The sequence below is a fragment of the Stegodyphus dumicola genome, chromosome 5 (assembly GCF_044657685.1).
Source record: "Stegodyphus dumicola isolate Sdum_Otavi_A_Nest chromosome 5, ASM4465768v1".
NCBI lineage: Eukaryota > Metazoa > Arthropoda > Arachnida > Araneae > Eresidae > Stegodyphus > Stegodyphus dumicola.
The window spans coordinates 186125027-186242229 of NC_140772.1; the positions used below are offsets into that span (position 1 = coordinate 186125027).

At 33.4% G+C, this 117203-nt stretch overlaps 2 protein-coding genes across 6 annotated transcripts; one reads left to right on the top strand and one right to left on the bottom strand.

Moving 5' to 3' along the window:
- The first annotated feature begins 6997 nt into the window (after positions 1-6997).
- Positions 6998-92921, top strand: LOC118189062 (ras-related protein ced-10-like). 5 transcript variants are annotated; one of them, XM_035359599.2, is made up of 6 exons: positions 6998-7156; positions 76316-76447; positions 81554-81668; positions 81822-81939; positions 87032-87177; positions 92745-92921. In XM_035359599.2, exons 2-6 carry the CDS (start codon positions 76326-76328, stop codon positions 92820-92822), a joined length of 579 nt encoding a protein of 192 aa, XP_035215490.1. In that variant the 5' UTR covers positions 6998-7156; positions 76316-76325; the 3' UTR covers positions 92823-92921. The 5 variants fall into 5 exon arrangements, with proteins under 5 accessions (XP_035215490.1, XP_035215492.1, XP_035215494.1 ...); XM_035359601.2 differs by lacking the exon at positions 6998-7156 and adding an exon at positions 7299-7444; XM_035359603.2 differs by lacking the exon at positions 6998-7156 and adding an exon at positions 9378-9525.
- A 21056-nt stretch (positions 92922-113977) lies between these two features.
- On the bottom strand, positions 113978-115522 carry LOC146997364 (uncharacterized). The gene has a single exon (XM_085816373.1). The coding sequence runs from the start codon at positions 115315-115317 to the stop codon at positions 114046-114048; it is 1272 nt and encodes a 423-aa protein (XP_085672499.1). The 5' UTR covers positions 115318-115522; the 3' UTR covers positions 113978-114045.
- Between the last annotated feature and the right edge of the window lie 1681 nt (positions 115523-117203).

A 117203-nucleotide genomic window follows, 5' to 3' on the forward strand; every position in this document is an offset into this window, starting at 1 on the left:
TGTGTCTTGTCTCATTTAATATGGAATTTCCAAAGCTACAACATCCTTTCACAATGGTGATTTCGGGACCCACTGGATGTGGGAAAACCTATTTTGTACGAGAACTGTTAAAGTATAAAGAGGAAATGTTTTCAACGATTCCCGATAAAGTAGTATGGTGTTATGGAATTTACCAACCTCTGTATAATGATATACCGAATGTTACTTTTGTCGAAGGTTTACCAATTAAATATCAAGAATATTCAGGTTCCAACACATTATTCATCATAGACGATTTGATGAGCGAATGTGGGAATGATAAACGTCTGACTAACTTATTTACAAAAGGAAGTCATCATTTAATCATCGTAATCATCGTTTAAAAATGATTGAGCAGCCTCTAGAACTTTTAACCGATGTAGATATGCATCTCTTCATTGAACAGGGGATACGAGGGGGAATTTCAGTGATTACAAAGCGGTGGGCGCAGGCAAATAATCATTATATGCCAAATTACGATTCAACAAACCCAGAGAGCTATATCATGTATCTAGATGCAAATAACCTGTATGGATGGGCGATGTCGCAAGCATTACCCTATGGCGAATTTGAATGGATTTCTGAGGAAGCTGTAACCCCTGAATGGATTCTTTCCATTAGTGAAAATTCAACAGAAGGTTATATTTTAGAAGTTGATTTGGAGTATCCTCCTGAACTACATGACGCTCATAATGATTATCTTCTCGCACCTGAAAAGTTAAAAATTAATTTAGAAGATCTTTCTCCTTTCTCTCAGAACATCCTCCCCTATCAAAAGTTCAATAGCCAGATTAAATTAATACCCAATTTGAAGCATAAACAAAATTATATTGTGTATTATAAGAACTTACAATTTTATTTAAAGGAAGGTTTGAAATTGACTGCCGTACATAGGATTTTGAAATTTAAGCAGAAGGCCTGGCTAAAACCATATATTGATTTTAATACAGAACAACGCAAGAACTCAAAATCTGCTTTTGAGAAAGATTTCTTTAAACTACTGAATAATTCCATCTATGGTAAAACTATGGAAAATATAAGAATTTATGTTAACGTGCAACTTGTGAATGAACGGAAAAAGGCAGAAAAATTGGTAGCATGTCCCACTTTTAAACGATTCGAAATTTTCAGTGAGAATCTTGTTGCAATGGAGAGATTGAAAAACACCCTCACTTTGAATCGACCAATCTATGTAGGTTTTGTGATTTTGGAATTAAGTAAAATTCTGATGTACAACTTCCATTACAATATTATAAAGGAGTACGGAGAAAATGCGTCATTGTTATTCACTGACACAGATTCTCTCACGTATGAAATTCGTACGAAGGATGTATATGAGGATATGAAACATCGCAGCGACATTTACGATACATCAGACTATCCCCCTAATCATCCTCTTTACAGTCAGAAAAACATGAAAAAAATTGGATGTATGAAAGATGAATTTTCATCTAAATTGGTTTATGAATTTGTAGGTCTGAGAGCAAAAATATATTCCTTTTCATCGGAGACGGGGGAGAAGAAGACGGCAAAGGGCGTTTCGCGTCACGTCATGCGAAATAAAATCCTGCATGAGAATTACAAGCACTGCCTTCAAAACCTGCAGTCTAGACGTGAGATTCAATATAGAATTGCAAGTGAAGAACATCATCTTTTCACTCTTCGCCAGAATAAATTCTCTCCCCATTCGACGATAAAAGGATTTTGGTATTTTGGAGGATGGCATCCATACACTAGCGTACGGTCATTATAAAATAGAGGCTGATAAAGAAAAAGTAAATTAATGTTTTTTTCAATGTCATCATTGGTCAATGACTTCACAGTGGAGTTGTGGGAAGGGGCTGGCACCTGGGAATTCAAAAAAAACCCCATGACTGTGAAACTGTGAAGAGAGACCCTCAGGTGTCAGAAAGCTGAGGCTTTCGATAAAAGCCCATGTGTATGTGTGTGTGTGTGAAATTTTAATGAGTATTATGTTATTCTTTGCAATATTTTTAACAGTTATTTCTTTGCAGAAAAGCAGATATTTTGTTTCAGGGTTCGATCCTATATTTTGAATCATAGAACATTTTTTTAATAAAAGAAACTTCTAAATAAATTATTTTCTTTTTTCGTCCGTAGAGGACGCCATGAGCAATTCCTAAACAGATTATTTTCATTTTTCATCCCTAGAGGACGCCATGACCCCGTTGCCAATTTAAAAAAAAACTAACTTTAAATGAAAAGCAGGAGGTCTACAACTCAATCAGCAATCTAAAAACAACTCAACTCCACTCGAAACCACGCCTCCTAGTGTGATGATGTTGCCTTTGGCCCCGCCCTCTGTGTGACGTCATTGGCCACGCCCACACCGCACACCGCGTGTGGGTGAACCCGCATTTTCTATCTACTCCTGATAAACAGACTTATCCAGCACACGTTTTAAACTAGTCTTAGTGTATACAGAATTTGGCTATTACTAATGTAATTGATTGCTATAACCAGAAACGTGTTTATCTGTTACTTGAAGTACCAGAGTGGAGATCAAAGTGATTAACTTGATAGCAATCACCTTTCTATTATCTTCCATAACTAACAATAAAGTTTGAAACGATAAGAGTGTGAGCGATACAAAACAGCACGAAGACGCAAACGTCACTTGAAAGGAAACGGCACTTTCGCCAATTCGAGAGATAATTGATTCTTGTTTGGCTTTCAGCCTGTTTACCAAGTGAAGATGGTAACCCGATTTCGTGGAAAAGCGATTCTCCGAACTGTTCCTTCAAACGTTGTGTTCCGGCAACAAATATCGTATGTGATAAAAGCATAATCAGAATGCGCAGAAGTCAGTTTTGCATTCTGTAGCAGATAATTAAATAAGTAATTACCTCACTGGACATTGTTTGAAAGCATATCTTTCACATTGTTCTTTAATTTTGGCAAAAGTTAAAGTAAAATAAAGTTAGATCGAAGAACAGGTATGCCTGCGAAGGCTATTAGTCATTAGTGACTGTCTGGGCTGTCTAGGCCACTGTAGACCTACTTGTTAAGAGTCACTTAGGTCCAACTAATAGGTCACCAGTGCACCACGGGCAGTAAATTTAGACAAAGTTTAAAATTAAACTTTTCTAGAAACACAGTAATACTCGGAAATGATATTGGTCAGGTGTGATCTCTATGCGGATGGTTATTTTTTGGTGATCACTATCCAATTCAATGTCCTGCTCACGGCAATAATCAGTGGATCAGCTGTGGTGTAATAAATGTAGATAGATTTAATTAGCTTGTGAATTAAACTGAAATATAAATAGATTTAATTAACCTGTGAATTAAACTGTAAATAAAGTTCAGAAGTGCCCATCAAGTCTATTCGTCACCAGTCACCTACAGGTTGACAGTCACTGAAGCCAATTCATAGATTCCCAATGTGAGGAGTGGAATGAATTTGAATAAATTAAACCGAATGCCGAAAATGTTCATCAAAGGTCTTAGTCAGTGCTGACCTTCAGGCTGATTATTCGTGACTTATGAGTTGATTAGAACGACTTGTGATACTGGCAGTTAGTTCATAAGGTTATTGGGATGGGACATTTAGATATTATTAGACTTTTAGATAAATTGTTAAAAATTAAATGAAATCAAAATAAATTATTGACTGTAAAGAAAGAACACTGGTAATTCGTGAAGCTCATCGCGACTTTAGGGCAGTGCAGTATTGCAATAGTAGCTCCAATAATTGCTAGTGTAGTAAATGATAAGCAGTTAATAGCGTAGTGCTAAAAAAAACTGAAAACGATTCTACTAAAGGCATTTCTAGCATCAAGAAACCCTACTTAAAAAAAAGCCCGAAAGGGCTGTTAGTCTCGACGCACGATTTTACTTTTTTCGCTATTCATTCGAGCCTGCTGCCATTCAGAAAACGTAATATATTATTCTTTTATATTTAATCTGTCTAATAAACTAAGCTATTTAAAAGCAATAGATGCAGTTCTTAAGAATATTATTATTTTTTTTTTACTTTTTAATCTGATTGATTTAAATAAAAATGCATTTAATTCGTGATACATCTAATTAAAGATATTAAATATTTTTATAGAATTACATTACCTATTTTTCCCTTTCTAATTATACAGAAGATACATAACGTTTCCATGGTAGTCTAAACCAGGGCTTAATTTCTAAGATTAGAAGTGCCGGAGCCCTATGGAAGACCGTCAGCAAAGAGGAACAAGAGTAAATAAATAAATAAAATGACTATTAAACTCATTAATAATTTTAAAATGAAATTGTTAATTATTATCCAATTAATAGCTATTTAATTAATGTTTGTAAATTGTTATTTAATCAATAATTATTGTATAATTAATAAATTATAATTTAATTGATAATTATTACATAATAAATTATTAGTTATTGAAATAATTAAAGATTGAAGTAATTAAATAAAGTGTACAGAGATAAATTGAAATTTTATAAGCGATTTTTAATATAATTTTATTGTTAAAATAAAATTTTCGAGATAAAATTTCTACTGAAATTGTTATTTAGTTACATAAAAGAAGAGCCGCAGCCTTCTTATTCAGTGCTCCGGTGCGTTCCGACTAGAATTATGATTTATTACAAAAACTAAGACGCACCGGAGCCAATATCCGGTGTGCTCCGGCCCAATTTTTAAGCTCTGATCGTAGCGGGGGTCTTTTATCATCACAAAAATAAAATACACCTAAATCATAGTTGATGAAAATTCCAGGGCGAAACAGAATGAGGGTATGAGTGGGTGGAAACAAAAAATGAGAGAACTTGGTGAGAGAGAACGTTCTCTTTGACCGCGGCTCTCTGCTGATATAATTATAGCCATCAAGCAGATGTGTGTCAGGGGGTAAAATGAGTTCTGAATCTGACTCCTAAGGATGAATGCAAGGTTGCTGGTTACGCTTTCCCCTCCATTAGTGGATACTGTGGGAAGATGACGTATAGGACGTGCTTGAGCAGTTCATTTCAGTATTTAACTCTTATTGTACTCGCTGTCACTTAACGAGCATTTAAGAACACAAATTTTCCTTCCTGCGAGGATAACTAACTGTAAACATCGATAACAATACACTAGATACGATGGTATGGCGAGAAATTTACGCGTTCCTAAACAAACTCCCCCAAATTTATTGCTCTTCTTAAAGGGAAAGGTTTCCGCATGTGAGTGAGGGGGCTTTACATGAACGTCTCATGTTCTCGTGAGTTCGTATAAATAGAGTATTGCAAAGTCTGCTTATTGTTAAACTTAAATGTTAGGAATTCTAATTTTTTTCCCTTTAAATTGTGGTTCAGTTTTATAAAAAGAAGTACCGGAGCTCATCTTATTTAAGGCTCCGGTGCGCTTCGGCTAAAATTGTAATTTATCTTAAAAATTGAGAAGTACCAAAGCTGGGCTCCGGCACAATTTAAGCACTGGTCTAAACACATATTCATACAATATTCTATAAAATGTTTCGCTATTCCATCTGGGCCATCTCTGTTGATGATTTCTACTGATTACTCATATTAAAATTTAAAACAGCTGTTTCGGGAGATCGTTAAAATCTGAATCCTTTCAGACTTTTCTTTTGATTTCTTTATTTCTTTTTGTTTTTTTACTGAAACTTTTAGTCAATAGGAGCTAGAAAAGGCATTTTTATCTTTCAATATTTTCTATTTGCATCAATTTAAATGCATTTTAGTATGTTCTAGCAATGTTAAATGGGGTATAAATCATAAAAATCTAAACGATTATTTTGAATCGAAGGTATAAAATACTTTGTATTAGAAATATCTTTTAATAGTTTCTTTAATTCTGTATATGTTCATAGCTGAATATAATGATCAATAATCATACAAATTAAATGTGTTATAAACTATAAGTTTGATATATAATTTATATTACGTCAGTTAAATGCATTACAACTATGTATATATACAGCATCATATAATTAAAAAATAAAATTAAAATATAAATTGTTAAGAACTTAATTAACTGCTTTTAAGTCACTTATTTATTAAGCAACTGCAGTTCCATAAATTAAAGATATTATTCCACGGCTAATGGCAGCACTCTCTGAGAGCACGTTAAATCTCAACCATCATATAGATTGATGAATTATAGTATATATATTGCATCTAGTACAATGGCAACGCTTGCCGAGTTAAGGATAAATGCTGCGATAGCATATCTTTATTAAAAGATTGAACGAAGAGCATTAAAGCTTTGGCTTGAAATGGTAGACAGTAATTTTGAAATTTTAAAGCAAACATTATTTTTTACTAATTACGAAAATTGGTGTTTTACTTAGAATCTCAGGCAAACTGACAACCTTTTGTGCAAAGACCTATCTGCCATCCTTGCTGAAGATGGAATTAAAAGCCCTCAAAAGGCCCCACTACTGCTTTTTTTTTTTTTTTTTTCCTCTAAGTAGTTAATGCTTCCTATAAACTCCTCCTAACATTTTGTATCCCTTCCCTCGCCTTTCACTGCTGTGGAGATTCATAGCTATATTTTCGATCAAGAAATTAAAAAAAAATTATGTTTTAAAAGTATTTTAGATAAAGTTTTTTTTTTCCCCTCTTTTTTTTTTTTTTTTTTTTTTTTTTTTCCATTTAGACTAATTTTTAAAGCACGTTAAATCTCAGCTATCGTAAAGTGAATGTTAACTGTATCATCTCGTTTAATTGCTTATAACTCGTGCTTTAAAAATGAGTAAGAATGAAATGTTTTAGTTTGTGATTACGGTCAAAGGATAAATATTTCATTTTGAAGTATGCGAAAGATAATAAATAATATGCGAATAACCCCTCACAACCGCTCTTTAAGTTTCAACGTTATCACTTTTCCCCAAGGCTTTTTTTCACGACGGAAGAGAAATCCCTTTTTCGGGAAATCTAAATGCAGATGCAGAGTTCAGAGTTCCGAGTCGTATACCGGAAGTAGACGTCACGTGCCAACACCCAAACGGAAGTCAACTTTCTGTAGTTGCAGAGCGGCCAATACACACCGACTTCTTTTCGCCGAGAGCTTTTCTTTATTATTTTTACCCATTTGTGCATACTCCAGTTGTGTTGAACACGGATCCGCTTTTTCGGCCTGTTTTTTTTTTTAAAGCTTGCCCATCTGGATATCATCTGTACACAGGTGTGTATATATGTACTTTTTCTTCCTTTAATGTTTAGACATAACGCGTTTCGTAATATATTTACGAGAACTCTCAGACGAAAGCTGTTTGACAACTTATAAACGGAGTTGACAAAGCTAGTGTTCTTGTCTCTTGTGTTGTCATTAGCTTTGCATAATACGACGAAATTAAAAGCCTTCACAGATTCTGAAAGCGGATTGCTGCGTTTGCGTCATTGAGATTATTTTAACTAATGTTTTTGACGAAGTTTGCCGGTTTTTTTATGCGTTTAAATTTTTAGCAAGAAGGTATTTATATTAATTATGCTATATCATAGTATACGACACGGTTTTAAGAATTTGTTTTCTTTTATATTTAGAAAGAAATATTCATTAATTACTAGATAAAAATGTCTCCAGATTTGCCGATTAATTCTGTTATGCTGTATCATTTCATTATGTATTCACGATAATATCTTGTGTATCGCTTTTGTATTTATCTAAAACTATTTGAGATTATCTAAGGGATATCTCATCATATTATGTATGTAATTGTATTATCGCTCTTCTGTAGATAAGTAACATTCTTCTGATTGTTATGTTTTATTATTATTGAGAGATAACATTTAATTAACGATACATAATTTAATAATATTTAATAACCTGACGTATTCGAATTTAACGATTTATCTTTAATCAAGACGATAAATGTTCGTTATTCATCGTGAATAGAATTTCATTGCTGAAGTAAATTGTTAAATTTTACGTATTTTAAAAAAGCATTTAGTTGTTAAGAATGTCAAAAGTAAAATAATTGATTAACAGAGTTCGTGTGACGCAGAATTTTACTTAAAACAAGAACAGATTTATTGTTAAAATAATTAATTCTTTACAAATTGGCATATTATTAGCTGGTTTGTAAAGGCCTTATAACTTAGTGGACTTATATATTTAAAAAGCTATATCAGTATATCAAGGATATAAATAGCTTTCTCGACTTATGAAAGTTACACAAAAGTAGTTTAAATTTGCCTTTGTAGCGTATGTCATGTAACTTACCTGATAAAAATTGAGGAAAATTCCATATGGTGACGTTGAACTGGAATGAGGGGGTTTTATGGTAACCTGTCACGGTTCTCATTTAAAGTAGAATTATTTAATTCTGCGGATTTTATAGTTTAAATGTTATTAGAAGGAAATGTAATCTGCAGTACAGTTTATTTTCTTTGTGTAAATATTTTGAAATGAATTAAATTTATCATTCTGTGAGTATTTTATTGCGTTGGTCGTTTATATATCGCTTATGTTTGATATTGTAATTCTAAAACATATCTCGTACTGTAATCTTTTGTTAAATCTCTGAACCACTTCAGAGGCATCTCAATAAATAAGCATATAGAAATAAATTCTTCATGTATTCTATATTACAAAATTTGTAAAAGTGCAATTATCATTTCGATATTCCCCATTTCCCCCAAAATATTGTAATCTGTCAGAATTCATCTGGAGTACCGCCAGATGTTAAATATCGTTGTGTTTCAAAGAGTGCTTATTAAAATTTTGTTTTCCACAGAAAGTTTAATTTTTCTTGTGCCTTTATGGTAAATGTTAATCTATATTTCGGGAGAATCATTTAAATAATTTATGGTGCGAACTTTCTATCAAAATTTGAAGAGTTTTAACTATAACTGTAATTCAAGTCTTTTTTTTTTTTTTTTTGTCCTAAGTTATTTAATTAATTCTTTATTTATATAGTGTCATTCAGATCTTATCTTGTCATTCAAAATTTAAAAAAAAAAAAAAAATTAAAAAAAAAAAAAAAAGAGAGAGACAGAAATTTAAGACAAGAACAAAATTTTGAGGTAAGAAAATTATTTCAGAGACCAAATTTAAGTATTTTTTTTAATCTAAAAAATCTTATTTATAAAAAAAGAAAACCACAAAATTTAAATTTGGCCATTTTACTTTGAGGCCATTTGCGAAATTCGTTTAAGCGATGCAATCAAGAAAACTGCTTAGCGTCATCAGTTAATGTTTACGTATTGTGTTTAGTGCAGTTGTATCATAACTAGGATCGTGCTGGTCCATTGGGCGTGGTGATTGATGCGTTTATTTGCTATTCAGTGAGCTTTCACGATCTCCAGCATCGCCCTTGTCTGTAAACTGTTTAATTTCGTGTTTTTTTTTTTTTTTTTTTTGTTGTTTTGTTTAACTGTTATTGCTGTCAATTATTTACAACCAACATATTTAACGCCATTACTAGATGAAGAGTATTTGTGTAATCAGTGAGGTATTTTTGCGAAGCGAAACAAAATATCATAAGAAACGGCACACACCTTTTTGAAAAACTGTCCTGGTAGTTCTCTGGTGAAGAATCTGTTGGAGTTATGGTAAGTTTAGCTAATTTTGAAAATGAAATATAATAAAAGTCTGGTTGGAGATCTTTAAGATTTCACTTTTTCTTTCGTACATAGAAAATAATAGGACTCCATATCCTTACTAAGAATTATTATTTTTTTTTTTAATTTAAGGTAGATACTATGTCCCTACTTAAAATTTTCGGTTTCGTCAGTTAGGGATCTATTCTTGATTTGGTTGTTTTTCATCTTTTCTACATATCTCTCCTCCAAAAAGCGGAGAGAGAATAAATAAATTAAATGGCCATGTAAGCGCTGTTCATATTTAAAATTCCTCAAACGGTGTCAAATATTGTATTGTACATATGATATTTAGCTACTTTAATTATTATTTTTCTAAAATACTTTCAATAAACATATTGATAAATGGCCATTTTATGTTTTGTATTTTTTTCTAGTAAAATGCCTTCAAAAATGGTATCATTTTATACTTGTACATATAGGACCTCTTAAATTCAGACCAATATATATATTTCTAAACACAATTTTTTAAATCATTAACAAGCTTCGTACTTAATACCATGTGACTTGGTAATATTGCTAACAATCTGTTACAAATATTCCGCCAATTAATGTTTCACACTTTTAAATCGAATATCGTCAGATTTGCTGTATAACGAAATAAAACAATGACAAGCGTTATCGGTCATAAGTAGGGTTGCTATATTTTAGGAAATATAATTCAGGATTACGTGCGTTTGCAAAATAAGAGGTTAGGTTACATCCCCCCCCATGGTATCGAGCAGAAAATATATCTTTGAATTAATGCATTTGAAATATCTGTATAAAACATATGTTTTTGTATTGATGTGATATTGTATTCTGTAATCTGCTTGTGATCATCCACAAAATAATAATAATAAAAAAATAGCATTTATAGAAGTAATTATTTGTTTCCCCTCACCCTCTGAAAAAATTCTGCTGATTCTCACGTCCAGAACTTTTAAATGGCGAGTGCACATTATCTTAATAACACTAGTATATGCATTCACCTAAAAATTATGTCGTGTGCATTATGTTTATTATACAGTGGTTGGTGGTTAATTGATACAATCATAAAATCATATGAAACTGCTTGTGCAGAAATCTTGTTCTCTGAAATCATTTTAACGAACGGGCGCTGACAAATCTTTGAAACAGGGTTTTGGATCTTACCTGCGCTTGTAAATTGAAAGCATGAAACAGTGCGACGTGTGTAGTAGATGCAAAAACAGTGGCATCTGATAAGCAAAATCTTAATCTGAAAACGTTGTGAGTTTTTGCAGTATTTGAATAATTGTGAATAAGAGTATGTATTTGCAAGCCCTCTTTGCATATGTTATTAATTATTTTAATAGCGTTATTAAAGAAGTTGAATATATTTATTAAAGAAGTTGAATATATTTATTAAAGAAGTTTGACATAAGAAATTGTAGCTTTCGTTGGATTATGAATGTAGTCATTGAGATGCCAAAGATTTTAGAACATGATTATATTCTTGTTTTTGATTAATATGAAACACCCACAACTTATCGTAGAGGATTAGTTTTCCACGATTTAGAATTGTTTGGCGGCCTTGCGATGAAAGTTAGTCATACAGGTGAAGATAATAGTTGGTTTCCTGAACAATGCTAAGATGAGTTCATTTTGATTCAGGTAACATTTAAAATGTCACTCATTATGTGTACGCATTTTATTGATAATGCTCGAAGTTTTGCCTGATGCTAGCTAGTAATGTGTTTTTTCCTCCCAAGTAGCTGATTAATGATGCTTCCAATTAAATTGTTTTTTTGTTAGGATATTTGGATTTTCCTATAGAAATTAATGACTTAATCCATGATTTTGTCCTGATCGGGATCTTAAGATTTATCTGTGAGTTCTGTAATACGTTGTATCTTGAAATACTTTGCACGTAAGAGAGAAAGAGAACTATTAATGGCCAAATAGATAAGATCAACTGAAAAATGGTAGTTTATCCTGGGTTCAGTTATTGGTTTCTGCACGCGTAATGTTAATATAAACTAGGTTTTCTTAGATAGCGAAAGCATTCTTTACCCTAGGGCCTACCATCGGCCGAGCGGTAAAGTCACTGAACACTGGTAGTTCCAACATAGGTTCGATTCCAGACGAACGGGTTGGCTTCTTGTCCGTTTTCGAAGTTTTCCCTGTGTGTAAAGTGTATACGAGCCAGTTTCCCTTAAGAAGTCTTCCACAAAGGCATACCATTTCCGCGCAAATGCTGCTCAAAATTAATTAATAATAGGAAAAAAAAAATTAGAATAAAATCCGCAAAGACATGAAAGAAATGAAATTAAAAACCAATAATTTTATTTCTTTCATGTCTTTGTTTATTTGATTCAAAATTTCTTCCTTATTCTCTATTATTATTAATTATATATACAACTTAATTTTTTTTTATTTCAATACAAGCAAATGACTTTCTCTGAAAAAGTAAACATCGTAAAGGGGAAAAAACATGCATAATAACGCATTTACTACGCAATATCCTTAATTTTGAATTCGGTATCTAATCCATCTGCACTTAATGTCTTGAAGATCGTGACCTCAACTGTTAATGGTTAACGAGAGCTGCATTATTATCAAATTGCTCCTGGGAAATAAACAATGTGAAAAAAGTATCTGCAGAATTTTCTTATCAGATCAACACTACTGCCGTATTTTTTTCACTTCATGTTTTCAAATAAACGAAATGAATTTGTAATATCCATCATAAAATGTTTTGATATGATTCTCGTATCGTTTTATTATTGAAATCAGCGCTGGAGATTTTAAATCGTCTCAAATGTAGATATAGCACTGAATTGCAGTACTAGAAAGTTATATTGTGCCATGAAATCAGTTAAGTTACTTATAAATGTCTATGGAATCCAGGAAGTCAGTCCATGGGATCAGTTTAGCCATAGTCAGAAAGTTATATTGTGCCATGGGATCAATTTAACCCAAAGGGTCTCAGTCTTTTTTGCCCCACCTTGCATCCCTTTCACTACTACTAGAAGCGCCCCCCAACTGAAAAATATGGGTACATTTATTTATATATACACTATTTTTAACATGTTTGTAATCAAATATATATATAAAGAAAATGCTGATAAATTCCAAAACTTGAATAAAAGTTTTTTTTTTTTTTTTTTTTTTAATATTCATAAACCTAAATACTGAACAGCTAAATAAAAGGTTGAACGCATCCCCCTAAAACTACGGGGAATAGCCCCTTGGTTGAGAACCCCTGGTGTAACTTCTATCCTTTTTCGATTTCACTTAGTTTGTTATGTGAGCAACTATGTTCAAATGAAATATTTATTGTTATTTTTCTCGTGTTTCATTAACTTAGCGCGAAGTAGTTTGCAAAATGTATCTCATCAAAAAACGACCATTTAAACAAGGATAAACACGTGCGTTGGAGAAGGGGAAGCCGTGATTAGACCTATATTTCAACAACACCTGCCTCACGAAGAATAATGGGGTTACGTTTTAGCTCACGTTTTTAGGAGTATTGCGATATTATTTGAAACCGTAATTGCGTTAGTCTTTTTTTTGGGGGGGGGGGGTTACTACCTTTTCCAATCTTTGACGAGGAACATCAGTATATTTGACTTGTTCCTGAATTCTCCTTGCAACAAGTTTACAGCTAACGGCTTCACTCCCTTTCAAAATTTTTATTTCTTTTTCTGTCATATAACAAGTGTACAGCTAACAGCTTCACTCCATTTCAAAATTTAAGAAAACAGTATGTACCTTCATGTTTATTATTTAATTCAAAACTCAATGTGATACTTTTCGCGTTTATTGTTTAATTGAAAATAAGCAAAAGAAAAATATTTCTGTTCAGCAATTATAAGGTAAGCAGATATTTGGTCTTCGAAATATCTACGATTATTTGTGTAAGTTTTTTTTATTGTAACTAATACAAGGATGCGTAATAATTATAATTCATTTGGTACGCAACAGGCTCACATCAAATTTCAGATTTCATTTGACATAAAATATGTTTTTCTAATTCAGATATCTTTATTGCATATTTCACTGCTTCTAATAGAAGCCCAAATGTAGATGTTACAAATGTATACGTTTCCAAACACTGTCAATGTAAAACTTCTGAAGTACTTCTTTGAGTAATACATACGTAATGATTTAAATCTTGATACATGAAGATAGCAGCTGTCATGAAAGTCGGTTAAACATTTCTTTTATTCTTGATATGTGTAGCCACACATATTTAGAGCAATAAATGCGCATGTTTTAGAACTTTGTATTTTTTAAATGTTGCAGTAACTTAAGCAGCGGCAACAGTCTTTACTAGCCGAAGAACCAGATAGCGAATGCAACGTGTTCAAGACGAAATCTTGATTCAGAATGATTTAGTTTAAGTTTACATTTTTCGGATTGCCTGTTAAAAGTTTCGATTTAGAAATTTCAAACCTACTAATTGGGCCAATAGTTATGCCAGTCTCTGCTTCATAAGTATGCAAAAACAATATGTCAGCGATTAATTTTGAAATGAGGCAGTTTACAGAGGTTTATTATAAGCAGTTACGCTTTTTAGGACAGAAAGAGGAAACAGCCAAATGAAAATGGAGAGTTAAGGGACTATTGCAAATTAAAGTAAAAATTTTGATTTAAAACATTTTATTTTACATATTGTAATGTGTTTGCGTTTCTACGCTACCAACATAATTCGACTAAAAAATGTAAATTACAGCAGACGATGCGCGCGCTTAAAAATGTTTTTCCTGTTATTCTTTTAAGTTTTGACTAATAAAGTTTGTTGTTCGTTCAAAAATGGTGAGATTTCTGTAAAACTTCAATATATATGTGTTTATCTATCTGCGTTTAGTTTTAGAATCTTGTTTAGAGCGGTAAACAATTTGAAAGAAAGTGGTAGTGAAGAGTACCGATTTTTTACATATATTGGAACTAATATTTTTAATTTTGTTTTTCGTAACGTACTTCAGTTTGGCACCTGCGTTTTCCTAAATAGTATCACAAAATTATTAAAGAATTATTCTACATTGGTGTTCAAAATTAAAATTCAGTATCCGCAGATATTTTGTAAGTGCACATCTATATCGCTGCCGAGAGAGTGGTTTCTGGAATGTACCAGCGGTCTTCCAGTGATATTTCTTTCATTTCACATGACCTTTACCGTGCGTTAAGGAAGATGGTTGAAAATGTTTTGCCACTTACTGTACGAAATAATTAAAGCATCATTGACTTCTTGTGAAAGTTTTCATTGCGAAGTTACATCAAATATAAACGTAATTATATAAATATAAATAGTAGAAGTCTTAGCATTTTTTATTTCAGTCTATATTAAAAAGATATTATATAATAATTGCCAATGCTGAGTTTTATTCAACGTGAACTTTCCTAATTTGCATTGCTACACATTTAGTGTGTTAAATTTCATATTAACAACTGTCCACTCTTAAATGTATTGCCTACACAAGAAATACTCTTCAAACAGATTGAATTTATCTCATTCGCAACGAATATATTTAATTTATTCATATATAACTTTTAATGTTAACAGTAGGGTATAATCAGATTATTCGCAATATATACTTTGAATGATAAATTTTCAAAATCAAGGAAATGCAAACGTTGAGATAAGAAAATATTAGATCCATTGGAAGAGTTGCAGTTATTCTCAGCTCGGTTAAAAAAAATAAAAAATAAAATAAAATATGTATATATATATATATATATATATAATTTATTTCCTAAACAGTATTGATTAATTGATTATATTATCTCCTAAGTTTAATTAAAGTAGAATTATTTTAAAAGTGTGCATCCATACTGGTAAGTTATATTTTGAAAGATGTTTTGAAGTAATTTGAAAGCAAAATGTTAATAATGTTTTAACGGGGACTGGAGTTAAATCATCACGAGGAATAATATTACAATTGTAAAAGTAAAAATTAAAACATGTAATTATTGTCATTGATCGGAAATTAGTTGACTTTTCAAGGGGAACAAACCAACTCCCGTTCAATGATCAATAATTGATAAAAATACGTAAATATGAAAGTGTTTCGTCTTTACTCGAGTTATAAGTTAAAGCCAAACCGGCAATTCTAGTCAGGCCAAATATTTCCGCGAATAGTTGTTACTCAAAGAACTGATTCTCATGAAGCATTTTAGTCAATTCAATTTGGAGTAAAAATCAATTACTGTAGAGAAATCTTGTAAAACTCGAGTAATCGTCCCCGACACTATCATCTTTATGTATTTGAGTACTATATTATTTGTAGAAATTAAACATTGGAAATTGTCATTATGCAATCGAAATCAAAGTAAAGTTGAAATAAACATAGAAGATTATACAAAAGATAAATAATGCAAACTTTGCAAAAACAAATCAAAGGGAACATAAAAATAATATAAAAATAATATAAAAATAAAATAGAAAATAATATAAATAAGATCAGTGAATGTACATGAAGATATAAAGGCCAGAAAGGTATTAAGTAACTTACATTCTTTCTAGTGGGGGAGTTGGCAGTGTGTTCTCTTCGTGTCTGACTCAGAAGTGTAGGGTGTCCGAAAATTCTTAGCGGTAGTAGGGGCTTTGAATTATATCAGTCGGTAAGACTTGGTTGAAGAAATTTATGGTAGTGGGTGGGACTTTGAATTCTTGAGGGATGTATTTTGTGGAGTTCTTATCTGAGAGAGACCGTCTGTTAAGATTTTTTTAAAAATACTAGTGAATGGAAATTAATTAATTTCTGGCTAATTGTCGTGTCGCAATGATTAAGAATTTAAGAAAGGAAAAAGGCATTTTCGCTATCCAAGAGCTAGTAGACTGTCTAAAGGCAGGAAATAGGCCCATTTTTTTAGTAACAGTATATGTCTGAAGACAATTAAGAGTGAATCCATACTGGTAAGTTGTATTTTGAAAGATGTTTTGAAGTAACTTGAAAGTAAAATGCTAATAATGTTTTAACGGGGACTGGAATTAAATCATCATGAAGAACAAAATTTCAATTGTAAAAGGAAAAATTAAATTAAAAAACATGTAATCATTGTCATTGATCGGAAATTAGTTGACTTTTCGAGGGGAACAAACCAACTCCCGTTCAATGAACAATAATTAATAAAAATACGTAAATACGAAGGTGTTTCGTCTTTACTCGAGTTATAAGGTAAAGCCAAACCGGTAATTCTAGTCGGACCAAATATTTCCGCGAATAGAAGGGATTACGAACCAATGCTGATACTCAAAGAACTTATTCTTATGAAGCATTTTAGCCAATTCAATTTGGAGTAAAAAGCAATTTCTGTAGAGAAATCCGAAAAAACTCGAATAACTGTTCCCGATACCCTCGTGTTTATGCATTTGAGTTCTATATTATTTGTAAAAATTAAACATTGGAAATTGTCATTGTGAAATAGAATTCAAAGTAAAGTTGAAATAAACATAGAAGATTACAAAATAAGACAAATAATGCAAACTTTGTAAAAACAAATCAAAAATAATATAAAAATAAAAAATATAATACGAACAGTGAATGTACATGAAGATATTAAGGCCAGAAAAGGTATTAAGTAACTTACATTCTTTCTAGTGGGGAGTTGGCAAAGTGTTCTCTTCGTGTCTGACTCATAAGTGTAGGGTGTCCGAAAAATTCTTAGCGGCAGTGGGGGCTTTGAATAATATCAGTCGGTAAGACTTGGGTAAAGTAATTTATGGTAGTGGGTGGGACTCGGAATTCTTGAGGGATGTATTATGTTGAGTTCTTATTTAAGTGAAACTGTCTGTTAAGATTTTTTTGAAAATACTAGTGAATGGAAATTAATTAATTTCTGACTAATTGTCGTGTCGCAATGATTAAGAATTTAAGAAAGGAAAAAGGGAATTTTCACTGTCTAAGAGCTATTAGACAGACTAAAGTCATGCAATAGGCCCATTTTTTTAGTAACAGCATAAGTCTGAAGACAATTAGCTTTTTACAATATATACAACTGAGTAATTACACTATATACAAATCCTTCAACTGATAGTCATTCAACTTATACCGCCTTCTCAGGTTTAGGAACAAATTATCATATTCCTATCAGTTAAATGATTTAGAGTGAGTATTTAACGCCTGCTCTTTTAAGGCAATGGTTAATAAATTGAATGGGTATTAGATTATTTTTGAGAATTTTAATAAGGAGCAAAATTTCGCGTTGTAAATCTATTGTATCTGTGCATATAATTTTAATTCGTTGTATTTGATTAATTATTGTATTGTTAATTACTTTTTTGGATATGTTGGAGTTCCAATTTATTAATTTGTTAGTATTGAAATTGAAGTTTCTTGTTTTGTCAAAAAGTAAAATTTTTTTGTAGTTAATGATTTGAAGATCTAGAAAGTCTAATGCTATTTTGTGAATTATTAGTTTTATTAAGTGTAAGACAATTTGGATAAATCTCGGAGTGTTCAATTTTACCAAAATTATTAACTGTAATAAGGTCATCAATATATCTGTAGGTGTGTTTGTAGTAATTTAACTCTTGTGGTTGTACTATTTTGGTACTTACGTATTAACGCAACCAGGCCAAAATTCGCATAAATCGCCAAATTTGGCGACACTGCTTACGGCAATCCTACGTGTTTAGACGAAAGTTTATTTGTAAAAAGAAAAAATAACACTGGGCGTGTACTACCACAGCAATGGGTTTTCGGCGGAATTTGCCGAGAAAAGAAAGATGCGTTTTTTGGTTACTGTACATAACAGAAGCGCCGTTACCCTCATGGAAAAAATTTGCGAAAATATCCGAAAATGCTGGATTTCTGCATGGAACTGTTAATCACAAATATAACTTTGTGGATCCCAACACGGGTGTTCACACACAACATGTAGAGAGCATGTGGGGCTCAGCCAAATGGTGCAACAAAAAACAGAGAGGAACAGTCATCATCTTGACTCATACCTTATCGAATTTGTATGGCGCCAAGCTCAAGCTGTTAATGGCGAAGACGGTTTTCAATCAGTGCTAAAAGCAATAGCCAAAAGATTTCCGCCGAAAAAATAATTCTGCAACTTATTCAAATTCGAAACCGGAAGGGTTTAATTGCTATTTTATATTTTAAAACAAAATAATATAAAAACTGTATTAAAAATTATCTGTAATTAATAAATGTACATTTTCTTTCTATTCATACTTTTTTACTCAAACTTACAAATCGCGCCAACCTGGTTGCGATAATACGTAAGTACCTAGATTTTTTTGGAAGTTAAATTCTTTGATAAATAAAAAGATATTACATATCGAGAAGCTGGAATGTAAGCCCATTGGCAATCCTCTGACTTGTTTAAAAAGTTGATTTTGAAACTTGATGTAGTTATGAAAAAGTGTACATTTTAGGTAGGTTTTCCATTTTTTAAGTCATAATTTTGAGCATATCAGGGAAGAGTTTAGGCAGATCAAGTAGAGTGGTATAGATTTCTTCTAGAGGAAGTGTGAGGTATATAAGTTTTCGAAGTCATAGCAGTTAATGTTTTGGATGTTAATTGTTTGAATGGTATTAATGACAGGAGTGATATTATGGATGATCCAGCAATAGTTATGATTAGTGTTACAATCATTGAAAATAAATTTACAGATTTTATTAAGTTGAATTGAAAAATAATAGTCTACATTTTTCTTGTAATTATTAGTTCCATTAGATATAAATCTGAATTTTAAAGGTGTTTTATGGAATTTGGGAATTGCATAAAGGTTAGTAAATCTGTTGTAGTTTGTATTGAAAGTAATATTGAGTTTCTTATGAAAAGTTTTAATCCTGTTTATTATAGATGTTTCTGTAAGGTTGGCTAATTGATAAGTAGTTGCGTTGAGAAGTTCTTTATGTATAATTTCTGTGTAGAATTGTTTTCATATAATGCTAAAGTTATTAGTTGCTTTATCAATTTTTGTAATAGTAAAAAACTGTTTTAATTTTTTAATATCTGATGTAAGTTGCGACCAATTCAGTGTACTTTTAAACTTGGCACTACGAGATTTTCTACTAAAATGATAGCAGCATTTATACGTCATGCATTTGTAACTGAGAAACAAGTGTAAAATAAAACGTAAACGACAACATGCGCTCATGTGCATAGTTTCAAAGATTCAGCGTCGCAAGAGCAATAGAAGCTCATTGGTCCATTTTTGAAACCACTCCCTTAGTGGCGATACTGACATGCATTTGAGTATTATGCGTACCGGCATAGGTTGATATGATATGCAAACGGGTCCGTGGCACTAAGCCGACGGGACACTTAACCGACACCAGTTAGCCGACAGGACATTTAACCGACACGGTCACTTAGCCGACAAGACATTTAGCCGACACGGACAGTTAGCCGTCAGGACATTTAACTACGGAGCATTTAACTGTCAAGACATTTAGTCAACAGGACACTAAGCCGACAGTGACGCTTAGCTGACACGCACCTAATAATTATTTAAACTCAACAATTACAAAATTTCTCGACTTCACCATAAGCTCTATTTAAGTCATTTTTTCACCTTTCAGTAAAACTCATTTTTTCGATTCTTAAAAATCTCATATGTACTTTTGATTCTTGTGTAATTTAGCATCGTTTGATATGTATCGTGCTGTATATTGGCTAAATTGAAAAAGCGTTGAAATTTCTCGTCAGGAAATATGAATTAATTTTCGAAAGAAAAAAATAATTTTTTTACCTAGTATGACGGTCACTTAATTACATTTTAATATGGGATCTTCAAAATTTATCCGTAAAGGTTTTTCATTTAATCAACTGGGTTCTTTTGAACGCTTTCACATCATTAATAATTTTTCTTGCTTACTTAATGATATTAATTTTCCAATCTTGCTCTTCGTAATGCTTTCAAATTTCTAATACCTTTACCTTTCATTGCTATTTTACTCAACGCATCGTGTTACGTTCTTCCCCTTATAAAATCGTTTCGCTCCTTCTACTATTGAAATTTACTTTTCCTATCATGAAAAATCTGAATAATGCAATAAAAATTATTGTTATTCTTTAATTATACATTTTATAGAAACATTGGTGGTGAATGGTTAGTTTAGCAAATATATTTTATTTTGTTATTTAAAACAATTAAAAAAGAGAATTTTTAAGACAAGCAAGCTTTAAATTATTTGTTACCTAACAGGCAGTTCATACCACCATTCTTGAGATAAAAATTCTGTAACATTTTATTGACCATGCCCTCGCTTAAAATACTTACTTTGGTATATGACTTTACTATATGACCTCGCTTAAAATACTTACTTTGGTTAATGTTTATACCACTAAACTGGTGCATAATGTTAATTTAGAAGTAAAATATTCTTTAAGGTTTTGTTTTATTCAGAACTGAATACATTTTCGCAAAAACTACATTTTTCACTCTTTTTTTTCACAATGGCAGATTGTGAACAGTTACAGTTGTAATAGTCCATTAATCTATACTAAGGCCAGATGTGGTGGTCTCTTTATTATGGAGGCACCAAATAGGTGGGCCACCATTGCCTATTAGGAAGGTACGAACAGTTACAACCATGCCTTCTCCGGGATTCGAACCCAGACCCTTTGGTATCGCAGTCAGGCTTCCCTAACATCTATACCGTCTTTGCGCCACATTTTTCACTTTTCATATATCGAAAACGTTGCTGATATGCAACTCATATTTTCTAACCACGCTTACTAAATGATTTGGATCGTGTGTGGGTTGCGCGGATGCATTTTGAGTATTTCTTACCGGAATTAGATGGTGCATAATTTAGTACACTGTAAAAATATACATAGAATTTCTCTTTTCCTAATTATTTGTATATGATATTATATACTCTGTTTTGAAAGCCGCGATTTATAATTTTCAATATAATATGTTATATTAATATTTTTCTTATAAAACGTAACTTTTCTCAATACCTGTTAAAAATTTATAAATTTTTATTTCATTTTTCATTAATTTTATTTTTTTCTTTTGCATTCCTTCTCTTTCTCGCTTTTGATTTAACTACATGGTAATGGGAAAATTTTTTATGCCCATTTTCCTGAATGCATATTCATTAGAAGAGACTGGTTATATATTAAGCAAAACGGTTACTGTATTTCTGTTAGGCCCAGCAGCGGCCGAGCTGTAAAGTCGCTGAACGCTGGTAGTTCGGTTCGAATTTCGAATCCCGCCAACAGAAGGATGTTTTCTTGGTTTTCCAGGTCATCTTGTGGTCGAACGTAAGGCTCAGATATTTTAGTTGATTGACTATTTGTATCCTCTGATTGTTGATCTTAATGGTTGGTCTTCTTGAAAGAGAACCTCCCTGTTTAGGTACTAATAACACTTTGGATTTGTGCTCTGCAATTTTGAGTTTAAGGTTGTCACATAGGGCGTAGAATTGTTGGCACACTTCGTTACAGTGAGTCTCTAATTCTCTTCGGGTTCGACCTTTCACTATTAGCGCTGCGTCGTCTGCGTAGGCGTAGATCTTGGTGTGCGCTGGCCATGTAGCTGTTAAAATTTCGTTGAAAGTTAGATTCCACAGGTGTGGACCAGCGCACGACCCTTGTGGACAGCCTCTTGTCTGCTCCTGTTCTATTATGCCTGAGTTGTGAACTGCTAGTAGTCTTCTATCCTGTAGATAGTTGCTTAGCATCTTCTACAGGTTGCTCGGATTATACATTTTGCCTCTTATACATTTTGCCTTCCGCAGAGCCTGTTTGATAGCCGGCCACCATAATGTATATGTATGTATGTATGTATGTATGTGTGTGATTATGGCAAAGCCTCGAGGGCTATCTGCCTAAGAGGAGGGATGCCTTCGTGGAGGACTTTCTATGGGAAACTGGCTCGTATACACGTTACACATGGGGAAAACCACGAAAACTCAGCCAGCCCGTTCGCGGGATTCGAACCTCGGACCGAACTACCAGTGTTCAGCGACTTTACCGCTCGGCCGCTGGTGGGCCACCATAATGTATAAAAAGCGTTCTTGAGATCTATGCTTATCATGTCAGTATGGTGGCCGCTATGTCGATTCTCTAAAATTGCTTCTCTAATGTCGAAGAGTGCGTGGACTGTAGAAGTGTCCGTCCTAAACCCGTATTGTCTATAGCTTAAGAATCCTTGCGTGTGTAAATGGTACCGTAGCCTGTTCATGATAATCCTTTCTAGTACCTTACCCATTGCCGATAAGAGACAGATAGGACGAAAGGATGTGGCCTCGGCTGGGTTCCGGTTCTTTTTCAGAAATAAAATAACTTGCCCTATCTTGTATGGTTTTGGGAATATACCTGCTGCCAGAAGCTTGTTGAAATAGTCAACAAAGAATTTAGGGTGAGTTTTGATCGTTGCTTTGGTGATAGCATAGTCCATCCCATCGGGCCCAGGGGCTTTCTAGCGCGGCAGAGTTACAAGAACTTTTTGAAGTTCATTAATTGTAATATCCGGGTCTGTTGGGGTGTCCAGTGTGGTTGTTACTGTCCTGAGAAGAGCTTGTTCTGCTGTGCCCTGTAGTACATCGTCTTTGCAGAAAACTGCGTTTAGGAGCGTACGTACGGTGTCTGCCGTGCACTCCTGACTGTTGGTGATTGAGAGAGGGATCTGTAGCTGCGAAGGTTTAAAAATTTTACCGGTAGCTATTTTGTGGTGAATACTATACGTCTTTTTTGCTTGGGTGCAGAATTCCCTCCAGGAAGTAATCTTAGCCTGAATAATCATCTTTTTGTACCGCGCCCGCTCCCGTTGAAATATGGTGAGGGTGTTGGACTCTTATCTCCAACCATCTTTCGCTTTTGAGTTTTCTTCGCAGTGCTCTGCACTTTCGTTGCTGTATTCTGAGCGCACTCGGCCACCAGTTAATGCCTTGGAGTCTCTTAGGTTTTCTAAGCGGGAGATTTTCATTACATATGGCTTGCATTGTTTCTTGTAATGTTACGGAGAAGTCTTCTAATTCTGCTGCCGTGTTAGCTAGTTGGAGCGAAGGTTCGAGGCGCATTAGCTGCACTTTAATTTTCTTCGTAAATGTTGTTAATTTCCGGCCAGGAAAGTTATAGCGTTTGATCTTGGACACGGAGGTGGTCTGCGATATAGAGAAGGTAATAAACTTGTGATCACTGAGGCTCTCTTCCTCTTCGACTTTCCAGTCCTGCAAAAGAGATGCTACGTGCAGAGTGGTCAGGGTGATTTCTGGCCATCCCTGCGTAAAGACCCTGTCGAAGGATGGCTGTGCATCTGCTGTATTCTGGACTATTAGATTACTTGAGGATATGAAGTCCTCTAGTTCTCTCCCTTTCGGGTCTGTAGTTCGATATCCCCAGGCCGTATTATGTGAATTGTAATTGCCTGCGAAGATCATATTTTGGATTTTAAATTGATGTATGATACTTTGGATGAATCTTGTCGTCGGGCCAATATCCGCTGTTTGAGGAGAATAGATCGACGCTAAGATAACAGCGAAGGAATGTACTTCTAGGAGCACTGCTACATGATCTTGATCGAGTGAGATAGATGTTGGAGACCAGTCCGGATTACAGCTTATTATTATAGCTTTTGGTGGATGGTCGTGATTGGAACTTTGAAATACTGTCCATTGCAATGGAAAATCTGCTGCCGCGCTATTGCTGGCTCTTGACCTATGATAAAGTCTATTTTATTATCAATTGCGAATTGAACTGTCTGAGCGACCGCAGCCCTGGCTCGCTGCATATTGATTTGTAAAAATCTGATAGGTTCTTCGTTTGAGTTAAGCACTGTGTTTATCTGAACGTTTTGTGCTTGTGGACTTTCGCAAGTACGTGGTGTGTTGTTATTAATATTGGGTGATGCTGCGGATGTAGGCAGTTGCTCGCTGGTATTCTGCGCATTCAGTTGCGTAGGCTGGGTGCCTACAGTCTTGCATGGTTCCATGTCTATCGTTTGCGTCACGGCAGTTAATACATTCTGGTAGTTCTGCTTTGCAGTTTTTGACATTGTGCGGTCCGGCGCAGTAGGCACAGAAGTTCTTCTTGTATGTGCATTTATTCTGGGTATGTTCGAGCTGCTGGCACTTGTAGCAGCGACGGATGCCCAGGTACTCTGATTGCGTGTGCGTGCCAGCCTGTGAAAATTCGTCTTGCCCTAAGGACTGCCGGGAGGATGAACGGTTGGCACTCCAGGACCCATTTAACTCGCTTTGGGTTCCGTTCTCGAAGTCTGAAGAGCGCTTTGATGCCTTTGGATAGGATATATTTCTGCTGTTGCAGCGATTTCCCAGGTGAGTTCCTCGGGCATGATGTTGTCCGGGACCTTATGAACTGTGCAGCGTGGCTTTCTTCTTTGCCGTCTTTGCAGATCAATCTCAAGGTTGGAATTTTGTAATTTCTCTTCTAATTGATCTATGTCTTGTTGATTTGCAAAAGACCTCTAATTCTCCTTTCGATGTTGAGGAGATATGCTCCACCGCAATTTGTAGGCTGCTAATCGAGGCTTTTTCTTGGAGTTCCTTTCTGAGTTGTCGAAGCTTCTACAGAAATCTCGCAGTACGCCGAACTCATGTTGAACTAAACGACTCCTACTCAGAAACTGATGCTCTACCCGGTCCGTTCACCCCCTCCCCCGGCCTTACAGTACCCTGCCCTAAAAACCACTGGAAGGCATACAGAGGCGGACACATTTACAGCAACATATAGCATCAATTACAGTTATTCAATAGAATATTTATTGCAGCTATATAGGGACCAAAACAAAATATCACCAAATGGTCGCCAAACTATGCGACAAAAGTTAGGCACCGAAACCATCGCCAGCCCAGTGATACCGCGCCCACCCAGCGAGATAGCCATTCACTTCAAGCTCAAATAGACCCGCCACTGCACTCCCACCCCTCTGCAAAAGCTTTGCCTTCCCAGATTTTCATGCCGCACTATACAAAAAAATACTACAATTTAACATAGAGTTGCACTAAATTTATCCATATAGGTACAAAATTCATAACATTTGCCCACCTTTCCAAGGATCGACAATACCACTCTCGGGCAGTACAATTCCTGGGCAGGAAGCCCTAATCACAACTAAGGAAAATCAATGCAGTGCTAAAACAATAATTTCAATAAAGGACGTAAAACAAATCAAATGCTAAACCAGTAAATAAATGCATAAATTTACAAATTTATATACAAATAGGACCATGGTCGTAGTGTTCTATTTATATACTGTGGGGACTATCTTCTATGGCCATAGTAAGGAGCTAGTCTGTCATTATATCATTAGAGTTTGATGATTTAGGGATCCTAACTATGACATCTTTCGATCTGTTTAGGACTGTGTAAGGAGCGCCCCAAAGTGACCAAAGTCTCAAAATTTAGGAGAAAGACCTTTTCGTCTAACCGGATTCGGTAGATTTGTTCCAGGTTTCTTGAAAACTCCGAAATGCCTTATTTTTGGATAGAAAAGAAAATTTCCTGATCATAATTTGTAGTTATGCGAATGGAGCAACAAATTACGCGTTTTCAAGTAAGCAAACAGGAATTCTGTGCAGTAAATCTACTAACAATTTTAATCTACCTTTGAAGCACCTGATTGCGTCTACGCATATGTTCTTTAACTGCATCTTCTACATTAAGATGATGATGCTAAATCAGATAATCAAGAAACTGCTGGTAATAAATTACAGACAAATCCTTCCATTATGCATAGCAAAAAGAGAAAAGAAACTCTAGAAGAAATTATGTGTAAATTCTGTGGCAGAATTGAATTTCATGGTAGATGCAACTAAAAAGTGTATCGGTCAAAATCTGACCTGCCAAAGTTTTTTGTCTTTCTGTAATGAGAGATAAAAACAATACAAAGGAAACATAAAACTGTAGAAATAACAAATTTTTAACACGCATAAAAGCTGCAGCAAGATGCAGTAATATATATAAATTTAAGATTAATTTGGAAGCAGAAAAGAAAGCATTTGATAAAATTAGTTTTCCTCATCCAGAGCCTGTGTGACAAATGGTAAATGTGTGTAAACATACAAAATTAATAATAAAAATGTCTAAGAATAAATTATAAGGAAATTGCTGTTGTGTGAAAGTTGAAACAGAAATCTAATACCTCATAGTAATGAATAGTGTAAAATTTGAAAAACAGAAACTGTGTTAATAATAAACATAAAATTGAGAAGCGATGAATTGTGAAATTATAGGTATGTTTCGTAAGGAAGCGGCTTGTATACAATTCCGTTTCGGACCTTACATTCACGACGAAGAATTATTTTTAGTAATAATTTACAAATTTAAAAAATCCAAAATAATTGTGAGTGAAACTATTAACGCAGCTGCAGAACGATTGGAACAAAATGATAAAACTGTATCCGTTGTTATAGTGAGCCCAAACATGCACCATACACATGTAACGACACCATAACGCACACCATGTGTAACACACACTATGTAAACACGCACCATGTATTTTTTTTGCAGAAATGAATAATTGTTGTAAAATAAGGTAATGTTTGAACTTTTCTTATATAGTCCCGGTTTTTTTTAACATATAGAAATTGGCAGAAGAACAACCGATTTTGAAATGACATTATTCATGCAATTCGTGTTCTGAAACTGTTACTACATAATGACATACGTTTCAGGAGTTTTGTTACGGAGCATTGGCATGGGGACAATAGTGTTGCTCAGTGGCGCTATGTATTCAAACAAGGTCTGTTACGATTTCAGCTGTAGTATAATACGACACAATGCATCATCTTGCAAGAGGATTCTTATTTAAAGAATCATTTTTGGAGAAAATGTTCTCTCCTCTCCGGAAATTTTCTTCGAGCAACAAATTATGGATCAGTGCTGTAAGAACCCTTATTGAATGAATAACTTCTTTGCCTTAAAAATCAGTGCTGTTTTTCATCAACAGAGCTTCTGTTTCCAATAAGATGGAACTGTATCAACAAGGCATGTAAGCATGGCTGCTTTATAAATTTGTTTACGGGGAACGCCGTTTCTCGATTTGGAGATGCGACATGCTATCATATTCTCAAGATTTTACCCCTCTTTTTTGAGGAGGGTGCTTGGAAAGTGCTATATGTATAATTAAACCCTCAGCATAATTGTAAAGTCAAGCACTGCATAACGTACGAGCTTTGAAGACATCTCGAAGGCTGTTTCGCTGTAGAATAATGACAAGCTGTAATTAAGATTATTGGAAAGATTTTTTAAGTAGACATAATCAAGCAGATATAAGCGTAGGTATATAGAAAAACACTCATAAACTTTTACGATATTTAAAATTCGTTAATAGAATAATCATATGCTGTCGATTTTCTGAATTCTTACAACTAGCATGAGGAATCTGGAAAACAAACCCCGTTCTGTAACCGAGAAACCCCGAGAAGGACAAAAAATACATAACCGAGAATCCTTAACAGTAACAACTGTAAAATCACTCTTTTATAACATGGCTAATCATGTTTCCTCTGTGGAACGTGTTTTAAGAAACCTACAGCTTTTTCATCAGCTTAATTACTATGTTCGATTTGTTCTGAAGTGTCTACCAAAGAAAGTATTGAGACGTTACGAGATCAAAAAAAGAATGGTCTTCCTCCTTCCTCACTCAACAAAATTTTTGAATTCTTCAAAATTCTCATCTTCGAATTACTTAACAATGGGAAGGGTCTTCGCAGTGACCAAGTTCTAGCTTTGAGCAATGGAGAATCATGCGATCGTTAATCAAAAAATGCCGCGAAAGAGCAAGAGGCACGGTTTAGGATTCATATGGCGGCGCTGAAAATGTATATAGAGATTTACTTTTCTCGCGCCATGATGATGTCATCACCGATTTGCGAGTTTATGCACTCGTTCAAAGATGACATTTAATAGTTCCGTTCATCCTGAGCAGAACTTCTAAAGATATCCCTTTATCTGAGTCATTCTTCACCGCGTTCTGATAAATGTTTAGGAAACTTCAAAACTTTGCAATTAACCGAGTTCATGATATCGAGATCCCTTGTTCATTTTTCTAAGCCTAGTGGATAATTTAAGTAATACAAAGAGGGTAATACTGTGATTGTAATATAACTGTAATATTCCTTTTTAAGAACTGTTTAAATAATTTGGATAACTGATTAAATATGGATCAGCCTACAGTATCTTGCAGCAAATATGCAGATTCAAATTATTAATGGAAGGCAAAGAGTATGTATTATGTATATAGATCTGCTGTTTTCATTTTAATCCGTATTTTTAGTTATAAAAAGTGCGTTCTTTTTCAGAGAAGACTAAACAAGCGGGATGATGTTACATAGATTCCTTTTCCATGCATTTTATCATAAAATATTTAGAAACAAATGAATGGCACGTAAATGAAAAATAATTTGTTTAAATTTAGTGTGGTAAAAATAAGATTTTATTTCTGTTTTTAATTCTAGAGCTACGTAAATAAAAATTTATTTATTTACTTTTTATTTTTGGGTGAAATAGGAATGCATTGTACCTTTAGAGAAATGCAAAATGATGTCATTACTTAATTTTGTTAGATTTTTTTTCCTCATATTTTCTTATATAAAAGTTTTTTTAATAAAATGAAGAAGTGAAAAAATAAAATTTTTTCACTTGAACTGCTGTAAGTATATATATATGTAAGCTCGTCGTCTAGGGGAGTGGTACACAGACGATGTAGGTAACTAAATTATTTAACTATTAGTGGAGTTACATTAAAATGATATTTACAAATGAAAAAAAAGAAACTGATGATTGAGAGTTATAATGTGGTGTTGGTTAGCTCAGATATGTAAAGCTCTACTATTCTTGTAATATGCACTTTTTTATTTATGCATGTACTGACACTAATTCTTGTAATTAGGAAGACTGAACGGACAAAACTAATTCTTGTAATTAGGAAGAATGACGAATAAACGGACGAAAAATATCTTTGATTCATATGATTTTGTTTTTCATAGAGAGTTACATCAGAGATTATGTTCCACAATTATCCTATAACACTCAGCACAAAATATATTGTAGAAGCTATTGTCATTTTCTCTTTTTCGCGCACACACATTTGAAGAAAGTACCGGATAGAGTTGAACGGGAATTTGAATACCATGCCCACATGTATTGAATCATATACGTGTCTCAAATTATATGTATCAGATGTGATGTAAGGAAAGGAAACTCGCGTATTTTGTCTTTCAGACGCTATGGTATAATCATTATATCTCTCCTGCTCTTAATAAATTACTAAAAATGCTGCCTCATGCATGATCCCAATTTTGCGAATATTTTTTCCTAAGAAGATAGTGATGGCAGTTGTAAATGTCTTCGAATTCACTCTTGTAGGATTTTTTTTTTAAAGTTAGAATTCGAAGTTAATGTCACATTATCATCAAAAGTGCCGAGAGTCAGGAATTAGCGATTGGTATTGTTACAGTATTTCTTTTCTTTTGACACCAGTTGTTACGTTATTTTCTTCCTTAACGTTTGTACAGGGTTTGAAGATTTGGAGTGAATAACGACGACACTTGATGAAGTATCGAAACACACTTTATTTACCAATATTGATCAGGGTAGCTCCAAAACACTTTTACAATCGTCGAAGCTCTACTATAAACACGCTGACACGATCAGAGACATACCCTCTAGGTTATCAGGCTATCACGGTGGAGACAGCTTCACGGCAAAGCACCCGACTACAGAGTACAGCTCCCGACTCTGCTTGATCGTTATCGGAACTCTACGTACTCTCGAGACTCTCCACGCTACAACTTGCGATGCACTCGACGACACACGAGCACAGCTCCCGACTCATCGGTTCAGTCGTTCCCGGAGCTCAACACGCTCTCTCGACGATGCACTAACAGACTCTTTCGGTGCACTCGACGACATTCTGGGCTAAACCGGTAAGAATTCGTTCCAGAAGGTTCTCCAACCGTCCATGGTATATTGTCAATGTCGCCAAATGGGAGATTTCTTGCCAAATGTGGCAACCCTACATTCACTTGCCATTTTATGGCAACCCTAAAGCTACTTTGCGGGGAAGCTAGCTTACCACGCCTCTACATTTCGTAACATTATTATCCGTGCTCCAGTAAATTTTTATGGGCCTGATTATTGCAAGATTTAGGATATATGCAATGAAAGTAATTCATGCATAATTTCTAAAGACTATTAGGGCCCTGCTGACCAGTATTTTATTTGTAAAATCAATTATAATTTTCCAGCCATTACAAATTGACTTAGAAACAGTATTTTTTTTTTTTTTTCCTTTATTGAATGCAACCATAATAACATAACAAATGATATTAGTTTACTCTGTATTCCCTCCTCCCCGTTGTTTTTATGATGCAGAAAGTACTTCCTTTAAAAAGAGCATATCTTTTAATTAAGAATGAGATTAATGATTTGAAATTTTTTTTGAAACCCATTATAAAATATTTTTGCCTATTAGCATATGAATTATTCTGATTAGCTGTCGCCATTCGGCCTATCTGTTTCTGTGACGGAAGTTTCTTTATGACAAGACCAAGGTTAAAAGATAGGAGCAAACAGTAAAACTTATTCTTATCATACTTTCGTTATATTTGTTTCTTTTTCTCTCTAGTTATCGTTTGGTAGTCGTGGACCGATATTTAAAAAGTAACATAATGAAATGTCACGCTAATAAAAGCCCTTGCTTAATAGTAGAAAAATTTCCTCTCACTATTTCCCACGTGCCCTTCAAGAAGTGGATATTTTCATGACTTGAAATTTTCGGTGTGTATTATACTGGTTTCATGCCCCATTTTCACCATGAATTCGGATAATGTGATTGATGAGAAGCGTTCCAATAACAAAGGTTCAAGGAGGATAGTATCACTGTAAGCTTTCCAATAACAAAGGTTCCATGAGAGGATCAATATGGTTTAATGTCACGAAAAGCGTGATAATTCTTTCTTCCAGTTATGTTTAATCAGATATCCTCTATGCAAATTAATCGTCTAATGTCAGCGGCTCCGAATTTTTTTACTTTCGCGTAACCTTCAAATAAGACTTATGCAGCATACCTAATCTCAACCTTCAGAATTTATGAACCCCCACACCCTTCTTGATTATTCTCGCGATGCAGTTTATTATTCTATTGTTTTAATGTAACATAAAACTGCATATTATATTATTTTAATGAATTATTCACTTTTTTATTCTAAATAAACGCAAAGTAAAAACGTTTTTAAACCAGAATGTAACATTATTATATACTGTAGTTATTTTGACTGTCAACGTGTGCCAGAAGGAAAACAAAAATGAGGAAATTGATTCATTTATTGGGTTCTGATGAGGCTTAGGCCTTCCTAAGCATTCTTAAAATAATATTAACGTACCACACTAAAATATTAAGTATTAAATGGATTAATATACTATAATATGAAAATTAATTGGAACAAAATGATTTTTTAATAGAATTTAAATTGGTTGACAGCTGGCACCAGCAGTTACCTCAAAATAGTTTTATCTTCTTCAATGTTGTCTGGATATCTGCTTTCGACTGCTTAGAATTGCTTTATTATTATTATTATTTACGTGTTCTGACCTAAGGCACTACACGGAAGTAAGGGATGCCTTCGCGGAGAACTTTCTAAGGAAACTGGCTCGTATTAGCACTTTACACAGTGGGAAAACCACGAAAGCGTCCATGCAGGCAGCCCGTTCGCAGGATTTAAACGTCGGACCGAACTACCAGTGTTCAGGGACTTTACCGCTCGGCCATTGGTGGGCCTTAGAACTGCTTTAGACAATAAATTGGAACTATAGCGCCATTTCTACACTTGTTTCTGTGAAAAGAGGAAATTACTTTTGCATACTTTTTATTGCGTTCGTTCATTTTAGTGTACTAGCAATGGCTATAATGCCTAGAGTGAGCAACGATTATCGCACTTAACAATCACACATCCATGACTCTAAGAAATATTGCTTCCACGGTTGGTGTTGGAAAATTGAGCCTTTCTTGAATTCTGAGAACAACACAATGAAACTGGATCTTTTTCTGCAGAAAAGAAGAGCAAATGTGGAAGTTTTTGCTAAAACGCTTGCTTTATGTAAACATGTACTTATCGAGCATTTCAAATTCACGATGCACATTTTTCTTCGTCTCCGAACGCTTATGAACTGATTATTGATTCACTGTTATATTTAGAAGGGGAAATAAAAATTATCTTCGGCACATTTCTCATTTATTCATAGTATACTATTTACTTTTTTACAAACTGTTGTAGTGATATTGTGCATATATTCAGAGGGGGAGAAAACATACATAATTTCGTTTTTTTCTGGTCTTTCATTAGTAATTATCCCGGTAAAGTACGGAATTACATCGACCAACATGAATGTTTTCGTATAAAAGACGTGTAATGAAAGTTACATATTTTGTAATGCTGATTTGGATTCTGAATTTTGAATTTTCCTACAGAACTCTTATTTTTATAATGTCTGTTTATCTTCTTTCTCAGTCCCTCCTACCTTTTTTATATTAGAGACTAATCACTTGACACGCTTGTTTTTAAGATTCTTCTGGGTCTTCTTACAAAGGTCAAAATGGCAGACAGCCTTTATTTGTTAGCATGGAGGATTTTGCCCCAGCAAGTTAACTTACAGAAACCTACTTGAACTCCAAAAATTTGCTGTTATAATTATTAAAATTCCGTGTTCCAGCTCCCTTTGCAGCTGAAGTTGTTTTCTGAGTTTTCTTTTGAGGAAATAAATGACCGTCAGAGTCAGCATTTGATGCGAGCAATTTTTCTAGCATTAATTTGCTTGCTGGAAGAGAGAATTTCATCTCATTATTGAATTTCCCGGAAGATAATCGAACGTCTGAAGTTCTCACCGATCGGTATTTATGTGTGTATGGTATATGTAAATTAATAATTGTACATGTAAGTGCATAGTGTAAATACATAGCTTAAAAATATGAAACGCCCCCACTGTTCTGTTAAAAAGCACTACAATGCTCAAATGTGTAGTTTTAGTCGAGTTAATTCTAAAATAAATTATTTTCCAGAAAAGGTGTTTTATTTATTGCAGTTATATAGAGTCATTACTGAAGTTTTGACACAGCCGTGAAGAATGGAGGCTCTTGCTAGGTTCCTTTGAAACAAGCTTAAAGAGCAGCTTTGCTCTTTAACAGAAATGACTGTCCATAAGTGCTATTTGTTTTCAATTCTCCTGTTAAAAGGGATAAGATGATCGATGTGTGCTAGTAGTTGATCCTAGGCGAGCGAGCTGGCTGCGTGGGATTTTCGTGGTTTTTACGTGTGCAACATGAATTCGAAACAGTTTCTCCTTTAAAAGTCGTACACGAATCAGTTTTTGTTACGGCACGTACCTCTCAACTGTTTTGCTATAATCATTGAACCATGTGGAAATTTATGAAAATATGAAACATTTGTTCATCAGTGTATGTAAAGAAAAACACTTTTGACACAAGTGTCTGGGGATTTGAAAATAATATATTTACCTTTCGGAAGTAAAAGTTAGATGCACAAAACACTCATTTATAGAAGCTAAGAGAAAAAGAAGAAAATTCGAGCCTGAAAAGGAAACGTTCATTCCAGGGATTAAAAATGTTATCTCCGAATCCTTAGTAGTACTCTCTTAAAGTGTACTTGCCACCTCTTTGGCATCAAATTTCATTTAATAGACTCTTAATAAAAAATTAGTATTTTCTTTTTCTAAAACAAGTTTTCTTACAATTATGGCACGTAAAATTTAAGTTGGTATCTTTTAGAAGTCCTCAAATTAGGAAACTGTTTGGTGAGGCTTAATTTAAAAGTTTATTGAATAACTGAATCTTAGAATAAAATTTCAGAAAATTAATTAGAGACTTCTGTAGCTCTGTTATAATTTTATTTACCATTGGTATATATAGTTTGCAATAGATGGAATTAAGTTGTATCGTTTCAGGTCCATTTTTCTGGTCTTTACTTTAATTCCCTGCCCCTCCAGCAGCGTATGTAGAGTTGCAGGTGACGAGCAGGAAGAAAATTTTCATCAGGACATACGTATAATAAAAGGTTATAAAGAAAAATGAATCCTAAAATTTTATCAATTCCTGATGTCGGGCTGTAAAAACGAGAGATTTATGCGAGGAGTAATATCCAAGACAAATCAAGTAGATTTATTTAAACATAGTTATCAATTATAATGATTTATATAAGTAAAGCAACAGTAGTTTCTGTGTAAAAAATAAAAGTTCTGATGCTAATAAGTGCCATATAGAAAAATTTGCTATCCAAATTAAGAATTGACATAAAATATTACAAAGTTCTGCATCTGAAATTTTCTATTTCCTGTGTTAAATTTTGATGTTTAATGTTATTTCTGTTATGGCTATTTAAATTAATAATTGGAGTTATTGAGTTTTTTTGTAACAAAGTTTTATTTAACTAGGTTTCTATGTTTGTTTTCTAATCTTGAAATTAATTTTGATCCACACCTCTTGAACAGTAATTCTTGAAAATTTAAGCATATATGTATTTGTAGTGATTTTTTAAGAGGCCTACCAGTGGCTGAGTGGTAAAGTCGCTGAACTCTGGTAGCTCGGTCCGGGATTCGAATCCCAGTGAACTGGTTGGCTCCATGGACGTTTTCGTGGTTTTCCCTATACATGCGCTGGTAGTTCGGTCTGAGGTTCGAATCCCGCGAACGGGCTGGCTGCATGGGCGTTTTCGTGGTTTTCCCCATGTGTAACGTGTATACGAGCCAGTTTCCCTTAGAAAGTCCTCCACGAAAGGCATCCCTCCCCTTAGGCAGATAGCCCTAGTGTGCTTTGCCGTAATTAAATACACCACACCCTATACATGCGAGGCAATTTCCTGTAGAAAGTCTTCCACGAACTTACCCCTACCCCTCGAGTGCTTTGCCGTAATTAAACCCAAGGAATTTTTAAGCACTTCGAAGGAAATCTCCTCGAGATTTCTTTTTTAAATTCACAGATCTCTGGTAAAGTAGAATCACCTACTTGAGAGAGATGCTTTTTGGAAACATTGCTCGATATTTTTAATTTCGGAGAACTAATTCTTAAAATATTAGGCGTACCATAAGTGCTTAGTTTAAAATTGTTTCAGGTTATAAAAATGAAATCTGCATACCGATATAGATTGAAATTTCCTTTAAATCTTAAGATTTTTAGTTTTATTTTTTTGAATTAAATTAAGTTTCATATTATTTTTACCTTTTTCAATGGTAAACTTTTCGAAGTGTTAGAATATGGCATTTTCAGATTGCAGTACTTTTTATTTAGTTCTGAATTTTTCTGATATATCCTTGCTTTAATGACAAAGTAATCATTTCACAATTTCTTCTTTCGCCGTCAGATAAATCGAAGAATAATATTTCTTATTGAAAATCTCTATACATAATTAATCAAATTTTTAAAAAACATTTCGATTTTTTAAAATTATGAATCAGATGCTAAAAATGCCGGATTTTTAAACTGAAAGTTTTAAGCCTTCAATATCAAAAGGCTATCTTAAAAAGGTCATGACATTATATTTTTAAATCAGATAAAGATTTAAATAAATTGAATTTAATCGTACGTCATTTGATAGATTGGAAGACTATGGAAAAAAAAGTCATGTTATGCACTTCGTTGTCACGCTGATTATTAGACGAAATAGTTTCTTTGCTTTCAGAGCCATTATTTTTATTACTTTAGACTGAAGGTATTACGTAAAAAATTACTCGTTTAAAATTATTCTGCTTTTAAATTCATTAAACATTAAAAAATAATAATTTATTAGCTATGACAATATTCTATTTATTCGAAAACTAATGGATAAATAATACATGTAAGCACACCGGCATGAAAATGCTTTTCATGAATGATAGCAATCATAATTGATAGAATTCATTCTTTGTTTAGAAAAAGTAAAAGAAACGAAATCTGCCATTTATTAAATGTGTAATTATTTTACGGCGTGGCTCAATTAGTCAAACGGCATCTTAACACTTAACTCCGTTCAGGTTACTCCATTAATCATCTTTTCAAGGAAAAAAATATAAATTCCTTTACTCATAATAACAGGCTGCTTTTTACTCACAGTAAGAGAGCATGAATGAGTATGGTAACTGCAAAAGAATTTGATTGAAGGACTTCAGCTAGTTTTACCACATGTTAAATTCACAACTATGCGATGAATGTCGTTTTTGATTTACCATGAGTTTATATTTATAAATTATAAAAAAATCGAGGAAAAGTTTTGAAATATTTGGAAAATGATTATTTTGTTGTGTTGTATATATTGTTTAAAAGTTTTGTAAAACAGTGGCTGGTCTAAAATGGCAATTTTCGAATAATTATTATTCTGATATTAAAAGCAAATTTTAAAACACTGTTTCCTCAAGGAGATTGTACGAGATTGTACGTAATCAATTAGATTAATAGTTAGAAATTTTGGACAAAATTAAGTTGTAAGTTTAGAAAATGTTTTAACAACAAGCCTATACAGCATGTCCATAAAAGTTATTACGTTATCTCTGTTTTGGTAACTGTTGGTCGTAAATATATATTTCTGGTTACAAAAATATTTTAAATAAAAGAGATATTCATGTTAAAGACTACGTTTTGTAAAGATTACGGAATGTTAACTTTTTGTACGGTGACCCGTCCTGCAGTTAGTTTAGTAAAAGTTTATGCTAATTCTAAAAAATAAAACACAAAAGTCTTCTATGCGAGAAAACTATTACTTGACTACTAAGATATTTCGTTAGGAAGGACAAACATTAATAAGCAAACTGTCGTGAAAAGTTTTGATCAATGCAAATTTTTTTCAAAAATGAGCTTCTATTCACAGAATATCATATTCTAGTAAACTGGCAACTTTCACATATTGTTCACTGCCAATTCGTAATATTATTGGCATAAATAAAAAATGTAAAGTACTTCTATTGTAATGAAATCTCTTGTATGACACTTAGCTAAGGATCCTCGAGTAATAAAACTACGTATGAATTAGAGAATATATTGAGCATCTGAAAACTTTAAATTACTCACATGAAGATGCATTCGGATAACCAAATGTAACAAGATTATAAATTACAGAATGTTACTAATAGTAGTAAATCATTGATGAATATCACTGAATGATTTTAAATACGCCAGGAGATTCAACTTCGAAGTATGATCGTAAATCTTTTAAACCGACCCTTTAAGGAAAGCGATAAATATTTCTTTTTCGCGTTGGTTTAGTTGATTATGAAAAAGCACACTAGGGCTATCTGCCTAAGGAGTGGTATGCACGTGTAGGACTTCCTAAGGGAAAACTGGCTCGTATACACGTTGCACATGGGGAAAAACCACGAACCTGCAGCCAGGCTGTTCACTTGGAATCGAACTCATTCTTTGGCGCTGGAAACTATAAAGAAATCCTAAACTTACGAATTTAAACATCTCGGTTAGATATTGTCTCTCAGAAATCAAACTTTTTATGTCTTATTTTTTAGAATAAGTGTAAACTCTGGAAATAATTATGAACCGAGAGACCGTAAAAAAGTTAGATTTTGCAGTTTTTATGAAGTTTTTTAAAACTGATTTTATAAATTAAGGAAATTTCATTACATAACTGTTAAAACATTTTTGTATTCTGAAGTACATCTCTACTACCAACGCTTATGAAAATGAAGGCTGCGTAAAATATTGAACAGATTACTTTTGCATTTGTTTTGTTGACCGAAATTCGGTGTCCATTAGTTTTATAAGCAAAGACACGCAAGAAAAATTCAGCCCTACATTAAAAATATAGTCATGTGTATATACGGGGGATATTTCCAAAGTTCTAGGAGTAGATTTCTAGTTCAATCCCTCGCACTCGCAGGAAACGTTTGACATGTTTATGCAGCTATTCCGTGCAATTCCGATTCAGTTGTTTGATTAATAAAGGCGCATTTTTGTAGCATTGTTTTTGCAACCATTGAAGATGCGAAGTGTTATTATTTCCTTTTTATAGAAAGAGGGTGTGGAAAACTTCGGAACTGGTTCAACATCTGCAAGTTCCCACGTTTGCAAAAATCTTTACGGATGTTCGATTTAAGAATTTAACCATGCCGTAAGGACACACACAGAGAGAGGATATATAAAAAAGGACGATGTAGGGAAATTAATTTTTCGTTGAGATAAGTGGGATCAGTTAAGTGGGGATTATTATGGTGGGGTTAAGTGGGGATTATTATGGAATATTGTATTGTAATATTGACCAAATACAAAAATTATACCCTAATTAATAGAACTTCGGAAACATTCTACATATATATTATAATAATTTGGTAATGTCGTTGATTGCTCAGATGTTGAACCATACGTTTAAACAGCTCGCATTCATGGCATATTTAAATATTCCTTTTTATTTTTGTTGACATTTACGGCTACAAACAGTTAATCATATAATTAACTTCCTTAATATTTTCAAAACCATTTGTTTTGTTACTTGAAATGTTTAGTACTGTGAGAGACAAAATTAAATATATGAGAAGAGGCTAAATAAAATAAATAAATTCTTTTAACAAGTTTTCAGCTGATTTAAGTATAGTAAATTGTAATAATTTAAAGGAAATTAGAACCATGAGAAGGAGTTAAAAAAACTTCGGAAATAATGGTAACTCTTAGATTATTTTCAACTTCCTTAACTAAGAATTGTTTTGTACATTTTTATATATTTTTTGAAGACTTTTTAAAATTTACCATGCTAATTAAGATTTAAAAATGTATTGATTGTATTTTTTCCACCTTTTAAATTACTGTATGCAGGTACAATAATTAATTTTATTGATTTAATTATTTGCTAGTAAGCGTGTTCTTTTTTAACCACTGACTGCATTAATTATGAAGTCATAAAGTATGTGAGAACTAAGGGTATGTCTTTTTTGTTATAAATAGTTATTTATTAATTAGCGGTGGATTGCATGCATCAAGTTGTAATGTAATAAATCTTTTTAAATAATAAATAAGAATATTAAATAAATAAGATAAATAAGAATATTAAAATAAATAAGAATATTAAAATCATTATGCTTTATAATATTTTTTAAAAGAAAAAACTATACTCTTGGGTACGGAAAATCGTACAATCTAATTAGATTCTATGGGGCGCTTTCGTTAAATTTTTTAAAAATTTTGCTCAATGGAGCTTTTTTTTAGGGTTTTGTGTGTTACCTTTATTTATTAAATATCATGTTCTTCGTACTTAAACCACATAAAATTCAATTCAACAGAAATATCGCGAAATATTTAAAAACAGCATACCTTTAGAATTTCGGATAGACAGTTTCGCACCTTGGAGGTTTTTTTTTTTCCGTGTGCTGCCATTGCTCGTTTTGAAATCTTTGAGTTTGTTAATCAAAAATTCTTTAACGTTTACAAAATATGAAACACATAATAAAACAAATTCGAAATTCAGAATTCGGGTTTAGGATTACGTTATTCAAAATTTGATCGCTCTAGGCATCATCGTTTTTACACAGTGCGTGAAACATACATACATACATACATAGAGCATTGGGATTTTGCTGGAAATCGTAAGGAGGACGTTCTTTTGACTCGCCTCAGAATTAGTCACACTAGAGTCGCACATAACTATCTTCTCAAAGCTGAAAATGAGCCTGTTTGTTTTAATTGTAATGTTTGTTTATCTGTTCGTCATATTTTAATTGAGTGTCCATGTTTTAATAGTCTTCGCCAGAAATATTTTAATAGCTGTGACTTACCTCTCGAGCGTTTAATCGGAAGAGAGGTCAATTGTAATTTATTTTATTATTTAAAAGAGATTGGCTTTTATTACCTAATGTAATTTGTTTTGAAGACTATGTCTTGAATTTTAATATGTGCTTTTAACTTGTGTTTATATGACTTCATCCTCTGGATTTGGTACATTTATCTACTTGTTTTTATTTATTGAATTTTAATGTCATCAATTGTAATCATCCCATCTTGGGTTTGGCGCGTTATAATCATCTCTGGTTTTTGCGCCATAATCACTCACTCACTGATACATACATACATGCAGATTCTTCGTTATTTAATTTATTTCAATGTAATACAGGGCAATAATTTTGATGGCAACAATTTAAAAAGTTATTCGCCGTTTATAGTGAAACGCCACAAAATGCCCATTTTGAGAGTAATAACACTTCTGGGCTAGCACCCATTTGGCCTAGCAATAATATGATTGCCTGATATATTTGCGACACTGTTGTGTGCATAGATTTACGGCTGAAAAAGAATTCAGTTATTTTTGTTCGAGACGGAAAAGAGACATTTATTGTAACGTATGATTTTTTTTTTCTACCAGGAAAGAAAAAATATCCTCTCGACAGCATTATACCCAACTCCCTGATAAAGATCTTGACCTTCATCAGTGAATCAGAGAAGTTATGATGTCATGACATTTCTCATTTCGGATGGGAGTAATAATCCCCTCCATAAAACTACACGAAGTTTAATTCATTGCGGTTAGCTTAGGAACTGAGTCCTTTTCCTTTGCGTCTGGGAAAGGAAAAGGCACAGAAATAGTGTATGATCTCAAACAGGCAGCAATTTTTACGAAACTTAATCCCATGTTGATCGTTGTCTTTGAAATATATTCTTATTACGCTCTAGTGGTTTATAAGAATATATCTAACACAAGATTGAAGAGGGGGGCTTTGGGCGAGGTAGGTAGTATCTCAGAAAGATATGTGACGTAAATGTATATGCGTGGAGTAAAGTGACTAAAATTTTCCAATGGCAATCAGGGACAAGACAGTTTGGGCGACTTGGAAAGGAAACAGCTGGCATGCAGCATTTTGTAATTATTTCAAACAATTAATAAAACGCTTATTAAAGTTTATTTTTTTTTTCATTTGCCCCTTTATTATAATTAATTTGCCCCAAAGACCCAAATTGAAACTTCTGTTTATTTATATATTTTCAGCAATGTTGGCAATATTTTAGAATTGTCGTCTGTAGTAAATCGTAGCCATGAGTATTTGTTATCGAATACACTCTTCATAACTGTATTTCATCCAATAAGCGTATAAGTTCGATTATTATATTAACATTACAGATTTGAAAGAAATATAAATTTTGAAAGGGAAGAAATGACCGTCTATTCACTCAGTTGTAGTTTTTGTTATATAATTAAAATGGGTAATTAAAGTTGTTGCGTAATTTAAATACTATAAAATAACTCAGTTACTTGTTTCATTTGATAGCTGTTACAGATTTTCCTACATACAACTTTTTATTGAAATATTTGTTATCAGGTAAAACTTCTTCAAAATATTTCCTTGCAAAAGTTTATTTATTTGACAATATTTTGAAAATGTCATCCTTTTAAAATTTTGCAAGGGAGTTATTATTACTGTATAATTTTCCAAGTTCGAATCGTAGTTGAAAGAGTAAACCAAACATTCTTTCTCAAAGCTCCCCCCTCTTTTTAATGGAGTAAGCGAGTTCTGTAAAATGTGTATCTAAAACACACGATTATATTACTAATGAATATATTTCTTATCCCACAGAAACTTACCTATGACCGTATGGAACTGCACTAAAACATTCGTGTCAACTATTATCAAATACAGGATATGTAGTGAAAGCTGGTCGTTGTTGTAAAATCCAGCACTGTTTCGCGCATTTCGAGATGTCTGAAACTTACGGTGACCAGACGTCCTTTATTTCAGAGGACAGTCCTTTATTTGAAGGCTCTGTCCTCTAACTTTATTTATTTCCTGAAATAAGCATATTCTCCTTTATTTTGAGAAATTTTTAGTACATTACAAGCCAGCATAGCTGTAAAATTTAACTTTGAAATGAATTGCCTTGAATTTCACGACTTTTTGAAGCGTGAACCGGCACTTTTGCGAAAAATCCATACATCTGGAAAGTATGAGCAATAAATTATTTAATATCCTATATTTACATATTACATTATTTAAAACTCGTTGAACATATTAATGTCGTCTTCTATTGTTTTAATAAACCTTTTGAATTACTAAGTTTTTTGGAGTTTTTTTTTTTATCAGGAGGCGTCCATAAATGATCGCAATATTTGGGATAATTTTGACCCTGCCCATCCCCAATCCCCATGTCACAATTTGTCACACCTTGGAAGACCCCAAATTAACATTTGTGACGTCACACGAACGCACAAACCCCCACCCCTAACACAAAATTATTGAGCACGAATTTAAATTACCATAACCCCCCCTCATGTCACGTTACAAGTGTCCTTTATTTTCTTCGAAAAAATATGGTCACCGTACTGACACTTGATTCAATACCCGCATTGTTTTCATGCGTATTTTAAATTGTCCTTGGACAATTTTAAGTAAAAGCTTTTACTTAAAATTTCGCAGCAGTTAGTAAAGTAATGAGTTAGTAAGAAATTTCTTTAAATTTGATTACGAATTATACTAAGTAACTTTCAAAAAGATTGAATCGTTTCAAGACCAGCAGTGTCGAAACGTTCCTTTAAATCGTTGAATTTATTAACAGACAATTGATCAAGTTCACACAAAATATGAAATAAAAAAAAACTGACGTGAATGCCTTGATTTCCTTGTACGCCTATTAAATTATACACAATTTTTTAACTTATTTTCTCAAATTATTTTAACTTAATTAACTGATTTCTAAAACTGTAGCTAAATATTAAGTTAAATGACATAAAAAACTGCATATCTTGGTCAATCTTAAAATTACGTATCCTGGTCAATTTTTGTCGTACGGCAGTCAAACTTCTTATAAATTTATTTTTTCATAACGAGTACAAATGTTTTCTAAACATTTAGCAGTGTTCACATTCGAAATGTTGTATTCATATTTTTCGTAATAAATGTTTGTGGAGGAAATCATAAAAGTAATTATATAAGAAGCAAATCTAGGTTATAATGCGGTTCGTCAATTAACAATGAATTTTATATGCCGCTCTTAATTTTATCGGTCAAGGGCTTCCCTTAGCAGTGCATCTGCCTAAGGGGAGGGATGCCTTCGTGGAGGACTTTCTAAGGGAAACTGGCTCGTATACACGTTACACATGGGAAAACCACGAAAACGCCCATGCAGCCAGCCCGTTCGCGGGATTCGAACCTCGGACCGAACTACCAGTGTTCAGCGAGTTTATCTCTCGGCCGCTGGTAGGCTCCCTTAGCAGCTTTATTATAGCAGATTTTTATTGCCAGTGTAGTCTGGAAGCTATGAAAGCGAGAACTCCTCAGGTCTAAAACAACAGTTTGCGTTTTGCACTGTATTGTCACCTAATTTTGCAATACGATTTTTTTAAACTCATTTGAGCTTATTATATACTCTGTTCCTATGAAAGGATTAGTGTTTGATAAGACATATTTCTTATGAGAATGAGGTTTTATTTTTGAGTTGGCTTATCATAAGTACAAATATTGAGGCATAAAAATAGCATGTAGTGTAGTTATTGGAGAAGTCAAACAACAAGTCAAACAAGAATCAGCGTAATATTTGTAGATATTCCATTTATTTACAAAAAGAAATACTCTAGAATACTTTTATTTTAAGAAACTTGAAAGATGGTTAAAAAACTGACGAATTGTGTTTTTCTTTAGCATGTAGTGTAGTTATTGGAGATGTCAAACAACTAGAATCAGCGTAATATTTGTAAATTTTTTGTTGTAAATTTGTAAATTTTCCGACTCTTGTTGTTTGACTTCTCCAATAAACATTATTCGGCGTGTTATTTTAACCTAAAATATAGTATAATACATTTTCTTGTAAAAAAAATTATAATTGACCACCTTACTAAGTAGAAATTTGAGCGAATGAATTTTATCGGTAGCTGGCTGGATACGACCACGGAGTATTGGTAATTCGTTCCGTGATGTTGGTTGCATAGCATTTTGATGGTTTTACCCTAGTTTAATATGAATAAGAACCAGTTTTGTTTAAAAGGCATCCACAGAAATATTCCTTCTAAGGTTTGCTATTATGAGTTAACTAATCAAACGAATAAAAAGCTTTAAATCAAATAAGTTGAATTTTTGTGAATAACTTATATACAGGAGGATTATAATCTTTGAGTGCGTACATTTTATGCACAGAATTTCATTGGGACTTATGGGAAGGAATTTCGAATCACTAATTTCGAATTACGTGATACGTGGAGGTTAAATGACACTAGAACCAGACATTTTCTGATTGCATCACTAACTGCTAATTACTAGATGGATCGCAAATAACGTACTGGAGTGTTATTACGGCATATGTAGCAGTAGTGGCTCTTAAAGTGGTTTCGAAAGGTTTTTGCATTTTCAGATCACGTTAGGGCAAGACAAATTATCTGTAATTCCTTGTGGCTAGCATATCAGTTTATTTTTCCCAGTTAACGAAAATACCCTTGCATCACTTCTGATCTGATGCTCCTAAAAATTCCGAAAAGCAATATTTAAGTCAGAAACACGAATTGCAGGAAAATTTTTGATCAAGATTTTGTAGAAAATAAGGAGATTCAGATAGTTGCATAGAGTTTCTATGATTTTATTCAAGGGCCATGAATACAACCAAGAACTTTTAGAAGATTCTACCTAAAAGCATCCTTTATCTTAAACAGACAGGCTCACCAACGGCCGAGCGGTAAAGTCGCTGAACACCCGTAGTTTGGTCCGGGTTTCGAATCCCTGAAAAGGGGCTGATTGCATGGGCGTTTTCGGGGTTTTTTCCCATGTGTAACGTGTATACGAGCCAGTTTCCCTTAAAAAGTCCTCCACGAAGGCATTCCTACCCTTAGGCAGATAACCCTTGAGTGCTTTGCCGTAATCAAATAAACCAAACCAAATCTTAAACAGATAACTCGTGCTCGCTTTACTGTAATCAATGCTCTGGGGTTTTTGAACGAAGGTTAAAGCAGATTCTCTTTTTCTAGCTTTGACTAAAATTGATACTTCAGAGCTATATTGTTTGGTGTATGGAAATTGGATCTTTCTTAAGTTTACTAATCAAAATCCGTATAATTAGTAATTTATATGCATAATTTCATACAGCTTTGTATATACTGTATTATATATTATTAGCATTTCAAACAAGCATTATTCTTTTATTATTTTCAGTTACTGATGAAATTGTAGCCATTATAAATAAATATCAAAACACGTGAGCATTGTATTTTCAATATATGGTGCATTATTTATCTTCGATATTATGAAAATGCGTCGATGTTCTGTGCAAGGCAATGAATTATTTCAGATACTTTTTGTATTATTTTAGCTTATCCTTCTTAATAAGATTTTGTAACAAATGTTATTTTATATTGTAAGTGTTATAAATAACATATTCCTAATATCCTATACAATGCGTCAATTGTAAATTTTCTAACTCTGCTAATTTTAAACAATTTGGTCTGCATCCAAAATAAAATCGAATCATGATGAGAAGATTTTGTAGTAACATGCAATTTTCGATTCTTTTTTTCTCTCTCTCTTTCTTAATGTGATTCAAACGATAATATGCTTTTTACTATTTGGATATTTTTCTGTTTGTAGCATTTTATTTCCAGAATGGGAAATGGAAAAATGCACAAACAAAAGGGGGGTGTTTAAAATCGAAATTCTTTTGGAACTGAAATTTAATTTCAGCTATTAATATCTATTTTTATGAATTAGCAACAGCAGATGCTATTTTACTTAAAAAGAAAAATTATAGTTGTTGAAAATTTGTTATATTTTTTTAATTTTATACATTTTCATTTTATTTTATTAGTCCAAACGGGCAATTTGCCCAGAAGGACTATTAATTTCGTTTTGGCATTTTGCGTTAATTCGCTATAAATGTCGGTTCGCTTTCCAAATAATGAAGAATCTTCATACATGTATGTATGTTTCTCCCATTGTGATAAAACAACGGTACCTAGAGCCATCCAATTTTGAATAACGTACGTTTCCACTCGAATATGGGCATTTGGAAGCCCGAATTTGGAATTTGTTTTATTATCTAGTTCATATTTTGTAAAACTTTAACGAATTTTTGATAAACAGACTCAACGATTTCAAAGCAAGCAATGGCAACATTGTACGAAAAAAAAAAAAAAAAATAATCTTCAGCGAGAGAGACTGTGTTTCGGAAATTGTAAAGAAATGCTCTTTTTGAATTATTTTACGATATTGCTGTTGAACTGAATTTTATGGTTTAAGTGCGAGGAACATATTTAATAAATGAAGGTGTAACACACAATTTTTTTATCACTTTACTGCTAATGTCGCGAAAAATATGGTTAAAATACGGAAAATCATTGTTCCAATTCTTGTCCTTTATCACTGTGAAGACAAAGGGTGGGCAATCGCCGGCTCCCGGACTGAATGCCGCTCTTTTGATTACTGAATTCTGCTTTTTCTGAAATCCTGTGAAACGATATTTTCATCTCCTTGCACTCCGATCACTTACGCAAACTACCGAAATCAGCTGATCGTATGAGCATCTGTTGTTGCAGTGCATATGCGTATATAAATGCATGATTTTTTTAGGGTGACTTAGGACGATCCACCTAAACTGGGAACATTAGGCATGCTAGAAAGAATTTTCATTCGCTGAAGAATGTAGTCCTATTATTTCTGGCAGCTTTAATCTAGAAATTAAACTGTGAAATATGAATATCATTAAAATAAAAAAATACCAGAAAAATTAGTTAGCAAAAGGTATTTCAAAATTTATTTGAAAACGAAACAGTATGCGTGTCAGTCATTTGAATGACCAATAGTAACAAATCCCATTTTTGGCTCATTTGTAATGTCCTATAAATAACCTGCAAAATTGCAGATTCCTTCAGCTAATCATTTTATTAACAAAATAATCATGTCATTCGTACCTAGAACAGTCCAAGATGTGCAAGACGATCTCTGATTTCAGCGTAAGTTTCTGTTTTATTTTATTACGTAGAAAATATCCAAATTTAGTAAGCGATCAACTTACTATTTACGGTAGGTAGGTGGTGATATTTTTGTGAACAGAATAGAGCTAAGAAGCCGATATTTTTATGGGATCAGAATAGAAATGCTTTTAATAATTATATAATCACTTGTTATAGAAATATATTTTTACAAAACTCGAGCGGTGTCGTATAAGAATAGTTCAGCAAAATTTTTTTTAATTCTCTTCCAACTGCTTGTCATATTTGGAATATCATATCAGGAAGTCGACAAAGCAGTTCAGTCAGTTGCAGAATTTTAAATATATCAAGCTGATTCTTACGAAGTAAAAGTAACATTTAGAGAAGAACTTGAATATTTTGCTTGAAAATACTTATATGAAAAAAAAAAAAAAAAAAAAAGGTGATAATGGAATTCTTCGAAATAACATGTATTTAGAAATATCTGCAAGTGTTGAAAAATATTCAACATTGCCGCCCAACCGGCATGGTGGTTAGCGATGCAGACTGCCATACCAAAAGCATCAGGTTCGAATCTCGGGGAAGGCATAGATGTTCGTAAATGTATAGTGTCTGTGCGGCATGGGGGCACTCTGAATATGTGGCGAGCTGAAAGTCCTGTCGAGAGGCTGTTAGTAGGGAAAGAGGGGTGGGAGACCCTCGGACCTTCCCCCCCCCGGTGTAATCTCTATCAAAATTGGGGGGGGGGTTACTGAGCAAAGTCATACTGTCATCTGTATGGTGCTCTACGCTCTTGCCAACAACAGGCACAGTCTTGCATTCCTTGCCACGAGGAATTCCTTGGGCTTGTTCTGATGTTACTGTCAGACAAGTGAGACAAGTCACAACAACAACAAAATCCAACAATGGCCCCAAAATGAAATTGAAGCAAAATGGACTGAAAAGTTTTCTTATTTTCAGAATAATCATAATTTTTGACATACATGTAAAATTTATAACTAAATTTTGTTTGTGTTTACGATAAAGAAATGTAGAGAGAGAATGTGTATTTTGCATAACTAAATAATAATATATTTATGTGCAAAATTAAGAGAATTTGCGAATTATGTTTGTTTTTGCGAAACGTTTTTAACCAAAGGTACTAATTATACCGTCGAAGAATTTTGTAAATATTCATAATCGAATACGTAAGTGTACACGCGCGTGTCCAAGAACTATTCCTCTTCTAGAACCATCCCGGAGTTGAAGACTGCCTTGAAAATGGGATCGATTGCCACAGGAACTCTTTAACTGCCTCTTGTCCAGTGTGCTGTCACGGTGCACGGCCTTGTGTAGCTGTGAGAGCGAGCCACATATTAGAATCATTTTCAATTCGATTTTGCAACGTGGATTTTTGGGCATCCCAGCACTATGAGCTTGACTTATAATTATGCATATATAAATTGACTTATGAGTAGTACATCTCTTTCTCTGGTATAAATATATATTCACACGAAATTTTATTAAAAATCTGTCCATTAGTTTTTCAGAAATTCGAATTATATGAAAATTCTCTTAATTTTGCTCACGAGTGTATATAACGAGCTAACTTTTTTCTGAAAATAAGATCGACAAACTAAAAACAAACAAAATCGCAAAATACAATAGCTCTGACATATAAATTTATCACTGAAGGTAAATTAAGAACTCATAAAGAAAATACGAATCGGATAAGTATCATGGGAAACTTTTTAGAATGTAATGTTTTTTGAGTTCCTGATTGCTTCTCTGTTATGAAATGCTGACGGAATAAGAATTGTTAATTGTGAGAAATATAATGTATTTTGCATATATTTTTCCTAATATTTTTCTCTACGTCGGAAAAATTTCGCTTTTCTGTTCGTTTGGTAGATTTCTGACGAACGAAGAAATTTCAGTTTTGTTATCTGAGAAACCGTTTACGCAACCTCCCCCCCTCGTGCTAAGAAAGGGAAACCAACAATGTAGGTTGCTATCTGGTTGTTTACGTGACTTTCAGCTATGTGATAACTTAGTTTTATCTTAGAGCAATCAATCATTCTTCTACTGTTGACTGCGTATGCGGTGTAAAACTAGCAAAACCCTTTTCATATAATGATTATAAATTTGTGTTGCAAAATTATCGTGTGGGTATATTTACAGATTTAATGGACTTTAAAAGTCACCTTGAAAACCGGGAGAATTTAAACCTAAGTAATTTTGCATCGGATGCAGGTATGACTTTAGAAATATTTTACACTAATTAAAGTTAAGTGCTCTAGAAATTAATAAAACTATTTATTGGTTGGATATATTATAAATTTCATATATTCAGAATTATATAATATAAGCTAGATTATGAAAACAAACGAAAAGTCAAAGGCATTGGTTCACCAGTTGTCTTAGAGGTAGAACAGTCATTTATGATGAAAATTTAGGTCATCAGTGTGGGCCAAGCACGTACTAAAATCTGATAACATATATTAAACTAAGTACATCGTTAACATCATTTGATGGTCACGGAAATCAGCCTTAAGTCATTTGTATGGATTAACAGAATAAATTAAAATGGATTTTAAAATTAAATCCAAGCATAATGGTTCCCGCTGATGCTGCTGGTCACTAGACCTACAAGCTGAGCGTTACTAGGGGCAGACACGAATTACCTATAAGCTACACAAGCTATAGCTTAAGGCGCTCACTTTCTTGGTCCCCCCCCCCAAAAAAAATTAAAATATAGTAAAAATAATATTACAATTTATTATAACAGATTTAAAAAGGGCACCATATCTCAAATAGCTTAGGACCTCATGAAGTCTAAATCTGGCTCTGACTAGGGCCTAACTCATAGGTTACCAGCAGGGTGTAGTAAAGTTAAAATTAAATCGGAAGACACCGGTTCAATGGTTGTTAATCATCGGTGACCTACAAGTTAAGAGTCACTTATGGTTAAATCGTACATCACTACTGCAGTAAATTTAGATAAATATTTAACGCGTTTACTGACGACGTACATAAGGGAAGATTGCATGTGCAGGGGCACAGTAATTTTATGGTAAAAAAAAAGTAAACACTTAATCACATTATCAGAAAATATGTAAAGATTATCTTCAAAACTGGAATTTTTATTATTTGGTTCATGTATATGCTAATGTATGTGCATGTGGCTAGACATTCACGTATAGGTTATAATTTTCATGTATAATTCTGTTTCTGAACAGTCCCCTTGCGTCATATTTCTCTCGAAATATATACACAAGTAACATTTACATTAGATTATTCCAAATCTCAAACCTTAGCATATTTTTAATTCAAAAGTTCGAAAAATAAGTAACTGCAGATTATTGTGTAAAGAACTCGACAGGGGATTTTATATCAATTTTATTTATTTTTGAACAATACTTTGTGCTTTCCAGAACGTTGCAGCGTATATTCATATACTTTGAACACCATCCGTAAGGAAACAAAATCAATATTTTTTCCAAAATTGGAGAACTATTGTACATTTTTAAGAGTAATAAACAAATACATTTATGAAATTATATACGTTTATAATTTGGGATGAATTTGAGTAATATGCTTTGGAGGCCGGTTCCCGTATAAAACTGCAGAAAAGGTGACCTACCACTAGTACATGCGGTCACAAACGTGAACGTCTTTGTGACCCACCGGTGGATCACGAGACCCCCAAAACAAACATATCGTGATTCATTGGTGGGTCACGCGGCAGTTAAAATGTTAAATAAAGCTTAAATCGAAGCACGCCAGTGCCGGTCAAAGATGTTGGTCACTAGTGATCGTCAAATTATTTATATCAAAAGTATCCTTAGTTCACCTGTGACTTACAGGCTGAGGGTCATGTAGAGTCATCCAGCGGATCTCCGGTGGGGATTAGAGTAGTGAACTGAGATGTTTTTTTATTAAAAGGAAATCGAAGGACAATAGTGCTTGTCGAATTTTTTGGATAACTAGTGACCATAGTCGTAAAAAACAACCTTGTATTTAGCGTAGGTATAATGTAACACTCAATCGATTTCGAGGGCAGCCAAAGGTCCCTCCTCATCAGGAGAAAGGCACTGTACGTGGTTATAACTAGATTTTTAATCAGAGTTGCACTGGCCGCCCACTCCCACTGAGCCAGGCTATCTGATCAAGCATAAAGAAATATTAGCGAAGCTAAAACAGGGAGCGAGGGGCAAATGCACCCCACGCTCAAAATCTGAACTTCAAATAATGGAAAGCAACTACTGAACGGATTTTTATACCCTCTGGTAGTACCAAACGCGAGGAGGTAACGCCATCTATCGGCAAAAACAACTGAATTAAGATAGTAGAATTTTAAAGGCATTAGGAAGGACTGGATTGAACTTCAAATCATTAACTAAACTTGCTAAATCTTTGTGAATGTGAAAAGCCTCAAGAAAATCCAATTCACCTATGGAAGAAGCCTTTTGGATGATTTTTGCAGACCCAAAATCAAAATTATGGTTAAAAGTCCAACTATGATACGCTATTGAAGACTTGTTAATTTCGCCTTTTTTGACATAAGATTCATGTTCCTTGATACGAAACTTCAACGCTCTTTTTGTTTGGCCAATCTTAAACCATATCTTAAACCACACTGACACGATATACTATAAATTCCCCAAGAATTCAAGACAGAAACGCAATCTTTTAGAATCGAAGGGTGAATTTTATTAATAGGGGAGAAACCGACTTGAAAATTGAATTTCTGGAGAATCCGTGCAATTTTATAGCTAACAGAAGGATAAAATGGAAGCACGACAAGGTCATTAATATTATTTCTAACAGTGGAATGTCTTCTTTGATGGGAATCTGAAAATTTTTTAACGGCTTTATCAATAATCACGGGAGAAAATCCACGGTCAATCGCAACTGCTCTCAAATAATTAAGTTCATTGGTAAGCAAAGATTCAGAGAAACAAACTTTAAGCGCGCGGAAAACATAATAGTAAAAAGAAGCCATTTTTTGCTTAACAGGGTGGCATGACTTGGCATGGGGTGGTAAACAAACTGCAAAGGGTTTACGGTATATAGTGGTGCTAAAATCGGTTTCATTGCGGATTATAAGAATATCGAGGAAGGGGAGGGAATTGTTGGATTCAATTTCAAGAGTGAATTGGATGGCGGGATCAATTGAATTCATAATAGATAGAATCTCGGATAAATCCTCTTTATAACCGTCAAAAAGTGTTATAAAGAGACGGTTATAACTCTCTTTGGCGGTTTTTGATTTGCAGATTTTTACAGATTTTGCAGATTTTTAAGTCTTTCCTTATTCTCTCATAGATTTAAAAAATGAATAATATACAAAATAAGCCTAAAAAAGCTTATCAAAATTAAATAAAAGTTTTGAAAAAAAGACATTAAAGTTCGACTTTAGGAATTAACTAATATTAATATATTAATATTAACACTTTACTAATTTTAATCACGCGCTGCCAATCCCAGGTTTTGGATTGTTTATCATCTTTGGTGTTAATCTGTAGAATCATGCTATCTCTTATTTTCTGTTTTGCTTTTTATGCAACTGTGCGCAGGATTTAATAAGTGTGCTCTAATAAATTTGTGCTTCCCGCGTAAATTTTTGTAGTCAAAATAGTCTGGGTACTTGAAAGATATTTCACACCTGAGAAACAAATTGCACTTATGGTGTGTGTGTGTGTGTGTGTTTGTGTGAGTGTATGCGTTTGTGAGATTCTTTGATTTGTTTAGGCTTTCATATGCAAAACAGCTTTAATACTGAATTATTTCTCTGATTCATACTTTAAATGATAGGATATCTCGGTTTCACGGAACAGTGTCAGATTTTTAGTATGGTTCCGCTCTTGTGCTCTAGAAAATGGCCGTGCTCTGGAATATTTACTAAATACTGGAATATTTACTTCTTGTGCTCTAGAAAATGGCCGTGCTCTGGAATATTTAGTAAATATTCGACGTAGATTTCTGAGTTCCAATCCATTTAAAAGAAAGAGATATTTTTGTGGCATCATGTATTAAATACATTTTTTAATCCATACATTTCAAAAAAATATTTTTATAGTTCCCTTTTTTACTTATTTTTTTCACCTGGATTTAACATCGGAAATGTAGAATCCCTCGGAATCATATTTGCTCAACTTGACTAAATAAACATTGAGATAACCTATATATAATATATATTCCTTCTTTGTTTTCCTTAGCATATTTTCTATAATATGCTATATTTTAAAACGTATTTTTCTGTTTAGATGAAAACGAAACTTCATTTTAAATTTGAGATACAAATTTAATCCCAAGTCTGGTTATAACTGTTCTCCATTGTATTCTTCAGGTACAAATAAAAAAATATTATATCGAAAATTTGAAACTTCCTTTTTGTACGTAACCTTGTACTGGGAAGACGGAAACGAGAGATTTCTACGGGCGATGTAATTAGCCGAGTTCTACCAGTGCTGGTTCAAGGACGTCCTTGGGACTCGTCTATCCAGTTGCTGGTAATTTCGGCTTGCCGCGTTTTAAGAAGATAAACCCACCTTTTCTGGACAGTTAAGATCAGCGGGTATTTTAATTTGAATCTCTGATGTTTCTCAAAGCGAACGACCTCTAGCTAGCGTCAGTATCGTAGAAAAACAAGCGTTGTGATGAAAAGTCTGACGGGAGGCTTTCCGTCTCGTAATTGGTATTTCGTTTAGGAGTTATCACACCCACTTAACGCATGGTTGCTGTAACCTTTAGCCGGAAAATGAAAGTTGACTTCCTTTTTTTAATGGCTTGCATATCCTTCTCCGTTTAAAACATTGTTATTGTATTATTTAAGCGGTTGATGCTCAAGGCATGAATTTAATTTGAACTGTTTATTTTGCTTGTTTAATAAATACAAATGACTCAACAATTTATGGTTTCATTTTATGATAATAGAATGAAATTCATATATATGAGTTAACTAAGATCACAGTTCATCTGTATATTCAAAGGGAGGGGGGTGACTGCAAAAGAGATTTTATACTCCTGTAGGTCATATACGTATTTAATGTGACGTAAACAGGGAAACAGATTTTTCCCTTTATTGTTTTTACTTCCGTGTAAGAAATAAAGGAAGTATTGTAATCACGAAAAATTTCGGTTATCGTATTTCGACGAAAATGTGCATTTTTATGCTATCGAATGCAATTTAAACGATGTTTTTGCGTGACATCTGTGCATAAGGACAGAATAAAGGACTATTTCCCCTAAAACCGATTCGAAAATAGATTCAAAAGGAATTTTTCGTGACGTCTGTATGTATCTCGCATAAAACGAATAGCCTCAGAATGTTGAAGTTTTATATATAGGTAGTTATGCACTTCCCCTTTTAGTTGCAATCGGCCACACCAAATATAAAGTATATATACATATATTTATATGTACATACCCACTCTGTTACTCGGCTCCGTGAGCTCAGTTTTTTTTTATACTTATATGTTGATAAATTGTGCATTTTTTGCTTTAATAGTGTTCGAATTATGTTATTCTTGTGTTCCGGTTAAGGTTTTTATGCCTTTAGTTAATCTTAATGCAATAGTTATAGAATTATCAACAATTTAAAAGTTATTTAAATGCGACTGAACCTAATAAATCAGCCATATTTGTTTACATTTGAAACTCTAGAAATAAGTTAAGTCGGTTTCTGCGAGTTCAATGTCTTTTTGTCGAGTGGGACCAAAAGTAAACTTTCAGTTTTGTGCACCGAAAATTCTGTCTTCTTAACCGCTGGCCGACTCTAATTTTAATTGTAAAAATTGTTATTTTAACTGTTTTTATTTAGAGTTTTATGTTTTTCTGAATTTCACAATTTTTAATGAAGATGTTTTGAGTTTTTATGTATTTTTGCCGTGCCGCGGAGTGAGAACTGAATTAATTTAATGATAAATATATCTCTTATGAAATTCGAAGAAATATGTTTAAATGAAATGCAGAAAAAAAATGTGTATAATTTAATAGGCCGTACAAGGAAATCTTGTGGTGTCGCATCAGATTTTTTATTTCAGTAAAAGTTATGGAGTTAAAATTGCATGTGTTGCCACTCCAAAAAAAATTCCCCCCCCTTCGAGAATAAAATTACAAACTGCACACATAAAAAAAAATTCTCTTTAATCAAAGGATTAATAAAAAATAACTGATGACAGTTTGCAGTTCGTATTTTAAGAAGGAAAAACTCTTGGTTGGAAAAGATATTCGAATAATATAATCACGTTCATTTTATCTATTTTTTAGAAAGGAAGGACCTATATTATGCCTAATAGTTACGCATAGAATAAAGAACAGTAGGCCTATATATAATACGTCATTGCTATTTCATTAGTGTTTATAACCTGCTTTGTAGTCGTGCACATTCTTCTAAATAATTTAAGAACATCTTTGAGGTAATGTGTTGAATTGTATTATATTTTTATATTATATAAATATATCGGGGAAAAGGAACGAAAAATTATGAATGAATTAACAAAGAGATATGGATAATTGGAGTTCCACATAACTGAGATTAGAATATTTGAAGTTCTGCTGTTCTCTTAACGACCTCATTTATCTGAACGTGCTAGAGCATTTTTATTTCGCTAAACCCATGGGTAGAGAAAATAATTGTTTCCAGGACAGAGCGCCACTCGTTTTGCAATAATTCTGCAAAATATGATTCATTAGTAGGTTTCTTCCTAACCGTAGTTTGTCCCACCAGTGAGCATAAGATTGCTGACTTTTGGTAGTTCGATCCGGCTTCTAATCGAACGTGCTGGGTGTATGCTTGGTTTTCGTGGTTTTGCTCATGTGTAACGTGATTACGAGTCAGTTCCCCTTATCTCCATCCAGACATCCGTCTTTTGCTTTGACATGTTCAAATCAGAAACTCAACGACAGTCTTCTAGCTGCAAAATGTGTAACAATTGTTTTCAGGATTGGACTGGACCAAAGGGGCACATTCCTTAAATGTCATAAAGCTCGCATCTTAAAAGTCACTGATTTTCTCCTTTCGGGTTGGTATAAAAACATATACAGGGGTTGGACAAAAATATGGAAGCACCTTTAAAAAAACATGTTTCTTTGCTTAATATGGTGTAGGAAACCCGTTGGCATCCAAAACAGCTTGCAGTCTTCTCGGAATGGATATAAATACAGTTCCTGTATGTTTGCCAAGGGAATATTATACCATTCTTCCTGCAAAACGGTGGCAAGTTCAGATAACGATGTTGGCGGTGGATAACGAGAACGCACTTTCCGTTCCAATGTAGACCACAAAGGTTCGATAATATTCAGGTCTGGTGACTGTGGTGGCCAAGGGAGATGGGACAACTCATCCTGGTGCTCAGAAAACCAGTCCTGGACAATGTGAGCTGTGTGAACAGGGGCTTTGTCATCTTGGAAGACACCATCACCATCTGGGAACAAAGTTTGTACCATGGGATGAACTTGATCGGCCAAAATGTTCACATAAGTATTGGCAGTCATGTGCCCTGACACGGTTATCATGGGGCTAGCAGAGAAACACGATATGGCTGCCCAAACCATAACAGAACACCCGCCATGTTTCACTCTTGGCAACAAGCAGTCTGTATTATAGGCTTGAGATGGCGTTCTCCAGACGTAAACTCGGCCAGAAGTGGGAAACAATGTGAAAGAAGACTCGTCAGACCATATTACTCGCTTCCACTGCTCTATAGTCCAGGCTGTGTGACTTAAACACCACCTTTTCCTGTTACGGGTATTAGCATCACTGATGAGTGGCTTCTCAATTGCAGCACGGCCAGCAATTCCCTGTTTATGAAGCTCCCTTCTAATTGTTTTGGTACTCACAGGGTTCGGTAACACAACATTCATTTCAGCAGTAACTTTTGCAGCTGTGGTCTTCTACCACCTACATATTTCATTAAAATCAATCTTTCTTTTCAAACACGCATTTCACAAGGTGTTTCCATATTTTTGTCCATCCACTGTATATTCTAAAAAGACTTGAGTATCGTCTGAAGGCAGTAATCGTCATAGCAACTGCAAAGACTCGGGACTTTCTAGCCGGAGTTTATTGTGGGTATTTGTATTTCTAATCGGAGTGTATTTGCCCAAAGGGACGGATGCCTTTGCGGTGGACAATTTTTAAAAGCGTAGACTGAAGACAAATGCCATTTCTTTTTGCACCAGGCTATAAGTACAATCATATAAATAATTTAATTTTTTTTTAAATCTATGTTAATCAATAAATGGAAAGATGTTTCAAAATATGTTTATCACTCATAAACTCGAATTGAAATCTATCAACCATATAAATATAAATGAATTTTATTATTGTTGTACTAATCTGTGATTTTAAGATTTTTCTATACCTTCTGTTATATGTATTCAGTTTCCCTTTATTTTCTGTAGTTATAAATATGTCAAAGCAACTAACTATTCGCTGTTGCCATTCGCTGATTACAAATGTAAATTATCGTACATTTACTGAACTTTCAAAGCTTAGTATTTCTTTCACACTAAATTGTAGAAGTACGCTTTCATATGTTAGAATACGAAGAGGCAGTGGCAATGTCCGCATTCATAAATTTTCTCACACTTTGTCAGTTACCAGAGAGTTCAATGCATCTAGTCTAATACAATATTTATCAACGAAGATCTTAGGTAGAATCCGAAACACTGATTTTTAGGATAATCCTCAATGAACCTTCATTTAAATCGAATTCTAAAATTATGCTTCATGCTTCGTTGCTACTGCTTGTGATCTCGAAATAGCAGTTCGTGAGCCTGCTTGCTTATTTTGAGAAAAGGAGCGGAAGAATTTCGGATATGTACATCCATTCATGACCATCCACCACTTAACTGTTAATGACTTAGTGTCGGCAGAAATAGCTGTTATTTGAATAAATCGGAGAGGGAAATTTGCGCAATTTTTTCTACAGTTATTTCTAGCTACCTGCTTCCGTCTTTGCGACTTGTTTTTGCAAATGTGATAATTAAAATTTTTTCCTGTTGTCTGATGATCAGATCTTCAAATTCCAACCGCTTTACCATCATCAAATTATGTGTTAACTATGTTTTATAGAGCGTGCTTTTTAAGTAAATATTGTAGTTTTAATAGCTGATTGGGAGTCTTGCGTTATAAAGTAGAATCTTGTATTTCAAAATAAGATTGACCGGTGGGATCCCAGCGGTAGGTTTTCCGATTTCTTGTATATTCTTAGATCTCATTTCAGCTAAGCGGCCCACCAGCGGCCGAGCGGTAAAGTCGCTGAACACTGGTAGTTCGGTCCGAATCCCGCGAACGGGCTGGCTGCATGGGTGTTTTCGTGGTTTTCTCCATGTGTAACGTGTATACGAGCCAGTTTTCCTTAGAAAGTCCTCCACGAAGGCATCCCTCCCCTTAGGAGGCAGATAGCCCTAGTGAGCTTTGCCATAATTAAATACACCACACCACCATCTCAGCTAAGCTGACTTAAATTTGAAGGTTAGAAGCACCTGAACCTTATGGAAGGCCGTCAAAGAAGTTAAATACTAATAAATAAATAATGATAAATGAATAATTAAAATTAAACATAGACTAAATTGATGAAAAAGTAATAAATTCATGACAGATAGTTACACTAAATTAAAATCCTGGAGCACGTCGTATTTGGCTCCGACTTGAATTACGATTTTACTGACTGAGAACTACAGGAGCCGAGCTCCAGTGAGCCCCGGCTGAATTTAATCTCTGCAACTAAGTGAAAATTGTATGCTCTCGAGTTTACGATAATTTAAAACAACAGAGCTCTCACTGTTACAGTCGTGAAAAAAAATTCGAAATTTTCGAATGGCAAAACCTACTTTTTCCCGCTAATTGATTAGCCGTAATTTTCCACCGCTAATTCATCAGCCATAAATGGCTGATCAGTTCGCGAAATCCTTATACACTCCCCCTTTTAAAGGTCGACTGGGGTTTTTTAGGGGACCCAATTGCCACATCCTGAGTGGGGAGAATCATCATCCACCATTCTTTTAGTTCAGGCGCCACTGTAGAGACATTAAGTTAGTTTGGAAGCAGGTGTCATGAAAAATGAGCAACACCTTCGCCGGGAATCGAGCCACGGACCTCTGAAATACGCGCCAAGCGTGCAGACCACCACACTACGAAGGCATGCTAAGAAAGCGGGAGAAATACCTTATAGCCTTATTTAATTCATTTCTTAAACTGGAACTAAGAATCTAATACTGAACTTTCAACTTAATATTTGGTCGTTCAGTCTTCGTAAATATCTTTAGTAGGGTGCAAGGAAATAAACAGTTTTATTAGATGCCTGCAAGATTACTGTAGTGTGCAAATTAATTGGTATAAAGCGATTTTATTTACAGAATTTTAAATTGGTTGCAAGCACAGGCGCCAGCAGTTTCCTCAAAGCAGTATTATCTGCTTTAGTGGCGTCTTGATCTCGGTTTTCGACTACTTAGAGCTGGTTTAAATAATAAATTTGGATTATTGCACCATTTTTAAGGTTATTTTTGTGAGAAGTTACTCCTGCATACATTTTAAATACGTTTGGCATTTGTTCATTTTAGTATACTAAAAATGGGTATAACGCTTAGAGAGACGGCAAAGAGTATCGCACTTAACTGTCACACATCCATGACTGTAAGAAATATGGCTTTCTGAGGCCGGTGTTGGAAAATCAAGCGTTTTATGAGTTCCGAGGAGACACAAACTGGATAATTTGCTCCTGAAAGGGAGGACAAATATGGAGGAAAAGGAAGACAACTCCAAAATCTAATCGATTCCTACTCCAAAACATCATTATTAATTAATCCAAAAAAAAAAAAACCTTAAGAGATCTGTTGTCTGTTGGTATTGATATTAATCCTTCAAATATGCGGCATGGACTTCTCACTGCCAGTCGGAAGCCGAGAAAGCCAATTTAAAAACAACACGTCAAATGAAGAAAAACGATTATCGAGGGCCAAAAAATACAAATCTTGGGCCACAAATGACTGTAAAAAGTCATTTTCAGCATTGAGACTTGTTTATTTGTTCATGGTTACACGTCGAATGTTATTAGACGCTAATTGATTAGCCATAAATAGCTGATCAATTAGCGTCGGAAAACCATAAATGGCGTTGGAACGATACGCGCGTGAGAAAAATTGCCGCCGTAAAACACTGGCAAAGAACAACATTGTAAAGAACCAATGACCAATAAGTTTTTTTATAACCACCATGTAATGCAGTTCGCAGATCAAATGGTTTGGGAAGCACTGGCTTTGGTCACGCTGTCCATAGTCAAATGCTATGAATAACCTTCTGTTCTCAATAAAAAAAATTCGCATATGCGTGCTGTCACTGCAGTAATTTCGGGATAAAAAACTGTGAATTTAAAATTAAGCTGATAAACTTCAAGTATTAAGAAGAAATGAAAACGAGTCATAATAAATAAATAAATAAATAAATAAATGCAGTTTACATTTTTAATCCCTTTATTTAAAAATTATGTTGGATGGAAATCTGATGGAACACTTGTACGTAAAATTTCATAATTGATTGCGTAAAATGGTTTTGGAGCAAATCTCATTTTAGTATATTAACACACGTGGCATAATACTGCTTGAGGCTTAGTAGAAATAAAAGTCACCGTGTGGAATCCGTGAATGACCAAAATTTATTCTCTTATCTCAAAATCTTCAGTTTCGAAGGGTGTTTTTTTTTCCCCCTTCATGGGTAAAAGAGACGAGCTGAAAAAAGAGAAATGGCAAAGGAGTAGAATTTTTTGCTTCACTTTTGAATAATGTACATGGAAATTCGAGAAATACTTTTCTTATTCTTTCACAAGGCACTTCCCAGAAATCACTCATATTTCCACCCATTATGCCTGAATGGTAATTTTTTTTTTTCCTTTTTTAGAATTCCGGTGTTTTACAATAGTATAAATAAGTATAGCGCTCCCTGTTACTTATGTGCGGCAGTTTGGGGTATTAGTGAGTGTTGCTTTGTTGCTTAAAACCATGTGCAATCAATATCATCCTGAAGTAACACACCTGGCAACAAAACGCTGTTTTTTCAAGTTTTTTCACTGTAGTGCTCAAAGGGAAAATAAAGTGATTGCTTTGAAATATCATCCAGGAAACCCACTGGAGAGAACGTTGTGGCATTAAATGTGTTCAAAGATTTAGAAGCAGCGAAACTGATGTAAATTTTTATGTACAGTGATAATAATAATAAAATTAATAGGAGATATGCCCTTTTTTTTAACAGAAATGACCTCTAAAATGCGCTTAGGCGTAGACTCTACTAGTCTTATGCACATTTTACTTTTTACCATGAGATCACACTTTCATAGCGTTTTTAATCTTGCCCTCCGTTTATCGTAAAATCCATTTCGCTCAGAAATGTGCCACAAAATATATGCCACAAATTTTCGATCGGATTTAAGTCTGGTGAATTTCCGGGCCAATCTAGCGTAATAATTGTGTTTTAGGACGAAGAAAAGAAGGTTATTTCTAGCATTTGTGAAACTTCTGATAGATTTCGAATTGTGGCATGGAGCCAAATCACATTGAAATGTCGCTTCAAGTTTTTTAGGATTGGCACAATTCTACTTTTTAAAATACCTATATACGTCGATGTCAGTCCGTCAATAGGAACTAGATTTTCAGTAACATCTGCAGTGAAGAAACACCAAAACGTTTATTTCTGAAGGTAAATTTTTTTACGATTTGGTGGATATGTTAGGATCTTATTGATTAACCCTTGCCTCGTCTAACAACGTTAGATATGTAACCATGAACAAATAAACAAGTCTCAACGCAGAAAATGACCTTTTTACAGTCATTTGTGGCCTAAGATATGTATTTTGTGACCCACGATAATCGTTTTTCTTCATTTGACGTGTCCAAAGTTGTTTTTAAATTGGCTTTCTTGCCTTCCGACTGGCAGTGATGCCGCACAATTGAAGGATTAATATCAATACCAATAGATCTCTTTTAAGGTCTTTGCTAATTTTTGTTGGATTAATAATTCTATTTTGGAGTAAGAATCGATTAGATTTTGGAGTTGTTTTCCTTGTCTTCTCAGAACTCACGAAACGCTCGATTTTCCAACACCGGCCGCAGAAGCGATATTTCTTACTGTCATGGATGTGTGACAGTTAAGTGCCATAATCTTTGCTGTCTTTCTAAGCGTTATATCCATTTTTAGTATACTAAAAGGAACAAATGCAAAACGTATTTAAAATGTATGTAACTTCTCACGAAAACAATCTTAAAAATAGTGCAGTAATCCAAATTTATTGTTTAAACCAGTTCTAAGTAGTCGAAAGCAGACAACCAGACGCCATTAAGGCAGATAATATTGTTTTGAGAAACCTGTTGGCGCCTGCTCGCAACCAGTTTAAAATTCTGTAAAAAAAATCGCTTTATCCCAGTTAATTGCACACTATAGTAATTTTGCAAGCATCTAATAAAACTGTTAATTTCCTTGCTGCACCTTACTTAAGATATTTATTTACGAAGACTGAACGACCAAATATTAAGTTGAAAGTTAAATATTTGATTCTTAGTTCCAGTCTAAGAAATGAATTAAACAAGGTAGACTTTCTGACTATTGTAATTTACATTTTCCATTACATGTCACTTTTAGGAAAAATTGACAGATTCGAAATCAAAATTTTAAATGTACTCCCTAGAACAGCGATTCCCTAACTTTTTATATGTTCAGTATGTAAGGCTCCGCAGAGCGTAGCATGGGAATCGCTGTTCTAGGCAGACCCTACAGCCAATCAGAAATCTGCAATCTATTAAAGCTCTTTTTAAAGATGAGAACCAGGTTCTGAAATGTGTGAAACTGGCTCAAAGGAATTGCATTTTGCTTGCGTATGTCTCAGGCAATATTTGTATCCCGTAAACCTGAAATTTCGTTATTTGATTATTTGGGTTCTTTTCTTTTAATTATTCACATCTCATGTATCGGTTTTAACATTCATCTTCTACATATTTTTGGAAATGCGGCTCTCATATAAATCGAAATTTATACGTACTGTATGTAGATTGCCACCGGGTGCAGATTAACTCCATCATAACATTTTCAAAACATGCCTTGTTATGTGAATGCATATTATATGAAACGAAAAACTAAGGCAAAAATTTTAGTTTTCCTTTCGTAACTATCAGAAGTGTATGAGTGTAATACCAATAACTAATCAAAGGTATTTCACAACGTGTGTGGAAAAGATGGCTGCAGTGGTATTTTCTAGAAAATTGATTCCAGGCGATTAAAAAGTTTCTGTAAATAAAATAAAGTAGAGAATATTATAAAAAGAGTTTCTTGGGGTAGAAAGGTTTGGAAAATACGAAGTTTAACCTTTTCTTATAATGCCTGGATAGCGAAAGGTCAGTTAGTGAAATATTCATCATTATTTCGTAAGTTGTGTACGAAAGACTGTAGATTTACCTACAAAATTTGCCGGTAATCGAGCTGAGTTTTATATTTTTATTGCTTACTGTAGATCCATTAATGTAGATATTCCCGCACTGTAGTTTTCATGTAACATTTATGATATTTAATTATATTGTCTTAATAACAAAACACAATTCTATATTGTTTATATTTAACTTGTAAGTAAAATATACTGTCAAAGCAGATTATTTTAATTTTAAGCCAAGCGACTGAACCAGACTGAATAAAGAAAACAAGTTTGTAATAGTAGAGGCGAATGAGGGTTGGGATAGATCAGGGATGGGCCAACTCCTGCCCGCCATCGGATAAAATTTTATCCGGCCATCGGATAAAATTTTAATTTGCCGGTCCGAGGAAAATTAAAAGAAATATATAATTATATATCCATCTCCTTTTCTACTTTTTTTAAATATTAGTTTTTTTCCCTTCTTTTTTTTCGAAGGAATGATGATCTTTTTATTTTCTCTATTTTTGTTCTATGAAACATAAATTGACGAGACTAGCAAGTACAAACAGCTTTCAATCGGTAAAGTGTTAAAGTTCTTTGTTAGTTATAGCTGTAGTTTGGCGCCAACAAGCGTTATCTCTTTCTCGGGGAGCAGACATATGGGAACCCAATATTGGTGAATTAGACCTCTTAGAAAAAACTTAATCTTAAAACTTAGTTTGATTGCTGGGCAGCTAACTAAGAACGACTTGTTTCATTTCCCGAGATTAAATTCAATACCCTCAGTAAATGAAGAGAAGCTTAAGAATCATGAAGATGGCTTGAAAAAAATTACATTTTGAGTTCGAACGGAGATTGCAAGATTTCAGTGCCGTTCAAATAGAATTGGGTATTTTTACCATGCCTTTCAACGTAAATTGTGAAGCAGTGATGTCAGATTTGCAGCTTTGAATTAATTGAGTTGCAATCTAACAATCATCTCAAGCAGTTGTTTCTAAATATGCCAAAGTTAGAGTTTTACGAATCTTTATCGAAATTAAGTTTCCCAAATTTAACAAGATAAACTTCATCCTTTATAATCATATTATATCTTAATTATATGGGAACAAGTGTTTTCAACTATAAACCTTAGAAAGAATTATTTCAGAAGTAGACTGACAGATGGGCATTTAACCTCGTTCCTTAGAATCAGTACATCTCACTTCGAACCTCAATAAAAGGAACTTTTAAAAATGAAATCGCAATTTCATTCATCTCATTAACATATTTCAATTGTAATACTCGTATATTGATTTTAAAATTTTAGAAAAATTTATCTTGGCCCGCCAAACTTTTTTTTACTTTTTTTTTTTTTTTTTTCTTTCGGTTTTTGGCCCGCGACCGAAAATGTTTGCCCATCCCTGGAATAGATAATATAGGAATAGTAGTTAAGACACCAGAACTGAATTATGATTTGGTTTATTTGATTATGACAAAGCACTCGAGGGCTCTCTCTCCCTAAGGGGAGGGTTGCCTTTATGGAGAACTTTCTAAGGGAAATTGGCTCGTATACACGCTACACATGCGGAAAACAACGAAAATGCCCATGCAGCCAGCCCTTTCGCCGAGATTCGAACCGCGGACTGAACTACCAGTGTTCAGCGACTTTACCGCTCGGCCGCTGATGAACTACTAAATTATGGAGTGCTAAGGATAGAGCGATCGGAAGATTACGACGAATTTGTTCATTATAATTTTTATCTTCAAAGGTCATTTCCTGGAGTCTTCGCCGACGTATTCGGATAATCTGTTATTCCGAAAATCAAAATTTTCTGTTTATAATAAAGTGATTAGACTAATAAAATGTAAGTTAGAGATGTAATATTTTTGCTAAAGAAGTCGCAGCGAAAAAAATTAAAGAAGCTCTCTTATAAGGATCTTGTAGTTTCACCTCTGGAATGTTTCCCGAAACCTGTTGTGCTGTATCTTAAGCGATTTTTACAGGCCGAATGAAGAATGTTTTATCCCTGAACTTATCCTTGGGAAGCAAAATCGTTCGTCCTCACTGCACTTAACTAGTTTTCCCTTCCCCCTCTCTGAAGTAGTGTTAAATTATTCCATCAGCAAGAGTTCTATTTTTGGATCTGCTTGGAGAATGTTTCATGATTCCTGGTACGGATTATAGTTTGATTTGTTGAACAAATTTTCCGTGCGCTATAAGCAGCTCAATTGTATATTTTGGAAGTCGCTGTAAATTCTCAGAAGCTGTTTACTTCTCAAATATAAATGTATAACTACTTCCTTATTCTAGGAACGCTTGTGTCAGTATCAAAATCATGTTTGAAAGTGGAAGATTGATCAAGAAACATTTGCATTGATTCTAGGCATGCCATTTACACCATTTTCAGTTTTCATTAAAAGGTGAGTTAATAATAATTTAATTCAGCATAGGAAATAATATCTGTAACAGGAATAGATAATTGTATTTGCTGTTACGAATCTTATTTCGAAAACTGAGATTTGAATATTTAGAACTCAAACCTCATCCATCTCTTTACTTGCCTTATGTTCAGTTCGGTAAAATCCCTTGAAATACCCGAGAATGGAATATTGTACTTTGAAAATTATGTAGTAACGTAGATAGTGCACCTGTCCTTGGTCATTATATGTTAGTATCCATCGGACTATATATCACATATGGCCAACGGAGGCTCGCGAAGTAACAAGCATAGTTTCGTTTTTAAAGATAATTACAGCATGATTCGTTATAGATATGCACGCTACGATAACGACTCGCGTTTTTAAAATAAGAGTAATTTATTACTTCAAATTGCATTATGCACATAGCATTTTTAAAATATACCCCTTAAGCTAAGTTGTCAAAGTAACAAACAAGAGATAGTTCTTCCGTTTATGCAATAACGTGTCTTAGACCGAAGAACGTCTATGTGCAATACATATTCTTTGCTTGGACTATATTTAGCACATTTATATATAACACATAGGGACTAATGGGAACAGGGAAACGGGATAAAATCCCGCGGTAAAAAACCGAAGTAGAAACCACAGAGAAAAACTTTTGAATAGGGATCTTACTTCCTATCACCATGCTTGGTTCATGGAGATGGCTTGTGTCTGTCCGTCGAAGGCGTTCTAATACTTGAAATTGTCACTTTTATTAGCCTTGAATGATCCGTATCCTGTCATTTAGTTAGCTATCAGTCTTATTGGCGCATCTCCCTGAAAGTGTAAGAACCAGAGACAAAAAAAAAAAAAAAAAAAAAGAGAGAGAGAGAAAGAGAATTTTTCATTTCTACATCAGGGATATGAAGATTAACAAGGAAAAAAATCTAGTTTTTTCAAAAATTTGCATTGTATAAATATTTATTTATTTACTAACATTATTATTTTAGTTTTTTTTTGTTAAATGCAGAGATATTGTGTAAACAAATAAATATATCATTGTACTTAATTTTAGTGCGGATGTTTTTAAATCATTTCAGGTATTAAAGTAAATAAAAAAACTAGGGCAAAAATATTAAAAGTATAGTTTGAAATAATGTAATGAGCATTGTAAATTTTTTGTTTTCAATACAGTGTAATTTGTTTCACAGCCATCAAGCGCAATTTCGGTTATTAAATCATATGCTTTTAAAATAATGCAAACAGCTTTAAAAAACAATGGTGATTAACTAAGACTAAAAAAGTACGTTTTTTGCTTTGTAGTGTTCTGGAAGTATATTCAAATAACTACAGATTCCTAAACTTTTAAAATAAAATATCGATCATCCTTTATCACATCAATGATTTATCAACATAAACTATCGGTCAAAATATGGTTCTTCATTGTTGATATTTATCCGGATAAGTTTCAGACTTTTTAATATAATACTGCTATTATTATTGTGACAACCCTATATAGTGCTCAACTCAAAAAGTCCTCTATGAAGGCATCTCTTTCCCTAAACAGATAGTCCTGGTATGCTGTGCCGTAGCTCGAATAATCGAACTTCAAATATATATTCAAGTGTCTTCAATAGATTCTTTTGCTCCTAAATTTGCTTCAAAAGTAGATTTAATCAATGAATCAATTCTATGTGTGAGGGATATATATTTAATAATAAAAATAGCAGTATATATTTGTATGTATGTCTTGAAGGAAATATAAAATACGACACATTTTGTTACCTCGTTTTTAGATGTATATAGGTAAGAAATGTAAATTTTTTGCATAAAGATACCAAGGATGAATTTGCATTAGTATATTGTTACACCTATTTTCCAATATCTACTTCTTTTACGTACTAAAGCAATTGTTGCCATACAAACTAAATTAAATGCAAAGTGGCACAATATTTTAAATTTTGCAATTGAAAGTTTTTCTGTTTACTTTTAGTCATTTAAAATCTGAATGCTTAAAATTTTGGTAATCACTGTTTTTTTATTTATAAAAATCACATAATGTTCTAGTCAAAACTATTAAAGTTTATCAAGTGACAATGAGAATTTATTAATGTTATTAAATATTATTTTATTGATTTTAATAGCATTTATTGATTGTAGTCAGCATCATTTTGTATTATTATAAGAAACCGAAGCAAATTTACTGAGTTCATAATGTGTGATAATTAAGTAGCTACAGATGTAGGAATAACATAAAAAATGTAATATTATATTAGGTCACTTGCTGAAATCTTATCATTTTTCTGAATACTCTAATTTTCTCATTAAAATTTTATTCGGAATGATTTATTTTAAAATAGCAACGGAAATAAACATAAAAAAAATATTAACACAATAGAATTAAAGTAGATTTATTAATTAGAATTAAAGCCGAATTTTAATTGATGATTATTAAATGCCGTCAATGTATTAATTGTTAAAAGTCATGCGATCATCGATGATTGTTAGTAAGTATAATAAAAATCTCATCCTTGAAGTTTTAGACAAAGCGAAGCATTAAAAAAAATTAATTATGGAAAGTGTTTGACAGCTATCTGCTTTACAAGAAATGCTCTCATGGAAGAGCTTCAAATGGAAAGTATGCCATGTTTATGAAACTTCAAAGTAAAACATGCAAATGTCAGCAGTTACTGCGTTGAGGGGATTACCCATAGTTACTCCTTTAGTTTGGCAATAATAATAAGTAAGTGGGGGAAATGAAGTGGGTCTGACTCAACTTATTTAACTGTTTAGTTGAAAATACCACTATACAATGTGAATGAATGAATATGTTTCCTCCCTTCTTCCCAGTGATATCAGGAAATAAAAGCCAAATTCCGTTCTACAATGATAATTCTTTATCTTGTATTATTTCCATGAAATAAGCTTAAAGCAGTTTTATTTTCATTTCCTTTCATAATTATCTTATTATTTATGAAACAGCTTTGAGGTAAATTCCCCCACTTCTGTTTCCTTTCTCTTTTTATGGAGCAAAAGAGTTCCAGTAAAGAGAGATTGTGTATTAAATTTTCTGATTATGTTAATTCTTGGATTGAGAAACAGTGGTCTAACCTTATGAGTTAAGTAGTGATCAAGGTGTCTTCTTGCTGCCAAGTTAATTCTTAAATAAACCTCTTTGTTAAAAAATTTGATGTCATTGGATTATCAGTGAAGTAAGTGACATCATTTTATTTTGAATCAGTTCGTGCATGCGATGAGAGAATCTACAAGTTAAATTGCTGCCTGTTCATTCATGTGAAATATCTGTGGCTGTTCTAAGGATTCTATTAGCTTTATTTATGTTCAGAATACTAAGCACAATTTTCATATACTTGGGTAACCATTTTAGTTCTCAAAAACTGTATTAGTTTATTTCGTGTTCAGTGTTAGATTTAACTTGCTCATACCAGAACCACAAACTACTTGACAGACAACGGCAGATAAAATTCTGCATTCGCAAGATGCTAAGATTTTAAGATTATATTTATGTAGTAGAAGGTTGTCGGCTTAAATAAGGTTTCATCCCAGTTTTGATCGAGAGAGTTATAGAATCCAAAGGATCTCGTACCCCTCTTTCCAAACCTTTTTATTTTTTAAGAAGAGAAAACTTTCAGATTAAGGGTTTGCTGTAAAATGGTTGCAAAGTTTTCCCATTCCGTAAAAACGCAACTATAATCTCGCAGAGGTTTATGGCTTCCGCCAGAATTCTAACTCAAACCCAACAAACGAGGCAATCAGATTCTTTTAACCACCATAACATTCAAGGCGGCTAACTAGACCGAGTGGCACCGTGCATTAAATTAGCGATCAAGTTGTCTTCTTGCTGTGAAGTTCTTTTGCTTTAATTAGTCATATACTTTCAGATCGTTATATAGGTATTTGTTTCATGTGCTGACAGTAAATCATATTGACTTTAGTTTCTGAAAAGGGAATTGTAAGTCTTATTATATTGTTCTAGATTCTTATTAACGAATTATTTATTTAGTTTTGAAATCATTTGAAATTAAAATTTTAATTCCTTATTTTTGATATTTTCTGTTCTACATAACAGTAAGTTGCTGCGTATACCAAATAAGTGGGGAAGAATTTATAGGGTTAATTTATGAACTTGTGCAGTGCAAAAGTTCATAAATTACGTAATTCGTGACTTACATAACCATTAACTTTAGTCCTGATTATTATCTACTAATGTCCTGATTATTATCTACTAAATACGTCTTATCGTGATGAAATGACAGTATTTAATTTAACCTCTAATGATACCATAATACGGCTAACTCTTTAATGTTAAAAGTATGTTTTGTGAAATGAAAATTGCTTTGTTTAACGGAATTGTTTTAGATTCTTTCGTTGGAAAGGACAGTCTGTAGCGCTGATCTCTTATTTTACAGGTATTGTGGTATATAATATCATTATTGGATATTTTTTTATCTTAACTATCCCCAAAATATGTTTTTATTTCTTTTAACCATAAATTTGGCTAATGTGTAAGATAAATTGGTGTGTGTATTTACTGTTTGACACTGTAAAACATAATGATTGTTTAAATAATAAAACAACTTTCCAACCACTAAGAGAAATCTATCCCAAAGAAATTGAAATGAGCCAGTTGAGCAAAATAAAGTAACGTTAGCCGCTTATTTATCTTACGTGTTTAGTTAAAGCGGCGAAAGTAAATGAACTGATTGCTTTATAAACCGCCGCTAAAGGAAAATCGCATGAAATGAATTATTTTACGAGGGCTAAGTAGGAATAATGTTGCTTTATCTATCAAGATCAACATTTCTCAATTTTTTTATCATTGCGGAACTCCTGAAGTAGTGTTTATGTCGTCTAAATAAAATTTCGCCGAATTATATCATTATTCGTTAGCATGAATATTACTGACAACGATTACCTTAACGATTTCTCGCAGAACCCTAAAACTCAAGGCAATGATGGAATTCAATCGATTTGCACCCATTCGGATCACTGGTTCTTAAAACATTTTTAATTCAATTAACCGGTTGTCAAAATTGAATATTTATATGGGTAATTTATCGCTACTTAGTGGTTAATTTTATCTCTTAAGTTACGCAGCGAAACTGTTCTTAAAATATTTTTAATCCTACAGTTTCTACCATCATTTCACGGAATCACAACAAAAAAATGTACATCGACATTGTAAAAAAACGAATTCTCTTTCTTCTTCAGAAGCAAATTCACCAGTAGCTCGCGCTCATTAATACTTTAGTGTTAAAGAATGTTTAACAAGCCTTTAAAATCATGTGAATTGTTTGTTGTCTTATCTGGTTTAAAGAGATAAGCAGAGTTCTGTACTTTTGTTTTTTCCTTTTTTTTTTTTTTTTTTTTTTTTCTTTTCTTTTACACATTCTTTTTTTTTTTTCAGGAGGGGGGTCGCAATGAGAGCACTTCAGAATGAGGAAAAGTACTCTCTATCACTATGCAGTTAAACCTTGCTAAACACGAATTTGCGGAGCGCGATATCCCTTATACGTATTTGATTGAATTAATCGAGAAGTGACGAATAAAGAATCGAATGATCTTAATAAATCAGCCTACAGTGTAAGAAGCGATAATAAAGAAGTTACAGCACTTTGAACCTACAAGGAGTTAAATAGACTATTTGGATGATTTGTTAAAAAAGGCACAGCAACTGTCATTGCCGTTTCTAGGCCATTAGCTGTCCGCGTACTTTCCCAAGATTTCCGCCCCCAAATTTAAAAAAATGGCTCAGTGATAGATAAAATTTTTATTTCATACTCACTAAGTACTTACACATGACAAATTGTACAAAAAGGGCTTACAATAAATTTAATGACTTTAAAATATTTAGTCGTAGTATCGCGAGAGTCGGGTGGCACCTAATTTTGGCCGCCCACGTAATTTTAGGCGCTGCACCCCCCCCGCTAGGAACGGCCTTGGCAATTGTCTAATTTTGCAGTGCATATTAATTAACCCAAGCGAAGAAAGAATGAATACACGTAAGCAGTGAAAACCTTCCTGTACTTACCACGAAACTTTGATAGAAGTCAGTGTTTAAACAGACGTCACCAGCATTTAAAAAAAATTTGATTCATTTTTTTTAAATGCTGGTGACGTTTGCTTATTAATAATAAATATATTTATTGTGATACTAATAATTAATATTAATAATAATTATATTTATTATTAATAAGAAAACGTCACCATCATTAAAAATTTATATATTTATTATTAATAAGCAGTAATGAAAATCCTTTCGCTTAACATTTGTTTCATTTTATTTTCTCTTTTAATTACAACGGTATTAGGTTTGTATAAATTATACCGACTTGCTTAATCTAAATTCAACCTAATACATTTTTCATCGAAAGTTAACTCTACAAGACGCGATTTTTAATTTGGCAAGGGTTTACTGTATTTATTACTGTGTTAATTTACTCCGCTTTTGACAAGGGTTTACTGTAATTATTTTATCCTTTTTTCTCTATTAGAGAAATAATTGTCAATTGCATTAAGATTACATAAAAAATTTCGTCATGTGCGATGTTGAAGGAAAAATATGGGTCATCGATTTCTTTTAAATCTATTTATTTAGATCGTTTTTGGGTAAGTTAATTTATTTGGTGTTAAAGCTACTGATCATCTATCCTGGCTTCACCCTACGTATGAAAATTATCCTTGGATTGTCACGCTTTAGTGTTGAAAAGTTAAATTTCGTGATCAATCATGATCAATCTTTATCAGTTTCTATCACGTTAAACCACATTTTTTATTAAGTTATTTTTCTCTTCGTGCCGATGAGAATTGATTACTGGTTTTGTAAGAGTTTGCTGTAAGTTAACTGTAATGTATATCATTTTGCGCAATATAGCATTTTGGAAGAAGATGGAACGTCTTTAGTGTTGCTCTCTTGCGGCTGTTGAAAAAAAAATGTTACTTATGCTGTAACTGAGATATATAAAGATGAGGTTAAAGCTTTTTGATAAAATTAAAGATCGTATAGAGTGGTCAGCATATAGCAGCATTCAAACAGAAGTTCATTTTCTTCTGAGTGATGTAAAATAAAAACAGAAGCCTTGAACATAGTAATTTAGTTATGAAAAGGAGCTAAAGTGTAATAATGAGTGCAGTAATGTGACGAGGTATTCATTTGAATCCGTATGAATTGTCTATGACTTTCTTCCCCTTGCTTCTTCCGTAATGGTTTCATAACATCTTAGATTTATTTGTTATTCAAGTGCGGGGAGGTTATAGTTATACGTTTGTAAGAGTTTTTAAATTCATTGCAGTATTTTCAAATGGTTGTAAATGAGTTTTAAGAATTTATTTTTTTAGTCAGTTTTTTTCCTGTATTTCTCTATTCTCACCATGTGGCGGAATATTATCTTTCAAAGATTTTTTTCCCCATACAAACACTGCATCAAATGATATAAAAACTGAAACTAATTTATAACAGTGTACTAAGGAGTAAATGGGAGTTTAAGGTTTATTACATTAAAATCATAAAAATGTTATTTATATATTTATTAATATGTAGGTTGCTGTCATATTTTTAATGCACATAAGCCAAAAAAAAAAAAAAAAAAAGCCTTTCTGTTTGATTCTCTGCACTGAAAGTAGACGCCTCGAGGGTTACGTGATTTTAACTGTGCCGTAGACGGTTTCTGCTGCGAGTGTCTTCTTGCAGATTTCTAGTCTAATAATCTGAGAATGAACAAAATCCCTGCCAAAACTGCGAAATTTTTGGCTCGGTCGAGAATCAATGCGTGTGACTTTGAATGACTTTTAAAATGTTGCGCAAAATATGTATCAGATTTATTAATTGTAAGGCTTCCTTCATTGCACATTCTACATCACGCATGTACTATAAAGAGAGAATTCGAGAACATAAATTCTTCAAAATGCGTTAATTTCACATTTTGCTCATATTTTCGTATGGACTAACTACAGTTAAAAAGCAATCAAGGCTGCCTGTTTTATTTAAAAAAATAAAGCTATAAATTGCACTTGATGCGTATTTGAATAATATATTCAGGTCCTTCCTTCAATATACCTGGACCCTGCATTTAATTTTTTTAAAGCATAGCGGGGGTATTATTTTGTGTTTACAGTTAAAGCGTTGCTTAAAGATCTTTGCATAATCGAAATGGTGGAGTAAAATAATACGGCGAAAAACTAGTCACTTTTTAAATTACAGTGAATTATCGCTTTCATCACAAATTTGTCGTAATTCGAAATATTCTTATATCGAAACTATTTTTCCCATAGGAATATATATGTTATACATTTAGTTTAGTTAATTTTCTAACGCGTTTTACAAATTATACAATAAAAATAATAGAAAGTTTAATAAATATTCAAACTTGAATAAATATTGTTTTTTTATTCATAAACTAGAACTAATTATTTAACACCTAAATAAAAGGCTGACTGAATCCTCCCCCTCGATTGAGAACCCCTGTTTAGAGGTAAATGACTCTTTTGTAGCATAAGTAGGTGATATGTTTAGATCCTATGCTGAAATATGAAACTTTTGTCAAAAAGATCATAAAAGATGGTTTGGTATGAATTCAGGAGCAAATAAGACGCAGTATTAAACTATGGAACATATTATTAGTATCCATGCTAATATTATTATTAACATCCATGCTGTACAATCTTTACGATAGGGTTCTAATATTTGGTATCAACAATTCGAAAAGTGAAACGCCTATGGAAGACGCAAAATGCCAAAGCGAAATTAATAGCCTTTCTGGACAAATTGCCCCTTTGAGCTAAAAATGTGTTTAAAAAATATTTTTTCTGTTTTTAATTCCTGAAAATTATTCTTATAACTCATCTTTAAATGAAAAAAGAGTATTTATTATACGTTATTGCTCTTCGCCCATTAATTTTGATAAATGCAGTCTGTTATATTTCATTTTAGAGAATACCCATCGCGGTGTTTTAATATAGATATGTATATTAATGAACCACAATCTATCTAGCTTTGCGACCAAACGAACTTTGTGATTAGAATACATCCATGTATCACAAAGTTGTCCAAGCTGGCAGCCAAGGGCAACAGAACATACATTTCAGTGGAATTTCAAATTTTTTCTCTATATTATTGTTCTTCATTCTGTTGTAAATGCCCAAAAAACAAAACAAAACAAAAAAAAAAAAAAAACACTACTACTTTTTCTCTTTGTATGAGTGTACATTTGTGTGTATTTTACTTTTTATTGAGTGGTTAAGGTGTCACTTTAAGTGGCAACAGAAGAGCGCATAGGCTTTTTTTTATTTACAATTTTTTTTCTAAACCAACAATGGTTGATGTGTTGCTGCTCTTGTTTGTCCACGAGTACTTTGATACTTTTTTAGCTTTTTTTATGACTTCCCGATTATTTCTTTCAGTAATCTTCATTGTGGAGGCGTTGGTCTTTGTATGGATGGCTTCAGGAGCAAGTGTTTCCGCCCTTTTTAGAGTGTTCTCTCATTTTCATTGTATTGGACCTGAGCAGACCATTATACGCAATTACGTCGGGTGGAGTCCCAAGTTGTTTTTTTGGGGGGGTGGGAGCCACATTTTATACGATTCTCATTTCAGCGGCTTTTTGCTTTTAGTAATTAGTGGTTGGATGTTATCAAGCGCAGGATAACGAACTGCGTCCGCTTAAAATTTCTCATAAAAGAAAGAAATTTGTGTTCGATAAATAAATAATCAAAAATAAAGAGACTTTAGTGGAAATGTTTTGTTATTATTTACTAAATTTTGGTCTTTTTTATCCCTATGCCACTTTGTAAGTGCCTAAAAATAGCTTTTACTCTGTGCGACTAGTCTGTAATTGTGGATTTGGTCACAATACAATATAAAATTTAAATATCTTATTTTTGCGCTTTTAATTTCTAGCAGTTAGTGCATTAAGATTTCATAAGGGCAATCTAGAATTCATCACTTATTTAAAAAAATTAAAGCATATAATTTTTAAAAAAAGTTAAATAGATGCCCATTAAACTAAAACAGAATGTGAATTTTTTTCCTCTGTTAAACCCAAATTTTAGAATTTTAGACTTTCCGACTGAAGTATACTCAAAGGAGATGGGTTGTGGAGGTAATATATATAGTAATAATAAAATATATAATAATAAAACGACTTTCAATGAAACTACTTACGTAACTTTTGTATAAAGTTATAAATTAATCCATTTTTATAGGTTACGTGTGATGTCCCAACTCAACAGGCCGATAAAACTGGTTGTCGTTGGTGACGGAACAGTTGGAAAGACCTGTTTGTTAATAGTCTACACAACTGGTAGTTTTCCGGAAGGAGAATATGTCCCCACAGTGTAAGTTAAAAAATGACTGTACTTATTTAGAGAGTTTTCATGTTTAGTGATAATTTAATGTATTTTTTTAATGTATGATAATTTAATTTTTTTAATGTATGACATATGTTATAGATGTACTTGCTGTTCATACCGCTTTCGACTTTTGAAAAGTGCATCATAATCTTAATCAGGATCTCAGTATGAGATGATTCCAGGAGTCTTTTGATGTTAGGCTGTTGCATTACATTAAGATGTTTATATCACATGACGTGGCAAGTATTGTCATTGCACGAAACAGAGATCATCTTCCACGCTTCACAAACAGCCAGGTTCTTAGAGTGTTACCTTTCGATGTGCTATAAGAACTTTTAATTTATCTTTCAAATTTCACTTGTGGTGATGTTACTTCTTAGCCTTTTGATCTTAAAGGATCTTGATCAGGTCTATCAATTCATCATGAGAGGTAGTAAGCATCTATCATTAATCTTGACCTCGGGCACTTTACAGATGACAGTTCGATTTTTGTCCAGTTTCGTCCCAGTTTTGATGGAGAGCCCGGCGAGGAATGAATCCGAGCATCTCCTACAACTTCTTCCCTAACCACCATTCTCCTGATAGGCTTGACAGTATCAATCATACTGCAAAGATGCCATATACTACTTACAAACATCCATGACTTCTCCGGGATTCAAACCCGGACTCAAAGCTGTGGCAGCCGGGCTTTTCTACTATCGCGCCAACAAGGCGTATTGTATTACTCAAACAAAATGAGCGATTTAATTAATAAATGCATTAATTCATAATTTAAAACTTTATTTAAGTTTTAATAGTATATCCATATGATATGAATAAAAGTATATTTGATTTATAATATATAGCACTGATAATTTCAGAGCAGGTGGTGCATTACTGTAATTAATAAAAGATTTTCTAACGGCCTACAATACGTACCTCAGAACTGAATGTTTAATTTTTAATAAAATATCTAATTGATGTAATTTAAAATATAGCTAATTGATAATTTTAGGAAAATTTGCAACATTATTGTAATAATGTTGTTAATAAAAGATGTTCTAAAACTATATTCTACATTTTTCAATATAGGATCTTTTTTTTAATTTAATGGTCTTTTATCATCCTAGGTAATAATATTCACACGTAAATACCTTTATATCCAGTTTCGCTGAATTTTCTTTTAAAATTGTGTTGAAAAATACGAGAAATGACAGATCAGTTGTTAAAAAAGAATTGTTTACATTTTTGTTTTAACCCTGAAAAGATGCACCATGCGTGTCTTTTGGTTTCTGAACAAATTATTCGTTCCAGGTCCCGGGGATGCACATGCTGTATCATAATGTGCAATACAAACTTTAAAAAAATTATAAACTTACTGAAAATATAAACGTTCATGTGCTGTAAAAATATTTCAATTATATAGTTTTTTTTCTTTATAATTAACTTATTTTGGGACATTTATAACTCTTGCGTATTGCAAGTCCCAAAATATTCTTGCATTTATAACTCCTGTATGTAAGAGAAAATCCTGAAACATTTCATTAGCTGTAAAATCTAATGCCCTAGCTTAAATAACACAGAATATTATCATGAATTAGCTCCTGCAAAAGAATGATAAGTGAGAAAGCAAATTATCTAATAACAACTTATTTGGTTGGTTGGTTAGTGTCGTGTCCTTTGAGAAATCCATGCATGGAAATCACTGCATTTGCCAGTTCCACTATACATCCACTATACAGCTCTTCCTGGAAAGAAAATTCCCCCGAGCTTTGCAAAGCTGCAAGTATTGCTGGATAGGTGAAGATGTGTTTTGGAGAAAGCTGCGTTTCGGGACAGTTTTTACAAGTTCTATATGATTTAGTATCATCTTCATTAATTTTCATTCCTTCAAAATGGCGGGTTTAAATCTAGTAATGATCCTTATGATTTCTCTCTTTGCATCAGTCTCACATATCTGATGGTCTTTTCTTAATAGATTTATCTTTGATCTTGCCTTTTTAGCCAGTTCATCGGCTGCCTCGTTTGCATCGATTCCAATATATTGCAGGTATCCATTGCATAGTACATGTCTTTCCCATCTGGCTGATTGTTTCTACGTGTTGTTGTACATCCTTGGGGAGTCTTGAATGTCTTTGCAGTATTGCCTCTAGAGCAGTACTCCCTAATATTTCTTTGGTATGATATGTGTTTTTGTATAGTTAAGTTACATTAAAAAAATGAAATACGCTTAACTCGTGAAGTTCTGTTTCCAAAATCAAATAGATATCTGGTAATTATCCAACTACTGCACGTCAGATTCAAACTTATTATTAAATTCTGTCAGCTCACGGTCTGTAACAGGGCAACCTGGAAAACAATCTGCTAAGGTAAAAAATAGCCCTCACTAAACAAGAGCATTAAAAATCAGAACTGTTAAGAGTTGCATAACTAAACTTTGCATCACCTTTTCAAATGAGAGAAAGCCAGCGTAAAGAATAACGGGGGGGGGGACCCTTAAAATCATAAAAATAAAACAAAAAAAGTTTCGTGTGTTACCTTTATTTATTAAATATCATGTTCTTTGCACTTGAACCGTAAAATTGAGTTCAATAGCAATGTCGCAAAATAATTTTAAAATTAGTATATATTTAGAATTTCCGATACACAGTTCCGCGTGCTGGAGATAAAAAGGTCCCCTCCCGTAAAAGTGTTGCCATTGCTCGCCTTGAAATCCTTGAGTTTGTTAATAAAAAATTCGTTAAAGTTTTACAAAATATGAAATTGATAAAAAAAACTCCAAATTTCAAATTTGGTCTTCTACCTGCCCATATTCGTAGGAGGATTACGTCATTCAAAATTCGATGGCTCTTTGTACCGTTGTTTTATCACAATGCTAGAAACAGACATACATTTATGCATATTTTTCATTATTTAATTTCTTCAAATATAATGCAAGACTCTAACATTTGGTGGCAACAGTTTGAAAAGTGAAACGGACATTTATAGTGATTCAACGCAAAATGGCAAAACGAAAACAATAGCCCTTCAGGGACAAAACTCCTTTCGACTAAAAATCAGAAAGGTTTCAGATTTTAAATTACCTCCCAAATGGGGCGGTTTTTTAACATTTTGTGTTTTACCTTTATTTATTAAATATCAAGTTCTTCGCACTAAAACCATAATATTCAGTGATAAAAATGTTTTTTTTTTCTTCTGTACAACGTTGCCATCGCTCGCTTTGAAATCCTTGAGTTTATTAATCAAAAATTCGTTGAAGTTTTATAAAATATGAAATTGATAACAATGCAAATTCCAAATTTCAAATTTGGGGTTTCAGATGCCCATATTCGTAGTAGGATTACATTATTCAAAATTGGATAGCTCTAGGTGCCGTTGTTTTATCACAATGCGAGGAACATACATACATTTATGCAGATTATTCATTATTTAATTTCTTCAAATATAATACAGGCGATAGTATTTGATGGTAACGATTTGAAAAGTGATACAACCTTTCAAAATTTTTAACGCATAATCGCAAAACGAAAACAAGAGTCCTTCTGAGACAAAGCCCCTTTGGACTAAAAATGTCAGCAATTTTATATAGTTTTTCATATTTTAAATTCCAAGAATAATTAATTTATTTCAATAAGTTTTTTTTAATTTGCCATGCATTTCCTTGATTGAAAGTTTTAATTTCAGCACTTTTTGCCACCTCTTTAATAGTTTTAGCTTCTTCATAAGCTCTCTCTCTTTCAGTATCACTTCTGTTAACAGTTTCTTCTACTTGTATGATCATTTCAATACTTTCAATTTTATTCAAAAATTCTATAAGGGAAACCTCTTTTTTGAAAAAAAAAAAAATGCATTTGTCAAACATTTCACAGCAGTCTGGACTGTTTGGCAATTAACATCAGAAACCGTTTCTTGAAGAAACCATTTCTGCCTGCATAAAGATTTAAATATTTCACTATTCAGTTTATGATCGACCTTTAAATTTTCAGGAAATCTCAGTTTTTGAAATTATATTTTCTGATGCTCCAAATCAGTACCCTTTGTAATTATTCTTAGTCTTTTTCTTCGGTTGCCTTTGAGCAAAATACAATCATTTCCTTTATCACCATGAACAGTCTGAAATTATAATGTTTGTAGACTACTCTAACTTTGAAACATAGCCAGTTTTAACTTTGACATACCTTTTTTTTTCGGTGGAGTGAGAGGTGAAAAACTACATTTTGGTCTCTAATCTTCGTTTGAGCATATTTAATTATAGTTTTTGAATAGCATATTCCTACATGTCCTATTATTTATTTTCAGGCTCCCTCTGCTAATAGTATGTTCCACAGTAACATTCAGCAGTCTAAATACTCCAGTTTGTATCCGTTGCTGCAATTCATGTTATAGGTATTTCCTGAAATGAAAGCTTAGGATTCCAAGGAAGCAGTCGGAACTGTTTCACTCGTTGTCAAATCAGTTTTATGTATACTCTGCAGAGTATCAGCGAGCTCGATTCAAAAGTATATAGCCTGTTTTGCAGCGTATTATACTGAAGCCAAATCGGCCAGAATGTCGGATTACAAAGTGTGTACTTCCACTCGAAGAACAATGGGCTGAGTTCCATCAACAGCCGGGTGAAAAATAATCCAACATGAAGAGTGTAAAGTGTGATTCATCTCTCCAAACAACTTTCCAGCCCTCTACATTCCAGATTTGTGGCTTGTGGGCAGAAATTCTTCCATGATAACCGATACTATGAAACTATTTGTGGATATATATTTCGTAATCAGCAGCAGTGATACCGGCAGAGGAAGAATGCAATTTTTTTCAACGTTTCATATTATAGAGTTCTTGTGTCACATTCCGTTTCTTGTGGTTATAAGTCTCTCGTTTTGTCTTTTCATCATTTCGCTCACTGCTTATTTATGTATGCCTAGTTTAATTATAATGAATGCCCTTTATGCGAAACATTACTCTGTTGATATCTAACGGCCAGGCCAACTGAAAGAATTATTTTAATAATATGATCTACTTGAAATGAATACTTTAAAGATAAGTATTTTATAATTTTTGAAATATATAATTTATTATTAACGAAATAATGTTTGTCTGTTTCTCCTTTACTTGCTTCAGGTTTGACAATTATGGCGATTGCGTGGAATGTGATGGTGTTCGTGTGAGTTTAACGTTATGGGATACGGCTGGACAGGAAGATTATGAAAGGCTAAGACCTCTTTCTTATCCAGGTGTAAGTACTTAGCAGTTATAATAGGATAAGGAAATATGAAATTATTTTATAAAGTATCAGCACTTTGTAATTATTTTATCTTATAATATGAAATGAAATTTCGAACGAAGATTTTAATTATATACGAGTAAAGATATAACTGTATTTTCACAGACAGACGGCTTTCTATTATGCTTCAGTGTGGATAATAATCGTTCATATGAAAATATTGCTACGAAATGGTATCCTGAGGTGCGGCACCACTGTCCAAATACACCATTCATTCTCGTAGGTAAGTTCAAATAATTTTGTCTGCAGACAGTGCAATTTTGTTTGCATAATATCACTTCGGCATGGAGGCCTGTTGTTAAAATCCTTTTAAGAGCTTGGTAGTTGGGCAAGAAGGATACAAGACCCTCAAATATTGTCCTAAGGGTGCTCTGGTGTCAAAATTTAGATGGATTTTAGTAGATAGTACTAGTATGCGTTATCGAAATTAAATAACCTGGTCCTCAATGGGAAAGATTAAAAATGATTGTTTGAAGTACCTCAGCCCTCTCTAGCATTTTATCATCCTGAAGTTCCGAGTGTTCAAAACTTGCCTGTAATAGAAAAAACTTCAATAATCATTAAGCATTTTGTTAAAAAAAATCAAAACTGGTAGTAAAAAAAAAAAAAATCAGGGATAATAAATAAATACGCCATTCATTTCTTAGATTAAATGTGGCTAGGATATGCGAACATTAAACACATTTCGTACGAGACTAGGAGAGATCATTTATAATTTTACAAACACCTTTTCTATGCTAATATCTGCACAGATTGTGTTTGTACTATTATTTATTAAAATTATTGTTAATTTTAATAATTTTTAGAATTACTTAATCAGTGGAACAAGATAAATGTTACAACACCGATGGCGATTAAATTTCTGTATAATGAAGGAAAGCAGTTAGCATAATTATATTTATTTTAAAAATACATTATAATGGGAAGATGAAACAATGAAAATTTCAAGTGATTTCTGAGGTACAGAACATGTAGAAATCTGTACCCTAAGGAATTTCTTGCAACAGTAAAAGCTGATAAATAGTTGGGTATGGAGTCGGATTGATACTGGATGGCATTTTGAGATATTACAATCCATGCAGCTTTAATTTTACACCAGAATTCATCTGTTGTTTTAACTAGCGGATGTTATCGTGCCAGTCTTTCTGTAAATATTGACCAGTAGTTTTCTTTTGGTAAGAGATCTGTAGATCGCGCCAATTAAGGCAGGAGTCAAACATCTTCTGTATTGAGGAAACGTAGGAAACTTCAAAAATGCATAGCCATGGGCATTAAAACTTAAGTAATGTAAAGGTGATTGGTTAAAGTACCGGATATGCGAACTAGAAGTGTATGATGCATAATACCAAACCAGGTACTGTAACGATATGATTATGCAGGATGCGAACTTCAACCTTCGTTTGCCTTGGTGCCTTCACAACAGGCATTATGATGCTGTAAGCAAAACCAGGAACAGTGAGAAAAGACAACGTCATGCCTTTGATGCATTCATGTGCGTCATTGAAGGACCACTGATTCCTACGCTGTAGCCTCAAGGGAACCTGAGGCAAGGGCCGTCTAGCCGACAATCTGTAATGTCACACGTCTGGGTGCTTGATGCTGCTCAACATGTCCAATTTCCTGACCGAGGGTACGTTATGTATCTGTACGATTCCTAACAGCGTTGCGGACAAACAATCAGTCGTCTTGGCTATCGGGGAGTGGGGAAGGGGCTTTCGTCTTATGTGTTTAATGTGGTTATTCTAAACGCATCCATTACAAATTCTAATAATAGTCACTGAATTTCGACGAAGCAGGAATCGCATGATATGGCAATCCCTAAGTCTACGATTCATCCGTGATGGACTTCCGAGATGCGCTGGTATGAGGTCTTTCTTTCGTACACAAGGCTGAAAATACACGCACACATATACTTCTTCCTAAATAAATAAATGTAATTTCCAAATGAAAAGTCAGAATTTCAGTTCTCCTTTATACTCGATATATTCATATGCTTATTTTACTTCAAGTATCGTTATATTTGCTTCTAATGTGCCTTTCCGTAAGATGCAAACCCTTTCTATCCCGGCATGTTTTACCTTTCATGCGAATTTCAGGTTTGGTATGCGCTTTCTTCATAATATATCGATTTTAATGACCAGCGTTATCCTCTAATTTATAGAAAGAAAGAAAGAAAAAAAAAAAAAAAAAAAAGGTAGCTCTTGTGTATGCCACCCCAAAAGGTGCTTTTTAATGTATTTAGACAATCGTGTATATTTGTATATTGCAGTCAACGTTTTATCGTGACCGAACATATTTGTATTAAATCAGACAGTTGTAGCAAATTCTAACGTTCAAAATTATTATTACTTTCTTTTTATTCATTAAACATATGTATTGAAGACTCAGAAACAGAACTGCAGGCATAACATTTTAATTGCAATATGAATATTTTATAAATACTTTATGAAAAAGATGTGCGCTGATACTGAGGCAGAACATTGGTTTTGAATTTTTAATATTCTAATATTCTTAAGAGCCACGACAATGGTAATTATATTATATAGCTTTTTAGTTTATGAACAATTCTTTTAGTTGTCTTTGTCCATTAGTAGTCGAACGAATAAAAGCGTCCAACCCAATAATTAGACCTAACTTTTAATTTCTGCGTTCAGGCTGGCTGCATATGTGTTTTCGTGATTTTCCACATGTCTAACATGTATAGGAACCAGTTTTCCGTGGAAAATTCTTCCCGAAGACATCTTTTCTCAATGGCAGAGAGTCCTGATATGCTTTGTCACATTTTAACTATTCCAATCCTGTCCTTTGAAAAGTGCTTAACCAAGGCATAAGCACAAAGCTTCTACACTATGCTTTGTCATAATCAAATAATTCAGTTCATTTAGTCCTTTGTTTAAATCAGTTTGCTCATAGTTAGTTATACAGGTTGTTTCAAAGAACTGCAGGATCAAATATCGTAGATCAGTAGTTTAAAGAAGGAATTAGATGAGGTAAGCCCTAAAATTACTAGTTTCGGTCACATGGTATTAAAAGACACAAAATTAAAATTTTTAAAAGTGTGTCTTACGACAAAAGTTCAAATAAAAAAATTTACTTATTGTATTAAAGATCTTTTCAAAACTTCTGTTCCATAGTATGCAAACTGGTCTTAAAAATTGTCAAAATTATGTGATTGAAATTTTTTCGGATGAAATAAACAAGCCAGACCGTCGTGTCGGTTTTGAAGCCTTAAAAATTGAATTGTGTTAGACAAATTTTTCTAATTTGATTATGTCTCTGGTTGAGAATGTGAAGCGTTTAGGAGTGCGTACATGTTTACTGACGGAAAAAAATACCTTTTAAAAATTGCTTTCAAAAACTTGTAGCTTATTTGTAAGCTGTTCCTTTAACACTATTTATATACGAACATCCAAAATTTTAATTAATATTATTTCAGATAATTTTGATGCTATTACGGTAAATGTTTATTATTTGACTATTCAGACGAATAAAACATTTTATTCGGTAACAGGTCTCTTTTGCGGGTCCATATAAAAGATTAATTTTCGTTTGTTTTTTACTTCCTTGTTCGAAGTAAAAAGGAAGTATTGTAATCGCGAAAAGTTTCAGGCAGCATATTTCAACGAAAATATCCATTTTGACCGCTATCGAATGCAATTTAACGATGTTTTTGCCTGATATCTGCACGTAAGGAGAATAAAATACTCTTTTCCTTCAAAAAAATTATAAAACTGCTTTAAAATTAATTCTGAAGAGAATTTTTCGTGGCGTCTGTACGAACGTATGTACGTACGTATCTCGCATAACTCAAAAACGAGTAGCCTGTATATAGGACTGCTATAACATGTAGATGTGCACCTCGTATTTTGGTTGCAATCGGCCGCACCAAACGTATATAAATATATTTATATATATATCTACTGTGTTACCCGGCTCAGTGATCTCAGTTTCTTTACTCTTATATGTTTGTAAATTGTACATTTTTTGCTTTAAAAATGATTGTATTATGCAACGACTTCATATAACAGGTATATCTCGTTGGTATTATGTTGTTTTTATCTTCCGGTTAAGGTTTTTATGCCTTTAGTAAATCTGTACGCAATAGTTTTTAGAATTATCAACAATTTTAAAGTTGTCTAAGTGGCGCTAAGCGTTTTTTTTATGGCGGCCATTGATGTTTATATTTGAAACAGCAGACTAGTGGATTTGGTGCCAATCTAGAGAAACTTAGCTTCCTAACAACAAAGATAACGCATTCATGTATTATTGCCAATTAAATCATGCTTAATTCTTTCTGGAATGTTTTCGAGGAAATAAGTGTATAATATTTACTTCGTAATTTTTAATATAGATATTTTGAGTTTTTATGTATTTTTGCCTTCTCGCGAAGTGAGAACTGAATTAATTAAATAAAAAATACTCAATCGTCTGTGAAAAACTGTTTCTTTTTTGTTTGCTTAATTTCTTTTATACATCATTCTAGCTTTATTACAATATTTGAATAGAACATGTGGCAACAATTAGATAATTCTATTCTTTAAATGATACAAATTTTGTGCATTATGAGTTATAATATGAACGAAATATATAAGTTAACTGTTATATAATTATTGGATTATATAACAGTTAACTTAGTTTCCGTTATATGATTATTATATAAGTTAACTGTTATATAATTATTAATACTGTTAAGTGAATCTAGCGCCAGAGTGTCGCTATGGTAAACAAATACTAGAGTGAATTTTAAAGAATGCATTTATTCTATTGTGGTTTATGCGCTGTCGGCGAAGTAGATTTAATTCAATCCAATAAGTTTAAATGAAATGCAAGAAAAAATGCGTATAATTTAATATTCCGTACAAGGAAGTCATGTGGTGTACACATCAGATTTTTTTAAAACGTGATCAAAACTGCCGCAAGTCTGAAAGCGTACTTTTTTTGATTTATTTTTATTTAAGAATATATATTTGATCATTTCTTGTATTCCAATCTATGATCTACAGTCATTCATTAAGACACAATTAGTGCTGCAATTTTTTTGAACGTCTTGTGAGAGAAAGGCGCTCAAAGCATTTATTTTATATGAATAATACTTCAAAGAGATAAGTTGTTGGCTGGGCAGATTAAAAAGTGAGGACATTTTTAGTTATTTCAAAAATAAGTACGCAATACAATGTGAGAAGAGTATCTTAACAGATTTTAAGGCATAATATAAAATTGATTAAAATTATGATTTATATTTATGGTGATATAATATACATTACTTATGTTCTGTAATGTTTTATTAGTTTTGTAATTTTTGTTTCTTTTGAAAGGTACAAAAACAGATTTGAGGGACAGTGCAGACAATCAATCAAAAGAAAACTTTATTAGCAAAACTCAAGGGAAGAAGATGGCTGCCAAAATCAAAGCCGCAAAGTACGTTGAATGCTCTGCTAAAGAAGCCAGTGGAGTAAAAGAAGTAGGTTTTCTTTCCTATCTTGTTATACATACATAAATTTCAACTGAAGTGAAGTGTTTTATTCAGAATTGATCATTCTCTATAAACCACAAGTTATTTTATGTATATATATGTATGATCATAAAATTAAGGAATTTTTTAATTGGCTATTTTATGTGCATATACATTCTTTGATCAAAAAAGGAGTGGGGGACATCCAGAAAGCACTAGCTAAATGTGATGAAAGTTTGTGTGTATTTCTGGAGTAAAACGAAATCTTTACATTTTCGTACTAATGGAACCATTTATTTTAAAAAAAAGTTGAAGAAATTAACACATGATATTGTTACCTATGGCTTAGATACAAACAATTATCTCTGAACTAGTCCGTCTACTCAGGGAAACGTGTCATCGGCGTGTCAATCCATGTCTTCAGTGCCTGTGTGAGTAGTCGCACTAATAGACCGTGACGGCATATGCTGGAGATTGCTGGAAACTTTGGCTATAGCCAATGAAATTATGTGACTGATTTATTTGCTCGTGTACTCATGAGTAATTCTAAGACCGCACATGCGTTGATGGAAAGAATTTACATTGGTACAAGTATGTACTTGTATATGGGTCTGAGATTTTGGTTAAAACACGGGAATCATTTGGATCCGGGATGACCAATATAATGGGTAATTTGTAGATTAAAACTGTAGCCTTTTCCAGTATATTGGCCAAAGTTCTTTTTCCTTTTTTGAAAACCTGAAAGTAACTGTAAAGATGTTCCAGTATTTAATTATCTCTGTCAAAAGGTTTTGTATTTCAGTGCTAATAATGCGAACAAAAATTATCAAAAGGAAGGACCATGTATTTATGAGCATCTAAGAGATCTAAAAATTAGCAACATTTCATGCAAAAAGGACATAAAAGATTTTAAAAATCAGAATTTCAAATACAAAAAGCATTTACTTTTTATCAATTCAACTAGCTAAAAATTAAATTTAAAACACATCCTGAACCAGTAGTGGCATTTCAAATGTTCATGCGCTACATGTAACTCGGGACGGCTATGTTGGACAATAGGGTTTTAGCATGTAAAGCATAACCTATTAAAATTGGATAAACTGGTGGTTGAACTGGATTAATCATGCATAAGCACTTTTTCATGGGTTTTGATAATGATCCGCTAGATGCCAAAATATAATAGATTTTAAAACATTTTTAATGAATCATGCGTTTTAGGTGATAAAACTTCAGTTTTGTCTGTGTGAAAGCAATATGTTCCAGTGCTTTAGTAGTTTGAAATGCATTGTGCAGAAAAAAGTAGCTGTTATAATTATTATAGTTGTAATAATAATTATTAAAAACGAATTTTTATTTAACTAAAAATTATAACATAGTATAACTAAAAGAATTGTTCAAGGATAAAATCATGTCCCACGAAAAGTTCCACCCGAAAAATGTATCACCCGAGATGGACCAACACTTTCGTCTCTCTTTTCTCAGACCTCAGGTACCTGGATACAACCTCTGAATTATGTATATCTGTGTTGTGTTTGCCGGTTGCAGTTACAGAACGCTGTAAACATGCAGACTTTAATTGCGTCAGCCTGTTGTTCATAAAACTCAGCATCACTTGAAGGAACCCAAGAGGATCTCAAACAAGTGAAATCAAAGTAATTATTTATTGAGGTGGACAGTTTGTGGTTATAAACAAAATTGAATTATAATTTTGCATATTTCGCTGCTCTTTGCAGGGGGAAAGTGGGGGCAATGGAAAGTTGGAAAGTGGGAGCGTACTAAACTAAAATTCTTATCAACTTGTTTGTTCGTCTAGAACAGGGGTCTCCAAACATCCCAGACTTAGGGCCATGCTCATTACTCGAGTAAGTTCTAAGGGCCAAAACCGTTTTATTTTACTGGACATCTGGTGGTCAAAAGCGGAAATCGGTAGTACTCTAACTGCTAATAGATAGCGCTAGTTGTCCTTTCGAAAGCATAGTATAACAAACATTCTAGGTAAGGCGAAAGAAGGTAAACAGTCTGCTGCGAAATAAAAGTAGTGCATAACCCCGTTTAAAAGACATCTTCGAACCGCCGATACGTAAGATAATTTTGATTTGACTTTTGTGTATGTGTGTGATGTACTAATATGGAAAAGAAGCGAAAAATAGATAATGAATGCGGAACATTCAAAGATCAATGGAACTTTATATATTTCGCGATTCAATCCAGTAATAAGGCGCTATCTTTGATTTGCGATGAAACCGCTATGTTTGATTTGCGATGATTTGCCATCTCAAAGTATATAACATTAAACGTCATTATGAAACGAAACATTTTCGAAATTACTTAAAATATACAGGAAGTTTGCGGACATTTGAAGCACGGAGAGTACTCGCAGCAACATTTGTTTATAAAAGTCAGTACTGAGCAAGAGACAGCGACTCGTGCGTGCCACCTTTCGTGTGGTTCTTGAAATCGCAAAACTTGGAAAATCATTCACCGATGGAGAATGATCAAAGAATGCGTAATTGCAGTAGCCGAAGAAATGGGTTACAGCCGAAAACATCGCGGTGAAAACAACGCAAAGCGGAAACGTAGTGGTACAAAACATCGCGGGAGAAAATAAAGCAAAGAGAAAACATCGCAGTTCTAAAACATCGTGGTACAAAATATCGCAATCGAAAATAAAGCGGTTCAAAAACTTTCGCAGTTTAAAAACATCGTCGTCGAAAATATCGTGGTAAAAAAATAAATCAATCTAATTATCATCACAGACATACGTTTTTCAGGCTTTAATAGTTGTAAATGGATATTCGCATGATGATTTGTGAACGCAAGATGGAAAGAAGGACAATTTTTACTTGCGTATTTTGTATTAACTAATAATTTTTTAAAAAACAAGAAATTTAAACAAAATAAGTAATAATTTTCACTGTCAGAGTATCAGATTAACAAAAGTGAAGAAAATAATCTCGTAATTAACGTAGCTATTTTTTATAAATAAGGTCATACAGTTACTTATCGTTCTTTTTCTATTCTTTTTTAGTTGTACTTTTCATGAAAAATTACCAATTAAACTTTATAAAAAATAATTTATTGATGACCTTTGTTAGTTAATGATGTGTCAGTTTAAAATTCTATTCAGTGCTATAAGTTGCATTAATTTTCTGTGCTTAAGTTTCTATTTCACATTTTCAGCAAATACGAGTATTTATTAGTTAATAAAAAATTATGAAAGTAAAAATTATCCTTCTTTCCATCTTGGGCTCAAAAATCACTATGCGAGTTTTTACAATTATTAAACAATTATTTAATTTTACATTTATTAAAGCCTGAAAAATGCATGCCTGCGATGTTATCGTCATCGATGATTTGTCGATGATTATTTTTTTAGCATTATATTTTCGACGATGATGTTTTTAAACTGCGAAGATTTTGAACCGCCTTATTTTCGACGACCTGTTTTGTACCTCGATGTTTTAGAACTGCGATGTTTTCTATTTGCTTTATTTTATCCCAGGATGTTTTGTAACACGACGTTTTCGCCTTGCGTTGTTTTCTCTGCGATGTTTTCGGCGGACCCGAAGAAATGTGCCCCGAAAAGGTAAATTTATTCAAAACTGTCTGACACAAATAGACATCTTGAGTGGTTTTCTCGGTACTTGGATGAGTCCACGGATGTGTCAGGTACTGCTCAGGTGTGGATTTTTATTCGAGGGTTAGATAAAAGTTATGAAGTGTATGAAGAACTTGATTGTATTCACAGCATGACTACTGGGGAAGATATTAAGGAGTGGAAAATGCCATTAATTAAAAAAAAATACCTTCGATGAAAAAACTTGAAATCTATTACAACTAATGAAGGCAGAAACGTGTGGTAAAAATAAAGAAGTCGTTGCTCTAGTGTCAAAAGGCTATAGAAAGTGATGGTGATTCAAAACCATTAGTCGTACATTGTATCCTTCATCAACAGTCCTTGTGTGGGAAAAGTCTGGATATGTCTGAACTTCTAAAACCAGTCATATCATTTGTTAATTTCCAGATCCGCTGGGCTGAATCACCAACAATTCCGCGAGTTTATTGAAGAGGTTGGAGAAAATGACCTACTACATAATACTGCCGTACGCTGGCTTAGTTGCGGAAAAGTCCTTCAAAGCTTTTTTTAAGTTCGAGCAATAATCGAATTTTTTTTAATGCGTCACCCTCTTACCGAATCGAAAGCATCGTTTTCTTACCGAATTCTAAGAATAGCGAATGGCTGTTTAAGTTAGCATTCTGTGCCGATTTGGCAAAACATATGAACGAACTGAATTTGAGATTGCAAGGAAAAGACCAGCTTTACCCTGATTTATACCCTAATATCAAATCGTTTCAGCAGAACATAATAGTGTTTTAATTATAAATATGTAAAAAACAATTCGCACATTTTAAAGCATGTGAAATATTCAGCTAGACTACTGAGACTGAATTTTCTGTCAATTTTGCAATCGAAGTTTTGAGTGCTTTGAAGATAAATTTTTATACTCGTTTCCCAGACTTTGATGTCACTACGAATGAAATTAAGATTTTTCAAAATCCGTTTGATACTGACATTGAAACCCTAGCCCGAAACTTCAAATGGAAATTGTTGATTTACAGTGTAATTATAAATATAATTAGGAACAAATATCAAAACTCATCTTTATTCTAATTTTATAAGAGTCTTCCAGTGGTACAATTTGATAATTTGCATAAATTTACTCGTGGGGGGTTTTTTTTTGCTTTTCGTACTACTTACTTGTATGAGAAAACATTCTCCAAATTGAAGTACACAAAGAATGTTACAGTTCTAACCGATGAGCATTTTAAGTTTTTTTTTTAATAATTGATACACAACTACAAACTGTTGTTTGTGGAAAATTACAATTACGTAATTCTCATTAGTACATTATTTTTACGAGTGGACACTTGTCATTAAACTTTACTTAGCAAGTAAATAAAACCGAATTGTTATTCTGTGTTTTTTATCTAACTTATCACAGCAATAATAAGAACAGTTAAGCCATTTGTCGTCGCGGGCTGGATTGATGACACTAGCGGGCTGGATTTAGCCTGCGGTCCGTAGTCTCTTGGTAGCAACCAACTGAATCCTTTGACTACGCAAACGCGAACTGTGAGAATTCTGACTTGTGATTCCTCGCTACATTTTGCTGTGCATCTATATCTAAATACTTGCAGTAATATCTTAATAGCAGTTAAATGTGCAAACCTCCAGTGTTTAACTGTAAAAGGGGAGAAAATGATAGAACTGAAGAAAGCCTACATGTGACATTGCCATAAAAATGCGCCAGAAATTTACCTTAAGGAAATTTCTAATAGTTATATGGAGCAAGCAGCTTAATATAGGATTTTATTATGATTCATTATGATGTTCTATATAAACCATTGAACAATTCTTGTGATCTGTGTGCTTTTAGAGATGTATTTCTTTAGTCTAGTGATTAGGAGATCTTTCGCTTACAGATAAAAATTCTGTGTGAACAGTATGCTTGTTTTGCTTATGAATTATTTATGATACATCATTTTAAAGACTAATTCGAATTTTTTTCCTTTAGGTATTTGAAGAAGCTATACGAGCGGTGTTAAGTCCAAAACATTCAACTTCCTTGCTTCATAATTGTGTATTACTTTGAATTTCTGTGTAGTAGTTATTTTCGTTGTGTTCTTAGTATTTTTATATTCGCACCACCTCATTTTCCATTGAATAAACCCTTTCTATATTTTATTACTTATTTTAGACTCTTACTGCATTTCACAAAATTGATTTAAAAAACTGTTAATAGAATAAAAAGTATGATTACATTGATTACAAAACTGCAGAACTGCTTTAGTAGACTTTTTCAATTATACTGGAATTTTACAATTGCAATGGAATAAATAAGAGTAGATTCGCATTCTGGACTTTTAATAACATAGTGAAATTTATATAACTTCATCTAATACATATTCTCACCAGCGCGAATATTTTCTTTATAACAGCTGTTTTCACTTCGAATTATGAAGATCTTTTGATCCCAGCGAATCACACAAAGTAAAAACGTGGTTTGCTTTGTTTGTCTCTTTGATTAATCGCTCTATAGGAGCAAGAAGAAATTGGCAATTTATTATAAAAAATAATGACTCGCAGCAAAATAAGTAGCTGTAAGCAGGTCAAGGAGAACGTGGATACTGAGCAGTCCCCCCCCTTAGTGCCCATCAAATAGCTTAAATTCCCAAAATCACTAGCAGAGGAACCGTAATTTTAAAATGTAATTCATCAAACTCTGTTTGAATCGTTACTGTCACAGCTGATTAACAACTAACTCATCCTAGCTCTGAGAAAACCTATTTATATAGTGTAGTACAGGGTTTAGAAATTTGGGGAAAACTTGTTCGTAGGGCTTCAAGAGGACATTTTTCTGAATCTTCCAAAAGGTCATCGGGTTGGCGAAAAATCACCAAATTTAGTTTTTTGCCGATATCTTATATTTTGGTTGAGATGTTTTTATAATTCAAACGTTATTGGAAGTGACATATCTTTAATTCTATATATGAAATAAACCCTAATATGCAAAACTTGTGGAGACAATTTAGCTATATGGAAAATAAATCCTAAAGCTATCACCCGAAAAGTAACAAATACCTAAAAAAATTGCACAATGTTACAGCAACAGCATAGAGATAATTATGCAGTTTAATTAATTTAAATGTTTACATAAATGAACAATATCTGTCTCTCCTAAATGACTGTACGTTCCAAGTAGTGAAATCTCCAAGACGAAGGAGAACTAAACCCTCTAGCCAAAGTAAGATCCAAGTCTACCGCGGTGCACGACTTTAGGTTTAGTAGAGGAGTTCTTTGGATCGCAGCATTACGTCGTTCAGTTTCTTGATTAAGCGGAAAGTCTTTTCCTAGGATATCTGCATTTTGGATAATATCCCCCAACGACGCTTGGGGATTTCACAACTAGATTTGATATCCTACCGTAAATTCCTTCACCATCGACTTGGCATTGCATCTCATCCTTCCAGTCGTTGTGTTGATTCTTTCCCTGTTGAAGCGATGAATGTCTTTTAAATGGGTCTGCAGATTTTTCAAATACTTCTAAGGGGAAGGATGTGTGTCGGGCAGTCTTTCGAGGAGCATTCCGTGGTGAACTGATGAACAAAGCGAACGGATGAACGTCTTTTAAACCCGCCTGCAGATCGTACAGGTACGGCTCAGGGGAAGAAAACGTGTCTGGCCGTCTTTCGAAGAGCAAGGTCACACAATAGACGAATATCATGGCTAAAAACCATTCGCGATGGAGAAAATCCAGTATTCTCGTGAACGGCACTTTGCTATGCCATCCGACTGCGGATGTAAAGGAGTGGTTTCCCACCCGGAGGATTCTACATATTATAGTCTTTTACATATAGTATGTGAAGTTTTTTCATTGGTCCAGTGAATAAGAAAAGGCATACCAAGTTGGGAAACCCAGTGTTCTACTAGGACGGTTGAAACTTCTTGATCAGGAATGACATAAGCTCCTGGCCATATACTAAATACCATTACAGCTAGGATAGATATACTGTTACCTTTAGTTGTACGAAGTGAAAGTTCGAGAATATCCAGAGCAATCCTTTTGAATGGTACTCCTACACTGCAGCACGGTAAGCTTCCTCGTGTTCGTGTTTGTGGATCTTTTTGAGCTCCAGAGGCATCATAGGATTTGCATGACTTTTATACATCTGCTTTGGATTTATCCAAAAAAGAAATTGTTCGCAAACTTTATGAAATATCTTTGTTACACCAAAATGACCTTTAGTGGGCCTAATTTAAAGCTCTGGCAGAACACTTACTCGAAATCGCGATAACATGAACTATCATTTGAAACTCTTTAATCAGTTTCCCATAGTCGTCGTAAGTGTAAAGAATCCCACAAAGCCACCTTTGCGTCTTTGGACTCATGGGTACCATTTCTTGCCGACTGGACTTCAAATTTGTTGTTTCTATTAATTTCATTAATGGGCTTAGTGCAGGGTCTCTCATCTAGACAATTCTCTGTTCTTCGCTGCTGCAGGGACCAGTCTCTGATGCTATGGAGTCCGTGTTAATTACTGAAAGATATATTTTCCCTCTGCTTTCGAACAGTATTTGCCGTTTTCTACGCGAAGTCTTGGAATGCATTAGCATTCCCGTGCGAACTTCCTTTGCTAGGTCGAATTTTGATGTCATATTCTTGTAGCATTTATCCTCTTGAATGTCTGGGTTTTTGGAACTAAGCCTACTTAATGAAGCATAGTCGATGAGCAGCAGCAGTTTGCGGCTATGAAAATAATGATTAAAGTATTTACTGCCTTTTTAATTGTAAACAGATCTTTTGTGGTGACACAGTAATTTCTTTTCAGCTTTGAGGAGCTTTTATTTAAAACAGCAATGGCGTCCTCTTGATCGTCATATTATTGTAAAAGAGCAACTGCATTTCCTTTATTGCTGACTTCTATTTAAAATAAAGTTACATGCAAGCTGGGGATAAGCGAGTGTGCACTTATGCTAGCTACTTTCAGTGTTCTAAATGCTTCTTCACGCTCATCAGTCCACGAAAACTGTTTTTCTTCTTTTAGATCTTGCGATTTTAGAGAAACCTTTAATAAATTTTGCGTTTAATGACTATAATTAGAATAATTGTGGTAATAATACCTGCGTATAACAACATTTTAGCTGTCTGATGAAAGTTCACTAAAGAAACCTTTTCTGACTTCGGTGGTAGTATTCTACAAAAAATTTTCTACAAAGAGATTAAGTTGCGCTGTTACTTGCAATTTTTAAAATCGCTTTTGCCAAAAATCATGTTTTTTGTTCGTTTGTTTGTTCAAATAAAATTAATCTTTTCTGTGAACAAAAATATTCATAGTACCCTTTCAAAGGACCATTTTCGCATATCATTTTAAATATTTTTTTGTTAGGTGCTTAAAAACTCAACCCAGAGCCTTCTGTGATTGTACTATTTCTCGCGTGAGCTTCATATTCGAAATATAAAAATTAAATAATTTTAGTCAGTAAACAGTTTTTCAAAGTTTTATCCTTATGAAACTTAAAAGTATTTGTGTAATAATCGTTATGCCGTCTATAAAACACCCAACGTTTACTTATGTTTGCTTAGTAACAGGAATTTTTAATTTTATAATATGGTCTTTTTAAGCTAGTATGCAATGATTTGGGTTAATGTTTTAGATGGGATTAAAAACTGGGCGATTTTGGCGAACTATTTATTTGCTGACTATTATAAAGGTAACATTCATGACCTGCAGTGTCGCTGGCTGTTTGCAAGTTGACTCAACCTTTTTTAACGCATTTGAAAGGCAAATCTAATAAAGTCACAAAAATACATAAAGCGTGCATGATCTTCGAGGATTCGTGAATAAGGACCACCACAAAATTACAAAGAGCTCTTTAATTTAAACCTGTAAATCATCATGATATCAATATTCTATTTAAAGTAAAATACACTGCTCGACATTAAAAATGCAACACCAAGAAGGAGTGGTCAGAAAGTGATGAAATTTGGAAAGAAGACAGAGACAGCAAGCAGCAATAAGTGATCTTTATTTCAAAATGATAGTCAAAATACAGAGCGAGAACGGCGTCGGCTTAGTAGGATGCATAACAGTTATATTTTTTTTAAATTTTATAGTTATATAACCTTTTTATATATACATGTATATATCTTAAATATATATATACACATTGGTTATCATTAATTAAAGAAATATTATAAAAATAACTATTACTCAAAAAGTAACATTATAATTTAATGAAAGTGACCCACAGTATACAACACTTGTTAAGGTATAAAATAACGTGAAAAGATTACCAGACAATTATGGTGTTATAGAAGCATATGTATAAAATGAACAAATCTAATGTGGCAGTTTGATATAGGAAAATTGCCTTCAGTATGGAGTATGATCTTCCTTAGAACCAATACAAAACGTACAGCAATGTGCGATGCTGTCGATTAAGCAGTCTATCAGTTCCATAGGAAGTGAGAACTTTTGCCTTTGCAAAGCAGTTGCAAGCGTGGCAAGGGTCTGAATATGAGGATTGGGAGCAACTATACGTCTTCTAAAGCATCCCAAACAGGTTCGATGGGATTCAGGTGCAGTGATCGAGCTGGCCAGTCCATGCGCTGAATTCTTTGCTACTGAAGATAATCAATGCGATGCGAGCCTGTGCGGTCGTGTCGTCCTGTTGCAGGTAATTATCACCTATTGGCTCGGCATAAGGGCGCATATAAGCATCAAGGATGTCATCTCTATAGGCCTGAGCATTCATGGTTCCCGTAGAAAGACATGAATGTTTGTGCGTTCACCCAAATTGATACCACCCCAAATACACACATTGCCACCTCCGTATGCATCTTTTTCATAGATAATAACGAGTTCCAGGTTCTCTTCAAATACAATAACGCCTACTGTCGCTTTGCTATCGCAGGCTAAACCTGTACTCATCCGTAAAGAGAACAGCGCTTTATTGATCAGCTGTCCAGTGGACATGTTGACGTGCCCACATCAAACGTTCTCTTTTATGACTTGACGTGTGTGGCACGCAAATGGCTGGTCGCCTGGCTTACAGACCTCCTTCTTTCTTAAAGCCTTCTATGCACGATTGATATTGACATCAACCTTCAAGTGGCTGAAGTAAGAAAGAATCTGAGCTGAGTGTAAGATCTCTTCCTTCGTGCGCATAACAACAAATATCGGTCATCAGTGCTCGTCGTAGCGGTTGGCCATCCTTGGCTGAACCTCCTGGATGCCGAATCTGTGACTGGAAATTGTTGCTAAAGTTTATGAACCACACAAGGACTCGCATTTAGCCATCTGGTCACTTCTGTCTGACTTTATCCTGCCTCTAGTATTCCAAAAGCTCTAAGCTCTACACTGCAGTTCTCCGAGCAGACGATGTCTGGAGGTCATTGTTACAAATTGGCTATCTTAGATCTCGTATCCCAGAATAACAGCAAAATTTGAAGGCTTACCATGAAACATGCAATTTTATGCTCCTCGCAGATGACGTATTTCGATTGCAGAGTCAATTTGCATACTGCAGATTTACTCAGAAAATTTTATTTGATAACATATTCAAATTGCATTGTGCGACACTATCAGAAACCGATAACAGAAATAAATAAGTAGAATAAAATGTTACGATCACTACATACGTTACGATCGTAACTGAGGATTAAGCGAGGAAAATAAGCAAATTAGAGTATTTTTTCTGCAGTAGTCGCTACCATGGTTTTTTGCAAAGAGGTAGGAAGTAAGATGGAGTGGCCCTAACCGGTTTCCCCGATACACTACTTTGAAGCACTGCCGATTCCTTCTTGGTGACCAAAACATTGGACCATTTACCATTAAGTTCAATGGGTTTTGACACGATCGGATGTAAATATTTTGTAATTATATCGTATATATACATATAAATGCATATATTTTCTTTTTTACAATATTTCAGAGTTCTAAGTATATGAAAAGAATACATTGTTAAACAACATTTCATTCTTAACGGAATTAAATGCTATACTTTTCACAGAACAGTTTGCTCAGAATGGTTTAATTTGAATGAAATATTTTCACAAGTTTTTCGTTAATTACATTAGGAAAAAATTTCAAGGTAATTCGATTTTATTCGGCGCTGATAGTATTCGACGCTTTATCAGAGCGATTTTATTCAGAGCTGGCCGCTCCTTCCTTTCTTTTACTTCCATCGTTTTTTTGTTGCGGGAGGGAGGATTTCAGGTGCACCTTCTAAAGCAACGGTAGTTAATATCAATGTCATTCTTAATAAATGCTGCATAAATAACAAAATTCGGGCGAAATGGAGTTTCACTTTCATATGAGTTCATAACAAGGTTTATTTCATTTGAGGATTAAATTAAGAGGATATTACTGGAATTACGATCACTTTCGAAAATTGAAAAGCACCGGCCATTTAAACACTGTTTGACGTACAGAATAATAAAATGGTATTCAAGCCATTACAGTTTACAATGTGATAGGAAAACCGTTTCAAGTTTTCTTACAAAAATTTGTTCTTTTTAATGTATGCTTATATTTTAAAAATAAGAAACTTCACGAAGATCAGCAATAAATAATTTGTATTGAATATAGAAAAGTTATTTTATCAGACGTCTTTATATATTTCTGAAAATTTGTCACCCAAATTTCAACAGAACCAAAAGCAGCAAACACAAACTTAGAGAATCAAACCAGAAATTTTTTAATTTTATGTTAAGATATAAATTACAATAGACATGTGTTAATAATCTCTATGTGCACATCTCTCTCTTGACGAGTCCATGCTCACGTGCCTTAAATTATAAAGCTTAAATTATAAAATGCTTACATTTTCGAACAGTTGCGGATTTTGAAGTGGGATCAACTGAACTTTTAGGAATTCCTCGTCTGTTCTCATGAAATGCATCTGCGAAGTTGTAAAACTATTTACCGCTTCAATTAAAATTCTCCAGTGTGTTTTTCTAATAATGTGGAATATTTTATCGTCATCCAAACAGATTCTGCAAAATAATTAGAAGTTTTCTAAATCAGCTTTCTTCGTAATTAATTTACTTTTTAGTTTTATGGATAATCACGGTTTAGTAAATTATACAGTTTGAGTTTAGTATTATCAAAGGGATGAAGTCTCGCAATTTCATAAAACATTTATTCATCAGAATGAAATCAAGACTTAGTTATACTGTGCTGCCCTCTATTGCCATTTTGACGACATTATTCTCTGAAATTTCACATTTAAAAGTTGAATTGTTAATTATACCCTACTTATTTATGAATTTATTTTTAATACAATAATTTTAATATAATAAAACGAAAATAACATTTGTTTTAAAATTGCTTCATGTGTTTTCAATAACAGTCTTAGTGACAGAAGTGAAAAATATTTTACTATTTCTATAATCGAATTGAGTGTTGATTTCCAGTATGATTACAACGCTCCATGTTGGCGTTAAAGTCTAAATATATTATTGAAAATTATGACTTAATTATAATATCAAATGACTAGACGTTCTTAACTAAAAGCAACATTACCTATATTACTTATTTTTATTTTGTGAAATATTAATGTACGTTAATTATTCGGCTAAGCCAAGAATAATATATTGAGAAGTAATCTAAATAAGATTTTCAGTGCTATTATCAGAATTAATTGTAAGAAATAACGAAATAAACATTTTGAATTCCGTTGTTAATTAGCAAATAAACAAAGTTAATTTACTTCAGAGATTCATCTTCAGAGTTCTTTTAAACATTTTAATTCCATAACAGTTTGAGAAACAGTTACAACTATATTCCCAACATATATTTCAATAACTACACTTTTTTTTGTAATGTACATGTATCATGAATTCGTCTAAATTTGATTAAAGGTAGCTAATTATAATGGCCAATCTAATTATATTGGTCTATAAATTTAAGCATTTTGTTCTTTTGAAAATAGAAGTTAGCCATTTCCCAACAATTTTAACAGATGCCACTTTTAAGGATAACAATGAAAACATTGGATTAGGTGAGGTTTACAGGCAATTTTGCTTTTATTAAAATATAATAATAACGAATTAACGATGTTAATGTAGCCTATTTGCAGCTCAGAAATTGCCATGATATGCTTCTATTCATGAAATACATACAATGTAGCTGTTAAAATGCAATAAGCAGAGTGTAATTTCGAAATAAAGTTTTGAAAGTTTTTTTTTTTTTTTTTTTTTTGTGCTGGCCTCTTATATGAATGTATAAATGCGTCACAAAAGAAATTCCAGCAGTAATCTGCTAGCATTTATATCTATTTTGGCTGCGTTTTAAGAAATATCCCCAGAGTCGTAGCTAGGGTTTTCAGCGCCCAGGGGCAACTGAAGATTTCGCGCCCCCTACTGCTTAGCCAAGGATGGAAAACATTTAATTCTAAAACGTCGTAACATCAGTTTGGCGCACCTTGGATTCTGCGCCCGGGGGACAGATGTCCCCCCTTGCCTCCCCTCTAGCTACGCCCCTGAATATCCCGCCGGAAGCGCTGTAAAGATTTCAATTTATGACAAATAACAGTAACGGGCAGACCATTGCAACACTGGGACTTTGGGCCTATTCACAAGTTCTTGTGTATTGCATGCTACATGTGTTCCTTCATTGTCTTATTATTAAATCGCCTAAGAAATGCCCTACAAATCAACAGTCACGCGGGCTTCATTATTTCATCAATGTACCGCTGGCTAGTCGATGTCTCGATAATGTACACTGAGCGAGTGGAGTGAAGTGACACTCCATATCATAAAATTGCACGACGTTACACGACGCATTCAGACTGGTTACCTACAGAAATCGGAGCCCTAAAAAAAGACTGTATAATTTCAGTCGCTTCTCCAAGTGTAACATTATTGGTTGAATTATTTAAAAGGCAACTGCAGACGTCCATGTTAAAGAGTCAGTGGAAGCCGAAGCAATAGCAACCTAGTAAAGATCTAGCAACCTAAGCCGCTGCTGCTGGAGGCTGATGAAAGCCTACTGATCAATATCGATACTGACAGTACTTATTATGCAACAGACTCTAATGAGTGAGTCGTTAGAGAAGATATCTCATTGATAGAGTCATCTATAATATTTGATTGATCTTTAGAGTAGTCATATCTGATTGATATTTAGAGCGCCTGTATGTTCTGTTATAGTTATGTTGATCACCTACTTGCCACCTGTTTCCTTGAGTGTTGAGTTCTATGAGGCTCCAAGTATGTATGTTCCTCTGAAGCCATATTGTGATCATTGTAGCCTGATTATCTGTAACGCTATGTCCCAACAAGCAAACCATCTTCTCCCTAATCACACAATACGTCTTAACATCAATTAGGCAGATAGCCCTAGTGTGCTTTGCCGTAATCTCAATAAACCGAACCTTCTTAATATCAGAGTCTGAAACCTGGTATAGCTGATGTATGGCAATCTTTAATGAAGAATACTGTATCCTTTCGACAGCAAGAAGTGAGAGCAAATACAATTCCACTGTCAGTTTCATGTTGCAATTTTTATAATACTTGTAAGGACACTAAATGCCACACATGAATTGCATATGTGCTTCCTAATTAATGATTTATATACTATTTCGCCATGCAAATATTTCAGGCCAGTCGGATGTATCCTTCCTAATGCTGCTCTTTAGGTCAATGATGCGCATGTAAAAAGTTAATAGAAATTACTTATTTAACCATTGTTAAGTGTAATAAAAAGTACTGATTTCTGTTTTGGCATGTTGCAGTCGTAACTCAGCAAATACGTTAGGTAATAAATACCAGATTTTTTTATTTATCAATAACATAGATAATCTCGAGCATAAGTGTTTATTTTACAGTCATTGTGACTTAGTCTAATTAAGAGTATCGCAGAATATATATCTATTAAATAACAGAATCTTTACTAATCACCAAATGAGGTTAATCTAACTCTAGACTCTCAATGCAATCGCTGAATAGTATATATGAACAGTGGTATTGATCAATCATAGTATATGATATATGGTACACGCGGAGAATGATACGGCCCATTGCCGTTAAATAAGCATGCGTATAGACTTTCAATAAACTTACTGGAAACGATAACATATTAAAACGCAGTAAAACTTTCAAAAAAACTTATTAAAAGATAAAATACAGAAAATATGGGAACGTAAGAACAGACACTTCTTTATATGTCGATACAGGGAATTCACTGGTCTATTAAGAAGCAAGACTTTATTCAAAAACTTACCATACAATTCACGGATGCACGTTTATGGAATTATCGCAGTTTATTGTGCAGGCTTCAACTAGTAACTTAAAGGTCTGTTTTTCGGATCCAGACAAAGTTACCATAGAATGGTTAGCGCATTCAACTAGTAACTTAAAGGTCTGTTTTTCGGATCCAGACAAAGTTACCATAGATTGGTTTTTCACTCTATTCCCTCTCGAGGAAATTAATGTTCATTAAGCGTCATTGGTCATATTTCAGTACTTCTGAATCTTTAAACTCGGGACATAAGTTCTGAAATTTATCTGGGTTGATCTTTGGATTATGGTAACTTGGCGATTTTTTGGCGAAAATTTGGCGACCAACTCTGCTACAGCAACCCTCTACTTTTTTTTTTCGCCGCCATTTTGTCTTCACGAAGTAAAGATATATTTCTTTTCTTTTTATTTACTCAACACTTTTTCCAACTATCTACTCGCCGAATTACACTTATGCTAGAAATTTTATGTAACAAAACTGTTTAATCATGACAAATATTAACTGCAAAATTGGGAAAAAGTGCACAATCGCAAACTACTTGCGCGTTTTTCAGAATAGCACATACACATAAACCATTTACACGTCGACTTATTTTTACTTAAAAAAACATCCCAGAATTGCACAAAAATGGCATTGCACACACTCTTAACTTTATCCATCTACACTGCTATTTTCTCATAAATTACAAAAATTTGCACGAAAATTTTCTTAATCTTTAAACTCGGTAAAAAGCACATATATGAAATTACCTGATCGCGAAAAAGTATATACCCTTTCCAAGGATGAACATTTCCACGTATAAAATAAATAAAATATCCAAAAGCTTTTACCTCTAAATTATCTATTATATTATAAACGTCACCAACGAATTCATACCGCAAATATTAAAAATAGTTACAAATACTTAGTGTCAAATATTTAAATTATTTCCATACAAGTTTACTTCAACTAAAACGTATACCAAATTCCTACAAACATAAAATTCACAAAATAACTATCATTTAATTAAAATATCACTAAACCATGTACACGTCGACTTATTTTTACTTAAAAAAACATCCCAGAACTGCACAAAAATGGCATTGCGCACACTCTTCACTATATCCATGTACACTGCTTTTTTGTCATAAATTAGAAAAATTTCACGAAAATGCATGAAAATAGTCAACGTATACTACTCAAACGTATTGGTTGATCTTTACAATATGGTAACTGGTAGTTTGGCGACATTTTGGAGGCGATAAAGGTTACTACCTGGGACTTTGGTAATAATGTGAGCAGTACTCAGTTCCGATTACGCATTATTTTGTGTGAGGGAAATGAGAGATCATGGGATATGTCATGTGATATTAATGGACGAATTACGGTTCTTTAATCGGAAAAGGGGGAAAATCGGGAAAAAATCTGGAAATTTTGTATTTGGCTTTATTCTGTGTTGTGTGAAACAGTGTTCGTGAATTTTTAGATCCCATGGCCGTAACTAAAGTGAATTCGAAATGGGTATTTATGTATGTATTAATTTAATGTATGTGCTCATTTATATTTTAAGTAGTGTTTTTTAATTTAATTATATTTTAATTAAATGATAGTTATTTTGTGAATTTTATGTTTGTAGGAATTTGGTATACGTTTTAGTTGAAGTAAACGTGCATGGAAATAATTTAAATATCTGACAATAAGTATTTGTAATGGTTGCGGTATGAATTCGTTGGTGACGTGTATAATGTAATAGATGATTTAGAGGTAAAAGTTTTTGGATATTTTATTTATTTTATATGTGGAAATGTTCATTACTTTTTCGCGATCAAGTAATTTCATATATGTTCTTTTTACCGAGTTTAAAGATTGAGAAAATTGTCATGTATTTTCGTGAAATTTTTCTAATTTATGAGAAAAAAGCAGTGTACATGGATATAGTGAAGGGTGTGCGCAATGCCATTTTTGTGCAATTCTGGGATGTTTTTTTAAGTAAAAATAAGTCGACGTGTACATGGTTTAGTGATATTTTAATTAAATGATAGTTATTTTGTGAATTTTATGTTTGTAGGAATTTGGTACACGTTTAAGTTGAAGTAAACGTGCATGGAAATAATTTAAATATTTGATAATAAGTATTTGTAATGCTTGCGGTATGAATTCGTTGGTGACGTGTATAATGTAATAGATGATTTAGAGGTAAAAGTTTTTGGATATTTTATTTATTTTATGTGTGGAAATGTTCATCTTTGGAAAGGGTATATATTTTTTCGCGATCAGGTAATTTCATATATGTTCTTTTTACCGGGTTTAAAGATTGAGAAAATTGTCATGTATTTTCGTGAAATTTTTCTAATTTATGAGAAAAAAGCAGTCTACATGGATATAGTGAAGAGTGTGCGCAATGCCATTTTTGTGCAATTCTGGGATGTTTTTTTAAGTAAAAATAAGTCGACGTGTACATGGTTTATGTGTATGTGTTATTTTGAAAAATGCGTAAGGAGTATGGTATTGTGCACTTTTTCCCAATTTTTCAGTGAATATTTGTCATGATTAAGCAGTTTTGTTAGATAAAATTTCTAGCATAAGTGTAATTCGGCTAATAGATTGTTGGAAGAAGTGTTCAGTAGATAAAAAAAAAGAAACATGTCTTTACTTCGTGAAGACAAAATGGCGGCGGGAAAAAAAAATAGAGGGTTGCTTGCTGTAGGAGAGTTGGTCGCCAAATTTTCGCCAAAAAAACGCCAAGTTACCATAATGTAAAGATCAACCAACGTATTCCAAAATACTACAAACATATAACTCACAAAATCACGATCATTAAATTAAAATATAATTAAATTAATAAACACTACTTAAAATATAAATAAGCACATACATTAAATTAATAAAAATTAGATTACAATCCTAATTACTTTAAACTAAATCATTGCTAATAACAATTTTCCAATAATACCATTTTAATTTATTTACTCCTTACATTTAGAACAATGCATAAAAATAATATCCTCAAATGATTAAAAATACTAATTTACCTAATCTTCTTCAGAATCTTCATTACGTGGCACGCACACTTCCCTACAGAAAGAGTTCCAATCGGCTGCAGTACTACTGCTAATTTCTAAATCCGAAATCCAGTAGTCAAGTTATTATTAATTATTACGTATTAAAAATTTAGAATTCACTTTACATAGCGCCATGCAATCCTAAAATTAATCAACACTATTTCACACAACACACAATGAAACTTAATACAAAATAATTTTTCCAAATTTACCCCCTTTTCCGATTAAAGAACTGTAATTCGTCCATTAATGTCACATGACATATCTCATGATCTCTCATTTCCCTCACACAAAATAATGCGTAATCGGAACTGAGTACTTCTCACATTATTACCAAAGTCCTAGGTAGTAACCTTTATCGCCTCCAAAATGTCTCCAAACTACCTGTTACCATATTCCAAAGATCAGCCTTTATCTGATTTATCCCTCTTCTTGACCAAAAAAAGTTTTTTAGCACATTCATTTATTTAAGGACTGCAGATTAGTCATGTGTGGTATTGTGTATTGCCTTTATAATAATTACGAAAATGAAGCAATAATAAATCCGAAAGCATGTAAAATATGTAATGATAGGCGCATAAAAGCATTTAACCATAAAATGTTTCATTAGAGTAAATCTAGTAAAATTGCTGTTATATATAACTGAAAAATAAAATAAATTCTTATAATTTACAATAGAAAAAAAGTTATGCATAGTAATTAATATACTGAAAACGTTTACCTGAAAACTGCCATATTGAACATGGTACTTTTGAAATCAAAACAGACAGGACACATATTTGATTTGATTTTAACGTCTTTCCGTATCTTGATAGATAAATCTGAATACTTATTGCATTTAAGGTCGAAGTAAATAGAACTGATTTCATGCATCAGTGCTGCTAAAGTAGAACAAAGTAAAAATAAGCCATTTTAATGAAACCTTGCTGAAATGAATAGAAAAGCAGAACTTGTCCAAAACAGTTCTTGGTGGTGAAGGTGAACGCTAGTACTATATCATCGTAAGTTCATGATCTTTGATAATTCACTACCTATCCATTGGTCTTGAGAAGCTGGCTTACAAGTTTTCTATCTAGATTTCAGCTACTTAAGTGATTGATATCGCATAAATAGCATAATTCCTTCTAAGTATACATTCTGATGACAATCCAAATTTTCGAGAATGTATAATTGAAATCAGATTATTGACACCTGATGTTTATCATAGATTAACGAACATTTTTCAATATTCATAGATATAAAATGCATCATTTCGGTTTCGGAGGAAGAAATTAGGTTACACGCAACATGTCCAAGTTTAATACTACCGTTACTCGAAAACCTTCATCTGTTTCCTTTCCGCCACACTTCAAATGATTTCATTCGACTGAACAGAAGTTAGCTTCATTTTATTCCTTTGTTTTCCGTGTACTTCATGTTTCCTTCTTCAGATCGCTTCTTGACTAAGAACTAAATTACTTAAAAGCAGTTGCTATGTTTTATTTGTAACCTGCTCCGCGTTTTGCACTATACGAAATGAGAGATATCCCATGGAGGACTTTTTAAGGAATACTGGCTCGTATCCACGTTATACAAGAGAAAAACCTCGGAAGCGCCCATGCAGCCAACGCGTTCGCCGGGACTCGAAGCCTGGACCGAACTACCAGTGTTTAGCGTCTTGGGGCAGCTATTCACGGGCGTTTTTAATCTAACGTTATTGACTAAGCGGTTAAAAAAAAAGCTAATTTCAACACATCATAAAACAAAAGCGGTGCCAATCATGCCATGCTTGTGCGAGTCGGAAAGGACCGAAGAAACGCAGCTGAGGGAAGCTGCAATGTCACGATGGAGAAGCGCATTTTGAACGTATCGCCTTTGGAATCCCTAAACCTCTATCACGAACAGCTGGTGGCAACAAATACATCCTCGTATCATTCATTACCTCACAAAGTGGTATAAAGCATATCCTATCCCTGATTAAGGTGCTGTCGCGGTAGCAGAGGTAATGATACAGAATTGTATTTCTAGGTTTGGAGTGCCTCTTTAGTTACACTCCGATCAAGGAAGGAATTTTATTTCGGCTGTAATTAAGGAAGTATATAAGCATATAGGAGGTAGAGATAAGTATTCAAAATATGACTCCATTAGTATTTAAATATTTATTTATTTAGTTAGTTACCAGTTAAGAATACCTAAGTACATGAAAGAAACTTATGCTGATACAAACTCAAAAGTAAAAAATATAATAATTGTCGTTCCAAAGTTTATGAGCTTATTGTTACTATGCGATGAATCTAATTGTTGCCACATTGGTCCCCTTCCAGTCCAGAGGACGATCTAAGAAACTTGGTAAGGTTGAACAATTTTTACGCGTCTGCCTGACTTAGTGAAAGTTGGGAATGTTTGGTTTATTTGTAGAATCAGGTTCAGACTGTTTGTTGTTACTTATATGATTTTCTTCTCGAGAGTCTACCAGTATGTATGCAGGCTTTAAGCGAAGCGATCTTCTGATACTGTAGATTTATTACCATTTATATAGATTGTAAAAGAAATTTTCAGTCCTAGCTAGTACTTTGAATAGTCCCTTGGTATGGTTGCTCTAAAGGTTTTCGCACAGTGTCTCGTCTAAGGAAGGCATGCGAGCTTGTAAGTAAATCTTCATGAAGGAAAACGTTGCTCGAAGAGTTGCCTCGAAGCAGAAGATGGTCGAATAAGTCACATCTGTGGACGAAGATTGTCAACAATGTCTTTTGCAGGAACAATATTTGAAAAAGAATTGCGAAACAATTCTCCTGGAAGTTTCAAGCAAGTTCCATAGACCATTTCAGCTGGTGAAGATTCAGTATCTTCTTTAATGCATGACCTTATTCCAAGCAAAACTGATGGTAACACTTCACTCCATCTAACTGTTGCATGACATTTAATGGATGCTTTTAGTTGTCGATGCATACGTTCTACAATACCGTTACAAATTGGATGAAAGGCAGTAGTTCTTGTTTTGCGAGTTTCTAGGAATTTTGTGAGTGATCTAAACAATTCACTTTCGAAATTGGTACCACGATCAGTCTTTATGATATCAAGTACTCCAAATCTAGCAATCCATCCAGAGTAAAATGTCTCAGCTACAGTTTGAGCAGTTTGGTTAGGCATCGGAAAAGCTTCTGGCCACCTAGTGAATCTATCTATACAAGTTAAAATATATCTGTAGTGTTTTGATGGTGGAAGTGGGCCGATTATATCTATATGTATACGGCTGAACCTAACATCAGGTAACGAAAATGTGTGCCGATGAATTTTAGATTTTTTGGCACATTAAGCAGTTTTTGCACCAGTTCTTAAAAACACTATTGAGCGATTTCCATACAAATCGAGTTTTTATTAGGTTTGTAGTTGCTTTTATTCCTGGATGAGATAAGTTTTGTAACGTTTCAAAAACTTGAAATCTGAACTGTTTAGATACATACGGTCGAATGTTTTTTTTAATATATATCACAATAAATTGGAAGATTTGTTAATGGAAATTTAATTGCTTAAAAACAAGACCAGTATCGGATTTGAGAAGGGTTTGCAAATCGCTATCATGTTCCTGAGCACGAGCCAATTCGTCATAATCAATAACTTGAGGCAATTGAATTTCTGAAATTCTCGAAAAAGCATCTGCTACTGTGTCATTACTTCCAAAAACGTATCTCAAATCGGTAGTGACTTGTGATATAAATTCTGAATTACGAATTTGACGAGGTGTTGCTTTATCATGTTTTTGCTGTAGAGCATAAATTAAAGGTTTGTAATCAGTGAATACCACGAAATCTTGACCTTCGACCATGTGCCGAAAAGATTTAACTGCTGAATATATTGCCAAAAGCTGCCATTTACGTTCAGAAGATGTTAATTTTCTGAAATAAAATCCTAAGGGCTGAACATAATACGGCTCCAATAGCTATTTCTGAAGCATCGATAACTAACGAAAGTTAACAAGATGCGCCAACATAGTAGCATTGGATAATATTTGCTTGCATAAGTTGAATGCATCTTTTGTTTTAACATCCCATGTAAGTTCTGACGTGTCCGTCTGCATTTTTCCTTTAACCAAATCATAAAGATAAGCTTGCGTCTTAGCTGCATTTCGTATAAAATGATGGTAGAAGTTAAGCATTGCAAGAAATCGCCTTAGATCCTTTACAGTCTTAAGTAGTGGGTATTCGGATAGAGCTTTTATCTTTTCTGGTAAGGGGGATATACCATCCGAAGAAACTAGAAAACCTAGGAATCGGATTTCTTTTTGCCCCGAAACCCATTTAGATAAATTAAGTCCGTACGTCTTCAATCGTTCAAACACCTTTTCCAGATCGGCTTTGTGTGTGGTTTCATTTTTTGATGCTATGAGTACATCATCGAGGTAAGCATAACAGCAATCCAAACCTCGTAAAACTTGATCAAATCTTTGAAATATTTGAGCTGCATTTTTTAACCCAAAAATCATGTTTGTGTATTCATATAATCCAATGGGAGTAATTACCGTTGTTACTCCCATTGGAAGGAGGCAATGTTACGAATTTTGTACATATGGTAAATAACTTTAGCGAAATTTAATATATACAATTTTACATATAATTTAGTGAAATTGTAATATCTCTTGCGTAATACAACACTAAGTGCCTCGAAAAAGGGAAGCTTCATCGGAAAAATAAGATTACAATGATAGCCCATTTAATATTGAGGCAAATGGCTATATCGCGAAGTTGATAAGATACTGCCAAGCTGAAAATGGTTTTGGCAACTAATTTTTGTTGCCAAATTTGGCAGAAAAATCCCCAAAAGTCGCCAAAATTGGCGATTATTTGGTCTATTTTTTATGTTATTTTGACGATTAGTACAGTTTGAATCTGATCAAAAATATTACTCATATAATCTTATTTGAGAGCTTAAACGTAGTGAAGGTCTAAGATTATTTAGCTTGTCATGCAGAGCCGGGATAAGGATGAGGCAAGTAAGGCACTTTCCTCAGGTGAAAGGCTAGGAGGAGTTTCAAGTTAGCTGTGAAATTTTAGAAACGCATCTAAAAATAAATTATGACAGTTGAATTTCAATTTTGAAATGTATTGAGAAGCACCATTTTAAAATGACAAATTTATATCAATAAATCTTCTTGAACACTTGTGCAACTTATGTGGTTTTAAGCAAATTAAAAACGTAATTAATTACTAAAGATTTAATGTTTAAAATAGGACAATAATTTTGCCATATTTTATATAACTTTCAACTCATTATTATTATTTTATATTTGTACAAAGTTCAGACTTATATAAGGCATCGAATAATAAATCATTACAATAAGTTAAACCTAATAGCCTGTTTAAGGAAATCAGCTTATAATTTTATGTAAGTCTTCCTGGAATTTAATAATGCAAGGAAACAAAAAAGTAAATAAAACCTTGTAATAAAAATTTTAAATATACATAAAGCTGCATGCTTAATAGAGCGATTAACTTAATGTCGAATGTTGAAGATCCAATAGCAACAATAATCACGGAAAGTTGCATTATCTGTAATGTGAATAAATATAATTAATTATCTGTATTGTGAAAAAATATTAATTAATTTACACATCCATACATTCTTCTTTTACATAGGTAAATTTTGAAAACGAAAGATAACTTAATTTTTGTACAGGTTAATTATGTTTTAATATAAAGCTTCGTTTTTATTTCTTGAATTGTAGATGTTAAGAGATAGGTTTTTATAAGAAATAAATGGATTCCACCGATTGAGTACAATTAGTATATGTACCATGTAATATATATGTACGCTTTGGAATGTTTTATTTCAGATGTTTAGCATTCATCAGATTTCAAACGCGTTAAAGTATTGTAAAGCAAATAAGCTTAGGTTGGTCTACTAACATATTTACGAGTTCCCTGCCTTTTATTTTCAGTCTTCAAAAACATTTCGTTGTACTTAGAATAATTATTCCGACGCAGAAAACATAACAGTTTTATACTAAAAAAAAAAAAAAAAAATGCTAAAAATTACTAATTAATGTAACTTTATCTAACACAGTTGTTATTTTCTCATTAAGATAAAGATTTGAACGTTGAATGCTATTGAATTGCGATTAAAATTCTCATACAATTTACGGAAGTTGTTTCATTCATGGGAGGCATCGAGTTATCGCTCGCTTCAAGCATGTTTTATAAGACATGAAAATAAGATTGTAGAATTCTGTAACAGTTGTCCAGCGGATCGCATAATTTCAAAAAGAGGCCACTGCTTCTTGCAAGCACCTACAAAATCGTTCTTCAATATCTAAATAAGTTGATAAGACTGATAACATCAACTGCAGCAGAGATATTATCTTGCAGTTGCTAGAATTTATGTGACCTATTAATATAGGTGTTCCAGCTTCATATGACGAAGAATATAAGATTGAAACATGGGCACTCTGAGGCCATACACTTTTGGAGATGCTGCTATCTTCGAAGAAGCTAGGTAGAACTGCTATAGACATCATACGAGGCTTCATTTTCATAGGCCCTCATTCTTGAAGTGACGGTAAATACAAATAAATCTGGCATTTTTTAAAATCAGTGTTAAAAGAAATTAATAGTAGTTAAAGAAGATTAATAGTAGTTGCAACCAGATTAATAGTAATAAGAATTAATAGTAGTTGAAAAGATTAATAGTAGCTGAAAGATTAATAGTAGTTGCAACCAGCGAACCAGCTTCTTCGACAATTCCATTATCTCTAGAGAACTATGATCACCAAGGACAGGGACTGCTCAACTATGCATGGATATCAGAACCATTAATTTTCCACAAGTAAACGTGACATTGCTACTGCAAATGAACGACATAAATAGCCGTACTTACCTCAGTCAGATACCTTCAAGCATGAAGTATCGTGTTCTCAGATGCCTGTAGAAAAAATGCGAATTTTAACATTTGCTGTGATGCGATAAACTAAGCATCTCCCATGGTATGTTTTGCAATGATGACACATCCATACGTTAGATATGCATCTTGTTGATAGAAGTCTTTATTTTCGCAACCATTGGTCGTATACTTCCAATTATAAAAACGTTACAAATTTTGCAATCTATAAGTAAACTCTTTGTGTTTTATTTTTATGACAACTGTTACATATTACCTAATATAAGTATAAGAAGCAGATAAGCATATAAAAGTTAGATTTCGTAATTTTTGTAAAACTCATTTTCTTTTTAAATTACAAAAACACCACAACATAATTTTTGCGCTATTGAAAACACTTTTATTATGGAAGCACGACCAACGGCTACTAAAATAAAGGTCTCTCAACAAGGAGTATATTATGCCTGTAAATGATAGATAATAAACTCTCAATCTCAATTTCAAAAGATAATTTCAGCTATCATTAATTAGAAATACCTAGCAGGATAAAAACGTCATCTTTAGATATTATGTATAAATTAAGAAAAAATAAGTACGCAACATATTTTCTCCCTCCTCACCTCATGCCTTTGAAGTGTAATTGGAAAGCGCGCCCGGCTGGCAGTCGGGAGGTTTGAAGCTCTAGTCCTAGCGAGGGCACTGTAGATTTTTCATATTTTCTGCTTCGACAAGGCAAATGACTCCGTAAATATAGCTTACTTTTCAGGGAAAAAATATCGCATCTTATCAACGAAATAGAAAAAGTAACAGCTAAGTTATATGCATTGAAAGAAAATTTAATAAATGTGTAAATATTATGATAAATTCTGCGGAAATATTTCGTTTACCTTTAAAATTTCTCAAAAGCAAAGTAAAAAAAAAAGGAAATTTTTTCAAAAGTTTCATTCATTTATTAACATGGATAAAACAGTAATATGACTAATCACTATATATTTAAGTAGTAAATTCAAAACAAGTTAATGATTTTTCATTCCATATTATTTCAGAAAATAATTCTTTAAAAGTGTTTCAGGAAATAAGAGTTAAAAAAGAGTGTACTATAATTTATTAAAGAAAGTATTTAGCAATGCCAGTCATTTAAAGCTTCAAATATATATATATATATATTAATATTAGCCAATCATCCTTTTATCAGTTTTTCCATAGCTCGAGGATTCAACTGTAATATTATGATAACATATGATACAAGAATGCCAACTATAGTTAGCATGTAAGTACGGTTAAGTATAAAGAATTTCCAACCGGTTAAGGTAACATTTGAAGTGCTCAGATGCATTCCAAGGAACTGGACAACTTGAAGCATGTATGCGTTTGTCCATAGTTCAAGTGACGTTGTTGCTTTATAAAACGCGGGCACACATTTTTGGCTTTCCTCCATGACTAAAGAAGCTGACATTCCAATTGTTACGTACGCTACGAAGAGTATGAAGAGCTTTCGAACACTCGAGAAAAGAGATAATGAATCTAAGCGATTGTGTAAGGAGACGTCGAAAGTTATGTCGATGCACACGCTTAGTATGAAACAAGAATACCATAAAAATACAGCAGGCGAGAAGATGTCGTCCATCAGCATCACAATACCTGTAACATGCTGATACTGTCTTCTCAGTCTTACAACCATCCTCGCCGTAAGTGGGTTTGATTGCTGAAAAGTGTTCATGAGGTTCATTGTGAAGGATTTGAAGCAACGCCGAATACCATCACAAAAGACAACATAAAGCAGCACCATGAAAGATAAAGTACCCCACATCATAGCTTGACGAATGATCATAAAAATGTCCACCAGTACATAAGCTACCGAAAGTGGCAAAAATTGAACACGCACAGAGAATAAATGAACATCCAAAAATTTATTCAAACCCAAGTTATAAACACTGATCACTGTCGAGCCGAAGTTTATCCCCAGAAATATCCATATGATGATAACTGATATTATTATGCCTCTTTTGATTCTCCTTTTTTCTTCTCTGCTGAATTTTCTGTAAATGGTATCTATTTTGTGAATCAGTTGTTCCAATTTAACTTGTTGAAACACATATATATCAGCTGATAAAGCAGCAGAACCAGCTCTTAGAAACGTAGTCAGCTGCATCCAGAATCCGAAACCACCTTTCGTCATGACAGTGGCAACTATAGCTTTTATACTGAAAAGATGAAGATAGATCAAAGCTAAAACATTCCACCACCTGATTCGCATCTTCTTTCGATGACTTCCCGCACCATTAAGATCGACATTCGTTTGGATACCAATTACCGTCAAAGATATCAAAATAGGCTTCAGCGCGTTTCGAAAACAAAACTTCTCATCAGGTTCAAATTTGAATACGCTGCCTGATGTAGAATTAGTCTGAAATAGTTTTTTAACCATTCTGATGCCAGATGATTCCCGCATTTTCACTCCGCTGTTCTTAGTGCTCAAGTGACTTGTGAGTTAGAAGAAAATTGGTAACTTTTCTACCATTGTTACACACTCGGTGTACATTGAAATCGGACTAAAGAGCTTACTGAAATCAATGCTTCTTTAGGAGAGGAATTTTAATATTTTTCCTGTAAAATGCCCATTCTTCGCAGGGATTATCTTTAAAGCTTTAAATGATGAGCAACTAATTGCAATCTCTAAAAAACGCTTTCTGAGATTGCTACCTGAAAACATTGAGACAATTTAACTCTGAGTGCGCAGAATCGGTTCTGTAGGCAAAAATGATTAATGATATAATTCTATGTTTTGCACACTTCTTATGAATGTCATTACCTGACCATCATTTATTTAATCGACCATGAAACACTTTTGTTTTCAATCGGGAGAAGCTACTGCAGTAATCATTAATAATTCATGATGCCATCATACAAATCGGCTTCTCATTCTAATTGTCAACAATGTTTCTGAGTGTCACCTATCGATCTTGAAAATTTTTCTCTTTCAACATCGTTCTGAGGTACCATTTTCATTTGTCATACATAAAGTACTTACTTATAAAGTCCTTTCAAACTGTTACTTAACAGAACGAATACAAAAGATTATGAATCGAAATAAGCAAAGTGCTCTTTATTGACTTTCTTTTTTCTATTAAATCATTTTTATTGCGTGGCAATATAGTTGCATTATTTCGTTCAATGAAAATTGGTCAGAAATTTTAGTTATAATCTGCAACAAAATTTACAATATATTATCAAAACAATGTTGTTTTGGTGTTTGTATCTAGTTTGAACGTAACGTTAAAAAGCTTTCATTTTCTTTTAAGAAGCAAAAATTAGAACTACGTGTACGTAGCTATTATTACATATTGTTTAATATGTAATAATGGAAATATTGTAATTACTAAGTTAACAAATTGATATGAGTTTGTTGAACATATACGTTTCTTGACGTATACGTTGTTGAGGATAATTTTCTTCTGTGGTCACTTGCATCTCTAAATGTGTAGCTACCTTGACTGAATACCAAACTGTGTTGTAACTTTTCTTGTTATTCAAAGAAAATTTATTTTATATGTACAGCATTTGTTACTTTTTTCAACGTAGGTCAAGTTATTGATCCGGGCTTGTGTTGCTTAGGTCTGTTTTTGCTAAAGTATAATTTTCAGGAGTTTAAGTGAATCTCCAGAGAAGAAAAAGGCGTTTTACCCTTACATGTGTTTCCAATAAAAAAGGCATGTCTCACTCCATCTGGTTTTAATTTTAATTTTAGCAATTAAATTCTTTCTTTTAGTTTAGTGATTTATTTTTTCTGTGTTAGGAATGATTACACGCTTGTAATTAATCTTCCGATGTGCGTCATTCTGGGCTGAATAGTTTTAATCTACTATGCCTTATTTCTTGGGCCAAGCAGGTTCCTTATTTGGGGTGATCCTCAACAAAACTCTTACATGGGCCCCACACATTACATCTATTATCCCAAAATTTCGAGTTCGTAAAGCTAAATTATACACTTTAATTGCTCGAAACAGTGTTTTATCATTTGACAACAAGTTACTCATTTATAAGTCCGTTCTCCGTCCATTACTATGTTATGCTAGTCCAGTTTGGACCTATACCAAAAAGTGTAATAGGAAAAAATTATCAGACTTAAATTCTCTTCTTAGGCAAATAGTTAAAGCGGAATCCGCAACAACAGAATTCATGAAGAACTAGGTATGGAGCAACTACGCTCACATTATTATAAACTTGCTAAAAGCTTTCATGAAAGACAAAAAAAAAAAAAAAAAAAAAAAAAAAAAAAAACAATTAACAACACGGGCATTAATATTTGCAATTATGACTACAATGACCAAGCAAATA

What these genes read in the sequence shown, in the direction of transcription:
- LOC146997364 (XM_085816373.1), bottom strand. Translation starts at nt 115,317, where the DNA reads ATGCGGGAATCATCTGGCATCAGAATGGTTAAAAAACTATTTCAGACT.
- LOC118189062 (XM_035359600.2), top strand. Translation starts at nt 66,078, where the DNA reads ATGCCATTTACACCATTTTCAGTTTTCATTAAAAG. An exon ending in TTTTCAGTTTTCATTAAAAG is followed by an intron (nt 66,113 to 76,315) that starts GTGAGTTAATAA and finishes CCATTTTTATAG; the next exon opens with GTTACGTGTGATGTCCCAAC. An exon ending in TACACCATTCATTCTCGTAG is followed by an intron (nt 81,940 to 87,031) that starts GTAAGTTCAAAT and finishes TTCTTTTGAAAG; the next exon opens with GTACAAAAACAGATTTGAGG.